This window comes from Doryrhamphus excisus, chromosome 6 (genome assembly GCF_030265055.1).
Source record: "Doryrhamphus excisus isolate RoL2022-K1 chromosome 6, RoL_Dexc_1.0, whole genome shotgun sequence".
NCBI lineage: Eukaryota > Metazoa > Chordata > Actinopteri > Syngnathiformes > Syngnathidae > Doryrhamphus > Doryrhamphus excisus.
This window is the reverse complement of record NC_080471.1, coordinates 22,301,088-22,445,266: the sequence shown is the minus strand read 5'-3', so window position 1 is coordinate 22,445,266 and position 144,179 is coordinate 22,301,088. Positions and strand designations below refer to the sequence as shown.

Here is a 144,179-nt window from a genome sequence, read left to right as displayed (position 1 = left end):
AGTGAGACCTACACGAAATAGTTTAGTGTCGGCAGCGCTGCAGTCCTTTCTCGAGTTGTGCTTCCAGGGAATTCGGAGCATGTTTTGAGCGACGAAGCACAATCCCTCGTACTGGCCCATGTTTACTTGATGGATGAGCCAGTTGGCAAACTGCGGCTTGGGAGGACTACATGAGACGAAACATGACGGCTTAATCAGTACTCGTTCATCTCGGACTGAACAGTCAATAGACTTGAAGAGACTTGCATAGACACAGGAAACATGAACAGGAACTAGCAATAAAAACACCATCAACCACAAGAGCGAGAAAAATTCTCCTTACCGTTGCATTTCTTAAAAGATGGACACTTTCAGGCGGCGTTTATCTGGTTCGTTCTGACAGCGTGGTGTGATTTTTATAGACGAGACACGGCAGTGGGAGGACACCACTTCCTGTGGTATTCCCTGCGTAAGGGGGCGTGTTTGCTGTGTCATGGCTGGATTTAAACCACCAATGAGGCCCCTCCAGGTGTACAAATTGGCGGCATTAGAGGGTGTTTTCCAGTATCGGGAAGAATGAATGGGGAATTTCAGTATCGGAGGATAATTAAAGTTCAGACAAAACCTGTTTTCTTGCATCATATGTTGGAATCGATTGTAAAAGGACTATTTTTATACCATAGTTTCAGGTGTCAAAAGAGAGATATCAGGACGGATAGCTGGATAAACAAGTCAATGCACTGTATGGTACAGTAGTGATGAAATCATAATGCATTTCATGCAAATATAATGAAACCAAAAAGCTGAAATATTGATACTAATAACTCTATTCAGTACACCTCTGCTATTAGTGATGGTTCCTTCCTAGGCCAATTCCGAAAGGCGAAAGTAATGCATGCTGGGTAACTTCCAGCAACTTCCAGCACTGTTTTTTGGGGGCTTTTTTTTGTAGTACAATGCTATTGATGTAAGATCTTAAGTGAGTTTGGTTTTCAAGAAAAGCATTGAAATGGCTAGATACTCACTCTTAAATTATACTTTTATGAGCTATTTTTGCCACGGTTATTATATTTAATAAAAACAAATGTACCTTTAGTTGTACCAGGCATTAAGGCTGGTCTAATATTCTTTTTCCATGACTTGCAGCTGTTCATCCGCTGATCCAAAGGTTAAGACAACAGCCTATTTCGGTACGAGGTACATTATTTTAAAAATAAATAAATAAATAAAAACAAAAAAAACATTTAAACATGCATCAGATTAGTAACTGTTACATTTGTTCACTTCCTGCTTTCCTAATATAGTTTAAGTTTATTTATTTATTCATTTATATTATTTTTGTCATGTACTGAAGTACGAGGTGATATGACCATACATACCTTGCATATAATAATCGTACTTTGGTACAGGACAAAAAAGTACAAAAATAAAAAATAAATTAATTAATTAAAGAATAATAAAAATTAAAAAACAATGGTACCCATTATGTCATTGTATGGTCATATCACCTTGTACTTCGGTACGGGACAAAAAATAACAACATTAAAAAAAAAAACTTAAACTGTATTATGGAAAGCAGGAAGTGAACAAATATAACAGTTACTGATTGTAAAAGTACCAGATGGAGGGGTAGGATTTAATAAGCTTTGCTTCTTCCTACTCCTTTTGGACATGTGGAACTGGGAACTGATTATGTGATGCATTCAATTGTAATCTGATGCATGTTCAAATGAAATCAAACCATTACCATTACCATTACCGTTGCCTTTCAAAGTCAAAATATTGGCAAAAATTGGGTTTCTGTGTCATTTTTCTGTCAAATATTCACACTCATAATCTCTTGATGCACAAAGCAAATAATATAAGCAAGAACTCGGAGCTTGCAGACATCTTTGGACTAAGTATGGATACCATAAAAGTAGCAATATCCAATGCTGCCCATGATATCTGTCTGACCTTTAACGCTCACCAAAATAACATCCAGTGAAACTACTTAAATGCTTGTGATGAATGTGTCAATAAGGGGACTTTTGGCATCAGTGCAGGTGTGTTGTGCTACTCTAGTGTACATATTTAAGTGTGTATTAATAACTGACAGTGTGAGAGACCACAGTGCTTGCACAAAAGCACTACATCACATAATTTAGCTTCTATTGACGTTTATAGCGCTAGTAGCGTGGGCGATCTATATGTCCATTTTCCATCCTCAATCATCCATTCATTCAATTTTTATGCCCGATTGCCCGAATTCTTATCCCGACTAGGGTGGCGGGGGTTATGCTGGAGCCTATCCCAGCTGACACCCTGGACTGGTGTGCCAGTCAATTGTGTATTTTTGTGTTTAAATGTGCATGCCAGTTCATCCAACAAACCATAGCAGAGGTCCTTCTCTTCTGTCTCTCACATGCAATGGAGATGTCAGTAATACAGAAGTGAAGCAGCCTTGATTGGAACACTTCCCTATTCCTGCCTATTAGAACCTTACATAGATGCTCCCTGTTGAGCTTGCAATCATTTGTTTGAAGTATCCCAACACTAACATCACAAATGGTCACTTTTAAATGTTAAGTTTAAATGTTAAGTTTGACTCACAACCAGGTGGCTTCGGGTTTGAATCTCCCCTGAGACGTCTCTGTGTTAAATTTGCATGTTCTCACTGTTCTCGTATGGGTTTTCTATCTCCTCTTGTTCCTCCCAGACACCCCCCCCCCCCCCCAAAAAAAAAAATTGCATGTCAACAAAGAATCATTGAAATGACATATTACTGTTTTAGGCTTAAATCATTCATTCATTCATTTTCTACCACCTGTGATTGACTGGTGGCCAGCCAATCACAGGGCACATATAGACAAACAACCATTCACACTCACATTCATACCTATGGACAATTTGGAGTCGCTAATTAACCTAGCATGTTTTTGGAATGTGGGAGGAAAACCCACGCATGCACGGGAAGACCGTGCAAACTCCACACAGAGATGGCCGAGGGTGGAATTGAACTCGGGTCTCCTAGCTGTGTGGCCTGCGCTAACCACTCGTCCGCCATGCAGCCCTTAAGCTTAAATCATGTGTTTAAAATTACATGCGGAATTTGTCATGATCGTTGTGACAGCTGCCCCCTCCCTTATGCAATGGACTAGTCCGTGTTGCGGCGCATGTTCAGATTAATTCTTGAAAAACAGGAGTAAAACTTGTCAGTCATGGTTTGTCGTATCAAAGCTTGCAAAGACGTTTTTTGTCTGTTAGTAAAGTAAGTAATGTGCTTTTCTGTTTGCTGTGGTATTTTTTTCTTGTAAAACAGTACATTTGGCCTACCTTGTAATGTTCTGATGTCGGCCATGTTTATTTTTATTCACCATGTGCTGGGGGCCAATTATAAGTGAGCTACATGCTGGACCATGCTGCACTTTCACACTCCCGGACTTGCCTTTTTCTCCATTTTACATTTTACACTGATTAGACTGTCATGTTTGTAATCCCATTGACCACCACAAACAAGAGTTTAACAAGGGCAGATGACATTTATTTCAGTGGTTTATCCTTTGGCGCCCCCTGCAGGTGATACATGGTAGCGTTGCAAAAATTGTGATATGACCTTTTGGACTTTGGGTGACAGAATGCACAAAAATTCAGCAGTTTTATACTCCACAATCTGACAAGTGAATGTTAAAAAATGGTGCTGCATCCCAATAAAATATAATTGAAAAATGCCCTGAACTTTTTTGGCAATTTTTCCAAAATTTTTTGAGATACCAAATTGTTTAAAAAATAGAAATACTTTCATAAAATAGACTACTAAAATAAATTATATCCTATATAATACATTAATAGGCGGCATGGCGGTTGAGTGGTTAGCGCGCAGACCTCACAGCTAGGAGACTAGGGTTCAATTCCACCCTCGGGCATCTCTGTGTGGAGTTTGCATGTTCTCCCCGTGCATGCGTGGGTTTTCTTCTCCGGGTACTCCGGTTTCCTCCCACATTCCAAAAACATGCTAGGTTAATTAGCGACTCCAAATTGTCCATAGGTATGAATGTGAGTGTGAATGGTTGTTTGTCTATTATATGTGCCCTGTGATTGGCTGGCCACCAGTCCAGGGTGTACCCCGCCTCACGCCCGAAGACAGCTGGGATAGGCTCCAGCACCCCCGTGACCCTCGTGAGGAAAAGCAGTAGAAAATGAATGAATGAATGTTTTCTTTTTTTTTTCTTTTCTATCCCCTCCTGCTCCGATCCATCTTCTATGCTGCTTATTCCTCCAAATTGTCCATAGGTATGAAAATTCATAGTCTTATGTTATACGTAATATATATTATGTTATGTATAATAATAAATAGAATTCAGCTATAAACCTTTGGGCTACATTCAAGTATTTTTTGTGCAGTCATGACTTCTTTTCACCACCAGAGGGCGCCAAAGTCTTATGTTCTGTATCCTATGTGCAGTACTGTTTATTTTGGGCCCCATCGGATTCCACTTATTGTGTTTCTCCCACTTAAAAAAAACAAGAATTTTGTAAAAGCACATAATAAAAAATTCGCCGAGCCCACTGTCCACTTGAGACGGTGCTGAAATGTTTCCGTGCAACTGCAGGTAGATTCGGGATGTGAACTATGTTTTGCATTCCAAGTGGAATAAAGTGCCCACGAAGCTGCATGACATTAATGCACGTCCTCTCCGCACGCCGGCCAATTACTGCGCACAGAGACACGCTTAGCTTGTATTGGTGTGCAGCCTGGTTACAGCACACAGCGTCTTGGTATTTGTGGTTGCAAAGAACTGCAGGAGAAAGAAGACTTATAATTTGAAGACTTGCCAGGGGTACATTGTCAAAATTCAAAAGGCATTTCAAAGACTCCAACCATGCACTTTTTTTTTCTTTTTCCACGGAGTCTTTTCTATGTCTCCTCCTCTCTTGCTTTCTTCTCGCATGGTTTGAATGGACCAATGGGCCTTCAAGTTGGGAGACATTGGCATGCAAATGAGACCAACGCGTGCTCGGCGCGCACTGAAAGCTCAGATTGTTTATTGAGCTCCCCGGAGCCACGCGCCTGGCCCGCGGAGGAATCACACAGCGGGGGCGGGGCATTGCCACGGAGCGTGCGTGGGAGGGGGGTGCGCGTCGGGGCGCGTGTTGAAAAAGAGGAGTACTGCCAACGTTTGGCTCACATCGCCAGTCAAGAGAGACCACGTTGGACACACGGGCCTTTCCCCCCACCCCGTCTACCCCTTCCCACGCCAAGCATCACTTGCATATCCATCACAGGAGTTGTCACTGGACATGGCGACCATCACCACGACGCACACCGCTTTTACTTTTGCGCTCACCGAGAGACGCGCAGGCTTGAGCGCGCAGGACTGCACGCTCCCGGCCGGACACGCTAACAGCGGGGCAGCATCAGCAGCATCGGCGGTAGCGGCCCATCAGAACCGGAACAAAGTGCTGAAAAGACAGCGATCCAACTCCCCGGAGCTGCTGCGCTGCAAGCGGCGCCTCAGCTTCACCGGCCTGGGCTACTCCATCCCTCAGCAGCAGCCCGTGGCTGTGGCGCGGCGGAACGAACGCGAGAGGAACCGGGTCAAGCAAGTCAACATGGGCTTCCAGACTTTGCGCCAGCATGTTCCCAACGGGGCAGCCAACAAGAAGATGAGCAAAGTGGAGACGCTGCGCTCCGCGGTGGAGTACATAAGAGCTTTGCAGCAGCTTTTAGACGAGCACGACGCCGTGTCGGCTGCGTTCCAGTGCGGCTTGCCGTCACCCACGCTTTCCAACACCTACTCAGCGGACCCGGAGTCGCCTCACTCCGCGTACTCGTCGGATGAAGGCGGTTACGAGCCACTGAGCTCCGAGGAGCAGGAGTTGTTGGACTTCACCACCTGGTTCGATCGCTACTGAGGCGGTAGCGGAACCACACCGCCGTGCGTAAAAAAGCCAGAGACTGAGACTGGACACTCCCTCCGTCAACCTGACTGCCTCTGCGAGGGAGGCAGCCGAGCAATAATGACAGCGGGAGGAGAAGCCGAATGGGATGGACCTCCAACTCCACCTCCACCTCCTTGCTGCATACAAAGTGAAGGAGGTGAACTGTTATGTTGACGCTGAAGTCAAAACTGCTGAATAAGTGCAATTAATGGGTGACACAGCGTCCTGGAAGATGATGCGTCAGCAAACTGTTCTTCACATCATGATGTATACATTTCTTATACTGTCATTTACTGTCATATGAAGACATATTTTTCTACACTCATATCTGTTATGAATGAAGTTTTTTAAATGTGTGTGACCTGACAGCAATATCATGGCAACTACCTGGGACAGATTGTAGTTTATCCTCTAGAACCTCTAGTCTGAGGTTTTTCCCCCCCTGAACGAAGACCACATAGTGAAAAATCCGAGGATGCATGCATTGAAAAAACTCTAACAATATATTTATAGAAAAATCATTTTTTTTTTGTCAAAATTTTTCAATTTTTTTTTAGGAATTGTATGTCTAGAATGAGCTGCAGGCTACACTTTTGGACACCCCCCCACTATAGGAGATCTTTATTGATGCACTTGTTCTCCGCTTCCGGTAGCCTCAAATGTAAATATTCGATTTTAACAGATATATTTTGTGTAAAACCATTTTTTTTTGTAATAAATAAATAATCTATTTATATGAAATGCTTGTGTTGGTTTGGTTCCATCTGTGTGCACAACCTATGGAGCGCGTCTATACCCTAACGCCCCCGCCCCCACCCACCTTCCGCCCCTTTTCTGTGACCTTTAATTGGGCCCTCAATAAGAATAAGAGACATGCACCTTCCACCACTCTTTGTCCGCATTCAGGGTGGGGAGATTAATATTACGTTTCATGCTTTGCATTGTTTCATGAGTGCACGATTTCGCCTGGAGGGAGAGTGTTTTTCAGAGTGGGGGCGGGGGGAGAGGGGGTGCAATTCACTCTTCTCAAAAGCCTATTTGAAATACGGCCCCGGGAAAGTCAGCAAGACAATGAGTCGGGGTCAAAATTCGTATTGGGTTGGCTGAGATCAATCTAAATAAAACCTGGCCTTGTAGACTACTTGTATCTCCAACTGTGTTTTTCATGCAAGGCTCAATCACAAGCACGTCTCCTGCGAAACACGAAGCGCCGCACCCCACCGCGGGCGCCATTGTGCTTCCTGTGCGCCTCATTATTTAAATTGAGGAAGGCCTTTATTGAAAATGATTCAACACAATTACTACCATTAAGGTTTGATGCCGGAAAAAGCTACACGAGTTCAGTCGCTTATCTATCCACACTTCTGATCCAGATTTTTAGTTAAAAATGGCAACAAGTTACATTTTGCAATGGTGGATTTTATTATTATAAACCATTACATTGAAATAGTTCATCATTTCATCAATAATGGATGTGAGTTGAGTGACTCAACTCACAGCATAGTGGTGGTCTTAGCACGAGTGCTCCTGGTACAGGGGAGCTGTGGTTCAAAAAGAGAAACAGTGATTCTCAAGGAGAACATTCAATCACACCCTGAAGTGGACATTTATTGTCTGTCATTGTGCTTTGGCTTGTTTAGCATTAGCTTATATGCTCCCATTGTAATTGAGAAGAAGACCCTTGAGAAGAGGGTCGTGGGGGTGCTGGAGCCTACCCCAGCTGTCTTCGGGCGAGAGGTGGGGTACACCCTGGACTGGTCGCCAGCCAATCACAGGGCACATATAGACAAACAACCATTCACACTCACATTCATACCTATGGGCAATTTGTAGTAATAAGCGGCATAGAAGATGGATTGGAGCAGGAGGGGATAGAAAAGAACAAAAAAAGAAAACATTCATTCATTCATTAATTTTCTACCGCTTATCCTCACGAGGGTCGCGGTAAGGTGCTGGAGCCTATCCCAGCTGTCCTCGGCCGAGATGCAGGGTTCACCCTGGACTGGTTGCCAGCCAATCACAGGGCACATATAGACAAACAACCATTCACACTCACATTCATACCTATGGACATGTGCAAAACAGTGCAGGGATAATACAAAGTGAGACAACAACTACAGCAATAACAACAATTTCAATGACATGGAAGCTTTTTCAAACCTATGTGGGAGTTAGCCTCCGTGACAGCTTGTGTAGTTCCTTCTATGCCTTAGTTCCTGACCATGCCCTTATTTTGTAGCCACTTCCTTTGTTGTTCCTTTCCTTTCTCTCACTCCTTTACTCTTTTCACGCACCTGCTTGTAATTTTCTGTTCCCTACTTAGTTCAGGTGTGTGCTGCTTCCTTTGTGGGTTCATTGTCTACCATTTGTTTGGTTTGGCCATTTACCGTTTTTCTGCTGCTGTATGGCAAATCATGACACAATAATTTGTAATTATTATTTTTACAAGTAACTTTTATGTTGATTGTCAGGGATGAATCAAATAATTTAAGTTGACAGTACCAAAAATATGGTTCCTCACATACCTGTTAACCTCCATTGAAAACTACCGTATTTTGCCCTTATTTTCCGGTATTTACAAAGTCTAGAAAAAAACGTCCTTTCCGTTTCCTGTTGGAGCAACTCTTCCAAACTTGGGACAACATTGTTGCATGTCATCCTGAAAGGCAGTGAAGTCAAGATTCTTGTGGAAAGACCAGAAAAAAAGCTCTTATTTATGAATGCAAATGACAAAAATAAGACAAAAAAAAAAAATACTAAAAAAAAATATATTTAGAATGGGCAAAACCAACACAAGATGGGAGGTTTAGATACAATGATTACTTATGTACAATTGATACTGAGAAGATCTTGAGCTGTCTGACTTGCCTGGGGTTATATAATTTCCAAATCCTTGTGTTGTCTAGACTTATGGTTTGCAACCTCCGGTTCCGAGGAGGCAAAATGGCTCTTTTGATGTTAAAGGTTGCCGACCCCTGGTTTCGAGATTGACCTGCTGCATTTCTATCGCCCACTTGTGGTAGAGTGTAGTTTTACATTCACTCAAAGTTTGTCCATGTAAATACCTGTATTGTTGATAATTATTAATAAATAAATATGAATAATAATAAATAGTCATATGACCTCGTACTTCGGGACGTGATAAAAAACAAAACAAAAAAAATTAAAATTAAAATGTAAAAAATAAAAAAAACCAAACTATATTAAGAAAGCAGGAAGTGAACAAATGTAACAGTTACTGATTGTAAAAGTACCAAATAATAATAAATGGTCATATGACCTTGTAATTCGGTACGTGATAAAAAAAAACAAAGCAAAAACAAATAAAAATTAAAATTAAAATTAAAAAAATTTAAAAAACGTAAACTATATTAGGAAAGCAGGAAGTGAACAAATGCATGTTCAAATGAAATAAAACCATTACCATAAAAAGGGGATGGGGGTTCATTATCTAATCATAATCTCATTAATAATGAAATTATCTTAATGCTGATAATTATTAATAAATAAATATAAATAATAATAAACGGTCATATCACCTCGTACTTCGGTATGTGATAAAAAAACAAAACCAAAAAAAATGTAACTATATTCGGAAAGCAGGAAGTGAACAAATGTAACAGATACTGATTGTAAAAGTACCAGATGGAGGGGTAGGATTTAATAAGCTTTGCTTCTTCCTACTCCTTTTGGACATGTGGAACTGGGAACTGATTATGGGATGCGTTCAATTGCAATCTGATGCATGTTCAAATGAAATAAAACCATTACCATTACCAAATACTGCCAGATATCATTCCTAACTCGATATAAAGCTCACACACGCACACGCTCGCACGTGCACGCGCACACACTGCCTGCAGGTGCTAGCCACGTGGCCGCACTTGGGAGGGAGGTGACAAAAGCTCTGGTGTGTCTATAGACTAGTGGCGCAGTCAGGATCAAACAAGTGATAAATGACTGGAAGAATATAATGTGTCGTATAACCTCCTACGTCACCAAGCCTCCCAAAGACAAATCAAATTGGGGCGTGCGACACCCCGCAGCCCCATTATGACACGCTTGATGGTGCCTCTGATGTCCTTGAGTGTCAACCAGAGGCCAGCTCACGCAATGAATGAGAGCATTTGTCCGCTGACGGATTGATTGATATGCAATTTTCCCCTCAGCTGTAGCAGGACAAGATGGATTTATTCATGCTGTTTTGTCCTCTTGGGTCATTTTCATGTTGCAAATACAAGGGACGTGTTAATATTAATTCATCATTTGATAATCCATCATGTATGCACGCGAGTGTGACAAGCGTCCTGTGCGTCAGTTATTCCTGCGCATGCGTGAGTGTAAAATTGTTGCTGAATAAGGGAAAACGCGTTTATCAGCGTTTTGTGTCGCACAATGTCAATACAACATAGCATTAAAAAAAACAACAAAAAAAAAAAAACTTAAATTGTATTATGGAAAGCAGGAAGTGAACAAATGTAACGGTTTCTGATTGTAAAAATACTAGATGGAGGGGTAGGATTTAATAAGCTTTGCTTCTTCCTACTCCTTTCGGACATGTGGAACTATGAACTGATTATGTGATGCATTCAATTGTAATCTGATGCATGTTCAAATGAAATAAAACCATTACCATTACCATTAAGAATCTAACTTATATCAATCTAACTGTTTTATTTTAATGTAGCTTCTGGCCCCACTGGACTTTGCAGAATTGTTGTCATTCAGTCACATTGGAGGGTTTTCCAGGGTTTCCAGGGTTTTCTCAATAGGATTCAGGTGAGGACTGTGACTTGGCCACTCCGAAGTCTTTATTTTGTTTTTTTGTTTTTTCAGGATTTGGATGGCTCCGCCCACTTTGAGTGTTTCTGATAACGGTGATGTTTTGAAAAGCATCCACTTTGTCCCAAAGCGTTGTTATCATGTCAACATAAGGCCAAACCCGCGCTGTTTTTATCCGTTGTCAGTTGAAAACTAACACTGAAAAAAACACATCATACAGCAGATCGACACAGTGATGGATGAGACGTGAAATGATGTTTATAGGATTTACAGAAAATATGCAATAATTATTTAAACAAAAGTAGGCAGGTGCCTACATTTGGGCGACATTTTTGTTTTATTGATATGAATATCTTTAACACTAATTATTGGAACTACTGTAGTTAAGAAGGTGAGTGTGAAAGGTTGTTTGTCAATATCTGCCCTGTGATTGAGGCCACCAGTCCGGGGTGTACCCCTCGCCCAGTGTCAGCTAGGGTAGGCTCCGGCACACCTCCGTGTTTGGTATGGCAATGGCTTATATTACCTCATTATAACACGAGACGAGACAAGACAAGGCTTTATTAGTTGCACAAGGAGAAATTCCAGGTTTATAGCCACAGCTTTATTGCACAGTTTATTGCACAGTTACTGTGCAGGATTTTTGTGATTGGGATTTTAGTGATTAAGGCCACCAGTCCGGGGTGTACCCCCCGCCCAGTGTCAGCTAGGGTAGGCTCCAGCACACCCTCGTGTTTGGTATGGCAATGGCTTATATTACCTTATTATAACATCAGTCGAGACGAGACAAGACAAGGCTTTATTAGTTGCACAAGGAGAAATTCCAGGTTTATAACCACAGCTTTATTGCACAGTTTATTGCACGGTTTACTGCACAGTTTATTGCACAATTATTTTGCAGGATTGTTGTGATTGTGATTTTAGTGATTGAGGCCACCAGTCCGGGGTCGGGGTCAACCCCCCCGCCCAGTGTCAGCTGGGATAGGCTCCAGCACACCCCCGTATTTGGTATGACAATGGTTTATATTACCTGATTATGAGATAAGACAAGATTTGGCCTAATTTGTCCCAGAAGGGGAAATTCCAGGTTTATAACCACAGCTTTATTGCACAGTTTATTGCACAGTTTACTGCATGGTTTATTGCACGGTAATTGTGCAAGATTTTTGAGATTGTGATTTTAGTGATTGAGGCCACCAGTCCTGGGTGTACCCCCTGCCCAGTGTCAGCTGGGATAGGCTCCAGCACACCTCCGTATTTGGTATGGCAATGGCTTATATTACCTAATTATGAGATAAGATGAGATAAGACAAGATTTGGCTTAATTAGTCCCACAAGGAGAAATTCCAGGGTTATAACCACAGCTTTATTGCACAGTTTATTGCACAGTTTACTGCACGGTTTATTGCACGGTTATTGTGCAAGATTTTTGAGATTGTGATTTTAGTGATTGAGGCCACCAGTCTGGGGTGTACCCCCTGCCCAGTGTCAGCTGGGATAGGCTCCAGCACACCTCCGTATTTGGTATGGCAATGGCTTATATTACCTAATTATGAGATAAGATGAGACAAGATTTGGGCTAATTAGGCCTACAAGGAGACATTCCAGGTTTATAACCACATTTTTATTGCACAGTTTATTGCACGGTTTACTGCACAGTTGATTGCACGGTTATTGTGCAAGTTTTTCCGAAGCAGTTATATAGTATATAAATTTACTTTCAAAAGTAACTATTTAATTTTCTTTTCAGAAAATGATGTCAAACATTTGTGCTCCATAATATACTTGAATAAAACATCATTTCTCATTCTCAAATTACTATAATATTTAATAATATAGTTTACCAATTAAAAAAAAAACAAACAAGCTTTGGGCCCAAAAGGACCCCACGTGATATTTTGGACACACCTGCTGTAGGTCCCGTACTGCAGGAACCACACACAAGCAAAAGCCTTCAATAGATGGACTCCTGTGTTGACAGCCACCAAGTCACTTGTACTTTCTGCTGTAAAAAGTCAGTCTTCTGTATTGGAGACAGAATGAAAGAACCATGGACGTGAATCCCTGACACCTCTGCATGTGTGTGGAACTAAGCTCCTGCTTGAGGGGAGGGATGGAGTTGGAGGTGCGGCTGTGTAGTAGTGTGGGGATGGGGTGGGGGGGCTATGATTTGCATGGACTATTGTGCTGCACAAGTTTGGGTGCTTTTTTTTCTGTCCCGGGCTCTTTTGGCCATTTACTTCCACTCTGGCTGGCTGTGGTGGGCTGTGAATAGTCTCTGCTCGGAGGAGACACAAAGGCGCTTTTGTGCCGCGGGCGCACCATATTCATCATGTAATGCCTGTAAGACAAATCTGATTGGACGTCTGTGTCACTTTGATGTGGGTCCAGAGTGCGAGTGGCCCTGAGATTGCTAACTTCACTCTCTATTGCCTATTCTGCAGCATTGATACGGGGGGTGGAGGCGAGGAGGGTGTACAACGAGGTGGCTTGGGGGAGCGAGCAGGCAGGGGGTATCGTAGCCATTATTTGCACGAGCAAATTCATAATAAATTTACCCATTCTACAAAACCGGGTCGAGATGATTGACACTACTTTGTGCCAGGCTCAACAAAAGCGCTGATTTGAGCAGAATACCAAATGAATGGGGCGAGCGTGGACTCAATTCAAACTATTTTAATCTCACCCCGTCCTCACTCATTTCTTAGTTACCCATTTCCCTCACACTTACCCCTGTTTTTTTTTTTTTTTTTTTTTTTTTTAGCTCCAAGTCTCTTGGCTCCTTTGTCAGGTGCTTTCTCATTTTACAGGGCGATTCTACTCTAACGGATGTGCTAATTGTGCTGGGTTAAACTGGATGCTGGTGGACTCCTGTGATACAGAGCTTATTGAGGCCTAATGACTGGAATGATCGTTTTCTTTAGGGTCCTGTTGCTTGATTGGGAAAGTAGAGCAGAACTAAGATGTCCAACATTCACTGATAATATAAACTTGGACCTGCAATGGAGAGAATGTACGTACATAACCTGTGACTGACTGGAAGGAAGCCAGTCCAGGCTGTAGTGCATCACCAGTTAACTAGGGTTAACCAGGGTTAACTAGGTTTAACTAGGGTAAATATTCCAGCTATTTGACTGACAATTGAGAATTAATTATGAGATATTATGACTTATCCAGGTTGCATGGCAGTCGAGTGGTTAGCACGCAGGCCTCACAGCTAGGAGACCCAAGTTCGATCCCACCCTCGGAGCATAACTAGATAGATGTCCAACATTTGCTGATAATATAAACTTGGACCTACAATGGAGAGAATGTACGTACATAACCTGTGACTGACTGGAAGGAAGCCAGTCCAGATTATAGTGCATCGCCAGTTAACTAGGGTTAACCAGGGTTAACTAGGTTTAACTAGGTTTAACTAGGGTAAATATTCCAGCTATTTGACTGAAAATTGAGAAGTAATTATGAGATATTATGACTTATCCAGGCTGCATTGCAGTCAAGTGGTTAGCACGCAGGCCTCACAGCTAGGAGACCCGAGTTCGATCCCACCCTCGCAGCATAACGAGATAAATGTCCAAAATTCGCTGATAATATAAACTTGGACCTGCAATGGAGAGAATGGACGTACATAACCTGTGACTGACTGGAAGGAAGCCAGTCCAGGGTGTAGTGCATCGCCAGTTAACTAGGGTTAACCAGGGTTAACTAGGTTTAACTAGGTTTAACTAGGGTAAATATTCCAGCTATTTGACTGAAAATTGAGAAGTAATTATGAGATATTATGACTTATCCAGGCTGCATTGCAGTCAAGTGGTTAGCACGCAGGCCTCACAGCTAGGAGACCCGAGTTCGATCCCACCCTCGCAGCATAACGAGATAAATGTCCAAAATTCGCTGATAATATAAACTTGGACCTGCAATGGAGAGAATGGACGTACATAACCTGTGACTGACTGGAAGGAAGCCAGTCCAGGGTGTAGTGCATCGCCAGTTAACTAGGGTTAACCAGGGTTAACTAGGTTTAACTAGGTTTAACTAGGGTAAATATTCCAGCTATTTGACTGAAAATTGAGAAGTAATTATGAGATATTATGACTTATCCAGGCTGCATTGCAGTCAAGTGGTTAGCACGCAGGCCTCACAGCTAGGAGACCCGAGTTCGATCCCACCCTCGCAGCATAACGAGATAAATGTCCAAAATTCGCTGATAATATAAACTTGGACCTGCAATGGAGAGAATGGACGTACATAACCTGTGACTGACTGGAAGGAAGCCAGTCCAGATTATAGTGCATCGCCAGTTAACTAGGGTTAACCAGGGTTAACTAGGTTTAACTAGGTTTAACTAGGGTAAATATTCCAGCTATTTGACTGAAAATTGAGAAGTAATTATGAGATATTATGACTTATCCAGGCTGCATTGCAGTCAAGTGGTTAGCACGCAGGCCTCACAGCTAGGAGACCCGAGTTCGATCCCACCCTCGCAGCATAACGAGATAAATGTCCAAAATTCGCTGATAATATAAACTTGGACCTGCAATGGAGAGAATGGACGTACATAACCTGTGACTGACTGGAAGGAAGCCAGTCCAGGGTGTAGTGCATCGCCAGTTAACTAGGGTTAACCAGGGTTAACTAGGTTTAACTAGGGTTAACTAGGGTTAAGTGGGGTTAACAAGGGTTAATTGGCGACTCCAAATTGTCCATAGGTATGAATGTGAGTGTGAATGGTTGTTTGTCGACATGTGCCGTGTGATTGGCTGGTGACTAGTCCAGGGTGTAGTGCATCACCAGTTAACTAGGGTTAACTAGGTTTAACTAGAGGCTAACTCCCAAATGGGAGGCTGTTCATTGGTTTAAAAAAGCTGTCATGTCATTGAAATTGTTGTTATTACTGTTGTTGTCGTCTCACTTTGTATTATCCCTGCACTGTTTTCTTTTCTATTCTTTTCTATCCCCTCCTGCTCCGATCCATCTTCCATGCCGCTTATTACTCCAAATTGGCCATAGGTATGAATGTGAGTGTGAATGGTTACCCTCGTAAACAGTTGAACAGCTTTGTACTGGAGAAAGTCATTTATTGATACAAAAATGTCAAGAAAAAGACCAGAGAAGATGGACTGTTGTAAAATGTCGACCCTTACTGTATATACATTTGATTCTTGAAAAATGTAAGAAAAAAAAGATTAGCTTTTTTATGCTTTCCTAATCTCTCCTCAGGTCTGTTTGTGTTGTGTGCCGTATGACATTATCAGTTAAGTCATTTGAAAAAAAAAAGAAAAAAAAAGGTAACTCCCGAAACGGTCAAATCATGTGTGGGCTTGCCCTTTCTAGGTTCAGTTTGAAATCGGTTCACTCGTTTTCTTCTGGTGCCATCAGGTGTTTCCTTTCACTCAGCAAAACATTACAACGTCTTAAAGACGGGCTGGTGTGCAAATGTAATGTCTGTCTACACGTTTTTTTGTTTTGTTTTTTTACACACACAAGCCCCTAACAAAACACATAATACACACACACACACACACACAAGTATCGTCACAGGTCTTGCCTCGGCATGCAGGTCCCTGCAGAACCTTGTCAGTGAAAGCCCACAACACGCACGGTCCTCATCATGGTTGTCTATTGTTCACATAAGTCAGGGGTGTCCAAACTTTTGCCACCGAGGGCCACATGCTGAAAAATGAAAGGATGCAAGTGTCACTTTGAACATGTATTTTTGCTCTATTTTTACACTTTTGCTGAGTTTGGTTTATTTTCATTGCACTTTGGAGGGGTTTATGCAGCTTTCAGACCGGCATCAGGCACGGCAATACTTATACCAGCACAAGAGTGCAGAGGTGCGGAAGTGGAGGTGCGTGCTGCGGATGCTTCAATCCAGAAACATTTCCTGACTTTCACCTTTAATGCACTTGCCGACTCGCTTTAAGTTGTATGAGGTATGTTAAATTGCGGTCAGACAAATCTTGGCGAAAGCTGCCCATACTAACCATTCTTGGGTCTCGAAATGGTTGCTGAAAGACAAAAAAAGCCACGAGCCACGAGCTTGCAAGGTTTATAGTGAGCGTTAAGCACGTAATGCACCGCGAAGAATAAACCTTCTCAAGAGAACATTCATGCAAACATAGTAAAATCGCAATTTGTGCCTCTGAGTTGGAGGGAAAGTGTTTTATTTGAAGTAGATTTATACTAACTAATGATTCCTTCATAAATGAGGTGTTTGGGTTTCATTTTATTCAGGTTTTATGGAGAAACAATAACATATTTTAATTGGGGCTGACGAAATTAATGAGTTCATCCAGATTAATTCATTTGCATGATTAATTAGATTCAAGTTTTAACATAAGTAAGTAGTAAGAAAAGAGGTTTTGGTTCAATGAAGTTAGTAGTAGTAGTAGTGGTGTGATTAAATTGAATTAATCCACAGTTTTGATGTGATTAACCTTATTAAAAATGTCTGACAGCTCAAATTTTATGAACAAAAGTTCCTATAATGCCTTGCATACTTCCATATTCATAGTATTAATACCATAGTTTACAATTTGATTTTTTTTGGCAATTTGATTTTTTCCAAAAAACAAATCATGTCATATTTTAATCTTGCTAATCTACTTGGTAATGTTTTTTTGTCCGGGCATTGAGATTTCAGACTTTGTTTGGCGTTCCTTGAATGCACCATAATGATGTGCAGTTGCTGACTGGAACATGAGAACATGACTACAATCCCATCTGTTCATTGTATGTATTTTATACTTTAAAATGCGTTCAGTAAAGGTCCGAGGGACATTGTGGGCTAAAACCTGGATTTAGCTTGTTAGCGTCCGTAACCAGTCAGCAATTGAAGAGAGAAGGGAAGATTTCTGTAGCTGAATCTAATAATTCCAACAGTCATTTTTATTGTAAATGCAACATGGGAAGAGAACATCAGCATCGAGGTGATGAGGGGTTGGAGGGGTGGCCGTGAGCCAAAAATAGACTCAAGGATTGTCGCCATTGGCTGGTAGCCATGGACGTCACAACAAGTTTTCACTTGGATGCATGGATTTTATACAAATACAAATAAATGATTTTTCCACCTAATTCATTTCACTGGTCACTGACACACACACACACACACACACTAAGGTCCACCCCCATTATCAGCAGAGGTGCCCTGGCTTATAAAATCCTGCCCCCTCCCTAAAACAAGGTAAAGGGGGGATTAGCGAGCACCATTTAGGGCCTCCTTTCAGACCCCCCATTTCATTTCATTAGCTTGTGACCTCTCCAGTTAATTATTTTGATCTGGCCACAGGCCTGGCCTGCTTTTAATGATGCTGACTTCCTCACCGCCCCCATCAGAAGGCACAATACTTAACACACCCATTGAGGGCGAGGAATAGCAGGAGTAAAAAAAAAAGGGATGAGGAGAGAACAGAGAAAGATTGAGAGTGGCATTTACCAGTCACCAGCGCAGGCTGTATGGAAAAGGAGGAGAGTGATGGCAGGGTGGCGAAAAGCCTTCAGACTTTTTGTCAGGTTATACTATTGTCTGCCATTGATGGAGTGACTCTCGTTTTTTGAAAGGGTGAAATTGCTGCAAGGCTTTAAGCTGATTTCAATAAAAGAAGAAAATGAAGTGAAATTCTACCAATAAGAGAGCTGGAGGAAAATATTCATTCATTCATTCATTTTCTACCGCTTATCCTCACAATGGCTGCGGGGGATGCTGGAGCCTATCCCAGCCAATCACAGGGCACATATAGATAAAAAACCATTCACACTCACATTCATACTTCTGGACAATTTCTCCATACAGAGATTGCCGAGGGTGGAATTGAACCCGAGTCTCCTAGCTGTGAGGTCTGTGCGCTAACCACTCGACCGCCGTGCAGCCTGGATAAGTCATAATATCTCATAATTAATTCTCAATTTTCAGTCAAATAGCTGGAATGTTTACCCTAGTTAAACCTAGTTAACCCTAGTTAACTCTAGTTAACTGGCGATGCACTACACACTGCACTGGCTTCCTTCCAGTCAGTCACAGGTTATGTACGTACATTCTCTCCATTGTAGGTCCAAGTTTATATTATCAGCAAATGTTGGATATCTGTCTTAGTTCTGCTCCAAGGGTGGGATTGAACTCGAGTCTCCTAGCTGTGAGGCCTGCGCTCTAACCACTGGACCGCCGTGCAGCCTGGATAAGTCATAATATCTCGTAATTAATTCTCAATTTTCAGTCAAATAGTGGGAATATTTACCCTAGTTAAACCGAGTTAAACTGAGTTAAACCGAGTTAACCCTAGTTAACCCTAGTTAACTGGCGATGCACTACACCCTGGACTGGCTTCCTTCCAGTCAGTCACAGGGTATGTACGTACATTCTCTCCATTGCATAATTAATTCTCAATTTTCAGTCAAATAGCTGGAATATTTACCCTAGTTAAACCGAGTTAAACCTAGTTAATCCTAGTTAACCCTAGTTAACTGGTGATGCACTACACCCTGGGCTGGCTTCCTTCCAGTCAGTTACAGGGTATGTACGTACATTCTCTCCATTGTAGGTCCAAGTTTATATTATCAACGAATGTTGGACATCTATCTTAGTTCTGGGATTGAACTCGGGTCTCCTAGCTGTGAGGTCTGCGTGCTAACCACTCTTCCACCGTGCAGCCCTGGAGGAAAATATATAAATGACAAAACTTTTTCGTTCATCTTATTGAATGAGTAACTCCCGTTTACTCATAGCCTTAGAGCGCCATATTGACAGCCATCAATCATATCTAAGAAACACAACAACATCATTATTATTATTATTGTTTTTTCACCCTTTTTAAACCCCAGTATTTATTTTTCACTGCTTCAGGCCAGTTTACTCTGTCTGGCTGTGCATGTAAAAAGTGTCCCCTCTTTGTTATGAACCCCCCGGGCCCATCGCCAAGCCCCCCCCCCTTTAATACGAGACCCTCACACACGCTCCTCTCTCAACCGCTCTCTCCCATCTCCCCCGGTGCTGCCCTCAAATTGCAAATGACAAAAAACGGAGCATAGAAGCGCAGAGACAAGCATCACTTTAAAAAGCAGGTGTCCACAACTTTTCAGCGCTCGTCGATTTCAAATGGAGACCCTTTGACCTCTGCGCTTTTCTAGCTGGTGGCTGAGGTAGCCAGTCAGAGGCCTAATCAGTCTCGGCTAACAATGCTGGGAGGTTGAGAGCTGTCACTCCCTCTTTCAGACTGGGCCTTCAATGAAGCCATGGCAGGGGAACCTCTGATTGATTAGTGCCTTTTTATTGAAGTGTGTGTGTGTGTGTGTGTGTGTGCATATAGGGGCCCAGCCAGGAAGCTTTATTTAAATCCAGCCAGAGAGAGCACTATAATTATGACTTTTTCCTTTCTCCTGGTCGGTTCAAGCTGACAGAGAGGGTTCTTATGGCTCACTTCACCCTCTCAGCCTCCAAAAGAGAGATTATTACTGGCCCTGAGAGTTCAGGCCAATCGGGCTCATCAGCATGGCTTTGTAGAACCGAGAGAAGGACTGACCATATCCAGGGCTAAAAAGGCTGCAGGACAGACATGAAGACGAGACTGCGTAATCCCATTTCGGATGTATTCATCAAGCTATTCCATGTATATCGACTTGCTAAAGGTCTGCTGGAGTGCAATCACGGGTTCCCGAACACAGAAGCTTGAACCAGGTCACATGTATTTATAAGTTACTGCTGATCTTGTGTGGTCTTCTTGATAAAACTCTCACTTTTTTTTTATCTCCATGGACTCTATCAGCGTGTGTCCACATCCACTCTGCTGTAACCCCACCGAGGTTGTCGGTGCTTCTGCCTGAGCTGTTTGCTCTCTGTGTGTTTTCACCTGCTTTCTGGGTGGTCCCCCTTATAATTTGTGTACTTTTCCCAATTTTCTTTGGAGAACCGGATTTATGGCATCAGCCTCAGATAGCGAGCAAACTCATGGTGGTGCGGTCGGTGAAAGAAAATGAGGAAAATGAGGATAAGTAGCCTCAATTGAAGAATAAACCTTCTGAAGAGAAAGTTCATGCAAACATAGTAAAGTCGCAATTTATGCCTCTGAGTTGGAGGGAAAGTGATTTATTTGAAGTAGATTAATCGACTAATGATTGAAGGGGGTTCCCTCCCTTCATTTTATTCAGTTTTGATATAGAAACAATAACGTATTTTAATTGGGGCTGCCAACATTAATGAGTTCATCCAGATTAATTCATTTGCATGATTAATTTGATTCAAGTTTTAACTCCATCGGCACACACAGTGAGTTCAAATCCCACAATTCCACTCACTGGAACCAGCATGATGAGGAGAGGTTGACTTGGAAAAGTTCAGTAAAACCGACCGAAATGGACTAACATAAGTGTGATTAATCTGAATTAATCCACAACCGCGATGTGATTAACCTGATTAAAAATGTGATTAAAAAAGTATCATTTGATGCCTCTTAATTAATTTGTCAATCTGATATGTTCAGCTGGGAAAGGCTCCAGCACCCCCGCGACCCTTGTGAGGATAAGCGGTAGAAAATGAATGAATGAATATTTCCCAATGTTTTTGTACAATTTTGCACGTAACAAATTTGACCATTTGCTCTGTGCTGTGTCATTTTGCACAGTGTCCAAACAAACAAAGGGCGATACACGTTGGTGACTCGGTGTCCCTGAATGAATGTGAGTGTGAATGGTTGTTTGTCTATATGTGCCCTGTGATTGGCTGAGATTGACCAGTCCAGAGTGTACCCCGCCCGAAGACAGCTGGGATAGGCTCCAGCACCCCCATGACCCTCGTGAGGATAAGGGGTAGAAAATGAATGAATGAATATTTCCCAATGTTTTTGTAAAATTTTGCACGTAACAAATTTGACCATTTGCTCTGTGCTGTGTGATTTTGCACAGTGTCCAAACAAACTATAGAGAATATTCGTACAAAACATAAGGATAGTCTTACTTCCACCATGGCAGGATTTTCCACCGCCAAAGGTCTTGCGGGTTGTGTGACATTTAGTTAGCGCACAGTATCACAATGGTTTCAATGCGTTCATCTTTAACAACATGCACATACAGTGTTTGCATTGGCTCCACCTAAACGCAGCGCTTTCATCTGGACTCACCTTATTCCTGCGTGAAAGGCAGCAAAGCAAAAGCTGACGTAGCGATAGAGTCAATATTTAGACTCTCTTCACGTTCTCCCTACTTGTGCTTTTGCCGCCGGCACTCCAAACTTTGTCCCAAAGCATCATTATATGTGAACATGGCACAAAGATCCTGTCATACGACTCCTGGGATTAACAGGAGCAAAGGAGCGTAATCCCAACACTTTGAAGTGTGTCACTATCACACATCACACAAGGCACCAAAGAGAACTATCATTGTTGATGATCTAAAGGAGCCGCTGGGGCGCTTTCAGCTTTTAACGTCGGTTCATTCTCTTTTCTGAGGAATACCTGAGCCCCTTTTACATACAATAAAAGAAGCCAAAGAAAGCCTTGTGAGTCAAGTTCATCCATTTTTTTTTAAGAACCACATCATAACAAAGCATGTCTCTCGTTAAAAAAAAAAGCGGCGGCGTCTGGTTTCAAGTCATTTTAATGGCGTGTGGCTGCACGTCGGATGTGTTCGCTATTAGATAACCGTTTCTTCACGGCTCAACCAGGTTCATGGCCTTCACACGTATACGCCATCCAGTGGTAAACACACATACACACACCTCACCTGCTTAAGCATTAACCATACTGACCACACATAACTAAACAAATACTCACATATCCTCTCTATCTGTCCGCCACACGCTCACACCTGTGTTTAGCATGTCTTTTAGTTACTGGGGTAGAATTCCCACATGAGTCCATTTATCAGAGCTGAGGGTCGAGCGCGTAGATATTGGTGATAAAGATTGAAAGTCAACATCACGGCAGGTGTCATGCATTTTTTGTTTTTTTACGACACACAAGAAAATCCCTTCTTGGTCTTTTATGAGCAATAAAAGGGTGAAATCCTGCTTTTCTGCTTCATTGCTCCCTCTTTAGGCCAGAGTCCAACCCAGACTACAGACCAGACAACCTTGACTTGACCATAGTATGTATGTATGTACACTACCGCTCAAAAGTTCGGGATCACGTGCAAATTTCCAAAATTTCCAAAGAAATATTTTCATGCATTTCAAACATTTTTTTCCATTTCACAAACAATTAATATTAATCAGATGATTTTCAAAGTACAATTAAATTTTTGCATAGAGACCTACCATCAACAACTGTCAGTCATCTGCATCAATCTCCTGGTATGGCTGCTAATCCAAGTTCATCATTTTATAAGGCTAATAGATCTAAACTAAAACTAAAATCTCTTACCATGCTGTTAACTATTCCCTTCAGAGAGCAGCACAAACTGGGTCTAACAAGGACAGAAAAACGCTGCACAACTGTGCAAGAAGAAAAATATCTGAGAGTGTGTAGTTGTAATGGTAATGGTTTTATTTCATTTGAACATGCATCAGATTACAATTGAATGCATCACATAATCAGTTCACAGTTCCACATGTCCAAAAGGAGTAGGAAGAAGCAAAGCTTATTAAATCCTACCCCTCCATCTGGTACTTTAACAATCAGCAACTGTTACATTTGTTCACTTCCTGCTTTCCATTATACAGTTTAAGGTGTTTTTTTTCTTCCAAGTTTAAGACAAAGACGCCTCACAGGTCGTCACCTGGCAGCTGCACTAAATAGTAGCACCCCAGCCTATCCCAGCCAATCACAGGGCACATATAGACAAACAACCATTCACACTCACATTCATACCTATGGACCATTTGGAGTCGCCAATTAACCTAGCATGTTTTTGGAATGTGGAAGGGGAACTGGAGTATCCGGAGAACACAGGGAGAACATGCAAACTGGCCGAGGGTGGAATTGAACTCAAGTCTCCTAGCTGTGACGTCTACGCGCTAACCACTCGACCGCCGTGCAGCCTGGATAAGTCATAATATCTCATAATTAATTCTCAATTTTCAGTCAAATAGCTGGAATGTTTACCCTAGTTAAACCTAGTTCACTCTAGTTAACCCGAGTTAACCCTAGTTAACTGGCGATGCACTACACCCTGGGCTTTTGAAATTTAAAATACACCTACATACATATTACACAAAATAGTCTGCAACATCTGGTGCTGGCAACACATTTTCTTTTATCAACTCAAGCAATGAATTATTTCAATAAAAGAAAAAAACAAATATAAAAAAATATTTCAAATTGAGAAATGTATTTCCACGCCATATTTTTGCAATAATGATGCAAAACTGCTGGCATTCACCAACGTTTATTTCGAGGTTGCAAAACAAATTGGTCATTTGTTGGCCTTGCTATGAATGTGATTGGTGGATAATGAGGAAGTGTGGTTGTTGGACGTAAGCGCTGCTGTTGGCGTGTTCAGGTGGGGAAGTAAAGTTTAAAAAGGCCATCAGATTCTACTGGATACTAAATTATCATCAACCTGCATTATTGTGATCGGTGGAAAGAATTAAAATTTATTTTATTTTATTTTATTATTTTTTCAAATTTATTATTATTATTATTATTATTTATTTTATTTTATTCATTATTATTTATTTTAATTTATTTATTTTAATTTATTTATAAATGTATTTATTTATAGAATTTTTGTTGGTTGGTTACTGGAGATCATCTCTTTGCAGACACAGGAGTGTTGTCATTTGCTTGCTTATCTAATAAGAGTGTCGGGGGGTCGTGTCTAAATTGACTTAGCACAGGAAAAAAAACCTAGACCTACAGCAGCAGTTGCATGTCAGACCCCCCAGTTATTTACCGAGCCACCTACTGGAAGCATCCACTCTGTCAGTCTCTGACAGGGACGAAGCCACAGGTCACAGAAATTAACTGAGTTAGCCTTTCACAAGCTATTCTGAGCACAGAATAGCAGGCGACAAGAATCTGCTCCATTGGTCCACTGATCAATCAAAGTCGATTTTCAGAGAACTGACTCTGATTGTCCTCGTAAAGATCAATTCCTGTGATAGTTTCATCACAATAGGTGACAGAGGAAGGCCAGTTGGTTTTCCTGCAGGGATTCTTTACAGTATTGGACCAATGCAGATGAATGGACAGCGTGGCCTGGGAGCTATTGTTGCATGATGGGGACGTTGTCCTGCATCTGCCGCCCGCTGGGACCGGTTACTGCACTAATTGTCCGAAACCCTGAATGTATTCACTACACAGGAGCAGAGTCATTTCTAATTTAACCAAAAAAAAGAGAGGTGAAATGCTCGAAGACATGAATTCGTTAACCCTTTGACCTAAATTCCTGTAATCGTCGCTGGAGTCACACACACGCGTTTCTTTCTTGGTTTGTTTGCAAAGAGAGACGACTCTTTAATGGCTCCCTCCAAGATATCAGAAGGAAAGAAGTACAAACAGAAATAAACCAGCGACGGACTGGTGGTCTGGTGTGCTGCCAAAGTTTGCTCAACATTAAACCAATAAGATAATGCAGGCACTGCGTAGTCTAGACTTGTACCAGCCAATCATAGGGTTTGGTTTGGGCTTTCTCTCCTTTGCTCTTTCTTAGTCTTACCGCTTGTATCAGGGATTTTCGGTTAGATAGTGGGGTCAAAGTGTCTGTTTACACGTGTGTTAAGCTAGAGATAGTGTTTACTGCCTTGCTAATTGGCAAGTGTGCCGCCTTCTGAACTTTGCTCCGGAGATTTGTACCCTCACAAGAACAGGTGAGATGCAGCTTGAGATGCGGTACCAAGAGGATGGAAAGGATGAGGAATGAAGTAGAATAAAGGTCACAGATGTCATCCATGCTAAACCATCATTGGTTAGCAGTAACATTGATTGAATGATCCAACATTGGACCATATTGCCATCCATCCATTTTCTATGCCACTTATCTTCACAAGGTATGCTGGAGCCTATCCCCAGCTGAATTTGGGGTACACCTTGCTGATTATCGGTACCGATAATTATCGGACATCCCTAATACACATATATACTTTTCATAAAAATAATAGCCGGCTGCACTGCGCCAGAGTGGTTAGAGCACAGACCTCACAGCTAGGAGACCCGAGTTCAATTCCACCCTCGGCCATCTCTGTGTGGAGTTTGCATGTTCTCCCCGTGCATGCGTGGGTTTTCTCCGGGTACTCCGGTTTCCTCCCACATTCCAAAAACATGCTAGGTTAATTAGCGACTCCAAATTGTCCATAGGTATGAATGTGAGTGTGAATGGTTGTTTGTCTATATGTGCCCTGTGATTGGCTTGCCACCAGTCCAGGGTGTACCCTGCCTCTCGCCCGATGACCTCTCGACCTTAGTGAGGATAAGCGGTAGAAAATGAATGAATTAATAAAAATAATAGCCATATCCATAGCCATGTCCATATTTTAAACCCGTTTTCGGGGATATCCATGCAGAAAAGTTTTTAGGTCAAAAGTATTTTATCGTTTCAGCCTCTAACTGCATTTTTTAAAATATCTGTGAACAGGGACAGTTCAAAAATATAAAAATAACAACAATCCCCATTTAAAGGGGAACTGCACTTTTTTGGAATATTGGCCATCATTCACAGACCTTATGTTAAACATGTTAACAACACATATTTCATCCTCTTTTCTGTGCATTCTAGCGCCAGAAAACGAGATAATATCACATAGCTATGGACGTCATGGGAAAAGCCTATTTTGATACTTAAGACCTCACAAAAAAACTAAAAAAAAACATTTACATAACTGACTTGTATACCAAGCTACAGCTATATTGTTATTGTAACAGCTAACATATAAAACTATATTTTTCTGGCGGAGTCAGCGTTATTTTTATTTCTTGACAAAGATGTCTTGTCTCTTGTGCTGGAAGATACAGCCATCCCAATGAGAACGGACATTGAAAGTGTTGTCGCTGTTGTTGACGGAACTAGCATAATATATGTGAAATCAATGCACTTAGGAAATAAGTTTCGGCGTTTTAAATCATCATCAAGATCATCAGTGTGCGTATTTATGCATGATCACTGCATATACACAACCATGTTTTTTTAGAGGGCTTCATAGTCAAAATAGGTCTGTCCCAGTTGTGTGCATTGTTAGCTTGCTTATATTAACTTGTTTTATTATAATGTTATAATGCACAGAAAAGTGAAAGAAATGTGTTCATGTTTTACATCAGGATTGTGAATAAAGGGCAACAATGTATGACGAGACTCACCAGACCTTCTGCGTGCTCCATTTGGCTTTCTTCATGGTATTTACATGCTGTGAGGACGTTTCTGTTCATCTGAGCAACCGACTTCTTGCAAATGTGTGACCTGAGTGAAAATCAAAAGGATCACATTTCAGAGTTTTGGAGCAGAATTTATGTCTGGGGGGGCCAGAAGGAGTTTTTTTTTTTTAAAGCAGTGGGCCTTCACAAACGTGAAACCTCAGGCACAGGACATGTTAGACAAGAATAAGACAAGCAAATCAGTTGCAGCGTACGTATGTTCTTTGCATCAATATTTATTGTGTCTTGATTGTTTTAGTGAATTTGTTTGCATGCATAATAACAGGAGACACTTGATCAATCTTTGCACTATGCTTGTTTGTCACACGGATAAATATACACACAATGAAAACCTGCTGTCTCCCGAAAGCACGAGTGCACCCACAGAAGCCATCTTGGGAGTATGTGTTTCTGTGCTGGCGGATTCACCTTCCCAATTTTTGATTTGGAACATGCATCCCAGATTTGTTTACTCCTTGCGTCATTCAATTAGCCTCTTGAGTGTTTACTTAACATTTCATAGTCATGATCTCCAATTTTTTGTTTGGTTTCCTCCACACATCTGTAAATTAATGCCCCAGCTGAGCATGTTGCATACGCTGTAGAATTCATTAAGACAGCTTGTCCCTTGCAAGTGTTTGCTTGTCACACAGCGATAGCATTCCCAAAATGAGAGAGTGTGTGTGTGTGTGTGTACGTGTGTGTGAGACGCTTACGGAGAAAGGCACCATCTGTTCCATGTGACAGTAATGAAGTGAGGGGCATTGTAGAATAAAGGCTAGCGCCCATTCATCACAGCTGTAGGCGGGCCTAAGCATATTCTTTCTGTCTTATAGGAATACCTACACATACATAAAACACATTAAAAAACAGCAGGTCAGATAAGCAGGGCAAACACTAACACTAGCAGTGTAACATACATCTGTCCTCCATCTAATCCATCTAACCATGCCAGTGTGCAAATTAGCATCAAGTGTTCATGCGGGACATTTTTCAAACTTTCCCATCTTTCCTGTGTATGTACTTTCCCGGGAGCGGCAACCATACACTTGCAGCAGTTAACTGTCACTGCGTGTGTATATGAGGGTTCAAGATAAGCACACTTGGAAACATGCTTCTGTCGGTACAAATCATGTGCTTTGATGGAGTAACAGTAAACCAAAAGATTGACATGTAAGAGTTGTGATGATTACTAGAACCGCAGCCTAGTCCGTCCTTTACATTTTCACGTTTTGCGTTGTTTAGATAGGAGACATTTACCTATACGTCACAATTTCGATTCACCGATATCAGCTGATATCAGCCAATATCGGCATTTCTTAAAGCCAATATCGGCATGTTGGACATGCCTATATTAGCTAATATAGGCATGTTGGACATGCCGATTTCAGCTGATATCGGCATGTTGGACATGCCGATTTCAGCCGATATCGGCATGTTGGACATGCCGATATCAGCTAATATAGGCATGTTGGACATGCCGATATTGGCTGATATCGGCATTTCTTAAAGCCAATATCGGCATGTCCAACAGCTAATATAGGCATGTTGGACATGCCGATATCAGCCAATATTGGCATTTCTTAAAGCCAATATCGGCATGTTGGACATGCCGATATCAGCTAATATAGGCATGTTGGACATGCCGATTTCAGCCGATATCGGCATGTTGGACATGCTGATATCAGCCGATATCGGCATGTCGGACATGCCGATATCAGCCAATATCGGCATTTCTTAAAGCCAATATCGGCATGTCCAACAGCTAATATAGGCATGTTGGACATGCCGATTTCAGCCGATATCGACATGTTGGACATGCCGATATCAGCTAATATAAGCATGTTGGACATGCCGATATCAGCCAATATCGGCATTTCTTAAAGCCAATATCGGCATGTTGGACATGCCGATATCAGCTAATATAGGCATGTTGGACATGCCGATTATCAGCCGATATCGGCATGTCGGACATGCCGATATCAGCCAATATCGGCATGTTGGACATGCCACATCTCCTGTCGTGGATTGAACATCTCTGAATGAAAAACCAAATGAAGACTTTGGGACCGGCCTGGTCCAAGTCCTGACCTGAATCTTCTTAAGATGCTGTGACATGACTTTAAAAAGGCTTAAAAAGTCGAGTCGCGCAGACCTCACAGCTGGGAGACCAGGGTTCAATTCCACCCTCTCCCCGTGCATGCGTGGGTTTTCTCCGGGTACTCCGGTTTCCTCCCACATTCCAAAAACATGCTAGGTTAATTGGCGACTCCAAATTGTCCATAGGTATGAATGTGAGTGTGAATGGTTGTTTGTCTATATGTGCCCTGTGATTGGCTGGCCACCAGTCCATGGTTAACCTGCCTCTTTCCCGAAGAAAGCTGGGATAGGCTCCAGCACCCCCGCGACCCTCATGAGGAAAAGCGGTAGAAAATGAATGAATGAATGACAACAATTCCTTCACAGCGCTGTAAGGGACTCATTGCAAGTTATCATAAACGCTTGATTGCAGTTGCTGCCGCATTTTAAAAATATCGGTTTTCATGATCACCAATGTCGAGTTTGATGCTGATATCCGGCCGATCATTTTCGGTAACGCCTAGGAGTAAGCAATTTCTTGAAAACAAACATTCAACTCAAAAAGGCTGATCATCAGTTGATTATACGTTTAAGACCGCAGCCTTTGAAAGCCAAAATCTTAACAAAATTCAAATTCAATGTCATTACCTGTCCAATTGAGAACCACCGCCTTACAGTATGTGCATGCACAAATAAACATAAAGTAAACAAACTCGGTCGGGTCTGTCATGAACTATCAGGTATTCACACATGTGGAGGAGACGTGTCCAGACTTGGCCCTCTCCCCTGCAGGTTACCTGTCAATCCCGACATGCCGCAGCTCCCAGGCGCTGGATTCAACACCGCACAGAAAACATTGTGCTGTATTGTTTTTAGTATTGAAATTTCAACTAGTCATGATTATCACAATGTGTGAAATATGCCCACTTTTACTGAACAAAAAATGATAATATATATGTATACATATTTGTATGTATTAACAGCTCCAAATGAAGTGAAACTCAAACTCAAGCTACAATATACCATGAAGAGTTGCATTCAAAGACACCACCATAATTTAAATTGGCTTCACCTGTATCTTATTTATGAACAGCATCAAATTAAAAAGCACAAAATGAATACAGACCGACCATCCACCAGTATGAGCCTGGACTTTGCTTTTCAGACAGGTTGTATACCACAAATATGCACATTAGCAATCAATATGGTTTCAAATGTTACGTTTATGCGTTCCTACATAGTATCAGCATTTGGAACCAAATTGGAAGTGAAAGAAAAAGGGGGAACTTAGAAGGTGCATTCATGGACTGTCAAACGAAGTGGGAGAATTTGATGTACTAGTTCTTTTGGTTGGGTATGAAAGAGATTTACATCCCTACTAAGTATAGATAAAAATAACATCTGAGATTAAGTGCAATTAATTATGAGTTAACTATGGACAAAATGTGATTAATCACGATTAAATATTTAACTTTTTCTTTTTACAGCCTCAACCACTGTTAGTTGTTTTCCTTCTCCAAAACTGTCAACAGCCCCTACGTAGCTTATACAAGAAGAATCGATGTGAAATAATGCTGCCCGAGTGCCTAAGCACGGTGCAGCCGCAGCGCCAGCGACAGCCAGCAGTCATTTCTTGTGCTTGACAGAGCTGTCAGAACTCATTGGCCTGGCCGCCGCCTGTCAGCATCGCAGGGCGTGCGTTCTTCCATACAAGAATTGGAGGACACAACCTGGGAGGTGTCTTTGTCCATAAGGACGGACACATCCACACAAAAGGCAGTACCGCAGACTTGTAAAAATACAGAAAGTGACATTGTGAACCAGGAAAGGGGGGGGGGGGACACGGTCTGATGGCCCCTGCGAGCCACCCGTCCTGTTACTCACGCTCATGTGCCTCGCTGTTGCCCACCAGGACAAGACCTGCTCCTCAGAGCTCAGTGTATCCTGTTACAACTTGGGAGAATGTAACCACACTGGTCTTTGGTCCTTAAATGGATTAGACACTGATTCTAAAATGATGTTAATCTTTACTTCTGCTTACATTCTTAAAGATTCAAGTCTATCCTTGCTTCAGGCGCTCTTCTTTTTCTGCAGCGTTAGGGGACGTGAGCAGACCTGTCTTTCACATGAACCTGATGCCGGGTTACGACAGGACCCCCTCACTGTCAACTCCAGACACCCAAAAATATGAACAAAATTTACAGAGAATAATGATAGTATTACATATATCTTTTGATTGTTTGTGATCTTGACTTCATGAACATGTTTTTGAGGTTTTTTTTTAGGTTGGGTTGGTCCTAACTTCCTGTTCCACACACAAACACAAAGGCCAACTTGAGACCTCCACATGTTTTTGAACGTAGACAGAATATGGTAAGTAATAAAATCCACTATGTACGAGACAACATTTTGGCGCAAACTTTCACTTTCAAAGCCGAATCACACAAAAAGTCAGGCGCATGAAAACGGTTTTCTTTCACTGTACATTTATTCAAGTTCACTCGTCTCTTCTTCATCACATCTTAGGGTCAACAACTTCATCACAGTGTTTGATTTTAGTCCAACATTCATTTTCTACCGCTTAGCTTCACGAGGGTCACAGGCATTCTGGAGCCTATCCCAGCTGTCTTTGGGCGAAAGGCGGGGTACACCCTGGACGGGTCACCAGCCAATCACAGGGCACATATAGACAAACAACCATTCACACTCACATTGATTCAGGTACACCAAGTCACCAACGTGTATCGCCCTTTGTTTGGACACTGTGCGAAATGACACAGCACAGAGCAAATGGTCAAATTTGTTATGTGCAAAATTGTACAAAAACCTAGACATTGGGAAATATTCCTTCATTAATTTTCTACCGCTTATCCTCACAAGAGTCGCGTGGGGTTCTGGAGCCTATCCCAACTGTCTCCGGGCGAGAGGCGGGGTACACCCTGGACTAGTCACCAGCCAATCACAGGGCACATATAGACAAACAACCATTCACACTCACATTCATTCAGGGACACCAAGCCACCAACGTGTATCACCCTTTGTTTGTTTGGACACTGTGCGAAATGACACAGCACAGAGCAAATGGTCAAATTTGTTACGTGCAAAATTGTACAAAAAGCTAGACATTGGTAAATATTCATTCATTCATTTTCTACCGCTTATCCTCATGAGGGTCACAGGGGGTGCTGGAGCCTATCCCAGCTGTCTTTGGGCGAAAGGCGGGGTACACCCCCAACTGGTCACCAGCCAATCACAGGGCACATATAGACAAACAACCATTCACACTCACATTCATACCTATGGACAATTTGGAGTCGCCAATTAACCTAGCATGTTTTTGGAATGTGGGAGGAAACCAGAGTACCCGGAGAAAACTCACGCATGCAACATGCAAACTCCACACAGAGATGGCCGAGGGTGGAATTGAACATGGGTCTCCTACCTCTGAGGCCTTTTTGCTAACCACTCAAACACCGTGCAGCCCTTAAGTCCAACAGAATGAAAAATCTGTCCAAAAAGTACACAAACCCATTGGTGAGATGATCCCCTTTAGACTTGTCACTCAGGATAAAAGTGAGTGAAATCCAAAGTCACAGTTGAAATCTGTGACTATCATCACAGCGGTTCCTGTGTAGTAAATACAAACACTAGCAGGGCCTCCAGTGTGTTGTGTTGTGTGTAACATGAAGCGATGGAGCGGCGGTTGCCCTACGCTTTGATGTGTGCTGCCAACGCCTTGTCTGTTTGATTTTTGTACAGTCAGATAAGAAGGAACCAAAACATTGTAAACGCTCACCGTGGAAGGCGCATATACTCGTCCTGACTTGGACGCCATCAAATAGACCTGAACTCAACCTGAACTGAAATAATGGAAGTGACACAGCACGGACGTGTCGAGGAGTTGTGGCTCTTGGATGAGAAAATCAGGTCACAAATATGGAGAGCAGGGTCTTGTCTAGTGGCGTTGCCGATGGTGGACAACTGGAGTTGTGTATTTTCTCAAGTTCTAAGCCAGATTTGACATTTTCGTGTAAAAACTGTATAAGTTGTATGAAAAGCCACGTTTAGCCACGTTTACATGGACCCAAATATTCCAATTCCATTCAGGTTATTTGCTCAAACGGAAAGAATCTAACCTTTGTATACACCTCATTCCGAAAGAAAAGTGGCATAATCGGATTTCCAGGGGTGGAATATTCCTTTCCCCAATCCGATTGAGGTATCTTGTACCCGCTCAATCGGGAAGTTGTCAGACTGCGTTCTTCTTCGTGGTGTTTTTCTTCTTCTGTTGTTTATTGGCGGTTGGCAAGCAGCTTTCGTGTGCATTAGCGCCATCTGTGGAACAGAATCTAAACCAGGGGTGGGCAAACTTTTTGATTCGTGGGCCGTGTTGAGTTAACAAAATTGTCCGGGGGGGCCAGAATATATATTTCACACATACTATTTTACGCTTATAATTCTAACAGTCCACATTTGAATTTCATTTTAAGTGTCATACTATCAGTTATATGTTCTCAATTCCCTTTTTTTCAGGAGCACTTTAAACATCAAACATCAACAATTTGCCAAATTGAATTTTACATGAAAACAAAAAAATTACTGAATAAGACAACCGACATGCAAGTCATGTTGCCAGCTTGTATGTTAAAGGAATAATACTGGCGGGCCGGATTCAAACGCTTGGCGGGCCGCATGTGGCCCCCGGGCCGCAGTTTGCCCACCCCTGATCTAAACCCTTCTATACGCCATTCACAAGTCCAGTTTTATTAAAAAAAAAGAAAATACATATCTATATAAAACATGTGCCGAGCTTAATTATAAAATATTAGCAAGATTGAACTTTATCTTTTCCTGTTCCCGGGTGCGTTCTTTCAGCGAATGCTGAGATATGACGTAAAACGCAGATCGAGACGGTCTTCGATTTGAAAAAAATGGAGGCAAGCAATCGGTACTGGACTGCTGTGGAAAGTTTGTTTTTGATTCAAACTAAATTTCAAGACTGGACGAAGGAAAAACTGGGAATACGGAGTTATTCCAACAAGTGAAAGAAAAACTCGAGGAAGTCGGTATCATTTGATGTTTGTGTTTACGCTTTACTGGGCATGCCCCATTGACTATTCTGGTTGATTATAGTAGCGCATGTAGACACGCGATTGGAATATTCCTTTCCATGTATATCATTGCTTTCGGAAAGGTCATTCGGAAAGGTCATTCGGAAAAGGAAAAACTCCTCATGTAAACGTGGCTTTTTGAGAAAATCATTTTACCTTCCATGAAGGCAGAACGTGATCCCCACTTCAAGGTCATAGATTAACAACCTATTAATTTCCCCCCACATTGAAGTCTACTTAGAACAACAAGGAGGCAAGTGAAGGATCTGAGGGCCTCATCTAAATCATCCCAACATAAACACGCCACCCAAATGTACGCCCGTGCCTTCACACCAACGTAACCTTGAATCTTTTTTTTTGTTTTCATCATCCCTTCTGATTGTACGGTTTCGGTATCTAGCCCTATGTAGTCTCGCAACGAGCGTAACACGACGACGACTGGAGGCGGTTATACAAAAGAACGATCCTCCAACGTATCTTCTCGGCGGTGGAATCACAGAAATATTTATCCTGTTTAGAAGTTTAGGAAAGAGAGAAAGGACCTCGCCACTAAACCCTTTAGTGAGGCAAGGCGAATGAAAACCTCCGGCGTAAAAGGACCTATTAGTCTCAGGACATGGACATTAGCATGATAGTAGACTTATCCTCGGGCTGAAGGAGTGGGACGCGGTCTCTGTGCTTTCAGCTAGTGAGAAGGGGGGGGGTCCTATACATACACACACACACACACAAGCGCTCTGATGGGCAGGGAAATGCAAAGTGGGGCCCTATAAGGAGCATGAGGCACACCAGCGACCCTGTAAATAAGGAGGAGGAGGAGGCGTGAGGGCGGTTGGGGTGAGCGAAGGAGGGTGCAGAAGAGACGCTCTCACCCAGAGGAGGAGAGAACCATTAAAAGATGGAAGGCGCAATTTGTAAAAACCTGCATACAGGACAAAAGACTTGATTCTGTGTTTTTGTTTTTGTTTTGTTCCTACCTACCATTCATAAAAACAGGTGAATTCTAGAAACGCATGCAAAGAGTTCTGAAGGAAAAGATCGATTCAAGTGTCCACACATTCAAAACACGTCATGATTTGTGGTCACTTGGGGACGCGCCAGTCTAAGGTCACGGAGGGCAGTTATTCACAACACGTGCGTGGATTTTAATGTAATGCGAGACACTGAACGCAACACAAACAGGCAGAGGGCAACAAGTAAAAAGAATGAACCTCATTGTATGTCCGTTAGGGAGCAAGACGGAGATGGGAGGGGTGACCAAAACCAAACAACACAAACAGAAAGTGCCAACTAGCATTGAACTATGCATTGGCGAAACAATCACTAAGCATAGAAAGTGCGAGGGATAGACGGGGGTGGGTTGCAGGGGGGGGAATTGAGTCTGTGAAATATGATAAATGGCCTGTTTGGTGTGAGCATTCAGAGTTTTTAGTCATGACAAGACGGTGAGGGATTAGCCGCTATGAGTCAATATTAGTCGTGTCGCATCAGGGAAGCCCTGTCTGGTTAAAGACAGCGGAGAATAACCTGCTTCCAGCTGATGTCAATGTTTGAACAACCGTTTTAATCATTTGCACAGACGTGAGGTCCGCTTTGGTTCTACTAATGGATCAAGCTCTGGTCTGGGCTGATAGAAAGATTATTGGAGGAAGAATAGCCCTTTGAGTGTTGGGTAAGGATACTAAACTCTATGTCAAATATGTGCAAAGATGCAGTGACTCATTATGGTAATTACGATGGAAGATTTGTGGACAAAACACCCAACAAATATTCCCAGTCATCTGTCTAGGTGTTCTCATGGACATTTTACAGTGTAACTCAGGTTAGAACTTGACTTGTTTCCCAGAATGTCAAAATTATGTTGCATGTGTTCTATAAAAACAGCTCCTTTTAAATGGTAATGGTTTAATTTCATTTGAACATGCATCAGATTACAATTGAATGCATCACATAATCAGTTCACAGTTCCACAGTTTGTTCACTTCCTGCTTTCCTAATATAGTTTACGTTTGTTTTTTTAATTTTTATTTCGAGTGGTTAGCGCGCAGACCTCACAGCTAGGAGGACCAGGGTTCGATTCCACCATCTATGTGTGGAGTTTGCATGTTCTCCCCGTGCATGCGTGGGTTTTCTCCGGGTACTCCGGTTTCCTCCCACATTCCAAAAAACATGCTAGGTTAATTGGTGACTCCAAATTGTCCATAGGTATGAATGTGAGTGTGAATGGTTGTTTGTCTATATGTGCCCTGTGATTGGCTGGCGACCAGTCCAGGGTGTACGCCGCCTCTCTCCCGAAGACAGCTGGGATAGGCTCCAGCACCCCCGCGACCCTCGTGAGGAAAAAGCGGTAGAAAATGAATGTATTAATGAATGTTATTATGTGTTCACTTCCTGCCATTCTGATATAATTTATTTTATTTTTTGTATTATTATTATGGATTTTTTTTTATTTTTGTATTCATTTCTTATTTTCTATTTTTTTATTTTTTATTAAAAAATTTTGACACATACTGGAGTACGAGGTGACATGACCATATAATGACATAATGGGTACCATAGTAACCATCAATATCGTGATATATAATATATATGATATATAACACGACTGGTTCAAGACTCTTCATCCTTGTATTTAGCAAACATCAACTGAGGGAGAACAAATCAAGTTAGGCGAGACCATCAGTGACCAATTCTACATTAGACTATAAATTTATTATTACATATTATTATTATCCATGCACAAATCCTGAAGTATCAGGATGTTTGCGTATGTAAACTCACCACTTTCATTCTTCAACTGTAAAGGTGACCACTGCAGTGATTACTGGAGTTCTGAGTTATGTTTGTCATGTTTTCTTTTATTCCCGTGGGTTGCAGAGGGGGGGTGGTTGCAAAAAAAAAAGATTGGGAACCACTGGGCAAACCTCTGGCCACACAGTTGTTTGCTTTTCACATTCTGTCGACCATTCAGACTGAGCCTGGTTTTCCCCTAAGTACTGACTTTGATAGTTGGCCAACTTCAGTTGGCACTTAACGGTTAACAACACAACCTTTTCTGAGAAACAAACACTGTGGTTGCAAGCAGTAGGCAAATGAGATGACTGGAAGCACAAGACAGACACACCTTTACTGTTGAGCATATGCTGTTTGATTTGTGGATGGAATAAACCACTTTGATCCGTATGGAGAATATGTAAGAAATAAGACAGCAGAGAAGAAGCCACACCTTCGAGGTATGACCTTCGTCCAGAAGATCTCTCATACGATTTAAACCACACGCCCATGAACTGGTCAATTTTGGTGATGTGAAAGTAGACAGATGGGGCTGGCAGCAAAACAACAGGCTGTCATCCACCACGTCTGTCGCTGGGATCTTTCCCATCGCCCTCATGCGGGGGGCGCTCAAACTTTTTTTTTTCCAGCCTGCAAGCCACTTAAAAATCACCCAATGATATATCTCTTATTATAAATCATATATATATAAAATCTAAACAGTAGACTTTGAAAGTTCTATATGAAAATCTAATGATTGGAGCTTAATGTCATGACGTGGGTGACATATCTGTAATGGGAACACTTAATGGGATCCACCTTAAATCTTAATTTATTGTTTGCTTGTCACTTTTTTGTTCAAAACCTTAAACCTAAGCACACACTAAAAAAAATAAAAATAAAATACACAAAAAATTAAAATTAAAATTAAAATTAAAATTAAAATTAAAATTAAAACTAATTTTTTGTAGGATAAAAAAAAAAACTTAAACTATATTAGGAAAGCAGGAAGTGAACAAATATAACAGGTACTGATTGTAAAAGTACCAGATGGAGGGGTAGGATTTAATAAGCTTTGCTTCTTCCTACTCCTTTTGGACATGTGGAACTGTGAACTGATTATGGGATGCACTCAATTGTAATCTGATGCATGTTCAAATGAAATAAAACCATTACCATTACCATTAATGGTGAATGAAAGGCAGCTCCATACAGGTCATTCTGCAATTGGACAGGACATGTGCCACTAGATGAGCAACACACCTATTGTCCATAGCCATACTGCTGGTATGACACCATAAAGGCACCAAAAGGGTTCTCCATATGCACAAAGCATGGGAATATTTTGATCCCACATCTGTGCACGCTCTCATGCTGCAGAAAAGACCACACCAGATGGTGAGTGTTGGTGGGGGGGGGGGGCAGTAAATGTTGGGAGCCTCCATTCAGACAAGCTGTGCAATGTGAACACCTCCAGCGAAGAGAAACCTGTGGCAGCCACCAGGGTGGATTCCGAGTTTTAGAAAAGAAAATCTCTGCATTGGAATGCACTTGGCTCTATTTTTAGTACTCATGCATAAAATATAAACAAACAAAAAAACAACAAAAATTAGTTGAAGTAAAGATTGAAGTTTATATCCAAAACAGCAATGCATGGAGGACTCCAGACTTTGATTAAAAGGTTGCATTTTGTGAGATATTACAAAGTCTGTGTCAAGTTCCTTCTAGCCTTGCGCATCCCCTGAACTTGAAAAAGGGGGTCCGAGTAGCCACACTGAGGAAAGACTGGATCCACTCAATGCTTTTGCTGTTTTGGGTTTTATTTAGTGAGGCACAAGTCTTGTTGTGACAATGTACAGCACAGTACAGCACAGCGTAGTGTAGCTCAGCAGTGTTGTAGCACATAGCACATAGCACGCATAGTGCATGGCACGCATAGGTGAAAACCTTCAAATAAAAAAAAAAAAAGAAGGGGAAAGTATAAGTATACACAATATACACATTTCTAAACATATATAATATGCACAATAATATACATATGCAAGTATTTATATAAGATATAAATCATGTTGTTCAGCAGTATATTAACCATTAAACATTTTAACAACGGTTGGAAATAATCTTGTCCCCTTAACCTGCATTTATTAACTTATTCTTTACTTCATTTCTTTCTTAATTATTTCGTTATTTGATCTATTTATTAAACTATTTGCATTGCGCCTCTCTTGTCAACTAACTAAAATTATTACTATAAAGGCTTCAAATAATATAAGCACACTGTAAAGAAATGAGCATAGCGCGTTCTTTCGAAGCCCAAAGCTCGCTGATCAGCTCAATTGGTGCCAATTAAATGAACCACCGCGAGCCGCCGTGTGCACCTACGCGACACAGGCGATCGACGGTGTTCCAGATCCCACTTTCTAACTAATTGTACCGTGTTAACTTTTAATCCAGTAACGATAACTAAAATGAGGCGCGCGTCACCGGCGGCTGTCTCATCCAAAAAAAAAGCCGTGCCTTACGTGGCACGGGCGCGTCAAACCACAGCGCTAATATTGAAAGGAATTTCTTACCGGCTGCCTCTTCAGTGTTGTATAGCTCCAGTTTGCGCAAGGTTTGGGGTGCAGTTCTGACTACCTTCTCGATACCACTTGTCTGCAGCCTTACCTGCTGAGAAAGGAAGTGCCCTAATGCAGACGCCCAGGTGCGCTTAAAACTGATTCCCACTTCCGGTTTAGATTTTCCCCACCTGATCTCCCGTGTTTAATTTAGTAAAATAACGTGCTAGGTACAACGAAAATTTATTATTCCCTTAATGAGGGCTATGAAAAGTATTTTTTATTTTTATTTATCTTTTTATTTATTTTTTTCCTGTCTGCCTTATCTAAATTATTTTGGACAAGGGTTTGACTTGACACCTCCCACTCGATCTACCCAAGGGACATCGGGGAGATCGCCAGTTTTTTGAAGTCAAACATTTAGCTGCGGGTCAGTTGGAATAGTCTGTTCCTCCACAGGTAGTATCACCACCAGTCGCCTGACATCCCGATGAAGAATGGTGCTGTGCATCTTCTCTCTCGGTCCGTCGCAGGTCGGGTGGGTTCTCTTGGCCTTTACGAGGGGAACACAGTAGCTTGGGAAGACCTTCACATCCACGTCTCTGACAATGCCTTTGTCATCTGGATTTGTGCTTACAACTCTGCCCAGCTTGAATTGTCCTCTCAACGCATTTTGGTCAGCAATCCATACGATGTCTCCAATTTTGACGTTTCTTTGAGTGGTGTGCCACTTACTCCTTATGAATAGGTTGGGGCCTGCTAATTGGCTCCAGCTTCTCCAGAATTTGTTGACCTCCGATTGCATTACTTGGAGTCTTTTGTACGGGTAATTGGAAAAGTCGAATGATTTCAGGTCCCCGCTCTGCGATGCTCGGCCAAGGAGAAGACTGGTGAAACATACCGGACACAATCCTCTCGACTCTGAACTCTTGCATCGATGGGGCGGTCATTCACCAGGTTGGCCGCCAACTGAAGTACTGTCTGGAACTCACTATAGGTGAATATAGAATCTCCACAGACATTCTGGAGTGCTCTCTTGAGGGTACGCACGGCAGCTTCTGCAGCACCGTTCCGATGAGGGGAGTCTGCAGGGTGGATTTTCCACATCCACTCTGTCCCATTCTTGGCTGCCGTCTCTTCCAGACCTTCTCTGTTCTGGCTTCCCAAGAATTTATATAAATCTTCCAGGACAGGTTTTGCTCCTATAAAATTCGTGCCTGGGTCAGACCAGATCTTTGATGGATGCCCTCTGATTGCAGTGAACCGTTGGTAGGCCAAAAGGAAGCTTTCACTGGATAAGCTGTTGACCAACTCTGCATGAACGGCTCTGCTTGCCATGCAGCAAAATATAGCACCCCAGACTTTTAGGCTTACCCTCCTCTTGACGTCGTCCCTAACATGGTAGGGTCCAAAGAGGTCTACGGTCGTAAATTGGAATGGTGCAGCAGGCTCTGTCCGCTCAGGTGGCAAGTCTCCCATCACTTGTTGGCATCTTACCGCCTTTGCTTTTCTACAAAGAACGCAGCCGTCAACAACCTTCTGGGCTATTCTCCTTCCCTTGACAATCCATGCCTTCCGTCTCATTTTTAGCAGGGTACCAGCTACGCCTTCATGACCTTCACCGTGGGCTTCCCGAGCAAGTAATGTGGACACCCATGCTCCATACGGCAGGAGGGGTACAGCACTTTTGTCTTCTTTGAAGATCTGCACACGTCCGCCACAGAGCAGCAACCCAGTGTCTGCGTCTTTGTAGACCACTAACCTGTTGGTAGTAGTATCCGGGAAGGTAGCGCCCTCTTGTGCCGCAAGGAATACGTCTCTTAGGGCATCCTCTCGCTCTTTCGCAGAGATGACGCCTGTTGAGGGGATTGCCTCCCACTTTGGACTGCCTGCTGCTGGATTCTGTCCTCTGAACCTCTTAGCGGCCCTCCACATCCATGCAACTGTTTTTACTAGTCGGGTCAAACTGCTGAATCGCTTGATTTCCACTAACTGGATTGACGCTGGCGCAGGTGGTCTTGAGTGACTGGTGGTTTCCTTCCTTTGGGTTGGTTCTTGCGCCTGCTTCTCTTTACTGGATCTTGTTATCGCAGCGAATGCCTTCCTTTGCATCTTTTGGATGTTTTCTCTGGCAGTTGAGGCCAGATCTTTTGCAGTTTTTGTTGGCCATTCGTTGACCGGTAGGCTGAGAAACCTTGGCCCGTTCTGCCATCTTGAGTCTTTGTCCAGGTCTTCTGGGCCGGCACCTCTGGTGATTATGTCGGCAATGTTTTGTGAGCCCGGAATCCACCACCAATCTTGGATCTGCGTCGTGTTTTGAATTTCTCCAATCCTGTTGGCAAAGAATGTTTGGTAGCCGTAGCTTTCCCTCTGTATCGCTCCAAGGACAGTTTGGCTGTCAACCAAATGGTACCACCTTCCGACCTCAATCTTGCTGTGCCGTTCAAAGTATTTTTTCAGGCGTGAGGCGAATACAGCTCCACATACCTCTGCCTTTACAGCGTCCCCTTTGTGGTCCAGGGGAGTTAATTTGGCTTTGGACTCCACTAGTCTAATGATTGGACAATGCCTGGCCTCCCACCTTAGGTAGAGTACTGCTCCGTAAGTGTGCTCACTGCCATCAGAGAATGTAATTGCCAGTGGTTTCCCAGACACGCCGGGGGGAGTTAGTGCTCTGGGGAATTTGATCCTGTTGAGTCTTGAGTATTCTTCAAAGAGATGGACTGCGTCTTGTCTGAGACAATCTGAGAGTGCCAGGTCCCATGTCAGCTTGACGGGGCAACTGTCATTTTTTGCCTCTTGGAATGCCCTCCGTACAAGAATGGCACCTTTCTGTTTAGCCGGCGTGACTAGGCCCAGTGGGTCATATAAGCTCGACACCTGGCTGAGCAGCTCTCTTCTGGTCAGAGGGTTTGGTGTCTCAGCTTTAATTTGCTCGGGGAGAAGGTCTTGGCCGAGTCTCATTTTTCTCCTCCTCTTTGAAAAGTTGATGCCCATCATCACGTGCAGTTCGTCTTCCTCCACCAGGTAGCCCAACCCAAGTGCCTTGTTGTCGTCGTCTCGCATCTGATTTGGCAACACCAAGGTCTCCACAGTGCTCGCCTCTGTGCCAGCATGGATGTCCTTCCTCCCACTTTGACCCGAGAAGGCCCAAGGCTTCAGCTCAAATCCTCCTGCTTTTAAGATCTTCTGCACATTGGCCGTGATGGCTCCCAGCTGTTCGGGGTCGTTATGAGAGGTGAGAATGTCGTCAACATAGCTGTCTTTGTGGATTACCTGCTGCTCCTCTTTGAGGTGCGCGAAAGGGGGAAGGTTGGCAGTTTCACGCATTGCTAGTTGCGCGATACACCCAGCTGGTTTGTCGCCTATGTTCACTCGGGTGATTGCGTATTCCTTGAGTTCCTCCTTTTCAGAGTCACGCCAAAGGAATCGATGTAGGTGTACTTCCTGTTCCTCCAACCAGACGGAGTTATACATCTTTTTAACGTCTCCGAGAGCAGCATAGGCTCCACACCTGAATCTGAGGAGGACAGCACGGATTTGGTTTAGAACGTCTGGGCCTTTCATCAGCAGGTCATTTAGGCTCCTGCCCCTAAATTTCTGACTGCTGTTCCAGACGAGTCTTACCGGGGTTGTTACCGAGTGGGGGTTTGGTGCAACGAGATGGCTTACATACCAGATGGGCCCAGTCCAAGCGTGGATCTCTTCCCTGGTCAACTCCATCGCAGCTTTGCGGGCGACCATCTCATGCACTTGTTCAGCATACGCAGCCTTCCATTCTGGTTCTTTTGCCAATTGTTTCTCTGTTCGGAGAAAGGTGGCCTCAACAGCGCTCTTGTTGTTCGGTAAGGAGGCTGGGTCTTCCAACCAAGGATATTTGGCATGCCAGTGGGGTTCCTTGCTGTGGTCATCCCCTGTGATGTAGGTGAGGCCTGCTTTCACAAATTCCAGTTCCCTTTCCTCCGCAAGAGTCATTTCTTTGCCACCTGGTTGGCAGTTTCCACAGCGGCAGCCTCCACACTTCGGTTCACAAGCTGCACCAATGCTGTCCCACTTCCACCAGTTTAGGAAATCTCGTTTACTTGTTAAACTTCTTGACATCTTCTGGCTTAGCAGAGATTCTCTATGGGGCCCTCCAACGAGCTCCTCGTACTTCATGGTGGCTGCCCTCATCGACCGCGCGAAATGTGTCTTGGACATGTGGGTAGCGACGTGAATGTCTTCAAAGAGTTCTGGATGAGTTCCCCCAACTGTCTTTCCGAGAGGTCCATCCCACAATACAAGGTCTCCCACAGCTCTGACTTGTTGCGGTGCTAGTGAACCCTCTCGGTGACTTATAAGGAGGTTTACTTCTTTGGGTCTCCTCAATTCTTCGAGTGAGGTGTCTGGGAAGAACTTTTGCAGTTGTTTGGGGGTTGCTGTTTTATGAACATCAGCAATCGTGTCCAAACCGTAGCAAACCATCTGGTGTGCTTTGACCGTGCCTCTTGAGGTGTTGACCCTGATTTTTAGGAGGTATCTTTTTGTTTCGACATGAATTTTCATTCCTCCAACGCCATGCACAACAAGGGTGATGTCCTCGCTTCGGAGGTTTAGTTGACTGGCAGCTCTGTGAGTTATGTAGTTGGTGTCTGAGGCAAGATCGATAAGCGTTCCAATTGACTGTCCCGCATTTGCGGTGACTTCAAGGAGCATCATTAACACTGGGAGCTCTCGCAAACCACAATCCGTCAGAAGAGTAGGTGTATATTTAAGAGTACTAAGGGCCTTGGATGTGCTGTTGGAAAAGACATCCCTGCACTGCTTTGCCAGGTCAGGGGAAAGTTTCTTGAGGAATGCCTCTTGTTCTTCCGTGCTTCTCTTTCTGCCTTTTCCGTCTACAGGACCGACATTACTTTTCTGATCTACAGAGGCTCTCTTCACTTCTGCATTCGGGCAAAGGTAGTAATGGTGTTCTGCTGCGTGTTGATTCCTGCAGTCTTGGTTTCTGCATAGGAATCCAGACTTGCAATCTGAGGGGTCGTTATGAACTTCAAGGCACTTCCTGCATGCACCAAGCCTTTGCACTGCCCCTTTCTTCTCCGGTAGTTTGAGGGATCTGAATTGCTTACAGAAGTACAGCTTTCTTCTGTGCTTGCTATCCCCACAGACTATACAGCCGACCTGGTCATCACCTGCTTTGGTCAGTCTTGTTCTGGCATATCTTTGCTCTGATCTGGGGTCTCTTTTGTGAGGCTCCTCCTCCCTTAGCAACTCCAGTTGCTCATATATAGACTCCTGTGCCTTTAGGAATGCCAACAGACAGTCAAATCTTCTTGCCGGAGTTACACCATTCCCTCCATCAGCTGCGTGCACCAGCCACTCTTTCTTAAGCAGTTCCGGAAGTTTACTTTCAATTGACTTTGTTACAAGGGGATTCTTGATTGCGCCTGTGTCTCCAAGGTCGATCAAGTCCTGCAGTGCTTTCTCCACTGCCTGAATCAACTCGACAATTTTCCGTGGTTGGTTTCCTCTAACGGCTGGCATTTTTTGCAACTCCTCAACAATTTCGATGGCAATAGCTGCTCTGTTGCCGAAGCGGTTCTCTAGCACACGGAAAATGTCTTCTGCCGTATTGTATGCAGTGAGGTGAAAGTCTCTGGTAATTTTGTCATCAAGGCTGTCCAGTAATTGCACCTTTTTGACTTCTTTTGAGCCCAGTGGTTCCCCTTGGCTTTGAAGGGCTTCCCAATCTTTTCTCCACCTGGTGAAATCACGTTTATTACCTGAGAATTTGGGAAGGGCTATCGGCTTCAATCTGATTGCCTGCATGGGGTAACTGGGGCTGTAGGGTTCTTGTGGCCTCTCTGCATCTTCTTCGCATTTAGCTTGGATGAAGTCTGCCTTCCTGGAGATGAGCTTTGGAACCTGGAGCTCCAGCGCCTTTAGCTGGTTTTGGAGATCCCTCACGTTTTCCGGTGGGATCCAACGCTTCCATTGACCATAGGCTTCTTTTGACAACCTCACCAACTGTTGAAGATGACTGAGCATGTAGTCATATGTTTCAAGTTTAGCGCTTGGTTTCACGGCAGCAACACGCTCATACTCTGCTTCCGCCACTTGAAAGGCTGTGGACAATTCATCACATCCAAAGGTTGACCAAAGAGTCGTTCGGATCAGGCGTCTGACTTCCTTGAGTTTTGCCTCACATTCACTTGCAGTCTTTTCTAGGTCGGCTTTTTGCTGTTCGGGTAATGATACTTCCTCATCTGTCCCTAGCTCCGCCTCCAGTTCTGCAATCAGTCCGGCCTCCATGTTGTCATTTGCCTCCAGGACCCTCTCAGCCTCTTGTGTGATCTTGTCAAAATAGCACTTTAGCTCTTCTTCTGACATGTCTCCAAAGCTTCGTGTAATGTTGTTAAAGAGTCGTGTAAATGCTCTCTTTGCCGTTGTCCTGTCCACTTTAAGTTGCTCCATAGTCTTGGTAGTGACCTGATCAGCCATTTTGATCTTCCGTCCAATTTATTTATTTGTTCTTGACGCAGTGATGATTCCCTTGTTGCCTGATCTTTCCACACACAGGTCAAGCACTCCTGGTTTTTCCAGCTCACTGACCGGTTTTCACTGTCAAGTTCCTTCTAGCCTTGCGCATCCCCTGAACTTGAAAAAGGGGGTCCGAGTAGCCACACTGAGGAAAGACTGGATCCACTCAATGCTTTTGCTGTTTTGGGTTTTATTTAGTGAGGCACAAGTCTTGTTGTGACAATGTACAGCACAGTACAGCACAGCGTAGTGTAGCTCAGCAGTGTTGTAGCACATAGCACATAGCACGCATAGTGCATGGCACGCATAGGTGAAAACCTTCAAATAAAAAAAAAAAAGAAGGGGAAAGTATAAGTATACACAATATACACATTTCTAAACATATATAATATGCACAATAATATACATATGCAAGTATTTATATAAGATATAAATCATGTTGTTCAGCAGTATATTAACCATTAAACATTTTAACAACGGTTGGAAATAATCTTGTCCCCTTAACCTGCATTTATTAACTTATTCTTTACTTCATTTCTTTCTTAATTATTTCGTTATTTGATCTATTTATTAAACTATTTGCATTGCGCCTCTCTTGTCAACTAACTAAAATTATTACTATAAAGGCTTCAAATAATATAAGCACACTGTAAAGAAATGAGCATAGCGCGTTCTTTCGAAGCCCAAAGCTCGCTGATCAGCTCAATTGGTGCCAATTAAATGAACCACGGCGAGCCGCCGTGTGCACCTACGCGACACAGGCGATCGACGGTGTTCCAGATCCCACTTTCTAACTAATTGTACCGTGTTAACTTTTAATCCAGTAACGATAACTAAAATGAGGCGCGCGTCACCGGCGGCTGTCTCATCCAAAAAAAAAGCCGTGCCTTACGTGGCACGGGCGCGTCAAACCACAGCGCTAATATTGAAAGGAATTTCTTACCGGCTGCCTCTTCAGTGTTGTATAGCTCCAGTTTGCGCAAGGTTTGGGGTGCAGTTCTGACTACCTTCTCGATACCACTTGTCTGCAGCCTTACCTGCTGAGAAAGGAAGTGCCCTAATGCAGACGCCCAGGTGCGCTTAAAACTGATTCCCACTTCCGGTTTAGATTTTCCCCACCTGATCTCCCGTGTTTAATTTAGTAAAATAACGTGCTAGGTACAACGAAAATTTATTATTCCCTTAATGAGGGCTATGAAAAGTATTTTTTATTTTTATTTATCTTTTTATTTATTTTTTTCCTGTCTGCCTTATCTAAATTATTTTGGACAAGGGTTTGACTTGACAGTCTGTGTTGACAAGGGATGCACACTCCATTTTTAGCCTTCAAAATGGAAAGTCGTCTGTCAAATGTGTAGACAATTAACAACAGCTTGTACAGTCCATCAATGGCAGCGTGTGTGATCGCTACCATTTGTTCGACTTTTCCAAAATCTTTGTTTACACATTTTGCCTGGCTCCATTGCCACGAACCCCAAACCACAATGTCATTTTGACTTTAAAACAAACAAACAATGCAGTTTGCTCGTAGTTTGCTGTCCGGTTTAACTCATTCAATACCAAAGATGTATTAATACTTTTTTATAAACCCGAACGCCCGATTCCATGGATGTATTTTTACGTTTTTTGGCAGGAGATGCACTAAAAGAGGTCACTTTTAGATCGGTTTTAAGCCACAAAAACGACCAGAAGTTCCTTCGATACGAGCTTGGCATGGATGATTTGCATCTAAAAACACACTCAACAGCAAGGAGGAAGTGGTAGAGCATGGAGGAGTGTAGCGTACAGAAGATTATACATTGTACGGAAGTTTTAACGCAGGCACACGCAGGGTTTAGTTCCTAATGTGAAAATTGTAAATAGTTCATGGTGTTGTATTTGTAAGTAAATTGTCATTTTGACGTAAAACTACCCTTTTTTATAGTTTTAGATATTGAGCTGTCACAAAAGAAAAAACATTTTGAGTCAAATTGAAAGTCTGGTTTTCTACCTTTTTTGGTTGGGAACCGATATTTTCCCCAAACTTACCTATGTTCTACTGCTGATTACTAAAGAACTGAACAAGGTAGAAACTAACTTTTGTTTCTGATGAAAGATGAGCGTCTCGTCTTTCTTTTGGTAGGTTCCTTGTGTATATATCCCTACAACACAATATTCTGTGTGGCTTCAAAAATCTGTCAAAAATCGCAGAAAATGGACGGTTTTGAAGGAGTTGTCTGGGATTGAATGAGTTGATTTCAATTGTTATTTTATTCCGTTATTTCTTTCCAATTTTGTTATTATTGAACATTTTATGTTGCTGCCGAAGTTGAGCTCCTGGTCTGAAGTATGTGTATTGGAAGTCCACTTCTCGTATTGAACGGAGGTAGCCATTATAAGAAATATTTATACAGCGAAAAAACACTTTCACACCAGTGAAAGTCTGGTTTTCTACCTTTTTTGGTTGGGAACCGATATTTTCCCGAAACTTACCTATGTTCTACTGCTGATTACTAAAGAACTGAACAAGGTAGAAACTAATTTTTTTTTTCGGATGAAAGATGAGCGTCTCGTCTTTCTTTTGGTAGGTTCCTTGTGTATATATCTCTACAACACAATATTCTGTGTGGATTGAAAAATCAGCCAAAAATCGCAGAAAATGGCCGGTAGTGAAGGAGTTGATTTCAATTGTTATTTTATTCCGTTACTTCTTTCCAATTTTGTTATTATTGAACATTTTATGTTGCTACCAAAGTTGAGCTCCTGGTCTGAAGTATGTGTATCGGAAGTCCACTTCTCGTATTGAACGAAGGTAGCCATTATAAGAAATATTTACACAGCGAAAAAACACTTTCACAGCAGTGAAAGTCTGGTTTTCTACCTTTTTTGGTTGGGAACCGATATTTTCCCGAAACTTACCTATGTTCTACTGCTGATTACTAAAGAACTGAACAAGGTAGAAACTAATTTTTTTTTTCGGATGAAAGATGAGTGTCTCGTCTTTCTTTTGGTAGGTTCCTTGTGTATATATCTCTACAACACAATATTCTGTGTGGATTGAAAAATCAGCCAAAAATCGCAGAAAATGGCCGGTAGTGAAGGAGTTGATTTCAATTGTTATTTTATTCCGTTACTTCTTTCCAATTTTGTTATTATTGAACATTTTATGTTGCTACCAAAGTTGAGCTCCTGGTCTGAAGTATGTGTATCGGAAGTCCACTTCTCGTATTGAACGAAGGTAGCCATTATAAGAAATATTTACACAGCGAAAAAACACTTTCACAGCAGTGAAAGTCTGGTTTTCTACCTTTTTTGGTTGGGAACCGATATTTTCCCGAAACTTACCTATGTTCTACTGCTGATTACTAAAGAACTGAACAAGGTAGAAACTAATTTTTTTTTCTGATGAAAGATGAGCGTCTTGTCTTTCTTTTGGTAGGTTCCTTGTGTATATATCTCTACAACACAATATTCTGTGTGCCTTGAAAAATCTGTCAAAATCGCAGAAAATGGACGGTTTTGAAGGAGTTGTCTGGGATTGAATGAGTTGATTTCAATTGTTATTTTATTCCGTTACTTCTTTCCAATTTTGTAATGATTTAATATTTTATGTTGCTGCCATAGTTGAGCTCCTGGTCTGAAGTATGTGTATCGGAACTCCACTTCTCGTATTGAACGAAGGTAGCCATTATAAGAAATATTTACACAGCGAAAAAACACTTTCACAGCAGTTTTAGCTTTCCACAAAGCATTATTAATGCATCTCGGTACCAGCAGAGGCTGAAAATAGGGGAATGCTGGCCTATTTCATTATACTCGTCCTGACCCCTTGTGAAGGAGACAACAAATGTTTGAGTCCTGCAAGTTTTGATGCAATGAGATCAATACAAGAGCTGAGACTGAATGAGGGCTGCTTGACCTTGGAGTTCTGTGTATCTGTTCCTTTAGTCTAGTCTACTTTTCCCGGCCGGACTTTAAAGGAATGGGATCTCGGCATCCCAGATTTGTTTGCCGAGCTAACCGCTTCAACGCTGTCCTCCAGTTGGAACAGAAGTGACAAGGAGATCGTGGAGGGATATTGATGGTTAAGTTCAGCCGGCTCGTTGACCCGCATCCACCCTGACTATCTGTATCTCTGTTCTTGGCGGTGCCCCCTCTGCGGCCCGTGGTCACCACCTTTAGCCCCCAGGACCCCTGATGTCCACCCCCAGTGTCCACTCAAAGAATCCAGAGGTCAAAGGAGCAGCAGTGAAGGTGAAAATGCCGTTCTGCTCTCTCCTGTTTGCTCAAGGCCGCCTTTATGCAGACCGAGCCGCCAAGTTCAGATCCGAGGCTCCTCCCCAGAGGGATGCACCGCCTGAGCATCGCTGGCACAGGACCTGCTCCTTTATTATTCTTTTTACAATGCCCTCTTTTTTGTTCATGTCTTGCCCGCTGGTTCTCATAACCCCTTTTTTTATATCTTTGTCATAAACGTTCTTTTACTTCATCTTTCTTATTTATCTCATCCCTCTTTCATCCTTAATCTTCTGTCCTTCATCTCCTCTCTGATCCTTCATCCTTCTTCCATCTTTCTCTCTCAGTGTGGCCTAGACACCCCGTAGTCTGGAAACGGGCCCGTCCCGGCCCTGCCCTTGAGGCCCTCTGCACGGCCCTGTGCGTAATGAGCATTGTGTATTCCCACTGATCCCTGACGGAGCCATATTGTGCCTCGGCGGGATGTCAGGAGCACAAAGCCAACCAGCCTGCCACATTGTCTCACACTCCAAATGAAGAAGTTCCTCCTCTGGCTCCCAACACAGCCTTGAAATGTCAAAAGGGGAAGGAGGAGGTGAAGGGTGTTGGTGTGTGTTGAATGCATGTGTGTTTTGTTTAGGGTTGGGTGGGGGATTCGTCGGAGATGAGGGATGTGTGTTACTCATTAATGCGCCAACACTCCACTCATTTGGATCCAAATCCCAGAGGCAAGTCCTGGGGACACACACAAACACATTCACACACACTCTTGCCGGTGGGCGCTTACTTGCACAGAGATGAGCTCACAGACAAACATACATGTCGGGCTTAAAGTCTGGCTGGGAAACCAACTGTGGATTTATGAATGGGATCGCTATTAGCAGTCGGTCTGACTGCTAATCAATGACATAGATAATCATGGAAACTCAAATTGCAATCTTCACTTGCTAAATGTCCTGCAAAAAAGGTCAGTAAGGATAATTCATAATAACAGCTAAAATAATGCATAAGGCTAAAAATAACCAATTAGCTCCAAATGTTATCCAATACTTACATACAATACAGAAATATGATCTCAGGGAAGAAGTACATTTGAAACACTTCTATGCTAGGACTACGTTATGCTAGCCATAGCATTTCAGTATGTGGAATCAAACTATGGAATGGATTGAGTAAGGAAATCAAACAATGCACAACGATGAGCCAATTCAAGAAACAATACAAGCAGTTGATGTTTGCTAAATACAAGGATGAAGAGTCTTGAACCAGTCATGATGTGCTATATATATCACTATATTGACACTTACTATGGTACACATTATGGCATTGGATGCTCATATCACCTCCTACTTCGGTACGTGACAAAATTTTTTATTTTTTTTAATTTTTTTTAATTAAAAAAATATTTATTTTGTTTTAATTTAAAAAATTAAAAAATAAAATGAATAAAAAAAATAAAAAAAATAAAAAAAAATTAAATTTAAAAATTTCAAAGATTTTAAAATGTTTTAAAAAATTTAAAAATTTAAATTTTTTTAAAAATTTTAAAAATTTTAAAAATGTTAAAAATTTTAAAAATTTTAAAAATTTTAAAAGTTTTAAGTATATATTAAAAAAATAATACATTAAGTTAAAGAACCTTAAATTATATTAGAAAGCAGGAAGTGAACAAATGTAACAGTTACTGATTGTAAGTAATTGTAAGTACTAATTGTAAGTACCAGATGGAGGGGTAGGATTTAATAAGCTTTGCTTCTTCCTACTCCTTTTGGACATGTGGAACTGTGAACTGATTATGTGATGCACTCAATTGTAATCTGATGCATGTTCAAATGAAATAAAACCATTACCATTACCATTACCATTACCAAATGTGGAAGTCCTTAGAGTACTCATGACAAGGGATGGGTACCATAAGCAGTACCAAATTTCATCAGTTCTACCGTGCACTGATTGTTGAAAATGAAAAGGTCTATGGGTGTACTAATGTGTACCAATGCTAAGCACTTACATATACTGGTGAACAGATCAAACAATAAAATGTCTGTAACGGATTATTTCATTGACATGATTTTCCAAAGGAATAATTAACTAATTTTTAGTATGTTTCAGCTTTTGGGACAGATCAATAACAAAAAACAAGATACCACTCTACCTTTTTTCTACCTTAATTTAAGATATTTAATCATGCTCAGGTAGTTGGCTAGCGAGCCGCACCGTCGCAGGTCAAATGATGATGAAGCTGTGCAGCAAGATAAACAGAGATAAGCGTAACCTTCCCAGGACACTACATAGCTTTAGTGCTATCAGTGGACAGGAGTAATCGGGAAGAGACGTGCTGTCCGTGTACTCGCTGTGCACCGGTTTGTCTAATATCGATTGATATTAACTAAATTACAACTTTAACGCTGGTCCAACATCTGACCTTTCTGTGGCTGCAGTGTAAATATGGCTCAGTTGAAAAAGCTAAAATACTACGATTGTTTCAACATGGTGATAGATTTTATCCTGAAAGAAACAACATTTTAAGACCATGAAAAAGATACAGATGTGGGACTTCAGTCATGAGGGATGCCACCTGTAATCTTCAAGTGCGCTGCCTTTTGACACCCCTGCACAACCTGAAGCTCCATTCTTCCACTTAAAGAAGAAGCAGCCCAGATTTTGGTAATGGTAAAGGTTTTATTTCATTTGAACATGCATCAGATTACAATTGAGTGCATCACATAATCAGTTCACAGTTCCACATGTCCAAAAGGAGTAGGAAGAAGCAAAGCTTATTAAATCCTACCATCTGGTACTTTTACAATCAGTTACATTTGTTCACTTCCTGCTTTCCTAATACAATTTAAGTTTTTTATTTTGTAAAAATTACAATTACAATTACATGAAAAAAAAAATTAAAAAAAAAATATATATATAAATTAATTATTAAAATTTTAATTAATTTATATAAATATATAAATCATATATAAATATATAAAGTATATATATACATAAATTAATTTTAATTTTAATTTTAATTTTAATTTTAATTTTAATTTTAATTTTAATTTTAATTTTAATTTTAATTTTAATTTTAATTTTAATTTTAATTTTAATTTTAATTTTAATTTTAATTAAAAAATTTTTTTGTTTTTGTTTTAATTTTAATTTTAATTTTAATTTTAATTTTAATTTTAATTTTAATTTTAATTTTAATTTAATTTAATTTTAATTTTAATTTTAATTTTAATTTTAATTTTAATTTTAATTTTAATTTTAATTTTAATTTTAATTTTAATTTTAATTTTAATTTTAATTTTAATTTTAAACACATAATGGGTACCATAGTAAGTGTCAATATAGTGATATATATAGCACATCATGACTGGTTCAAGCAACTGGTTCAACAACAATATTGGACCTTTTTGTTCATTCAAGTTTGCTCTACTGCAGCAAGTTATCTGAGATTTTATTTCAATGCTCGGAGACATCAGCTACTTCACATTTCTGGATGCATGTAGCGTCTCTCTTTAATCCCCGTTGCCATTTACGTTCCATCCATAACTGAAGAAGGCAATTAACCTGTGAATAGAGCTATATTTATTTGACTCGACGAAGAGCCGAAACAGCAAGGCAGCCACTTAATCAAACGACCCTTCCCTTGTTGATGGTGCACTTTGTCCGAACAAGAATGTTGATCTCACTCAAACATACTTTCACACACTTACAGCCATCACATTTTAATACTTGAATGAGTCAGTTAAGAAGCATTGTGTTTGTGTAACACTTGCACCTCGCAGACTGAAAACACGTCTGTGGAAATGTAGTAACGCCTACATATTTGTTTTTTTATTTAAGTCTAGTGTTTCACAAAGTATAATGAAGCTCAAATGTGCGTATTTACCGGCGTTGTCAACAGGATATGCGAGTGTACAGGCAGAAGGCTGAGCAAACTAAACTACCCCCCCCTGTAAATCCATCGTGTGGGAGCCGTTGACACTGAGCACAGTCGGATTGGCTGTGGCTATAATGTGAACATGGCCGGGCCTCAGAGGGCTCGAACTCTGAGCTGCCCAGTCACTCAGACGTCCTGGAGAGAGTTTGTCTGCATGTCTGGGCTGAAGAGCGCTAATCCTCGATGCAACAACCACGAGGACCGCTCGATGAAATCTCAGTCAAGAATGCTCTCAAAGTGAAGTCGAAAAGTTTGCAATCAAAACTGAAAGGGATTTTTTTTTGCCATGAAAGCATATCTTTACTTCAGTGGCCCCAGAAACTGAACACAACTATGTTCCTCATCACGGAAATCTAACCAGAACTGTACTCGCGGGACCAAGTGGGTGTGTAAGTCACTGTTGATGTACTACACCATCGATGGTGACGTCATACATGTCAAACATTTATGTCAAAAAAGTCAAATGCTCTACCATTGTTCTATGAGAACACGTATCCTCCTTTCCCATCATAAGCAGCCATAGTCTGGAGATTTAACGACAAATCCCCTGTATCCCAATTACTAATTTAGACATGCACACCCGTTAATACAGAAGCAGGAATTCCTTAGAACTAACATGATGTGCCTCTGAGACAATTTCTTTCATTTTGTGGGATCGACGATCGGCCAATCCTTATATACACTACCGCTCAAAAGTTTGGGATCACTTGCAAATTTCTTTGTTTTTCAAAAAAAAAACATTTTCATGCATTTCACAAACATGTTTTTCCATTTATATTAATTAATATTATATTAAATTATTAATAATAAATTATTAATATTACATTATTAATTTAATATTTACTATTAATCATTTGATTAATATTTGTATATATATAATATATATTTAATTTAATTTAATTTAATTTAATTTAATTTAATTTAATTTAATTTAATTTAATTTAATTTTATTTTATTTTATTTTATTTTATTTTATTTTATTTTATTTTATTTTATTTTATTTTATTTTATTTTATTTTATTTTATTTTATTTTATTTTATTTTATTTTATTTTATTTTATTTTATTTTATTTTAAATTATTAATAATAAATTATTAATATTACATTATTAATTTAATATTTAATATTAATCATTTGATTAATATTTGTATATATATAATATATATTTAATTTAATTTAATTTAATTTAATTTAATTTAATTTAATTTAATTTAATTTAATTTAATTTAATTTAATTTTATTTTATTTTATTTTATTTTATTTTATTTTATTTTATTTTATTTTATTTTATTTTATTTTATTTTATTTTATTTTATTTTATTTTATTTTATTTTATTTTTTTATCAATATCATTAATAATTTTATATTAATATTAATGTTAATATTAACATTAAATCATTCATTCATTCATTCATTCATTCATTTTCAATTAATTAAATTATTACTATGGTTAATACCAATATTAATAATGCTACTAATATTAATATCGATAATTTAATGTTAATAATTTAATATTAATTAATATTCATCAAATGATTTTCAAAGAACGATTGACATTGACAACTGTCAGTCCTCTACATCAATCTCCTGGTATTGCTGCTAATCCAAGTTAATCATTTAATAAGGCTAATAGATTATTAAGAAAACCATCTAAAAAGCCAAACTAAAAGTAAAATCTCTTACCATGCTGTTAACTACTCCCTTCAGAGAGCAGCACAAACTGGGTCTAACAAGGACAGAAAAACGCTGCACAACTATGCAAGAAGACAAATATCTGAGAGTGTGTAGTTTAAGACAAAGACGCCTCACAGGTTGTCACCTGGCAGCTGCACTAAATAGTCAGGGTCAGTATCAACAGTGAAGCGGCAAATTCGGGATGCTGGACTTCATGGCAGGATTGCCAAGAAAAGGCCGTATCTCAGACCGGCCCAAAAAAATGCGTGATGCCAAACTTTTGAGCGGTATTGTATATGGAACCCACTAATCATAATCATCTAAAATCATAAAACATACCAAACGTTGAGTGTGTGTTGATGCAGAGCCTGACACAATGTAGAGGAGAATAGTTAAGACAGGTGGCGATGGCCTCCCCTCAGCCAATCAGGAGTGAGACCAATCACGGTGCAGAAAGCCAGAACACACAGCCAGGATATTTCCCCCTCACTGTGAGTGAGCGTGTGTTATCATCTCTGGACTAACAGAGGCCCTCATTCATACTCAGGTCTTTATAACTGGCCAAAGAAAGACTAATTTGGGTGGAGGTTTTCTTTCTTTCTTCGTCTTTTTTTTTTTTTTGGCGGACGGGGCAGAAAAGGGGGAGCTGTATTGTTTGCTTAATCCGTAGTGACTGGGAAGTTGTATGCTGTGCAAATAATGCATATTTGAGCAGCCCTGTCCAAAGTAAAGCCCCTTCTGGCCCAAGCGTTGAGATAAGTGCTCAGTTTGGTTTTATGTGGGCTCCCTCCCATGCCATCCTCTTATTCAGTAGAAATGTATGGTGCAAAATTGTGAAAATGTTCATTTTTCAAGGATGGTTGCATTAAATATCTTTATAATAAAGCATCTATCTATCCATAGACATGGATAGACCGGTGCACAGGGAGAACATGCAAACACCACACAGAGATGCCCGAGGGTGGAATCAAACTCAGGTCTCCTAGCTGTGAGGCCTGTGTGCTAACCGTGCACCAACGGCCCAAAAAATGGAACAGTAGTGAACCAAGAGCGCAGTGACGATTCATCCAAGAGGTCACAAAAGGCCCCACAACAACATTAAAACAACTGTAGGCCTCAGTGCCTCAGTGCCTCAGTTACAGTTCATGCCCCCCCCACGAGAAAGACACTGGGCACACAGCCAGGTAGGTTTGAATGTTTTAATAATAATAATAATAATAATAATAATAATAATAATAATAATAATAATAATAATAATAATAATAATAATAATAATAATAATAATAATAATAATAATTATTATTATTATTATTATATATAATTATATAATAATATAATATAACATAATATAATGTAATATTATCATCTTTTATCATCATATCATCGTCATATCATCTATAATTATATAATAATCATTATATTCATTCAATCATTATATTATTATATAATATTAATATAATATTATTAATATACTACTACTACTACTACTACTACTACTACTAATAATAATAATAATAATTATTATTATTATTGTAAATAATAATAAAAAATACTAATTATTATTATTATATATAATTATATAATAATTATATATAATATAATATAATATTATATAAATATAATAATAATAATAATAATAATAATAATAATAATAATAATAATAATTATTATTATTATTATTATTATTATTATTATTATTATTATTATTATTATTATTTTTATATATATATATATATATATATGTAATTATATAATAATCATTATATTCATTCAATCATTATATTATTATATAATATTAATATAATATTATTAATATTATACTACTACTACTACTACTACTACTACTACTACTACTACTACTACTACTACTAATAATAATAATAATAATAATAATAATAATAATAATAATAATAATAATAATAATTATTATTATTATTATTATTATTATTATTATTATTATTATTATTATTATTATTATTATAAATAATAATAAAAATAATAAAAAGTTTAATTTAAAATTTACAATCTCTGGGGGCAAACACTGAAGTAATCATTTTGAATGTAAATTAAAATTGATGCTATATTTTATGCACTCGCTAGGTCCAATATGAGGTACATATTTATAGGTACATTATTATTATGCCATTTGACAGTTCAGATAATAATCATAATAATAATTCAGATAATGATGCCAAAGTCAGACTGGTATTCGTTAATTTGTTGTGGTTGTAGTTTGAAGTTTGTAAACCCGTGTTTGACTTTCACATGTACATACAATCAATAATAATTAATAATTACCATAACAAACTGATATTAGATAACATCACTTTTTTTAGTCTGCGTCCGAAAGCTCAATAGAAGCGAACAGCTGCTGCGTTACATGTTGAATTTATTGTGTCGTATCTGCGCATCACCATTTAGTTTCAGGGCCTTTGCTTAATCTCCCCCGCCATCTGCATAGACCGGCATCAAACCTCCGCTCACAATGGCGGCGCAGATCAACACCAACAAGGCTAACTTGTCCGACAAAGTGCTGCTTTATTTCAGCCGGCCTTTTAAACACACAAGACGTAATCTACTAGGGGGCAGGGGATTGGTTGTTTGGATTGGAGGTTTGAATTCTGTTTTTTTTTTTTCTTTTTGGTGTATTGAGGAATTCCCTTATCTTTCCCTACCAGTGGCACAGCACAGAAAAGAGCAGGCCGTTTCATTGTGGAGCCCTTAGAGTTCCAGTCTTGTTTGATAGTATTTTCTGCGGGTCACTTGACACCCCCCCTCACACACCAGCATTGTTTGCCTCGCCTATTATTCCCCCTGTGCAGATTTGGGGTGTTTAAGGGTGGGTGCTACTGAGAGGTGGATGCAAAGGAGGATAAGGAAGTTTGTCATCAGTTTGAAACAAGAAAGGCCTCAGTCGGTCAGGCTGATTCAAAAAGCCACACAACCATATGGAGCCTGCAGACAATCAAATTACTCCTTTCTCCTCTCCCTCCTTTCACTCATTCTTTCTCTTTTTCTTTCATTTTCTCTAAATAAATTATTGCAGGCCTTTTTGCTTTTGCCGCACCGTGGCATAAGTGGAAGATGACCTCTACTAATAAGTTAATGAAATAATGAGATCAGCTTTTGTCCATCCCAACCTAAAGAATGCTGCCGTCAGAAGGGCTGGGCTACAAAGGACGAGGACCTTCACGGTGGTCAAATTATCACAGCACGATAGAAAACATACACTTTTTTTTTTTTTTAGCTGAAATCAAACAAAAAGGCTATACATGTTGCACACTAAATAGATCCTGTTTACGTTGGATCGCATTAATCTGCAGATGATAACCGCAATAAATTGTTTCCATAAAAAATGAATTAAAACTACTTAATCTGTTCCAGACACACAAATATTAATATTAAAAACATTTTATAATATATATTATTATTATATTCATTATATATATTTATTATATATTATATATATTTATTTTAATTTTATTATTATTATTATATATATATATATTAAATATTTTATAATGTTAATAATTTCACGTTTACTGAAGATTTGTTGAGCCATGCAGACGCTCTTTGACTCTAACACTAATGTTAAAGAATTTTATGTATTTTTTAGTTTTATTATTTATATGGTTAACGAATGCTAAGAGTCCTAAGGTGCCAAGTGGCACGCAGTGGCTCAAACTGCCTCCCAACTGGCTCGTGGTGGCCCGTAACGGCAGCAAAAATTTAGTTTGGCAGCAAGAATATTTCAAAATGTTTGAAATCTTCGTCGCGTGTGTGTCCACCAAGTGGAACCAAATGTCACAAACAATCTACCTATTGGAATTCACTGGAATCTAATGGCACGAGCCAAGTTGCGCCAAGGAATCTTTACATTACCATCCTGTTGTAACATTTTTGGGGCTATTTTGTAAAAAAAGGTTTCACAAAAAGTAAAGCATGCACTGACTGCTTATTAATATATGAGTTATTGAATGGTTAGTTAAGTACATGTTGGTTGTGGGCTTGATACGGGCCAGTTAAAAATGGATCACAGGCCATAGTTTGGACACCCCTGCTCTGACATGCACAAATACGCCTGAAATACACCTGAACGCCTCTCCGCTTGAAAGGGGGAAGGATTCCCTGGTTGGAATCTGTCTATAGTGTCCCAACACTATATTCTTCACAGACTCCAAGTCATGTAGCCATGTCTGCACTTGATTTGTTAGGCATTTTGTTTAACTGTATGATAACCAAGACAGCGCATGCAAACCAAGACAGAGATTTTTTGCAGTGAGTTTAATTAAAATTGATGCTATATTTTATGTACTCATTAGGTCCAATATGAGGTACATCAGCAGTGTGATCAGTTAGTAAGTACATGTTGTCCGCTGGCTTGATACGTTCCAGTTAAAAGTCCATAGTCCATAGTTTGGACACCCCTGCTCTGACATGCACAAATACGCATGAAATACACCTGAACGTCTCTCCGCTTGAAAGGGTTGGAATCTGTCTATAGTGTCCCAACACTATCCATTTTTCACAGACTCCAAGTCATGGAGGCATGTCTGCACTTGATTTGCATTTAGTTTGACTGTATGATAACCAAGACAGCGCATGAAAACCAAGACCAAGATTTGTGGCAGTGAGTTTAAACCAAATCCTTACAAAAAAACGAGGTTCCACTGTATCTCATAAGAGGGACAAGCTATTAGAAACAACTCTCAGTATGATGCAGTGCCGTTTTATACCATAAAAATGAACACACCACTTAAAGCAATATGCTGAGACTGTCCATTAAAAGCGAACATTTTTTGTTGACTTTGGAATAATTGAATATTATCAATAGAAAGAAGAATGTCTCTCACCACCATCTTTACTTGATGTTTTCATTCACCATGGTAACGAGCGTATCTGAGACATTTAAATGGCAAGGTGAGTGGAGAATAGCCGGAGGCGGGGCGCATGCACGTGTTTTGGCATAGAACCGACGCCAGAGTCAATGCCTGGGTGGCCAATTAGCAAAAAGCACAGAAAAGACCTTGTGCCATCCACCAATGATGGCAGGGAGCACGGTGAAGGGGAAGTGTTTTTTTTGTTTTTTTTTGTCTGATTTGCACCCCCTTCTTTCCTCCCCTCCCTCTGTTCCTCTCTTACTCTGTCTGTCAACTTGGTGTCCACAGCAAAACTCTGTCGGAATACCTAATGAGGATTACTCGCCGAGAAGCAGTGGGATTTCTAGAATGGTGTGTGCATTTTATATATGTGTGTGTGTGACTGTGTGTGTGTGTGTGTCCCTTGTTTGTGGAACAAAACTGTCCTCGTGTGTCCCCGGATAGGCATTGGGCTGTCTCGCAGGCCACAGAGGATTACAAACCCTCTTTTTGCCTCTTCACACTAGCCCACAGTTCAGTTCAGCAGCTCTGCTGCCCCTGGCTAATGAAGCAGCAAGAAAGTCACATTCATTCCTAGAAATGGACTCATCCCAAGTAATCCCTCAACATAGAATGTTTGTAAACTACACGGAAATGCAGGACTAAAAACACACCTGTGGATTTATGTGTCCCATCACTTCCAATAGCACAGAAAGGAAGCCTAGCAATGTTGTTTATTCTGTACATTAAAGATACTGACCTCCAGTGGACGTTCAGTAGAGTGGACCTGGATCCCTGCAGATAATTCTCTTCTTATTCCAGCTGCACTCCATGCACACATAAAACACAGAGGCGGGGTACACCCTGGACTGGTCGCTAGCCAATCACAGGGCACATATAGGCAAACAACCATTCACACTCACATTTATACCTGTGGACAATTTGGAGTCGCCGATTAACCTAGCATGTTTTTGGCAACCCACGCATGCACGGGGAGAACATGCAAACTCCGCGAAGAGATGCCCGAGCGTGGAATCGAACTTGGGTCTCCTAGCTGTGAGGCCTGGACGCTAACCACTCGTAGTGTGCTACCTTTCCCTTTGTGTTACGCCCCGTTTTTGTTCTAGACACCTTTGGGACGTAACATTTGGGGGCTCGTCGCATTCCTCGTGTCAAGCCACACTGAATCCATGTTGCTTGAAGTCCGGTGTTTGATTTCCACAGTCAGTGATGATACGGGCTGTTATGTCATCTGCTGCTGTTGGTTAGGGTTGCCGACTCCCTGAAAAATAAATGAACATCTTGTCGGCAGGGCCATTTTCAGGCACTATTTTCAAACATTTTAAGTTTAAAAACAGTCCCGTTAACAATCTCTACGTATCGACTCATGATTACCTGGTGATCTGTCCAGGGTGCTGCCTACCTTTCACTTTCCAAGTCAGCTAGGAAAAGTTGCATCCATGAGCTATGAGAAACCTCACAACGAGCTTATCAACCCACTGGAAATCGCAAGAGGTCGTTACTTAGCTTGATTCACTCAAAAGAATGCTAAGCTCATCACACAGCGACTTAACACCAAAAAGGCAGCTAGAAAATATACAAGTTTAAAATGAAAAACAGCAACTATTTTAACTATGTGATGATTGTAGCCAGATTGTAGCCAAGTGGTTAGCGCGCAGACCTCACAGCTAGGAGACCAGGGTTCAATTCCACCCTCGGCCATCTCTGTGTGGAGTTTGCATGTTCTCCCCGTGCATGCGTGGGTTTTGTCCGGCTACTCCCACATTCCAAAAACATGCTAGGTTAATTGGCGACTCCAAAATGTCCATAGGTATGAATGTGAGTGTGAATGGTTGTTTGTCTATATGTGCCCTCTGATTGGCTGGCCACCAGTCCAGGGTGTACCCCGCCTCTCGCCCAAAGACAGCTGGGATAGGCTCCAGCACCCCCGCAACTCTTGTTAGGATAAGCTTTAGAAAATGAATGAATGAATGATTGTAGCCCTCGATCTAACGTGACACGCTGAGTCAGATTGCAATTTCCGATGGGTTGAAGAGCTCCCCGCCTCTTGCATAGGCTCCAGCATACCCCCAACCTGAGTGAGGATAAGCGGCATAGAAAATGGATGTATTCTTTCCTGCTAATTTGAAGATGAAGTTCTACAATAGCTATTCGCCACTAATGAATCACAATGTAATCGGAGTAATGGTGTGTAAAATTAAAAACTGTGGTGCATTCAAGGACTGGCGGAAAAGTGCGGAAAAAAATTATCTGTAAATGAGGGTTTAGTGTTCTACATTTTTTTTGTTTGTTTTTTTATAAATGTAGGGTGAATGAGAAAAAAATATATATACTGTATTTGTATAATTCATGTATATGTTTTGAATAAAAAAAACAAAAGTTTTGCTTTTGCAAATACTGAATACTCTTTTTCATTGCTTGTGCATAAGAATGTCTGCGCTTGCACCAAGACTGCTGAAATTGAGAATAACTAATGAGCGGGTGCGTGCATTTCAGCGGGTGTGCTTTTTTTTTTTTTTTTTTTCTCTATGTGTCTGCATGTATGGGGTGTGCAGGGCTGGAGTGGGGTGCTGCTGCTGCTTTTGGGTCTTTGTGGCTCTCTGTGAAGCGGGGTCGACCTTGTGGGGCTCTCCTCTGGGGCCCACACAAAGCCAGTGCAGGATTATCCACCCTGGGACAAAGTGTGTGATTACCATGAGAAAGCAGGCAGCTCCAAGCCTCATAGCTGAGGACTGCCAGGCCTGCTGGAGAGGTGGGCCGCCACTCATTAGCTGCAGGGAGATGCTGAATGCGGGACGCGCACTCGCGACTGCACACATAAATGAGAACACAATGACGCACACGCACGGCGATATGCATGCTCATACCGGTGCACCATGTGTGCGGAGATACAAAAAACCTTGCCACGAGTGTTCTTCAAAGTTCTTTCCTGTTTTTTTGAATGATGGATATGACTACTTAGGAGACAATTTGAACTGAACTCTATTGGTTTTAGAATTATTTTAATATAATTATTGCAACTCAAATTGCAATCAAAGTAGGCAGTGTGGTATTATACTTAAATAAGACTATGGTGATACGAGTGTGTGCTCCACAATGCAAAGGCAGAGATCGGTGGGCCATCCTGCTGCGATGACCTGAAAGAGAGCCCACAGGTCTTTTGTAGCATTTGCATGTTAAGCCCCCCGATCAGTGGATTTGCCACCTCTTCACTGAAGAGTTTCTCTTCCTACGCTGCATTAAAGGGATGAGCCGATGCTCTTGTGTCTCCTCATCTGTCCTGCTGTCTCCTCAGGAGAAGGATGAGAGGAAGATATCCTTTGTTGGAAGGAGGCAACCCCTCTCGAATGGAGCACAGGAGCGTCTGTGGATGGGAGACGTGATTAGTGAGATGAAAGATGCCAGCAGGGAGGTTTTGGAGACACGCATACATGGCGGAAGATGATGAGTGTATTGTTTTAAATGGGTGGCAGGCTTCGGTCACCGAGGAGGTCAAGAGTTCGATCTCCTGCCACTTTGACCCTTCACTGTTACTACCTTTTTTTTTTGTGTGGATTCACTCTTTCATTCTTTGTTTTTTACAACTGTGCTATTTTACAGCCCTTTTTGTTGTCTCTCTGTTGGGAGGGGCAGAAGCAGCGGTAGGCAGGGCAGACTTCAACTTATACACACTTCTGCTCTATTCCATGTGGGGGTGTCTGGAATTAAAGTACTTTTACTTTACTGCAACATTTACCTGAACAGAGTACTACTTTGATATCTCTTTTTTTTGCATGGTTTCTACTTTCTACTGTCCTTTTTTTTCCATCCCCAGGCTGGCAGACAGCTCACAGTTGTAAGGAGGACAACAAGTCACGGGTTGCTTTGTCTTGGCCTTCACCAAAACATACCAGCACAGGAAACTGGGGCAACCGGCTTCCCTTTTAAGTGAAGCATACTGTAGTTTGCACCATAGTTTCTTCTCAATCAGAAATCACTCCACACTCTTTATTGCTCTCTGGTTCTACCATATCTTACTTTTTGTGTGGAAATATGGGCTAATAACTATAAAAGCAATCTTCACTCGCTAAATGTACTGCAAAAAAAAGGTCAGTAAGGATAATTCATAATGCCGCCTACAGAGAACATACTAACTCCTTATTTCTAAAATTACAAATACTTAAATTTGCTGATATAGTTCATCTTCAAACAGCTAAAATAATGCATAAGGATAAAAATAACCAATTACCTAAAAATGTCATCCAATACTTCTCTACAAGAGAGGAGAAATATGATCTCAGGGAAGAACTACATTTGAAACACTTCTATGCTAGGACTACGTTAAAAAGCCATAGCATTTCAGTATGTGGAATCAAACTATGGAATGGATTGAGTAAGTACAATGGTACCCATTATGTCATTGGATGGTCATATCACCTCATACTTTGGTATGTGACAAAAATAAAATAAAATAAAAAATTTAATAATAAAAAATAAACTATATTCGGAAAGCAGGAAGTGAACAAATGTAACAGTTACTGATTGTAAAAGTACCAGATGGAGGGGTAGGATTTAATAAGCTTTGCTTCTTCCTACTCCTTTTGGACATGTGGAACTGTGAACTGATTATGGGATGCACTCAATTGTAATCTGATGCATGTTCAAATGAAATAAAACCATTACCATTACCATTACCATTACCATTACCATTGCTAAAACTCCAGTTTTCAAATATTCCTGTTGCACCCAACTCAAGAAAACATAAGCTTATCCTAGTCAAGGCCACGGGTAAGCTGGAGCCTATTCCAGTTGACTTGGGCAAACCTGGAACCAATAGGTTTGACCCTATAAGTTGGATTGACTTGAAATTTCTCACACAACTCAATTTGCCTGACAAAACAACCACAGTAACTTCAGCTGATAAGAACATGTCTGGAAAAGTTGAGCAATGCTGGTTGAAAAACATGGCCGCCATCAATAACAATTTGTGTACCTGTATTATATATATATATATATGCTAGCATGCCTTGCTAATTATTTTGAGCAGAACCGAATTCTGTTCATGGGCATGCTGGAGCCTATCCCAGCTGACTTTGGGTGAGAGGCAGGGTACACTCCGGACTGGTCGCCAGTCAGTCAGTCGCAAGGCACATATAGACAAACAATCGTTCACGCTCAGATTCATAACCATAGACAGTCACCGCTTAGCTTAGCATGCATGTTTTTTGGAATGTGGGATTAAACTGGAGTACCCGGACAAAACCCATACACAGAGGTCAGCTGACTTCGGACAAAAGGCGGGATACACCCTGGACCGGACAATTTGAAGTTGCCACTTAACCAAAAATTTCCGCACTGTTTCTGAGTGGTTAGCATGTTGGCTAACACACAGTCAGATGATCAGGAAGACCCGGGATCGAACCTCTGCTTGGTCATTTCTCTCACTGAATGGTTGTTTGTCAATGCTATAAGCAGCCTAGGGTGTACATATAGTCAGCTGGGGTAGGTTCCAGCTCATCTGTGTAGAGTACAGATACAGCATAGCAAATAGATGTATGGATATTTTAGTAGTATAAGTAGAACTTTGCACAATAAACCACTGATATGTGCCATGTACTGAAATAGAGTTTAAAAACGACCAAATATGAGTTTTGATGTGGACGGACATTTTTGTAAGTATGTGTATTTGTGTACTTAAACAAAATACATTGACTTTTGGAGGCACTTTCATGCATCCGGTCTCAGACACTCAGCTACTAATCTACCGGTGATGCCAGAACATGATTCACAGACGCAGTAGAACGTAGTAAGACAAATAAATCCAGCACCGTATGGGTCTAAAAATATTTGACTATTGCTGCTCTCCTCACCAGAGGGAACCGTCTGATTTATTGCAACAAAGAAGACATAAATCATATGTTTGGGAGCCCTAAAATAAGTCGAGGTCTATCCTCTACATACCACAGAACATCTTATTCAGCACTAAAACGTAGCTTGTTATCAATGACACATTACACCACCAAACTCCACACATGCATTGGAGCCTCCTTGTTGACCTGAACCTTATACAGGATGCTAGCTAGCAACTCGGAGGACTTTTTTGCACACGAATAGAACTTTGCAGCCACAACACATGTACTGTATGAGGTCCATTATCATTATATGTATACATACTGTATATGTGGGCTGCATGGTGGTCGAGTGGTTAGCACGCTTGTAATGGCCACAAAGTCCATCAGCTGAGGTAGTGGGGTCCATAAGTGCGTTGCTACAAGATACTCAGCTGTAAGGAAAACTACTGTCATGATCTGTGTACGGGGGAACAGGTACAGGACCATATATACAGGCATCATCACCATTATCATGCATCCTCCTCATCTGCGAGAGCAACTGCAGTGAGCAGACTCGCCTGTAGGTGGCGAATATTTAAGGAGGCTCTTCCAGCGCGCCAAGGGGGTTGGAGGAAGAGAAAAAATTGTGACGTCACACACGCAAGGGGATGCTGAGAGCCGGCGTTTTACCCACGAGGACCAACTTTGTCAAGCGACACCTGACGGGATTTCTTTTTCCCTCCTGGCTTGAGCGATTGGACCGTGGGCGAGGTTCCGGACCCAGGGATCGGACGGACAAGCGGATGCGTGGTCGTGAGTGGAACCGCGGCTTTCGCCACTGTTTTGTGAATAAGCGCTGACTCTTCGGGGAACTTTTGGACACTTGCGGGGTGGGGGGGGTAAGCTTTCGGGATTAATTTGGGTGTTTCATGATTGTCTTTGTTGGCGGGTGGGATGTTTAGTTAGGTAGTTGGTTAGTTAGTTAGGTTGGTTGGGAGGGGATGACATGCGGGGTTGGTTTTGTGTAAATAAACTGCCGTGGTGTGGCTACCCAACATTTTCGACAGTCCTTCCTTTTCCTTACAGCTGATATCCGCCCCCCCCCGTGACCTTCCTTTTTTGCGTTGTAGCCTCGTACCTCTATAGGAGGGCGCGATCGTTACAGAGTGGTGGCTAGTACGGGGGGCCGGGGTTGTTGTATTGATATCAGCGTTTCATAAGTTTTCCAGTGCTTCTTGTATATACATTTGGGGAGGGTAAACTTTACGCGCGCGCTGCGTTCCGACTAGTTGTGGGCTGGAACAAGATCCGCTCGCGCACATTTACGCACACACACGGGCATTAGCGCCCTCATTCACTGGAACGCGCATTTTGTGCAAGAGGAATTTATACAGTAAATAATTTTGGCCTAGGTATTTCCAGTTTTTTTCCATCCAAGCATATTGTCACTCAACTACTTTTACATACAGCCTAACATACAGCACAACACATTTGCGTACATAAACCGGAGTTATGTCAGCTTCCAGCCAGCAGGGGTCAGACGAGGACGACAGAGTGGGCGGGGCTGAAGCAGCCCAGGACCTGGCACCGCTCCTTGAGCCCTGCCGACATGTCACCTACAGGCATAGCCACATAGCGGTCACCGAACTATCCAGCCTGTTAGGGTCCATGTATTTGGACCAGCCAGATCAGGACGCTGCACAGGCTGATGAGGGCGATGACGAAACAGGGCTGTACATGGAACACTTTCAAGCCCTCCAACAAAAGGTGGACGTGTTGGAGAATAGGCTCAAGGAGGCCGTGGACAGCACACTCAGTCGAGAGGAGGGGCTTAGAGCAGCAATGGAGACGATGACGGCAGAATTAAAGGCATATGTGGACACCAAACTACAACATTTTGATCAAGTTGTCGTAGCCTGCTTGAAACGCCGAGATGCAAGGTGGGACGAAACACTTAAGAAGACCCTGACCAAGAGTCGCCTGCCTTGGAGACCTGCTAGCTTCTCCACCCCTGCACCTCCAGCGTCAGGCAGCAACCTGCCACCCGCCATCGATGCCACCTTTCCCATTCCGCCGGCGGTCACAGCGCGACCCCCTATAAGGATGGAGTTTCCCCAGTTTGGAGAGTCCAGGAGTTCTGCTGATGTAACAGAATTCATTGAGCAATGTGAGAACTTCCTGGCTCTCAGGCCTCTGAGTGATGCCGAACTGGTGGGAACCCTCAATGCAGTCCTAAAAGGACCTGCACGGAGCTGGTGGTTGGCTGCCCGCAGCAAAATAACATGCTGGGCTACCTTCAAGCAGTCCTTTCTTGAGGCTTTTTTACCCACCGACTACCAATCTGAGATCGAAGAGCAGCTCCGTTCCAACGTGCAAACCCCCAATCAGTGTTTGCGTGACTTTGCATACGATTACCGCGCCCTGTGCCTGAAATGGAGACCCGACATGGAGGAAGAGGAAATCGTGCGGCGCATACTCGGTGCCTGTAACCCGAGGCTGGCCAGCGGATTGCGGGGTATCGTATCCACAGTGGACCAGATGGTTAAGGTTGGCTCCCTAATTGAGAGGGACTGGAGCAACACCAAAGAATATTGGAGCCGTGTACAACAAGCCAACCCAGTGAGAAGACCGAGCAAGAAGGCGGAGCCGGGGTCAAGCCGAGGCACAGCAGCTGACCTCGCCTTTGCAGTTGGCGAACAAGCACTTTTGGTCGTGCCTGTAAGCCTGCGAGGTTCGCATGGGGATGCAGTCCTTGACTCGGGGTGCTCCTACTCCCTGATGAGTCACTCCCTGTGGAAGGCGATAAGGAAGGAGGGGGAAATCCTAGAGCCAAGCGGAATTCCAAGGTTCATCATGGCCAATGGGCAAGAGAACAGGGCCCTTGGGAAAGCCACCCTGCTCCTCACCCTGCAGGACTTCCACGGCACCCTGATAGTACACGTGATGCCTGACAATCAGTTGTGTATGCCGCTGCTCCTAGGTCTTGACTTCATGGCCCTGACTGAGATAATATTGAAACCGCATCTCCGCAAATATGCTATGTCAAGCGGGAAGGAGTTCAGATTTCTCAACAAGACCCGAGATAAACTACACTGGAGTCATACTCAGTCGTCTGTGAATTTTTACATGGCTGTTGTCGAGGAGCCCAAAGGCCACCCGTCCAACATTCCGTTCCTTGAGGCTCAGCCCGAAGTTGTGAGGCCGCTGCTGCAGAAGTGGCCAAACGTGTGGACTGAGACCACTGGTGCCACCCGGACCATTACCCACAAAATCAGGACGACCGATGAGGTGCCGGTGAGGCGGAGGGCTTACAGGGTGTCCTGCCAAAAACAGCAAATAATTGAAGAGCAAATCAAGAAAATGTTGGCCGATGGAGTAATTGAGCCGTCAACATCACCGTGGGCATCTCCTGTAGTGCTGACTCCCCGGAAGGATGGGACACCCCGGTTCTGCGTGGATTACAGGGGCCTCAATGCCAAAACACGGCATGATGCGTACCCCATGCCCCTGGTCCACGAGATATTGGAGTCCCTGCTCGGCGCCACCTATTTCAGCTCCCTGGACTTGCAGAGCGGATACTGGCAAGTGGCAATGGATGTGGAGTGCAAGCAGAAGACTGCCATGACCACCCACCTAGGCTTGTTCCAGTTCAAGGTTATGCCTTTCGGACTGCGGAACGCCGGGGCTACCTTCCAGCGGTTGATGGAGACCGTCTTGGGTGAGCTGAGAGGGAGGACCTGTTTCGTGTACATTGACGACATCATTGTATTCTCGAAGACAGAGGAACAACATCTCCGCGACCTTGACGCTGTGTTTGCAAAATTACATCAAGCAAACCTAACGCTCAACGTAAAAAAGTGTCACTTGCTCCAACGCCAGCTCACCTTTTTGGGACATCTGGTTTCCGGGAAAGGGGTGGAGGTGGATCCAGCTAAAATCTCTGCTATTACTGCCTACCCGCCTCCAACTGACCTGAAAAGTCTCCAGAGGTTTCTGGGGTTGGTGGGCTGGTACCACAAATTCATCCCCAGGCTGGCTGACTTGGCAGCACCCTTGAACCATCTAAAAAAGAAGGATGTGCCTTGGGAATGGAGCCCAAGTTGCCAAGAGGCCTTCAACAACCTTAAAGCCTTGCTGCAGTCACCGCCAGTCCTTGCACAACCCCATCCACACGTCAGTTTCCAGGTCCACTGTGACGCCAGCGATGTAGGCCTGGGAGCTGTCCTGATGCAGGGTGTGGAAGGCGAGGAACGGCCCATTGCTTTTGCCTCCAGAGCCCTGCATGGTGCGGAGGTCCGTTACTCTACTGCGGAAAAGGAATGCCTGGCTGTCGTTTGGGCCGTTGAAAAGTGGAGACACTTTCTTGAGGGGACCACCTTCGACGTATTCACAGATCACAGCGCCCTCTCATGGGCATTCAACTGCCCCAAGACGTCGTCACGGCTTACCCGGTGGACTCTGAGGCTGCAAAGTTTCTCCTTTAGGGTCCATTACAAGAAAGGATGCTGCAATGTGGTGCCCGATGCCCTGTCCCGTGCACCCCAGTTATCAGAAGGGGAAGTATGTCTAGCCGTCCCGAAAAATTACTGGTCGGACCTCCCAGGTACACTCCAAGACATTGCGGAAGCCCAGAAGATGGATCCAACTTGCCTGGAGTGTGGACCCTCGGTTGACCAGCCTAAGCCGGGACGCATCCACTATCAACTTCAACAAGGGGTGTGGTACCGAGGAATACCATCAAAGCACGGTGGCTTCAAGTACCAACTCGTAGTGCCTGGTGCCCTGGTACCGCTGTTCCTGGCCTACTTCCATAACAGCCCCTTCGGTGGTCATCTGGGGAGGACAAAGACCCTCCTAAAAGTTCTGGAAGTGGCTTGGTGGCCAACGGTCCGAGGAGATGTTTGGAGCCACGTCAGGGCATGCAGTACATGCCAACAGTACAAAAGCCCTAACAGCAAGCCTGCCGGACATCTTCAGTCCCCTGAGGTCAAGGCCCCTGGGGAGATGATCGGAGTGGACTTCATGGGGCCATTCCCGCTCAGCAGGGCCAGGAACTCGGTACTGATGGTGGTGGTGGACTACTTCTCGAAGTGGGTGGAGCTTTTTGCACTGAGGGATGCTAAAACCCCCAAGGTATGCCAAATATTGAAGAACGACATCTTCACCCGATGGGGAGTTCCTAAATACGTGGTGTCCGACCGTGGGCCCCAGTTCACTAGTCAGTTGATGTCCCGGTTGTGTGAAGCTTGGGGAGTGTCCCATAAGCTGACCACAGCCTACCACCCCCAAACAAACATGACCGAACGGGTCAATCGGACTTTAAAAACAATGATTGCCTCCTTCGTGGGGAACCATCATCAAGACTGGGATGGATGGTTGCCTGAGTTTCGGCTTGCTCTCAACACAGCAGTCCACGAGACAACAGGCACCACTCCCGCCATGTTGGCCCTTGGTAGAAACTTGATGGGACCGCTGGAACGACTAGTACACAAAGCTCCATCACCACACACATCCGCATACCACACAATACATACACACACACAGTTGCACAATGAAGTGGAGAGACATGTTGGTGCGGCCAAAGCTCGACAAGCCAGATATTATAATGCACGTCGCAGAGATGTACACTTTGCTGTCGGGGATCTGGTCTGGGTTAGGGCACACCCACTATCCAAAGCTTCAGCAAAATTCTCTGCCAAACTTGCTCCCAGATGGGTAGGTCCTGCTCGGGTAGAGAAAAAATTGGGTCCTGTAAACTATTGTGTTCGGTGGATGACAGATAAGTTAAAGGTGGACACTATAAATGTGGTAGACATGAAGCCCTATTACGGCCCCGGTAAGCCGCTGGCTGGGGGGGGGGGGGGATGTAATGGCCACAAAGTCCATCAGCTGAGGTAGTGGGGTCCATAAGTGCGTTGCTACAAGATACTCAGCTGTAAGGAAAACTACTGTCATGATCTGTGTACGGGGGAACAGGTACAGGACCATATATACAGGCATCATCACCATTATCATGCATCCTCCTCATCTGCGAGAGCAACTGCAGTGAGCAGACTCGCCTGTAGGTGGCGAATATTTAAGGAGGCTCTTCCAGCGCGCCAAGGGGGTTGGAGGAAGAGAAAAAATTGTGACGTCACACACGCAAGGGGATGCTGAGAGCCGGCGTTTTACCCACGAGGACCAACTTTGTCAAGCGACACCTGACGGGATTTCTTTTTCCCTCCTGGCTTGAGCGATTGGACCGTGGGCGAGGTTCCGGACCCAGGGATCGGACGGACAAGCGGATGCGTGGTCGTGAGTGGAACCGCGGCTTTCGCCACTGTTTTGTGAATAAGCGCTGACTCTTCGGGGAACTTTTGGACACTTGCGGGGTGGGGGGGTAAGCTTTCGGGATTAATTTGGGTGTTTCATGATTGTCTTTGTTGGCGGGTGGGATGTTTAGTTAGGTAGTTGGTTAGTTAGTTAGGTTGGTTGGGAGGGGATGACATGCGGGGTTGGTTTTGTGTAAATAAACTGCCGTGGTGTGGCTACCCAACATTTTCGACAGTCCTTCCTTTTCCTTACAGCTGATATCCGCCCCCCCCCGTGACCTTCCTTTTTTGCGTTGTAGCCTCGTACCTCTATAGGAGGGCGCGATCGTTACACGCTGGCCTCACAGCTAGGAGACCCGAGTTCAATTCCACCCTCGGCTATGTTCTTGTGGGTTTTCTCCGGGTACTCCGGTTTCCTCCCACATTCCAAAAACATGCTAGGTTAATTAGCGACTCCAAATTGTCCATAGGTATGAATGTGAGTGTGAATGGTTGTTTGTCTATATGTGCCCTGTGATTGGCTGGCGACCAGTCCAGGGTGTACACCGCCTCTCTCCCGAAGACAGCCGGGATAGGCTCCAGCACCCCTCGTGAGGATAAGTGGTAGAAAATGAATGAATGAATATTTCCCAATGTGTAGGTTTTTGTACAATTTTGCACGTAACAAATTTGACCATTTGCTCCGTGCTGTGTCATTTCGCACAGTGTCCAAACAAACAAAGGGCGATACACGTTGGTGATTTAGTGTCCCTGAATGAATGTGAGTATGACCTGTGATTGGCTGGCCACCAGTCCAGGATGTACCCCGCCTCTCGCCCGAAGACAGCTGGGATAGGCTCCAGCACCCCCGCGACCCTAGTGAGGATAAGCGGTAGAAAATGAATGAATAAATAAAAATAATAGCCATATCCATAGCCATGTCTATATATGTGCCCTGTGATTGGCTGGCGACCAGTCCAGGGTGTACCCCGCCTCTCTCCCGAAGACAACTGGGATAGACTCCAGCACTCTTGTGAGGATAAGCGGTAAAAAATGTATTAATTATTATTGTTCGACATGGTAGAGTGAAAACAGTTGTCCTCTCATTCCGTGTGGAAGTGGTTTTTGGCTTTTTTGTACATCTGCAGTAATCCTGTAGCATACATGTTGTTTCCTAGTATTCCTAGTAGTATTTTCTTTATTTGAAGATGCTGGACATGTGATGTCAGAAGTATGTCAGATGTGTTGCATGTTTACGATCATAATTACAAATGCGGAATTTATGAATAAGAAATGCTGAGCAACACATAAAATGAGCAGTCAATTCCGGAATAGAATATGCATTCTAATTGTCTTTTGTGGGTGTGTGTGACTATCACAGATGGCTTGGGGTCCCTGTGCTGACATGACTCACATTTATAACAATCAAGCCATCAGGAGACGACGCTGCAAGCTTGTTTTGCTCTCTCTCGGTCTCACACACACACACACACACACACACACACACATGTTAATATACCATGGGTTGGTGCACTCTACCTAGCAACATGCAGGACTGAATGGCATCACAGTGGTTTGCAGTGCGACTTTATAGTCAGCGGAATCAATAGCCGGCTGATGCTGGAGGGTCTGGCTGCTGTCCACAAGGGGGAATGTTTGTGTTTGCTCATCTGTCATCACAACCTTCCAGCATTATGTCATCATGGATTCATGGATTACACTCAATAGCCCGACATATGTGTGGGCGACCCAACAGAAATAAATAGTAAAAAAAAAAAAAAATTAACTGTTTTTCACTTCAAAGTCATTCGTCATTCCATTCAACAGTTCAAGGAACGTTTGAATTCCTCAGGCAAGGGAACCTAGCAAGCTGTTGCACACACACACACACACACACACCGGCCTCTCTACCCACACATTGCTCACAGAAGAATAAAAAAAGGATCAGCTCCTTCTGCTGAGTTCCCTGAGCCCTTTTGAGCATAGGTCCCCACCCCGGGGCCTTCGGGCATGGCTCTGTGCCCTGACACTGGAGTCTGGGGGTATGCACACTGTGTTGAATGCTTTCTAATGGCTCCGAATGCTCTTTAATGAGCTTGAAAGATGCAACGCTCTGCATGGTGTTGTTCACCTGGGAAAATCACAATCTGTGCTGCCGAGGACAGGACACAGCTTTCCATGTTTAAACACACACCAGGGACTCGCATTGACTGGCTTTTTTGCAGCCTCTACATGCTATTGTTATCAGGGTGAATAGAGCTGGAACGTAGCCAGTCACGGTTCTACATTTGGTCCAGCTATTATCTTATTTCTGACATCACGTGTCCAGCATCTTCAAATAAAGAAGATACTACTAGGAATACTAGGAAACAACATGTATGCTATGGGATCACTGCAGATGGACAAAAAAGCCAAAAACCACTTCCACACAAAATGAGAGGACAACTTTTTTCACTCTACCATGTTGAACAATATTAATCAATAAATTTTTCTATCCCAGCTGTCTTCAGGCGAGAGGTGGGGTACACCCTGGACTGGTGGCCAGCCAATCACAGGGCACATATAGACAAACAACCATTCACACTCACATTCATACCTATGGACAATTTGGAGTCGCCAATTAACCTAGCATGTTTTTGGAATGTGGGAGGAAATCGGAGTACCCGGAAAAAAACCCACGCATGCACGGGGAGAACATGCAAACTCCACACAGAGATAGCCGAGGGGTGGAATTGAACTCGGGTCTCCTAGCTGTGAGACCTGCATGCTAACCACTCGTGTCCCATTCTTTCCAGGAGCATTTTAAACATCAACCAGTTTGTACGTTAAAGGTTTAAATACTTTGGAAGCAACTGGTGGGCCGGATTCAAACGCTTAGCGGGTCGCATGTGGCCCCCGGGCTGTAGTTTGCCCATCCCTGATTTAAAGTAAAGAAAATAACTTAAGGGTTCGCTGAAATAAATCAAATATGCTCATCCTTGAGCATGTTAAAGGATCTGTTCCTCAGAAAGCGACAGTAATAACTAAGTTATTAGTTATTACTAGAATTATTATTCATTAATATAATTAATAATTACTATTATTAGTTATTAATTAGATATTGATTGATATTTTCTGGTCTTTCCACAAGAAAGTTAGGAATGATATCTGGCAGTATTTGGTAATGGTAATGGTTTTATTTCATTTGAACATGCATCAGATTACAATTGAATGCATCACATAATCAGTTCACAGTTCCACATGTCCAAAAGGAGTAGGAAGAAGCAAAGCTTATTAAATCCTACCCCTCCATCTGGTACTTTTACAATCAGTAACTGTTACATTTGTTCACTTCCTGCTTTCTGTAATACAGTTTAAGGTGTTTTTTTTATTTTTAAATTTTTAGTTCCTCTGAAAGCAACAGTAATAACTAAGTTATTAGTTATTACTATAATTATTATTCATTACTATAATTACTATAATTAATAATTACTATTATTAGTTATTAATTAGTTATTGATAAATATTCTCCCTAAACCAATCAGCAGTAATACTAAAGAATCAGTGCAACTGTGATATAAGATAGAGGAAGAACGCCACAGTCAAAGTCATTAAAGTCGGTCCAACGCCACAAAGGATCATAACGATGTAGTTGGCCTTGGAGTTAAAAGTTGGATGTTCTTTTACCCGATCTTCTGCATCATCAAGCACTTTTCATACTTTTATTTATTGTTTCTGTCCTTTTCCTGTCACTCCCAATTGCTCTCCCACAGCTGCAGGACGCACACTAACATCCGTGACCAACACTGGGAGGCTGTTCCTCGGCAGTGGGTGTCAACTTGACCGAGTGGGGACTTTCCTCTCTTCCTTGTGCAACAAAGAGAGGTTTCCCAACGACGGCTTTTGTTTGCACTTAACAGATCCCATTGCTTTTTCAATCTCGACTTTCTTAATGTCAATCAGCTTTTTGCTTTAAGACGCACTTTCTCTCGCTAGCCTTTGAGCGCTCGGTCAAAGAATCCACTTCCACTTGAATGCACATCGAAGAGAAAAGTCACAGGTGTCTGTGATGTCAAACGATGCAAATCTGCTGCAGATGTGCCCCCCCCCCTGCTTCGCCTCACCTGAGTTTTACAGTTCCACTTCAGTGCTATAGGAGCACAGGGTGTTTCTGCTTAAGGGCCCCTGAGTCAGGGTTTGGTGCCCCCTCCCAGAATGAGTGCCCGTGGACGCCGTGGAGGGGAGGGCGAGGGCGGCTCTGTTTGACAGCTCAACACATAGGGTCTGCTGGTGACCAGGGGGCCAACGAGGGGGACACACTATTCTGCTTTAGATCGCATCACACCCTGGTTCCATCCCCCAGGCCTCTGTGCTGTTGTTCCCCCCAAGAAGAGGGTGTGTTTGCAGGCAAAGACCAAGCGAGGAGAGGCAGGGCTCAGGACAAAAGATGGTCCTCGGGCCAGCACGGTTCTGCATGGTAGCGGCTGTATTCTTCTCCCCTTTTTTTTTTACCCCTCTTTTCTTTTCTTTGACTTAGCTGCTTTTGTGGGGATGCGATGGAGGCCAGGGGGCAAATATGATGGATGGAAGTGGGGGCTTTGGACAAGCGTTAAAGGGGGGGTTGGCTATGGAGAAAATGGGGAGTGGGGGTCCGGTGTCGTGCCGCCTGTCTGAGAGGAGCGTGCGAGGCATGGGGTGGCCTTGGGTAGTGGGCGGACTGGGACCAAGCGACGGGGGCGGGGCGGGGGGGGTCTGGCTTCATGGTGTGTGTGTTTTGTTTAGACGTGAGAGGAAATAATGGGTACTGTCTATTGATTGATGATAAGACGTATACAACTTTTGATAACCTGCAAAAAGGTCGACCACAAGCAGATCTGCGCTCATGTTTGTGTGTTGCTGAAAATGGGACTCAGTTCTCTGGGGGGGGGGGAAGACGGATGCATGTACACAGCAAAGACGAGGCCACCATTTTTCATCCCAGACAGTATAAAACCAGGGCTGGATGCATTGTTTAAAATAATCATCACCCACACATGCTGCTCATGTTATTGTAACATATCCCAGTTCACAATGAGGAATATATACTGGAATAGAGTATTCAAGTGATTACCCCTCATCCGCTGGTTTTCCTGATTGCACCTTGCACTGTGGAATTTCCTCCCTGCTACTCGGTGACAGCCGACTAATCGACTTGCTTCCGTCTCCTGGAGTCCACCTTGCGGCCTGGAATGTCCTAATCCATAGAAATACAAGCACAAGTAGCCGTCTCTGCAGGAACACTCCTCAGCCCCATTCAGCTTCCTGACACTCCTTCAATACAGATTTATATTGTCATCAGAAATTACCCCAAAAAATGGTAATGGTAATGGTTTTATTTCATTTGAACATGCATAAGATTACAATTAAGTGCATCACATAATTTGTTCACTTCAACATTTGTTCACGTCCTGCTTTCCTAATATAGTTTAAGTTTTTTTTGTCTTATTTTTGTCTTTATTTTTGTCATTTGCATTTGTAAATAAGAGCTTTTTTTTCTGGTCTTTCCACAAGAAAGTTAGGAATGATATCTGGTAGTATTTGGTAATGGTAATGGTAATGGTAATGGTTTTATTTCATTTGACCATGCATCAGATTACAATTGAGGGCATCCCATAATCAGTTCACAGTTCCACATGTCCAAAAGGAGTAGGAAGAAGCAAAGCTTATTAAATCCTACCCCTCCATCTGGTACTTTTACAATCAGTAACTGTTACATTTGTTCACTTCCTGCTTTCCTAATATAGTTTAAGTTTTTTTTTCCGTCTTATTTTTGTCTTTATTTTTGTCATTTGCATTTGTAAATAAGAGCTTTTTTCTGTTTTTTCCTCAAAAAAGTTAGGAATGATATCTGGGAGTATTTGGTAATGGTAATGGTAATGGTTTTATTTCATTTGAACATGCATCAGATTACAATTAAGTGCATCACATAATCAGTTCACAGTTCCACATGTCCAAAAGGAGTAAGAAGAAGCAAAGCTTATTAAATCCTACCCCTCCATTTGGCACTTGTACAATAAGTAACTGTTACATTTGTTCACTTCCTGCTTTCCTAATATAGTTTTAAAAAAATGTGTCTTATTTTTGTCTTTATTTTTGTCATTTGCATTTTTAAATAAGAGCTTTTTTCTGTTTTTTCCTCAAAAAAGTTAGGAATGATATCTGGCAGTATTTGGTAATGGTTTTATTTCATTTGAACATGCATCAGATTACAATTGAATGCATCACATAATCAGTTCACAGTTCCACATGTCCAAAAGGAGTAGGAAGAAGCAAAGCTTATTAAATCCTACCCCTCCATCTGGTACTTTTACAATCAGTAACTGTTACATTTGTTCACTTCCTGCTTTCTGTAATACATTTTAAGGTGTTTTTTTTTAATTTTTAAATGTTGTAATTTTTTGTCCCGTACCGAAGTACGAGGTGATATGACCATACAATAACATAATGGGTACCATAGTAACTGTCAATATAGTGATATAAATAGCATGACAAATGAATCCAATACAGGAGTTGCTCATTGTGAATCCTGTAGATTGTTTAGTATGTCTCCCACTGTACTCTGTCAAATTAACTGCGACTCTTTTGGACACATGCAGACCACCCGCTGCATGACAAAGCACCCCCCTTTACGCCACACTTTCCCTTTCCTGTCACCGAGGAAGATATCAAACCTCCTGGTGCAGCACAAACAAGGAAAACAAAAAAAAGGAAATACGCATAAACGTCAATCTTCCGCCCATCAGATCTCAATCAGGGCCTGGCGACCCGCTGGCATCCCTGAGGTGTGAGATCACTATCTGGCAACATGCTGGCTGTCCAGTAGCAGGCAGGCTGGTGGCTGTCACCTCGTGCCCAGAGAGAGACATCCTCTGAGGGCTGTGACAAAGGTGGCTGCTCCTCAGGGATTACCCATTAGCATGCTAGTTTGTGTGTTTAACACTGGCCTCAATGCAAAGGACAAGAGCCGGCACCCCCCCCCCCCCCTTTTCTTCGGTGGGGAAGTGTTACTGTTTCAGCTGCTAATTCCCGACTGACTTACCCACATATATGCATATATTTAACATATCTATCGGTATGTTGACTCATTTCATTTTTTTGGAATCTTCGGAAATGTTGAATCCAAATCTTGGACGTTAGACAATACTTATTTTTTGTCAGTTTTGCCATTAAATTGACTGGAAGGTTAAATCCCGATGAACTTAAATGCACCATGGTTTGTGTAGTTTTGATTTTTAACAGGAATGCTCTATGTCGTTTTTCTTGCACCAGACCAGTTTAGCATTGCAATGTTTATGTACGATAAAAGGTACGCATGGCCAAAGGTTCAAGCAAGAAACTCTTTGTTGGTAAATTGTCAATATGGATCTCTGATGGTGATCGGCGGTGCTTGTAAAGCAGGGGTGGGCAAACTACGACCCGGGGGCCACAGACGGCGCACCAATCGTTTGAATCCGGGCCGCCAGTTGCTTTCCAAATATTGTATAACACTTTTACAGATAATTCAAGGAAAATTATAAACATGAAATAGTGTGTGTGTTAAATATATGTTCTGGCCACTCGGACCATTTTGTTAACTGCGACCCACCAGTCAAAATATTTGCCCACCCTTGGTGTAAAGTGTGCTAAGACAAATAAAGAGCGTGAATAGAACCGCTTTGTGATTAAGGGTGACGACACCAAACATGTCAACATGTATGTGTTTTGATCTGACAAATCTTAAGTAACTTTGATCAAAGTTAGAATTACCCTGAATTATGTTGAATTAGCCTTTTTTTTGTATGTCGTTTTTCCTGCACCAGACCAGTGTAGCATTGCAATGTTTATGTACGATAAAAGGTACGCGTGGCCAAAAGTTCAAGCAAGAAACTCTTTGTTGGTAAATTGTCAATATGGATCTCTGATGGTGATGGGTGGTGCTTGTAAAGCAGGGGTGGGCAAACTACGGCCCGGGGGCCACATACGGCGCACCAATCGTTTGAATCCGGTCCGCCAGTTGCTTTCCAAATATTTTACAGATAAAATTAGACTTATAATTCGAGGAAAATTATAAGCATAAAATTGTGTGTTTGTGTGTTAAATATATGTTCTGGCCACTCGGATCATTTTGTTAACTGCGACCCACAAGTCAAAATATTTGCCCACCAAGTGTGCTAAGACGAATAAAGAGCATGAATAGAACCGCTTTATGATTAAGGGTGACAACACCAAACATGTCAACATGTATGTGTTTTGATCTGACAAATCTTAAGTAACTTTGATCAAAGGTAGAATTACCCTGAATTATGTAGAATTAAAATTGTTTTATTTGGCTCCTGGAACATTTGATGCCACACTTGACTCACTGATGCTGGGGACTCCAAAGTAGGTTGGATTGCAAGGTTTATGGTGCGTGTTAAGCAATTAATGTGTGGTTCCGATAATTTCTTGCATACTTCCTTTTCCATATTACTAGATTATCATTCATAGTAGCGATACCGTAGTTGCCAAAAAATGAAAGTTTATAGAGTCTTATTACGTCTTATTGAAAATAAAAAAAATGGAGACCCAAATTTTAATAGTAGCGTTGATTTCTGAACGACGATCAAGCTAACCATTGAAACTTTATCTCAATGTGCGTCCATCGATGTGTGAAAACGCTTTTCTGGAAATGCATCAATGTTAATCATAGTGATCGCTTCCACCCATTGTGTTATTTAGGGGGCTGTGTGTGTGTGTGTGTGTGTGATTTTTTTTTTTTTGTGAAATGCTGTCCTTTATGTGTGATTATGTGCTCAAACCTGCTGGCCGATGTCTGATTATAACACAAGAGGCCGTGTGTGTTTGTGGATCTTTTAGGCGTGGAGATTCCCACCGTGCTCAGCATGTCTGGGCTCTGTATGTTTTTTGGAGCTGCACGCGTGACTCTGCCAGCTGTTCTATTCTCTTTCTTGGCCCCCTCAACCCTACCCAACCCTCGCCCCTTACCGACCCCTCCTTCCTTCAGAGGCCTGCTCTTCATCTGATAAGGGCCACGCTGGCCAAAAAACCTCGGCAGAGCTGCTCGCAGGCCCCCTCAGAGCCGATGCCTACAGACAATGCGCCCTCCTTCCCTTCCACGCTCACGACATTTACATGTGAAAACACACGGTCTTATCTCCTAGAGCACCGCAGTTATGGCTCAACAGCCAATTGATCGGACGTGTGCACGCTCCTGTGGGAGAGACGCTGGCCTTGAGATAACTGGCGACTAAAAGTAGGGCCACTTGTCTGGTTAAATGCGCATCAGTGGACACTTAATTAGGGACACCTGCATAATCCAATGAAATCAAAATGTTTAATGTTGTTGTGCAATACTTCACAGTATACCTGAACAAACTAATCTATCTGAGCCGTGACAGGAAATGCGACATTTATTGTACCTTTTTACACAGAACCCAACCAAGCAGGACATTGTCGTAACTTTCAGATAACTGGATGCATACGTCAGTCTGGATTGACCTGTACAATACAATACAATACAATACAATACAATACAATACAATACAATACAATACTGGCTATTCCCTTAACTTGTAACATCCGTTACAACTTCAAGACCAGCCCTAAAATAAAGGTGTACTACATTTTTTGTGCATTGTAAATATCTGATTCCTGGTGGCAGTGCTTCACTGATTATGTCGTAATGAGGATTCACCTGTTTCGTCACCTATTTTGATCATTTTAAGCATTACCAGTACCTCTTCCGTTGCCACAAACTCAAACTTTTATATTATAAGTGAAATGCACCATGGTTTGTGTAGTTTTGATTTTTAACAGGAATACTGTATGTCGTTTTTCCTGCACCAGACCACTGTGGCATGGCAATGTTTACGTATGATACAAACTCAAACTTTTATATTAAAAGTTTAAATTTGAAACACTTATATGCTAGGACTACGTTAAAAAGCCATAGCATTTCAGTATGTGGAATCAAACTATGGGATGGATTGAGTAAGGACCTCAAACAATGCACAACGATGAGCCAATTCAAGAAACAATACAAGCAGTTGATGTTTGCTAAATACAAGGATGAAGAGTCTTGAACCAGTCATGATGTGCTATATATATCACTAAAATAAAATAAAATAAGATAAGATAAAATAAAATAAAATAAGATAAGATAAGATAAAATAAAATAAAATAAAATAAAATAAAATAAAATAAAATAAAATAAAATAAAATAAAATAAAATAAAATAAAATAAAATAAAATAAAATAAAATAGGAAAGCAGGAAGTGAACAAATGTAACAGTTTCTGATTGTAAAAGTACCAGATGGAGGGGTAGGATTTAATAAGCTTTGCTTCTTCCTACTCCTTTTGGACATGTGGAACTGGGAACTGATTATGTGATGCATTCAATTGTAATCTGATGCATGTTCAAATGAAATAAAACCATTACCATTACCAATATGTAAACACATCACTTGTGGCATCACCTTAACCTCAGACTCGTCAGTTTTCTCTCGCTATCTTAGTGATAAGCAAGAAAGGACACCCAAATGAGTGAAATGTTGCCATGTTGTGTCATTACGCAGAACCAAACAAAGTACTACACACTCATTTTATTGGAATACTTGCTGCTCTGTGTGCGATCGGGTCTTGTGAGACATAACTGAAAGGACCCGAATTATTTGCTCCATAGTGACATTCCCAGAAAACTAATAGGTGCCGTGCAAAGTGACTTGGAGAGACAGACGTGGGCCAAGTGGCCTCCGGGCTTTTAATTAAAACCTGTGTAGTTATGGGCTGTGGCTAAGCAAATATGGGCTTCCTGCATCAGAATTTTAGATGAGTTAAAAAAAAAGCCAGGATAGTTGTTCCCTTGTTACATCACGCTATCAATCTATTGCATCTTTTTCAAAAATGTATACATTAATAAATGACTGCTATTTCGTGATTGAATGATTGAAAAAAAAATACTACACTACTGCATATTTAGCAAATTGTACTTATTATTGGCCTCAATGGAGCATTTTTATGCATAGAAAAGGCTAAATGAAACATCTAAATGAACTCAAATACAAATAAGCATTCTAATCATGAATGTATTACTCCATATTGACCACTGGGTGTCAGTAATTGTTTAGTGAGACAGGCACCAGGCATGATCAGCTGATCAGGCATTTATTGCAGGTGTAAACAGGCACAGTCATAATAACTCAATAATAACTCTCAACAAGCTTAAAAATCAACTCTGGTCCTACAATGTTCCTCTCTGTCCGCCCACCATGGAGGTCCCCAGGGGAGCACATTTACTGTGACACACAAGGGCAGGAGTTTTATTTGGGTAATACAAATGTAAAGGTGAGTTCATGGGTGTTATTGCATGTCTAGGGAGCTATAATAATGTTAAATATGTATGTAGAAAATCGTAAACAGGTTTTTTTTATGCCATAACTATGAAAATATTCCATTATTAATACTGAAATTCACTTATCACAGTCGGTTCTGGAAAAAAAAACATTATATATTATCTATTATCTTTATATATAATTTATTATTATGTGAGACAGAGGTAGGGTTTTGGGGGCATTACGACCATACTTGGGAGGGGAGATGTCGGGGATCCATGATTGCATTGAGTTTAGATTCATAGTTGCCATGATGAAGTCAATATAATGCTGATATATTAATTTAAGTTAACAGTAATAGTGTTTACATTGCTAGTCATATTGTAAACATACACCTCATACATGGCAAAGTGGATGAAATTGCTTCAGAAACTACACTAAAAGCTTTGTCCATTACCTTTACAATACCGACCTCTGTTGGTGGAACAGTAGAACTGCAAGGCCCAATCTAAGTATAGTACTGTAATTTAATAACTTCAAATCGAGTTTTATAACTCGGTTTCTTTAAGTGGCAGCGTGTTGTACATGCTTATAGTATAAATTATGTTCCTTGTTGCTATAAATACATTTAAAAATATGGATTAAAAACAGAACTGAAGTGCTGAAATATGGAATTTTATTGCCGTCCTGTAAAAACATGACATAATATAAGCATGAAATACTGTCCTGAGAAATGCTTCCAGTTTTAGGTAAATAGAGTCTTTTGAATTTGTGTTTTTTAACAAAAGTACCCATAGTTACGTATGTCACATACTTTTTTGTTGGGGAAAAATATTTATATTCATTACCTTTTTGTTTTTTAATACCAATAAACTAAATGGGATGTTTTAAATCACAGGGCTGAAGCAAACAAAAGACAACAAAGAAAAAAAAAACATCCATACATAAAAACAAAGATCCTTCAATTATTGTTTTCACTGGAACATTGTCAACTGACAATCTTGCAAAAATACATATTTAATACATAATACACACATTTACAGCTACAGAAAAATACTTTGTTTTGCTACATCAGTCTAAATGATCACTTAGACAAGATGACAAAACTAAAACCATCCATCCATCCATCCATCAGTTCTAGAGTAAAGTAGCCGAAGCAGGATTCCTTGAAATACATCACCAAATGCTTTCTCCAAGTCCAAAAAACACATGTACACTGATTTGGCAAACTCCCATGCACCCTTAGGGACCTTGTCCAGACTCTAAAGATGGTCCCCACTTGCACGACCACAAAAGCCACAAACGTAAAACAACTTAGATATTAAATATTGGACAAAAAATTTGCTGCATCAGACCCTGTGAATCATCTGTGTGTATTTTCCATGATTGCATATAAATGTTTTCATAATAATCCATCCTGTATGTTAAATATTAAACATACAACTAACTTCCAGTTAGCAGGAAATGATAAGAATGTAAGATTGTGGCTAAACTAGGCTAGTTAATAAGAATAAACATTACTCAACCTAGCTAACTAACTGTACATTGAGATGGTCCACTTCATATTTTGTATATGAAATACATTATGCACACACACACACACACACACACACACACACACACACACACACACACACACAACAATAACAACTGAAAGTATAAATTTAAAGTACCACTAAAATTGCCGCCACGTACCATCTAATACATTCTTACCACAGTAAGCTTGGGATTTCTGTTAAAATGTATAAACTTCAGCAAATAAGGCAACAATTCAGAAATGCTAAAATGCTATTTGAGTATCTTATAGCTTATACATAGTAAAAAATAAAATCCCATTATGGAATATATTACAAATGTGACTTACACAAAGTGTGTTACTGACACACATTGTGCACATTCTGCTGCCAGGTAGCTACAGTACATGTCCCTTCCGGAGCTGCATTTGAAGGCACCACGGAAATATTTAAAACCAAAATCGGCTTAGTAAATGGTCTTTTACTGGTATGGTACTTTGCATGTTTATTTACGTACTGATGACGCAGTATCATCAGCAACAGTTCCTAAAGTTGTGGGCTGTAAAGATAAATTAAGTTCGATTCCTAGGGAAAGTTCCTGTTTAAATGACAATCAAAAGGGTGTGGTCACTGCTTGAGTAGATAATAGGTAGCATTTGTTCAGGAGGGGACCAGATGACTCATTCACAAATAAAGCAAATGCAACTCTTCAAAACGTCCAGCAGAGGGAGCCAAAATACCAGTTGTTCAGTCTTGTGTCCTCACAGCAGGTCTGCAACTGTGGAATGTGCTGCTTTGTGCAATCCTGCAGTCATTAAACTGGCTACCACAAAGAGGCTAGAGCGGATCCGACACCTGTCTCGCATCGGAACTGGACTGAGCGTTCAAGGACATAGTTCTGAGTGCGGGGGATGGAGGGGGGCTTTCGTAATGAGGCAAATCGCCCTCTGAAGCTGCTTCCCGATCTGGGCGGTATGGAGGAGGAGGAAGATCAAACCAGGGAGGCCGACTGGAAAACAACAAAAAAGATAACGAGATGACGAATGTGACCATTTCATCGAGAATCACAGTTGAAATCCACTAAATTTGACATCATGCTCAAAAAAGGGACATAGGGACTCATTCATTCATTCAGGCGGGGTACACCCTGGACTGGTGGTTGCGGGGGTCCTGGAGCCTATCCCAGCTGTCTGAAAATACTACTAGGAATACTAGGAAATAACATGTATGCTACGGGATCACTGCAGACAGACAAAGAAGTCAAAAACCACTTCCACACGGAATGAGAGGACAACTTTTTTCACTCTACCATGTCGAACAATATTCAATAATAAATTTTTTACCGCTTATCCTCACAAGGGTCGCGGGGGTGCTGGAGCCTATCCCAGCTGTCTGAAAATACTACTAGGAATACTAGGAAATAACATGTATGCTACGGGATCACTGCAGACGGACAAAGAAGTCAAAAACCACTTCCACACGGAATGAGAGGACAACTTTTTTCACTCTACCATGTCGAACAATATTCATTATTAATACACTTTTTACCGCTTATCCTCCCAAAGGTCGCGGGGGTGCTGGAGCCTATCCCAGCTGTCTGAAAATACTACTAGGAATACTAGGAAATAACATGCATGCTATGGGATCACTGCAGACGGACAAATAAGTCAAAAACCACTTCCACACGGAATGAGAGGACAACTTTTTTCACTCTACCATGTCGAACAATATTCATTAATTACATGTTAATTACATGTTTTCCCACTTATCCTCACAAGGGTCGCAGAGGTGCTGGAGCCTATCCTAGCTGTCTTCGGGCGACAGGCGGGGTACACCCTGGACTGGTGGCCAGCCAATCACAGGGCACATATAGACAAACAACCATTCACACTCACATTCATACCTATGGACAATTTGGAGTGGCTAATTAACCTAGCATGTTTTTGGAATGTGGGAGGAAACCGGAGTACCCGGAGAAACTCCACACAGAGTTACCAGAGAGTGGAATTGAACTCGGGTCTCCAAGCTGTGTGGCCTGTGCGCTAACCACTCGACCGTAAACGTATGTAGTCGCTTTATGACTACAAAGCATCAATATTGAGCCGCATTGACTACATACATCGGCGTGGAAAAGGAACTTAGAATTTACCTGACATCCAGAACAGCCTGTGAATACGATGGAGGACTTTCCACAGACATCCCAGCAGGACACACGGTTTCGGAAAGGAGTTGCATTGTTTGAGGAGCTGAGCTGTACTCCTCAGCTGCGGAAAGGGAACCAGGAGAAAGACCTCGATCCATGTGGCCTCGATCCAAGATGACCAAACGGGATAAGAGTAACGGTTGATGGTGGTGGTGGTGCATGGATCCTCTTACACCAGCGGGCAGCAGAACGCTCCTCTTCCTCTGGTGATGAAGCACCAAGGCCAACAATGCTACAACCAACACGAAGATGACGGCACTGCCAATGACGGCGTAGGTGATGCTGGGGTAGTACCGCAGACGGTAGTCCAGTGTCACAAAGTCCTGACCAGGAGCTTCTGGGGGAGGGGGGAGACAAAGATTCAAGTGAGGATGGATGACAGAAGAAATATGGATGTAGGAGTTGATGAAGGACTCTCAAAGGAGAGTGGTGAGCTATTCTGAGGTTGGTATGGGAAAGTGGACTGTAGAGCTGAGGCACTAAACTTGTATTACTTATGAATATATTTGCTCAGTTTTGCTAGCTAAAGATAAAAGCTAAAACAAACACATAGTCAAGCGGTTCAAGCAAGGGCAGTGACGAAAGCTGATTGGTCCAGGACTCCAGCCTCTTACACAATCTTGAGTGTCTAAAGGGCCTGGTAGGGAAAGGAAGGGTGCTTTTTTTGTAGCTGCGCTGTAATAAGACCCGCTTACTTGTAGGTATACAGGGACTGCAGATAACTCGGCTCTAAACTTGTAGAAACACCATGAAAGCGGTTCAAGCAAGGGCAGTGATGAAAGCTGATTGGTCCAGGACACCAGCCTCTTACACAATGAGTGTCTAAAAGGCCGGGCAGGGAAAGGAAGGGTGCTTTTTTTTGCAGCTGTGCTGTAATAAGACCCGCTTACTTGTAGGTATACAGGGACTGTAGATAAGCTCGGACGTCTGTATTAGGTATTGTTGTCAGAAATAAACAATCTAGTTCCCATTCTATGTTTTAGTTCTTTAAGATTCCCTTATCCTCTATTCGAAACCTACTTAGAGTCCTCAGGGGGAGGATTTCTACATTTACCATAACAACATTTAAGTATTTAACAAAAAGAAGAGTTTTGGTAGTAAATATAAAAGCAGTTCCCTCATAAAAAGCTCAAATCCACTGTTTTGTGCAATGTTCAAAGCTTACGCTTCACTTCTTGAAGACACTTTCTGTTCCAAGTATGAAGTCGTGTAGCCTCTGGTGCTGGGCAACCATGCAAACAGTTGGCAACCTTGGCCAGGAAGAAGTAGAAGAAAAGGCCAGACAATAGTAACTAAAGGTTGCTATGCTATAGTGTGAACACGTTTCCATCTGGAAAGCTAAATACCTACAGACGTATGTAGAAGTATTTGGATTATACTTCAGGGGTATCGCGTTTAGCAACCCGGGTCTCTGTGTAAGGTTCTCGCTTAGGTAACTAACTTTGTTGCACAATGTAAGACACTATGAACACAAAGGGGAACATTTGCATTTTCTTTGTGCTATAGTGTTTGAGTGGATGGAGCTCTTTGTTGAAGACAACAGCTGGTTATCATTGCTTGACATAAAAACTGAAACAGTTGACGATTCCTTGGGGAAAATCAATAGAACAGGCAAAAAAAAGAAAAAAAAAGAAGGGCTTTCAGCTTGTCTTTCTGAGTCTTAAGGGCTTTTTGCTGCATGCTTCCTCTGTCTACCTGACCTTGAATACCCAGGGAGGCTTTTGTTATGTATGTGCATGTATGTGTGCAAGCATACTGTTGAATTCCCAACAACCAGCAGCCTGGCATGCAGCCTATTCATGTGTGTAGTCAGGGGCCCCATGCCTTAATTAAATCTCATCCAATTCAGATGCTCCACCCGCCCGCTAACCCAAAACCAGGCACCAGCCAATAAAATAAGGCCACTCGACCCCTCCCTTGTCATTTAAAACTGGTCAGTGCCTCATGTTACCAATTAATTGGAGACTGGACTTGAAGAAATGCCAAAAAAGAAGAGCTATTTACATAATTACATGGTTTGAAAATAAAAAAAAAGATATCCCACTGCCATAACCCGAGGCTGCCTATCAGATGCCATTGCCCTTTGGGAGTGCAAACTGACAAAAGGAACTCATAATGCGGCAACAATAACAATGGAGGCTTGCTTGGTACATGAGCTGTCGAGGCTTGAAAGAAGTCTGCTCCCACGCAAACATCTTAGAAAAACAGATTGATCCATATCATTTTTTTTTTAGTATTCATTTTATCTTTTAGAAAACACAACAGTCTTCTGAACAGGAATTTATTATTTCCATGCTTTTTGAGACCTGGAGTCTCCTCTATAAATCTTACGTATGCACAAAAATGTGATCTATAAAAACACAACTTGACGTGACAATGTGCGCACAACAAAGTCTGACAACTTTGTAGCTGACCTAAGAACTTTTTGGAGTCATGGCAAAAAGCATGTGTTATAATTACACCAGGACTTAATATTATTTGGAATTAATTTGTTTAAACATAGGTATGAATGTGAGTGTGAATGGTTGTTTGTCTATATGTGCCCTGTGATTGGCTGGCCACCAGTCCAGGGTGTACCCCGCCTCTCGCTTGAAGACAGCTGGGATAGGCTCCAGCACCCTCCCGCGACTCTTGAGAGGATAAGCGGTAGAAAATGAATGAATGAATGAATGAATGGAATTAATTTGTTTAACTATAAGTATGAATGTGAGTGTGAATGGTTGTTTGTCTATATGTGCCCTGTGATTGACTGGCGACCAGTCCAGGGTGTACCCCGCCTCTCACCCAAAGACAGCTGGGATAGGCTCCAGCACTCTCCCGCGACCCTTGTGAAGATAAGCGGTAGAAAATGAATGAATGAATGGAATTAATTTGTTTAACTATAAGTATGAATGTGAGTGTGAATGGTTGTTTGTCTATGTGTGCCCTGTGATTGGCTGGCGACCAGTCCAGGGTGTACCCCGCCTCTCGCCCGAAGACAGCTGGGATAGGCTCCAGTACCCTCACGCGACCCTCGTGAAGATAAGCGGTAGAAAATGAATGAATGAATGACTGGAATTAATTTGTTTAACTATAGGTATAAATGTGAGTGTGAATGGTTGTTTGTCAATATGTGACTGCCCTGTGATTGGCGGGCCACCAGTCCAGGGTGTTCTTACGCCACAATTTATCAGTTTTGTGTGTATGCAATATTTGGGTTCTTGGCATACAAAGACATGAAGTCAGAATTCCAGGTGAATTTTTGTATATGAGATCCATAAGCATTCCATACTTGCGTTAGAACCCTGACGATATTTGAGCATAAACATGCATGATCACCAGATTTTTCACACACATGAAAGTGGTGTTCAGCTAGGCCTGCAGCAGACGCTCTTTAAAACAACATCAAAGAGGAAGTCTTTACATGCTCTTCTTTTACTTTTGTTAACAGTTAATATCTGCGCACACGCTGCCATCTTTAACATAAAAGCCGCTGATCATCAAACAGACACATTGTTTACTGGCTTTCATCACACCAAACCTCTTGTGACGGGTGAACCCACTCAACATGAATTGAAATACTCCAGATCTAGGCAATGTCTCTGACGTACTGTGGACCAAAATCATTTTATGCAGAGCTGTTATGATCAAAGTTTGACCTCACGGTTTCCCACAGGCTTTTGCACCCTGCTGGTATCGGACATGAAAAGCCCAGGTGAATTTGTGCTGTTGGAATATTTTGGACCTGAGACCATTTGAAGCAAGAGTTCCGACTTAATCATATCATCTCTCAAAGGGCAACATGGATAGGAATGTAGAGCATTTCAATTTTGGTTATATGGGAAGCAGTGTTAGCTTAGTCCGTAGGGACCCGGTTCTAGGTTTGAAAGATAAGGAAATAAGGACTAGTCTTCTTTCGGAGTACTGATGAGGTGCCTCTGAGCACGGAACTGTAAAAGCTATTTCTTTTCTTTAGCTTTTTTTCAAGTTCTTGGGAAAAAATATATTGAAAAGTAGTCAATTATAACACAATTTAAAATGTTCTCAAATTGGATTCAGAACTAAGATCAATATATTTGGATACAGAGCTGTCATCAATGAGGAAGCTTGAAGGAAGGTCCCAGAAGCAAAGTATCTACATAGATTAAACAAACCATTTGCCGCATCCCTTTATAAAGTGAAACTTAAGCTTGTGTGCCTGCAAAGTGAACGTTAAGTTTGTGTGAATATGAGAATATGAAACACAATGTTGGTTGTTGTTGATTTTCCGTAAGAATGGTTGATATTGACATTTCTGTGCAAACCAGATGCTGAACCAAAACTGTGTTCCAAAACTGAAGAACCTTGACACGTTGACGATTTTTAGGTAGACCGGTGCACCCGCATCCGATAAATTTAGCAGCATATGGAGGCGCTAATACACCATATCAACTACCATCTTGGAGAAGAAGAAAGAAGGGAAGCTGGTCGAATGGACGTGTGTGGCTTTGTACGTCTATTTGAGCAAGCGGCCATTGCTAATGCTACAAGCTGTACCATTATATGTGGTAGCCTATGTTTAAATATAGTCTTTTTAGCACATGATAAAACTATAACGCAGTCAGCAAGACTTTCACAATTTTTTTTTCTTCTATTTTGAATTAAGCATCTAATATCCTGACTGCCAGGTTGCCTGATGCCATGGACACTTTTGAGGTGTGATGTTATGTTGTTAAGTGCACTTAACAAATATTCTGTAAAAAAAAGTCTTGTACAGGTGAGCTATAGCTGCTATGCATTGTTTTCTGTCTATATATAAATACTGTTTTTCTGCTATAGGCTCGCAAACATGTTTCTCTTTACATAAATTCCTACACCAAAGCAGATCAGAAATGTCTGAAACTGATGGACTCCTTAAGTATTGGCACAGAGCGTGACACGACCAGCCATACAAAAATCAAAAAAGTTGCCCAGGACTGTGTGTAGTATACCTGGAAGATGCCCTCACCCAACAGCCATCCCAATTTTATAGTCAAAATAGGGACCTCCCAATGACTTGCATTGTTAGCTAGCTCATAATAACTATTTTCTCATTAGGATGCACAGAAAAGGGAAATAAATATGTGTTCATGTTTCACATAAGGATTGTGGATGATGGGCAAAATTGCAGTTTTCCTTGGAAGGCTTTTTGGAGTCTCGAGGGGCCGAGAGAGCCTGCATTTGAGAACATTTGTAGGATTTGTGGGAGGTATTGCAGCATTTTCCACTTTAATGAACTCACTCACAAGCTCAGCTACTGACATGGCACCTCTTGTAATGCTTCCAGTGTATTCATAAAACTTTCATAAGTGAGGGTGGGCGAGGGATGCAAGGTGCAGCCTTTCAACTCCGCTCTCGCTGAGTTTTTTTTTTTCTTTCCTCCTCATCTTTCCATAAAATACACTCCCTTTGCCTCGTTTTCCCTCTTGTGTGTTCCTGTACCGACTCGCTCTCCCACAGTGTAATGCTTTACAGATTTTTTTTTTCCCCCCACCCTCTTTTCCACTGTGTTCCCTACTGTGTTGGTAAATTTACTGTAATTGAGATAGCATGCACAATGCTTTGATGACTGCACTCAGGCTACATGATGCACCCACCATCCGCCGACTAGAACTCTTTATTTTCATTATATCATTACTTGTCGTGTGATACATTCTTTGCATTTCACTCCTACCTGCATCTCGGGTGCTGAAGTCTAACAAAACAACTAAGCAGTGGATGGAGAAAGAAGCATCACCAAGGAGATGGAAAGAAACTGATCATCTGACTCATCTGAGAGAAACATTGTTTTGTCCTTGTCTCTATTGTATTATACGATTCAGAATTTTTTGGCCAATGTTTTATGATTTTTGTCATTTATACATTACCACAAAGCTGGATTTTTACACGCACTCCTGTGTTTTTGTCTAAATAAAACCTATTTGCTTCTTCTCTGGCCGCTTTGGCACGTCAGACCACCATGAAGGATTGTCCCTCAAGGGCACCATTACAGGGTGTGGTCCCCACAAGCACTGAGTCGTACTTAAAAGTGTTTGTCAAGATAAGTTACCCAATTACGTGCCGCTAACTACATGGACCAAATTACAGGCCAGCGGAACGACAGAGTCTGTCACGAATGTAAGTTGCAGCGACAGTATTTGTATCAAACATCATAAACGTAGGGCTGCACGGCGGTCGAGTGGTTAGCACGCAGACCTCACAGCTAGGAGACCAGGGTTCAATTCCAATGTGGAGTTTGCATGGTTCTCTCCGGGTTTCCTCCCACATTCCAAAAACATGCTAGGTTAATTGATGACTCGAAATTGTCCATAGGTATGACTGTGAGTGTGAATGGTTGTTTGTCTATATGTGCCCTGTGATTGGCTGGCTGGCGACCAGTCCAGGGTGTACCCCGCCTCTCGCCTGAAGACAGCTGGGATAGGCTCCAGCAACACCCCGTGACCCTTGTGAGGATAAGCGGTAGAAATTTAATGAATGAATATTTCCCAATGTCTAGGTTTTTGTACAATTTTACAATTTTTTTAAGTCGCACAGCAGACAAGTGGTTAGCACGCAGGCCTCACAGCTAGGAGACCCAAGTTCAATTCCACGCGTGGGTTTTCTCTGGGTACTCCGGTTTCCTCCCATATTCCAAAAACATGCTAGGTTAATTGGCGACTCCAAATTGTCCATAGGTATGAATGTGAGTGTGAATGGTTGTTTGTCTATATGTGCCCTGTGATTGGCTGGCGACGCCTGAAGACAGCTGGGATAGACTCCAGCAACCCCCGCGGCCCTCGTGAGGATAAGCGGTAAAAAATGTATTAATGAATATTGTTCGACATGGTAGAGTGAAATAAGTTGTCCTCTCATTCCGTGTGGAAGTGGTTTTTGACTTATTTGTCCGTCTGCAGTGATCCCGTAGCATACATGTTATTTCCTAGTATTCCTAGTAGTATTTTAGAAAATGAATGAATTAATCATAAACGTAATGTTCAGAGTTTTTTTATGTTGTGTTCATGTGTTGTGCTGATTTATGACCAACATCATTATTGTGATTACATTGCTCAGGTAGCAAAGTTAGAAACGTCTCTGCATGCTTAGTATTTTTTCAGACTCACAGCACCTGTTTACATTTATTGATCCTGTAGCGCTCTTTCCTTCTTAACCAAGAGAAAAGCAATGACTCTCCCATGAGAATAGTACACGTTTGCATTCAGCCAACATGTAGTTCAACTCCCTCAAATATGAACAAAGGACATTCCTTTAAAAGCCTGGTCATAATTAGGTGGAAACAGATGCACATATGAGGGTGTTACCCAATGCTACTCGTGCTCTCTCCGAGTCTTACTTAGAATAAGTGTTTATTTTTTTATCATAATTTTACATCCAAATACGTGCTTAACTGAAATATTTATGCAGGCTATATTGGTGTTGCACAAGAGTGGGTAATACCAACATCTGACAGGCAAAGACCTCCAAAGTCCTTAACAACAAGACAATCTGTTAAGTGAATTGGCTTAGTCCTGGATGGTTTTGGTCACTGTCATGCTCGAAGACCCATTCTCGACCACGATGCATTTAGGTTCTCATCTATGTCCATTGCCCACTCAGTTCCAAAAGCCCCTTCCTTCCTTCCTAGCAGAGGAACATCCCCAAAGCATATTTCCACCTCCAGTTTTGACAATGGGGATGGTGGTTTTTGGGTCAAACACATCAAATTGAGTTGATCACAAAGAGCTCCATTTGGGTCTCATCTGGGACCACATTACATCCCACGCATTTATTTCTGAGTCATTCGGGTCTTCAACGAAAAATTTATTTTGTGGCTCTTGAAGGCACATTCGTGAATGTAAAGCATGTTAGCCATTAAATAATTAACTGCTCCCGTGTAATTCTGGGCTGTTGCCTCACTTTTTTTTATAATCCTCTGTAGGAGTTCAGTGAATCGTATACCAACAATTTACCGCGAAAGATTAGAAATATATCAGAAATAAATGTCGGGACATTGCAGAAGCTTGTGGAAACACAAGCATATAACAAATGTGTGACATAATCAAAGGTTAAGACAATAAATATTAGTGCGTTTGACCTTTTTTGGCCAGGTATTGTATATCACTGGCATGTGAGATGACCTTTAACAAAATGTCATTACTATATATGGCATATTAACGAATAACTGTACAAACCACCGTTCCTGTGCATAGTCATGGAAACCTCCAACAATACAACCAACAATACACCCACTAGACTATACAGCAGGGGTATCAAACTCGATTTACCTGGGGGCCACTGGAGCTATGGTCTGGGCAAGGCTGGGCCGCATCAGGTTTTCAAAAAAAAAAAAAACGCATTTATTAAAAACAGAAAAATATACAAACTTTTTAATTGCTATGGTTCACATTTTCTACAATAAAAGCTCTGATAAAACATTCCACTGTTCTGAAATATCTTAATTTTTTATTTTTCTGCAAAAAATAAGATGAAAAATAAATAAACAATAATATATAATAATAATAATAATAATAATAAAACGGCAAATAATAAAAACTTAAAAAACCACATATAGTTAGTGGGTAGACAAATTATTTTTTTCAGATTAAAATGAACAAAGCATTATTAGAGCCCTGTAGACATGACAAAACACGACTATAGTCACATTTATACTTTTTTTTATTTACAACATATTGCGCAACTGCAGCGTCTTGAGACACATGCTAACTCGCAAACTAGAGAGCTAGCGACCTAAACGGTAGCCTTCAAGTTATTTCCTTTAAACTTAAATAGCCAAAAACTTACCACTTCCACACGGATAGGGAGGATAACTATTAACAGTTATTTAACCTTTAACATGAACATTAATCAAACGTAATAATTTTTTCTGGGTACATGATACCATACAGCATCCATATCAAACTTGCGCGGGGCGCACTAACATTAAACTTTCCCTCCCTTCGGTGGAGGGATGGCTGGGTTGTGGTGGATGTGGGGCGGGCGGGTGGGGGGCTGGCTGTGGGTGCGTGGGTAGCGGGGCGGATAGCGGTGGGGGTGGTGCTCTGCGCGGCGTGGGCCGGGATTAGCGGGGGGCTTGCTTGGGGGGCGGGGTGGTGGGCTCTGGGTCGTGGGGGGGCCTCGACCAAGGGTTGGGGGGTGGGGCTGGCCGGTGGCTCACGGGCGGCCCCTGCTATTTGCCGGTGTCTGGTTGGCCCCTTCTGTCTCCGGTCTGGTGGCGGTCTTCCCGCCTCCGGGGTGTCCTACTTGGCGGGTCCGTGGGTGGATGGGAGATGTGGTGGAGACGGGTCGGCGCTGTGGTGGAGGGTGGGACTGGGGGGGGCATTCACTTTTTGCGGCTGTTGGGGTATCGTCTGCCTGGTGGGCTCTGCTGCCTGGTGTGTGTTTCTCTGTCCCGCCCTGGCACTCTTGGCTCACGAGCCCGGGGGGTGGGGTTGGGCTCTTCCCCATGCGGGTCCCGGTTCTCCTGCGGTCTCTGTGGTGTCACTCCCTGGGCTGCCATGGTGACGGATGTGTTGCCGGGGCGCGGTTCCTGCTGTTCTGGTGGTTGTAGGAGCAGCCTCGGGGCGTGTGGTTTGTCCGCGGCTCCTGGTGGTCCGGGGGTGGCATAGCTGGCTCAATCTCTGGTGGGGCCCTCCGGGGGGGGAGCTGGCAGGCCGGACTGGCCGCCACGATGGGCTGGGTGGGGCTCGTGGTTGGTCCTGTGGCCCAGGGCTTGCTCCGGGCGGCTGGCTTGCCCGGCTCGGTTGGCCGGTAGTGCGGGGTGGGCGTGTGTGGGGCCCCGATCCTCCCTGCTGCACTGCACCACCTCACATACATGTAGGACTTTGGGGGGTGGCCTGCAACTGGTTTTGCCGGGGGCGAAGGGTTTCCTTGCGGATGCCCTTTTGTCCTCGGCATTCCTCTGGCTGGTCACCCTTCAATTTTAACCGCACCTTAGACACTCAGTTCTGGGGGGGGTCTGGGCAGGCAGGGGACCCACCATTGCTCAGCTTCCTTCCACACACACACACACACATACACATACACCACACACATAGGTCAGCCCTATGGGACAGGCCTATTTTTAATTGCACTATCTACACAATACCATCTTCACACACACAGGTGTAGCGGGCTGGACCGGAGAGCCTACTGCCTACCCCCGCGATTGGCCCGCTGGCTGCTGGGGCTTGGCGGCTCGCTCGGGGTGCCCTGGGCTGCAGGATATTTTGGTCTGGTCTGCCTGGCCTTCCTGGGGGTCCCGCTGGAACCAGCTGACGCCGGGGCTTGCCCTGGTGTCATGGTTGGCGCTACCTCCCTGGATCTGTCCTGGGTCGCGGGCGCCAACGTGCCCTTGGGGGGGCGTTCACCGGCCTCCAGGCGGTGGGGTCCGCGCTGCTGGTGGCCTGAAGTCTACGGTGGTGGCTTGGGGTTGTTGCGCTGTGGTGGCTGCTGCGGGGACCGGGCTGTGTGTTGGGGGGGGGACCTGATCCTGCTCGTGGGTACGGGGGCCGGGGTGGCGTGTGGGGATGGGGAGCATGCTCCTCGGGGTGGGGCCTGCTGGGGGGGCGGTGCTCTTTCGGGCGTTTGGGTGTCTGCTGCCACTGGTCCTATGCTCTGCCGCATCGCTGTCCCTGTCTTTGCCCATCCCCAGTCTTGCCTTAGGGCTCGTCGGGGATGGTTCTCCGGTACGTGGGCGGAGCGCTGCTGGTTCTGGGGGCGGGGGGGGGCTGGCCCTCCCGGTGGATGGTGGGGTCCTTCGGGGGCCTTGCGCTGGTCTTAACTCCTCGGCTCTGGTGCGTGGCCTCCCCGTGACTTGGAGCTATGGCTCTCCCTCACGGGGGTGAGCTGCCCGGTGGATGTCGGCCGGCGCAGTGGAGCGCCTCACCACTCGCCTGCTCGCCCCCTCCGCTTGCTCATGTGCGGGCCTCCTCCCCTCGCCCGCTCCTTTGTCTGCCGCATTGCAGTAGACCTGATGCCGTGGTCGAGGGGAGTCTGGGGGTGCTATGCCTTGGCGGTCCGTACCTCCCTGGGCTCGGGGCCTGGTTGTGGGTCTGGGACCCCTGGGTCCCCCACCCTGTGATGCCCCGGACGCCCCACCCGGGGACGTCCACAGCATGTGTGTGTATTGAGTGGATGGGGTGTGCATGTGTCTGAGTTTATTTTATGTATTTATTGTTTTAAATACTTAGATAATTAATGATTAGTTTTATTATAATTATATATATATGTATATATATATGTATATGTGTGGATGTGTATGTGGGTATATGGTCATGTAGATATACGGGGGGGGGGCTCTGCGGGGGTCTGGCGTAGGGTGTTCCATCTCAACCGCCCGGTCCTCCATGGGGCAGTGTGCCCGGGCCTCTTCTGTCCTGGCCGGGGCGGTCCTATGTCGGTGGTCGGGCCTGGGGTTACCTGGGGCGGGCCGGGTTCTGCTTCCTGGGGGTGTGTGGGGGGCGGGAGGCGGTGCCTCCGGCCGTGGACGGGCTCCCTTCCGGCCGGCGGGGGCGCCCCTGTGCCCACGGGTGTGTGGCCTTCGATGCCCTTCTGCCCTAGTAGGGTATGGTCTCCCGCTGGTCTCGGGGGTGCGGCTCTCCTCCGGCCTGCTGGCGCCCTGTTGCCGGTTGGGATTGCTCCTCCATGGCCTCTTGCTGGTCTCTTCGGGGGGTTGCTTCGGGGGCGGGTCTTGGGGAGTCGGCCCTGGCTTTGCCCACACCCACGGGGCCGGAGGATCTCTGGCGGTGGGGGCTTGACCTGGCTGCGCGGGGCGGGGTTTGCTGGGTGGTAGAAGGCAGTCTCTCTCCTTTTGTCATTCTCAGTGACAATTACACATTCACACACTCGCATTCACGTACACAACACACCTCCATATGGGCACTCACAGCACATGGGTGCTTCTCTATACAATCTACTCTCTTATCCCTGATGTTTATATAGTATTGGTATGCTATTATTACAGTAATAATGATGTCAAGCAATGAGATTTTAATTACTGTAACTGTATGGTTGCAATTGTGTTTACTATCATGGGTCATGTCCTCATTGTTACTATTGCTATTGGTAAGTTGGACTGTTTCATTCCACTGATATCATCTCCAGTGTGACCCTTAGCCATCATTGACATTTAACTGTTCTGTTTGTCACTGTTGTTGTTTTGGGAATTCTTGTTGCTGCTGTTTTTGTCTCTCCCTCTACCCCCCCCCCCCCCCCCCCCCGACCCCACCTTTCTCTTCTCTCTTCTTCTTTTCTGTTCTTCTTCTTGCTCCGGTCCGGTCGTCCCAAATGGCATAACAAAGACATCAAATAACGGCAAATAAAATTTCATGGTACAGGGAAGTTGTAGCCAACACCTTTCCTGACACAGAGCAAATCTGTCTAGCATGTAAGGGCATTTAGATCAACAATACTATCTGCCCCAATGGCTGGACGGGACAAAAAAAAAAAAAAAAAAAAAAAAAAAAAAAAAAAAAAAAAAACTTTCATATCAAGGCGGGGGCCTCAAACTAGTGTCCTGCGGGCCACATTTGGCCCGCGGGCCGCATGTTTGAGACCCCTGCTATACAGCATTAGAATAGCATCCACACTACACAGTAAATGACTAGTAGCGTCACCAAGCCGCTGAAGAATGCATTCTTTTATTCACAAAGTCCCTTTAGCGACTTGGCCCTCTTATGCAAGCGACCAACTGCCAACCACTGATGCACTCAGCCGAGGACGAATAATGGGACATTTTCCATTTTTTTTAAGGGATTTTTGATGACAAAAAAACCCCCTTCCATATAAGCTTAACTGCCGCGCTTAAAACACTCAGAATAAAAGATGGCGCGATCCACCTCTTTTAGCACATTCCTGAGTGAGATGATGGCATTGCACAGTCGTGCTGTGCGTCTCCTTGCACACTGAAGACTTATTTCTCATTCAAAGGACTATCTTTAAAAGGACTCAAATGTGAGGGGGGGAAATTAGTTATCATCCCTTGACTCCAGCTTTCTCGGCTCTGCTAATCCGAGTCTGTCAGCGGCTGATAGAAAATGGTCACAGCAAGACGTCCCCTTCATTGCACAGTGCCTTTGTTTGATGCTAATTACAGGTGGGGGGCACTTTTTGCAGTTATGTTGTTAGAATAGAGAGAACAGAGGAGTGGGGAACAGAACCACTAGGGGGCAGACATTTCACACGCTTACAATGGCAGACTACATACACACTTAATGACAAACAGTGGGTACTGTTTAGCAGAAAAGGTAGCCACAATGTGGCATAAGACAGCCTTAAAAGCTGCTGGAGCCTATCCCAGCTGACTTTGGATGGAAGGCAGGGTACACCCCGGACTGGTTGCCAGCCAATCACAGGGCACATATAGATAATCAACCATTCGCACCCACATTCATACCTATGGGGAATTTAGAGTCTCAATTTAACCTAACATGTTTTTGGAATGCGCGGCACGGTGGTATAGTGGATAGCGCGCAGACCTCACAGCTAGGAGACCAGGGTTCAATTCCACTCTCAGCCATCTCTGTGTGGAGTTTGCATGTTCTCCCCTTGCATGCGTGCATTTTACACTCATATTTGTGTATGTTTGTATATTTACTAGGTTTACATGTACCATTTGAGTGTTAAGTTGCTGTGTGATGAATTTTTCTCCGGGTACTCTGGTTTCCTCCCACATTCCAAAAACATGCTAGGTTAATTGGCGACTCCAAATTGTCCATAGGTATGAATGTGAGTGTGAATGGTTGTTTGTCTATATGTGCCCTGTGATTGGCTGGCTACCAGTCCAAGGTGTACCCTGCCTCTCGCCCGAAGACAGCTGGGATAGGCTCCAGCACCCCCACGACCCTTGTGAGGATAAGCAGCAAAAAATGTATTAATGAATATTGTTCGACATGGTAGAGTGAAAAAAGTTGTCCTCTCATTCCGTGTGGAAGTGGTTTTTGACTTCTTTGTCCGTCTGCAGTGATTCCATAGCATACATGTTATTTCCTAGTATTCCTAGCAGTATTTTGCCCTGTGATTGGCTGGTCACCAGTCCAGGGTGTACTGCGCCTCTCGCCCGAAGACAGCTGGGATAGGCTCCAGCACCCCCGCGACCCTCGTGAGGAAAAAGCGGTAGAAAATGAATGAATGAAATGTGGGAGGAAACCCAGAATGGGGGAGAACATGCAACGTCCACACAGAGATGCCCAAACAAAGATTCAATTCCAGATCTTGACTGACTAAATCTAACCACTAAGCCAAGGTTGACTCTAATATCAGTGTAGTTGTGCAATAATCAAGCACAGTACAATAATGCCTATGTAACCTCAGGCAAACATTCTGCATAACATTACCGTGGGCTGGACTGTCTTATTCATTTTAGGGTCCTTAATGATTTATTTAAAAGGTTATTTTTCCAGGATCTCATTGAGATTACTTGTAATGTACATTTTAAAAAACAAAAAATTTTGTGAGCTGATGTGTACTGCTGCCGGAAAGCCAAAATAATATCTGAACATTTCGACTGGGGTGACTCCCAGTCGACATTTTCATATTTATTTTGTCTTATGCGCCAAAGTGACTAGTTTATTTTACACTGATTTTACCAGAATAGTGTGTGATTTTTTTTTTTTTTGGTTAGTGAATCCCCGCGAGTAGTTTCACCAACTTTCGCCGGTCCAAGGTCCAACATGTTTAGCTCAGGAGAAGGTTAGTGTTTGTGATGACGTTCTGCCACAATCGAGAATATTCCGCATTTACCAGTAAATTCATTGTTTATTGGCCAATTCTTCAATTCCATCCGTGATTCCGTTAATGCGGAAATCATAGGACCATAAATTGTTTTGAGCCAATTATCTGTTACCCAGTGTGGTTGTGACTATTTACAGTCAACAATGTGTGGATGCATTTTTATTTCAACACAGCCAACTCCCCCCCGTCAAAAAAAAAAAAAAAAAAGGAGTGTTGACAAAAATCAGGACACTTTGTGGTGAGATTCTTCTAGTTATGATGCAAAGCATGCACCCTGGCTGTGTTTACCGTGCTATTATTTTTCTGAGAAATACCCTACACCACGGTTCTTAAACAGCGAGGCCACAAATTGGCAGCTACATTTCTGTCCCTCTACCCCTGGGCAGTTGTGGTTGCAGAAAAAAGATTACCACCACCAGCACTTTATAAGTCCAATCCATTATTATTACTATTATTATGAACTAAGAAATTATGTATTTGTATACTATATACTGCATGTCCTATACCTCATCTTTCATTCTATGTCAGATGGCTTTGACTCCTGCCACTCTTTGACCCTGAACAGGCTAAGTGTATAGAAAAATGACTTGACGGATGGATGCTGTTTCGGTGTTATGAGTTGTTATTGCATCGTAGACCATCACAGCTCACAAACCTCTACAGTGTCACGAACGACTCTAGCGGGCTCTAAGTGCTCTGGCGTACAACACTACGACGCCCTGTCATGTATTATTTGACTGTTCTAATTATCATGCCCTAAGAAAGAGTCAATGGTGATGCTTGGTGTGTGTCTGTGTGTGTTTGTGTAATACTGTACCATGCTACAATACAGTATATTTTAACCTCCAGCATATACTTAAATGTGTAGGAAAGTGGGTTGTCATGCTTCATAGGACCTATATTTGCCTGTGCTGTAATAACTTGTTCGCTCCATTGCTTGCTACCATCGGAAAACCCCATAACACTCAGTCAAAGCGTACTGTAGTCAGCCAGATGAGTGGGGGATATGAGTCGGTGGGGGCTGGGGGCGATGGGCTAGAATTAATGGGAAACTGCCATCGGAAGGAGAGTAGAAGGACAAATAGAGAGAGGTTAAAGAATAAAAATGGAGTGCAGAGGTGTGTCTGTGCGCGAGAAGCCGGAAATAGGAGAGCACACGGGTAATATTTCGCTTGAAAGGTGATCATTGTGTCATATTTTGGTATCGACTGTGACGCCAGTTCAATTATTATCAAACAATAATAGTCGTGGTATCATTTACATAACGTGCTGTTGTCGGAATGGTGATGTGCTGTGTATAAGACTGAAAGAATATTATTTTACAACAATATCGGTAATAGACATCACGGTCATTATCATATGTTTTGCATGTTATTATGTTAGGGAGTTATTATTTAGTTTTCCATAGGTCACGCCTAAATTCCTTTCATGAAGAAGCAGCGTTGTCGAGGATGAAGGGGAGAGATTTCTAACGATCACTGAGGCTTGACTACAGGCTCGTCTTACCATGTGTGATGGGTACAGTCACCATAGCAACAATTCTTTTGGGCTTAAAGGTTAGTGGTGGAAGATACCCTAACAGTGAATGTCAAGCTCAGATGTGACCGATACAAGAAAGAACAGTACAGGAAAAAAGTGACATTGGATGGCGATAGCTCGTAAAACAAAACATTAGGGTTCTATTGAGGGTCTTTGTGCATATGCAGGGACAAGATTCCCAGACTTATGAGCTGGTATGCAAATGCCAAAAAAAGTGGCTTGGAACTTCTTCCACCGCAGAGAGAGGCTGGTCATCTAGTGAATTGAATTATTGCTATTATTACATTTGGGTGAGTATTGGACTGATGGTCCCATTTTGAGTCTCGAAAACTGACCATATTCACGTCATATATTTTTATTTTGTGATTTGCATTGAAAGGCATTTATCAGCATGTTCCGATCATGTGCTTGTTCACGGAAACCGGATGATATTGATCGATGCCCGATCGATTGGAGCATTCCTCACCATGATAATTGTTTTAAAGTTGTCAATACACCCAACAGATAACCAAAAAGTAGCATTCATGCACAGTTTGGGGAACATTAGGGTAATGTTCAAGGAACCAAACATGTAACCATTTATCAGCATGTTCCGATCATGTGCTTGTTCACGGAAACCGGATGATATTGATCGATGCCCGATCGATTGGAGCATTCCTCACCATGATAATTGTTTTAAAGTTGCCAATACAACCAAAAGATAACCAAAAAGTAGCATTCATGCACAGTTTGGGGAACATTAGAGTAATGTCCAAGGAACCAAACATGTAACCATTTATCAGCATGTTCCGATCATGTGCTTGTTCACGGAAACCGGATGATATTGATCGATGCCGGATCTATTGGAGCATTCCACACCATGATAATTGTTTTAAAGTTGTCAATACAACCAAAAGATAACCAAAAAGTAGCATTCATGCACGGTTTGGGGAACATTAGGGTAATGTTCAAGGAACCAAACTTGTAACCAACATGTAACAATTAGAGAACTTCCCATTGGAACCGAGGGGCAACCGACAGATAACAAAAACCAACAAACATTCATTATTTGGGGAAAGTTGAGGGAACATTAGGGGACAAAAGAGGGAACAGTTAACATTCAGAGAACTTGCCACTTCAACCAATGGGCAACTAACAGAAAACCAAAAAAAAAACAAACAAACAATGGTCCTACAAAAAGAACCACAAACAAGCTGTATTGTAATACTTTTAGGGGTATCCCAATAAAAAAAAAAAACTATTTCCACCGACACAATCCTCATATTGCAGCCTTGAATATCAGCCAATACTGATATGGAGCCGATATCAGCAATCACCATACATACTTTTATTGTTGAGTAGTATGGAATGTTAGAAAAAGCTTGATCAAGTGATATTGCTCAAACACAGAACAATAATCAGCATCAGTACGAATGAGAAAAACTGACCTCATTTACTTCCTGATGTATCTGCTCTATGTTTTATTGACAATCGGCATAATGCAGCGAGGCTCAAGGTGCTCAATCAAGCTTTTAATCCCCGCATTACTCATCTCCGATAGGGACCGGCTCTTTTCTGTTATAGCCAAAATACAGTTTGGTTCCTACCCCTCATAAACGTGTGATAATATAGTTCCCTGCACACAATGACAACAATTCCTGCGCTTATGATCTGCTTTATTCCCTTCCTAGTAAAGACAGAGGGAAATCCCAGTGCCCATTCCATAATCTAATCATTGTCTATCAACAATCGCTCTGGTCTTGCTGTGGAAAGAGAATGGAACCCCTGAGTCCTTTATCAAAGTTAAACAACAGAACAACAAAGAAGATGCTTTCTGCTGCTCATATCCTCCCCGACCTTTAAAGTAAAAGAAATGTCTCTGGATCGGTCTCAAGGTACAGAACATATGACCTAAAAATCAACTGATTTCGCCCTTAAAAATCAGTAAATTTGGCTCATCTGGTTTGAAAAATCTGTTTTTATTTATATTTCTCAAGTGGCTGCGCCTCCCCTGAAGTCTTCCGATGTTTCCCAGGGGAGGCCCGTCTCACACTTCTAAAACTGCTGGTTTAGACTTTATAGACTCCCTGTGGCTTGTAGACAGACTGCTGACGCATTTTGGTTTGGTTCTCCATACCAACCTCGATAAACTGTGTTCCTTGTTCTCACACTTTGAAGCCTACGGATAGTTTATGGCGAAAACTACAGTTCCCATGACACTTCGATGCAGCCTCAGGAAGTAGTGAAGTCAACACTAATATTAAGTTTTTCTCTTTAAATGCGGCTAGTATCCATTGTGTTATTGAAACGGTTGTGCGCTTAGTTTATCTGCTGCATTATAGCAATGTTAGATTTTAGATTCACTAGTCCTAATGTACTGTGAGTGAGAATAATTTGTTTTAGTTGCCCTTAATATAATTTATTGCTGACAGAACTCATTAGAGAATCTGTGCTTGAAGGATTTTTAGCTTTAACCTTTGCATGAACTATTATTCACCAAATGCCTGCAGTTATTATCCATCATTCTTTCTTGTTTCGTCACTGCAAGCCTAAATTAGCTTAGAAGATTCCCTTGTTTTCTGCTTCTTTCCCAGCAAGGGCGTCTACTCATGGGTCACACAGTAGCGTCAATAGCCACGTTTACATGAGTTTTTCTCCTTCCGAATGGAATCTTTCCGAATGACCTTTCCAAAAGCAATGGTATACATGGAAAGGAATATTCCAATCACGTGTCTACATGCGCCGCTATAATCAACCAGAATAGTCAATGGGGCATGCCCAGTAAAACGTAAACACCAACATCACGTGATACCGACTTCCTCGAGTTTTTCTTTCACTTGTTGGAATAACTCCGTATTCCCAGTTTTTCCTTTGTCCAGTCTTGAAATTTAGTTTGAATCAAAAACAAACTTTCCTTAGCAGTCCAGTGCCGATTGCTCTGCGCACATTTTTTTAAATCGAAGAACGTCTCAAGCTGCGTGTTACGTCATATCTCAGCATTCGCTGAAAGAACGCACCCGGGAACAGGAAAAGATAAAGTTCAATCTTGCTAATATTTTATAATTAAGCTCGGCACATGTTTTATATAGATATGTATTTTCTTTTTTTTAATAAAACTGGACTTGTGAATGGCGTATAGAAGGGTTTAGATTCTGTTCCACAGATGGCGCTAATGCACACGAAAGCTGCTTGCCAACCGCCAATAAACAACAGAAGAAGAAAAACACCACGAAGAAGAACGCAGTCTGACAACTTTCCGATTGAGCGGGTACAAGATACCTCAATCGGATTGGGGAAAGGAATATTCCACCCCTGGGAATCCCATTATATATTCATTTGGATTGGCACTTTTCTTTTGGAATGAGGTGTATACAAAGGTTAGATTCTTTGGAATTGGAATATTTGGGTACATGTAATAATGTTAAAGTTATTAGCTACTATATATAGTAGTTTTGTCAGTGATTTTCCAAAAACACACATGCGCTAATTAACCTATATAGCAGCACATTGTTCAGGCCTACACATATCCATATGACGCAACACAATCTCTAGCAGACGCAAGTCCCTGGCGAACCAAAATACAACTCAAACTATGGCGCAGTATGCAAATAAGTTAACTTTGGGTCGAGTGGCTTAATGATGCAGCTTTCGACAATGCAGCATACAGTATGCGACCTCAGGGAGCTGCGGTGGTAGGTTATCCATGTCACGGGGGAAAGAATATGATGCATGACTGCAAACTGAGCAATGTCCAAATTCATGACAGAATGTAAATAACAAATGTAGTAGCAATAGTATAATCAATCATTTTTAGCGTGTCTACTGGTAATACATAATATAAATACAGAATGCAGATATACAGCATATAACAAAGGAACAAAGGAAGTAAATGATGAAGTTTACTACAAAAACAAATAAATAAGCCCACAAAATAAGTGCCTCTCTATATGACGATTAAAACAGCTTAGAACATCTGCACTTGGTAATCAGTGACCCAATAAAAACTGACCTTGGAAAAGAAATTCAACATCATATTCATTTGCAGTAATCAGTAAATCTATTAAATGGGTTACTTGACTACTGAACACTGAATAATAAGTGTGACCCACAGGCAACGTCAAAGGGCAAACGGAACATGAATTGAATCTGTAAATGACAAATGAATAGAATTGTCTTTGCTGAATGCAAAATATCAGTTTTTCTAAAGTTGAAAAGTTGATACAGCCCCTATTTACAAAACGGGGAGGGGGAACACATTTCCCTGCATTTTGATGCTACTTCTATGAATTTCAATGTGAAAAGCTTCCCAGTAGACTAGCAGGGGGAGGCTGTCTCTTTGTGACGCGAGTAGCTATAAAGCATCAGTCAAAAGCTGTCCCACAGGACTGAACCCACTTGGTCTCGACATGCAGTCACTCTGAGTGCTTTCCACTTGCCACGGAAATTGCCTTATATCACAGCAGGCAAAAACAAAGCAAGAAAACACAGCTTTTATTATTACTATATAAACTCGTAAGAGTTATATTGAATTTAATACTGCTAAAGCTCAATATAATTTGAAATTTTGTATTAGAATGAATCTTGATATGCTTTCATTTGTTGAGTTCACATATCATTGCGGGTTGGTGCATGGTGGGAAAAAAATAAGTAAATATATTTTTAAAGCTGACAAAAGGGTGGAGTTCAATATAAGGCATGAGTCACAGAAACAGACAAGATTTAACCAAAGGAAGAAAAAAAAAGAGCAGTTGGGAATGCCTGAGGAAAATCGGGTAATTATAAGGAATGAGAGCACTCATGCATGCAGAGAATAATGGAGCTTGTCTACTCAAAGCTTCAAAAGTGACCCTTTTCACAATAAAAACCCATCGTTTTACATTCCCTTTTCTTTGCTTTTTCCACCCTTTCGCTGTTTTGTTTCCCACCCATCTCACTCAACTTAAATCCACTCATTTATATCGCCCACTGCTGTCTCATTTTGCATTTATACTACATGCTCATTCTGCAAATACCATAATATTCTGCTGACTTTCACTTTTGTCTTTCATTTATGTTTTTCTCTACAAGCGCGACTCCATCCCTGGTCTACTGTCTCATCCTGATTCCCTGTCTTTCCACTCGTTGAATACAGAGGGTTTTATCTTTTTCCTCAATAGCTTTGTCACTTTCCTTAATCCCTCATCTCCATCAGCTTTCTTTTTTGGCTCCACCCTATTTCACACATTTTACTTTTTTTTTCCACCATGTCTCACATTTCCAAGCCTCCTTTCACTCTCCAGGGCACCGTCTTTATGATCCTGGTGGATACACACACACAGCATATACATGAATGTGGAAAAACCTTCTTATGCAGGTATGAATTATATCAGACATTTACAATTGCTGCGGTCTGTCAACAACGGCTTCAACTAAATCGTTTTGTGGATGAATGCACACTTACGGAATTGGCATGGAGCAGAAAATAACCCGGGCCCATTACAGTGGAGGATGACTGACACCTAATGTATCACTTAAGGGGGTCTGTTTATTGCTAAAGGCTGCGCATTGTTTCGGTCCATTGCGCCTAAAGAAGATCCATGTGGGGCTTATGCTGCCTTTGTGTGAGAATTTACACTGGATTAGTTCATTTTAAAATGATACATTATGGAGCATCTATATATTTCACAACACAACACCGTCGTTCATTGCGGTTAATTGGTTCCGAAATCCTAACGATTTGTGAATTTGTGGATTCAATGTTAATAAACTGAGTATTCAAACCTGTTTATGACCTTTTAAACATGTTTTCACCGTTATTAGAGCCCTGTAGACATGAAATAACACCCCTATAGTCACCTTTATACTCCTGAATTCACACCTGGAGTGTGAATGTAGCCTGAGACCACATGTCGGGGCCATGTTTTAAAAAAAATTCTGTGACACAAATTCTGTTTTTGTGTGAATATGCATTATATTGTGTTAACATTACACACAAACACAAGTTGCATTTTTTCGGTAATGTGAAGAACTACATAAAAAGTTGAATTGGACATCATAGCCTTCAATGTGAATGTGTCCACCTCATGAATAGTACTAGCACAACAAACGGACAAGCGTTTAATTCTGACTAAAATAATGACAAGTGAATGCATCCTATGACAACAACTCAGCAGCAGGTAATAGTAGTAGTAAAAGTATTGTGCTTTTGCAGTAAGAAAGCCAGTCCATCAACTTTAGTTTGTGAGTGTCAGCACTAGGAAAAAGTTTCCATCCCTGCGTAGTGGTTTTGACATGTGTGACCTCCTGTGGGTGTTGCCGTCTGGTGCAACTTGGCTCGGTGAAAATTCTACTATCACATTTTACTCCCACACTTCAGTGTAGAGCCATTATGTTCCCTTACACCATTTCACACTCCCTCCCACACCTTTTTCCCCACTACATTCAGAGTGCAGCAGATGAAGGGCATTACCAGAACATTACAGCAACACACAGCTCTGCGCTCCAAAATCTACACATTAATTAACATTTTAATCCGATGCATCTATATTATTTGGATTTGTACTTTGGCAGCAATCAGAGGCGGAGTGAATCTAAGAAGCTATTAGCAAGCCACAGCGACCCGAGATTGAATAAAGGCTGAGGGGCAATGAATTACTTTGACATCCGTTGTTCTTTCCATACATCAGCGTGACACCATATCAGTATGTGTCTAGTTTACGGGCAACAGTAATGGAGAGGCAGGAGCTACTGCTTGATGTCAGCAGACTGTCAGTGTATGGACAGCATGGTTTCAATTATGATTGTTGAAGTCACAGTGTTTATGCAAAAGAAGTGATAGATATAATAGTGGTGCATTTACTTTGTAGTTCTTACACTGTCAGTGGTAATGCAACAAATAGAAGGCTGTGCATTGCTTTCTGTGGTAGGCAAACATTCATTTCGGGTGAAATGAGGACTCTGACCTCCTAGCATGAGTGCTGAGACACATCATGAGGTGATGACTGGTAATGATGTTGCTGACATAGTCGTGGTGACAAGAGCTTATGGCATTTCAGACACAATAATGTAAGACAATATATCAAATAAATTTGCAACTTGGAAATAAAAATGTGAAAAAGCAACTTGAACTACAACAGATTGTTTTCCCTCCTGCAAATTCATTTGTAGATATTAATGTTAGAGATTACAGTAGGACACTAAACTACACATGTTCCGATAGTACATGCCACATTTTTTCATAGGTTGGCTGTTCCTGCGACTTATACTCCAGAGCGACTTATATATGAAAAAACTGTTTATGTTACATAAACACTGGACACATTTTCTGTTCATGTTTATTTTTTGTGTAGCTGAATGACGTTTATGTTAGCATATCTTACATCTATTCAGCCTATTCTCTATTTTTTTATTGTTAGAACTTGCCTAACAAGAGGATGTAATGTCTGTTTTGGTCAAGTAGTTTGGAAAATAAATTACCCACAAAAAAATGCGACTCCAAAATACTCCAGCGCGACTTATGTATGTTTTTTTCTACCCAATTATGCATTTTTGACCTTGTGTGACTTATACTCCGGAGCAACTTATAGTCCTGAAAATACGATATATTCAGATCATATAGCAGGGGTGCAGCCAAAAATTCTGAGTCCCATGAAAAAAAAAATCTAAATTTTTAATAATTACATATTTCAGGTGCCTTTGGAATTATCCTAAAGTTCAGTTTAGAAATTTGTGTAATTTTTGTATAATTTTTTTGCGATGAATTCAATGCTCTCAAAACTGATTAAGAAAGAAAAAAAATCATGGTTTATGCAAGATTATGTGGCTTAAAGACTCGCAATTAAGGATCGACCGATATATCGGGCCGATATTTGCATTCTTTACTTGAATCGGTATCGGCCGATACGGGCGTGGGATGGCCGATATTGTGTGTGGAGGCGGGCGTGGGGGGGGGGGGGGGGTGCAGTCATCACATCGATACTAGATAAAACTTAAACTACGACAGAAATGTTTTGCACATAGTTGAATATTTACTCCTTTTAAAATTGATAATGATGTTTAAATGTGTGTTTAAGAAAGCTGAATCATACTATGTTCAGTGTTTACATTTCAATAAATATTTGTTTAAACTTGAGACCTGTAATATTTATTATCACTGTAATTTTTTCATATAAACTGAGGAAGCAAAAGCACAAATATCGGCCCAATCAAAATCGGCCATCGGCTAAGGGTGATGGAAAAAAATCGGTATCGGCCGGGAAAAAAAAACACATCGGTCAATCTCTACTCGCAATAACTAATAATTTCAGTTTTTTGTAAACAAAGGCATCTCTTAAATCTGACTAAGCAACACTTGATGGCATAATTCAATGTTCAACGCATAATAATCAAAATAACATTCATTGTTTTTCCATAAAAAAGAAAACCAATGTCGAAATCTTACAACCATTGTGAAAAAGTGAAAACATGTCCGACATTTTCTTCATGAAAAAGAATGTAGAGTCGTATTTAAGGAGTTAGTTAACATTTATATCCGCTTGTGTCAACAAAAGAATACGACAAAGAGAGTGTTCAGTCTGGATTACATTTCTGCGTGGTCACTATGCTGTCCTCACAAGCACAGGTTGATATGCAATTCTTGTTGAGGAGGAGTGAGACATCATAATGGAGCTTAAAACCTCTAGAGACCGTGTCAATGTCAAACCTTTGGACCTCTTATCCTGTGCTGATATCACTCAGACATCACTCATTCTGCTTCTGCTGCTTCTCTCTCACTTCTCAGTGTCGAGTCATCACAACATCTGACACATTTTCTATACATATTATTTGTGTAATTAGACACACTGATGTGAGCGTTTTATATCCTTTTCTTTTCAAATGACCTCACATTATGTGAGAATTGATCTTGCCTGAGTGGGTCCTGTATGCTGAGAAGGCAGGGATTCGGCCTTGATGCCACAGCCTTTGAGCAGATGGAAAGTGCAAAAAGAATTTTTGAAAAACTAGTTTTGATGTTATTTCAGCTCCTCTGCCTTTAGGGTTTGATTAGAGACGCATGCTGCTTTTGGTGTCTGAAGTTTTATCGCTAAATTCCTGCTTTTTTCCTGCTTTTGTCTCGTCGCTTACCTCCACTTTCCTGCATTGCTGTTTATCGCAACATGTGATGCCCTTCATTCATTTATTTTCTACTGCTTTTCGTCACGAGGGTCGCGGGGGAGTGCTGGAGCCTATCCCAGCTGTCTTCGGGAGACAGGCGGGGTACACCCTGGACAAGTAATACATGTTCCAACAAGCTGAGCAAGGTTTTTTCTTTGAGTGGACTCCTCAGTTCCAAAATTTGGATATATCTATGTAAATATAAAAATATAAATATATTAAAAAATATATAAAAATAAATATAAATATAAAAATTAATAAATATAAAATAAATATAGTTAATAAATAAATATAAAAATAAATATAGTTAATAAATAAATATGTTCCTGTAAATTATTTAGCACTGTCTCTGTTCTGTAAAGTCTGATGTGTCAACACCAACAATTTTGAAGTAGTATCTGGCAGTGTAGTAGTTGTTTATATATTTTCACTAGACTATATGTGTCATGTGATTGACTGGAGACCAGTTCAGGAAGTTGTCTGCCTCTTGTCCGAAGACAAGACGGGCCATGCTCCAACTCCCCACAACCCTGAACAGTCGCTTTATATGCAACTGCCAGGCAGTATATGTGGTCTGCTGTTCATCCACAATAAACTGGGATAGGCTCCGGCTTCTCTGCAACCTTCTGAACAGGTAGACACTGGATGGAATATTACAGGCATATAAAAAAAAGGCATGTTTCAGTGTGCCGTATTTAATTGTCACCTCTGGGGCGGGATAATCCTGCAGCAATCAAATGAGGGGCAAAGGGCTGAACTCTAAGCATAATTTTCAAATATTTACACCAAATATGGAGACACTAAAGCATGTTTTTATATGAAAGGTGGGGGAGGAGCTCTGGAGCCAGGCCGAGGCAGTGGAGTGAAAGTGGCGTGCTCAGGTGGCTTAAAGCGGATATTGTATGCCTTATCAGTCACCTGCAGGTCTGTGCTCATTATAGAGACACGAAGAGTGTGTGTGTATGTGCACGCATGTACGTGTGTGTGTGTGTGTGTGTGTATGTACATACAACAACTAAAACTGCAGTCATTCACATATGGGGTTAATTATAACATTAAAATATTTATTTGCAAGGTGCAGACTTTATACACTGAAATAATAACCATATTTAAAAAATATCTTAAAATACGACCATGATTTCTTTATTTTTTTCGTCCCCCCCTCCTCTTTATATAAAAGATGTTGAGGATTTACGGATTTTTATAAAAAAAAATTCTATTTGTACTATTGTACTATTTGTACATGTGTTCAGGAGTTGTGTTCGTGTGAATTAAATTATGTATAGAAAATGTTTTTCATATCATGTGAAACTTTGTACACCTGTTAACTGAATGTTATTGCCCTTTATGGGATTTAATATGTCTGATGAAGGTCAAACGGACCGAAACGTTACCTGAATAAATGAATGAATGAGCGCGACACAGTGTGCGGGAACCTCTTTTTGAGCAAAAAAAATCTGACAATTGTCTAAAATTCTTATAACTAGACTTTTTTTCGCCACATATATAAAAAAAAAAATCAAATTTTATCTCCGCCTGAAAATGCAACTACAGCTGACTGGTGCATTATATTCATATGAAAAGTTGGTATGTTCCAATGCCAGCACTGCACGTTTAGGGGGCCGGGATAAAGGTAGGCTTCTTCCCTTTTGTTATTCTTTAAAGGCTTTTTCTCCCAACATCAGAGCTCAGTGGGGAACAGACACAGTGTCACTATGGGATGGAGCAGGGTTAGACAGCTTGCAGGAAGCATCAAACTTGCCCTGGAAAGGTACCTAATGTGTTGACAGATCTTGAGCCAGATTGACAAGAGGCTGCCAGTTGTACCTGACAGAGAATACCACTGGATACTACAGGGTTTCCCATTCAAACATGATGGTTAAAAAAGAAAGTTAGGTCTCAAATTATGAGAAACATTTTTTTTAACAAGACATACTGTAGAATTCTCTTCAAAAGGAGCAACACAATCACAGATGCTTACGTCAAGTTTTCCATGAAGTCAACCTGACACACAATGCAGAATACTGAAGTCCTGTCTCTGAAACAACAGAAGATGTCTTGTTGGCTGCCTTGTCTTGCTTTAAACAGAATAACAAACTAATGCTATTCTAAGCCTCCACTTTTTATTCAATTGTCTGCAATGTCAAGTAATACACGTTCCAACAAGCTCAGCAAGGTTTTTTCTTTGCGTGGACTCCTCAGTTCCAAAATTTGGATATGTAAAAATAAAAATAAAAATAAAAATAAAAATAAAAATAAAAATAAAAATAAAAATAAAAATAAAAATAAAAATAAAAATAAAAATAAAAATAAAAATAAAAATAAAAATAAAAATAAAATAGTTAATAAATAAATAAAGCTAATAAATAAATACAGCATAAATATAGTTCAAATATATAAATAAAATACATTTATGGCTTACATAAAGAGTTGTTCTTACCTGCAGTACTTAGGCACAGCTCCTCGTCGCTGTTATCCTGGCAGTTGTCCTGACCGTTACACAAGAAGCTTCGGTCTACACAGCGGCCATTTCGACACTTGAAGCGCATCTCAGAGCACACTAAGGGGTTGCCTGCTGCAAATAGGAGCACAGATCGAGGGACATTTAATACAATCTTATCTGAGAGCAGATCTGAAGTGAGGAATTAATTTTGAGTGAACTGCATTTGCATAAGCCGCATCAAAGCAATACTGACCAGTCGTCATCAATATTTCAGGTTGATCTCATTTTTCTATAATACATTAAATACATCGCACATGATGTAAAAAATGGAAAATATAGCATATTTGCCTGTCACATCATCAAAATGAAAAAAATCCCGTCATTACCACAATGAATTATCTCATCCTTTTTACCATGTGGTAAGGCTGCTGCAACAAGTCTCTGAAGACTCCCCTCCTGGTCGCTCATTAGAACTTGGAGAAGAGGTCATATTCCGTATGAGTTTGATTCCCAGTAAAATTTAGAATGTGATGAAAATTTCATTTTGTCACCATCACCGCTGTCTCAGAGTGCCATTAAGAGATTAAGGAACATTTATTGTCCATTATATTTCATGAAATAGAAAACCTGCCTTTGGCGTCTGGCTGCACAATGTCATCACATAAAAATATGTAAAGTGAAAATTACATACTAAAAACATAAAAGGGCAACATTTATAGGGCATCATTAAAAAGTTCTTTTTTTGTTGCAGGGACCATTAGTCTTCTGCCAGAGGGCAGTATTTTATTTTAAACGATGATTGCAGGGGCTGGGTCAGATCACTGTAAACCTCAATTGTCTCTTTTTCATAGTCATGCTGAATACGTCTTGGGGTTTCTGTTCTTATTTATTAAAATATACTTTTCATAAAAGTATATTTTTAAAGGTTTGTGAAAGATCAACTGGTAATATAGCATAATATGAAAATGATCGGGCGGCACGGCGGTCGAGTGGTTAGCGCGCAGACCTCACAGCTAGGAGACATGGGTTCAATTCCACCCTCGGGCCATCTCTGTGTGGATTTTGAATGTTCTCCCCGTGCATGTGTGCATTTTACACTCACATTGGTGTATGTTTGTATATTTACTAGGTTTACATGTACCATTTGAGTGTTAAGTTGCTGTGTGATGAATTTTTCTCCGGGTAGGGTGAAGGTTCTCTATTTCTTTCTATATTGCTGTATTGTACTTACGGAATGGTTCCTTTCAAAAAGCAGAAATTGAGGCAGCCATTAGGCTCCTTTCCGATTGAACAATTTTCCAGATCCGGTTACCTACGATACCTAAAACTTGGTGCTACAATTGATAGCCCAACACTGATGGTTGTACTATACTATCTCCTATCCATTCCTAGTGTCAGTCCGTCCTCTGTACTACGACTTAATCCCTTGAGGCACATGCCCAGAACATATTGAGTCTTCGATTTGTTGAAGACGTCACCCAGCCAGGCGTATTTCCTTTATTTACCTCAAACTTGTGTTGCGTTTTTGCTTTTTCTCTTTAAAGTGTGACAAGTGTGGTCCTGGAACACCTCAAATGTGCCTTGAGGTAAGTTTTGTTGCGAATTAGTGTATACTAATTGAATTGACTAATTTGTAAATAGAAAAATAGGTAGTACATTTTCAGAGGTATTTCACAGAGGACATTAAACTTTAATGAAATTAATAGCAGTGTGTAAGTAAATAACTGAATGATCTGGGGACTTTGATAAGAGAGCTAAAACTCAGCAGAAAACCAAATAAAACATCATTAAGTCAGGCTAACAAGCTAACAACTCCCCAATAGCTGTTCTATATCTGTGTGTATCGCTCACTTATGGGAACTGGTAGAGTAATTGTACAATAATGCGGTTATCTGTTTGAGTGGTTGGAAAGAAATGAAAAGCACATTTGAGAGCAAGAAGAGTGATTAGGTTTTTACTGGTAAGACAGGAATTGCGTTATATGAGCTACTTTGTTGTTTAGCCATTAGCATACACTAGATGGGAGGGATGGTTGTGTGAAGTAAAAGAAGCGACCACAGTGAGAATTTGTATGGCTTTTTTCTCCTCATTTACTGTATAATGGAATCTCCAAAGTGAAAGAATCCATTCCGTTTTTTTTCCACGCCAATTGACTTCTTTGACAATAAGCCCCACTGGCCTTTGGTTCTCCCTTTAGCTCGATGTCGATTTTACCGTGGCGCTCCAAGTGCCCTAAATCCTTCCCTGCTTGCCCTTTCTCCTTCTTGGGTGGCCCCATGGCTGTTAGCGGCTCTGCTGGTGGTGGCATTCCAGGTCTGGCCTTTATCTGGGGTATCTGGACCCAAGGTCTCCGCACCTCAATCAAATCATTTTTTTCTCTCTACACTGTTGCTAAGCAACTGCATTGCGCCTTAACCGGTTAGCTTGCCTTGCTTGCAATGTCACGGCTTATAATTTGTTTATTTGGATGGATCCATACCTCACAGCAGACCGAGTTGAAGTCGGAGATGTCAGCACATTATTCTAGTTTTGTGATCACAAAGCGTGGTCAGGAAGACTAAAACTGCAGGTAGAAAAAAACGGAATTCTTGCCATGAACGTTCTTTCCACTTAACAGGAAGTGACTAAACAATCTCACTTTGTCACAAATTAGGGGAATAATTTTATCTTCTGGGCTGCACGGCGGACGAGTGGTTAGCGTGCAGACCTCACAGCTTGGAGACCCGAGTTCAATTCCACACTCGTCCATTTCTGTGTGGAGTTTGCATGTTCTCCCTGTGCATGCGTGGGTTTTCTCCGGATACTCCGGTTTCCTCCCACATTCCAAAAACATGCTAGGTTAATTGGCGACTCCAAATTGTCCATAGGTATGAATGTGAGTGTGAATGGTTGTTTGTCTATATGTGCCCTGTGATTGGCTGGCGACCAGTCCAGGGTGTACACCGCCTCTTGCCTGAAGACAGCTGGGATAGGCTCCATCACCTCTCACGACCCTCGTGAGGAGAAGCGGTAGAAGATGAATGAATGAATGAATGAACTAATTAATTTGGTCTTCTGGGACACGCACATGAGAATGTGATAAAACTAATATAATAATTAATAATAATTAATCACAATTAATCATAATTAATCACAATTAATCATAATTGATAATAATTAATAATAATTAATAATAATTAATACACGCTAGTTTTCAAACTGTGATGTAATCATGTGTCTGTGATAATGTGAAAGGTTTGTACTTTAACGTAAGAACTCAGTAGAACTTGAATTTGCGAAACATTATGTCAGAATGCATCCGTGCATCAGTATCCCTTTCTTAACAGTGTGTTACGTGAGACTTACTGCAGTTATCTTCATCACTCCCATCAGGACAGTCACTGAAGCCGTTACAACGGAAGCGTCCAATGATGCAGTGGACCCCATTTTCACAGGCAAAGAATGTCGGGGCACACTTTGATTTGACTTTAGCTGAGGAGAGAAAGGGTGGGAGGAAATAAAGCAATCCATTAGTATGTACATAGACATATGTGAAAGATTTAATGACTCAATATAAACACAATTGGATGGCATTGCAAGGTTTTACAATACTACTAGCTCGAAGCATTGTTTTAATTGAACTCCAGCTCGTTTTTCACATTGGTAGAGTTCATTTGGTCAGGCGGGGGACGCAATGACCAAACTTGGGTGCGGACCAAATGAAATCATCCATTTCCATCTTGAAAATGTGGTCTTGGCACAGTTTTGCACGGGTGTCAGTGGTCAATAATTAAGCCCTGCAAAGCTTCAAACAACTGCAGAGCTATGGAGATTAGTTAAATCTTTAGCTGATTTTTTAGCTGTTTTGTTATGCTGCACTTCGTTGACAAGGGAAGCGGATAATAGCACAGCACTGCAACAATGATGAGAGGAAAAAAACAAACAAATAATAATTGCCTATGCTTACCGTACATAGCACCCTTCTATACACCCAAAGTGCTTTACACTGATTACACTGCATCATTCATTCTCTCCCCAGCCACACGCTGGTGGTGATAAACTATGCTCGTAGCCACAGCTGCCCGGGGTTAGACTGTGGTTGCCAATCTTCCAAAAGCCTCTCTGACCCCCACCAACAAACATTTGTCTACATTTATACACCAGTTTGGGCTGCACTGGAGAAAAAGTGGGTGAAGTGTCCGCCCAAGGTCACAACAGCAATTGTGACCTTGAATCAAAAGTGCTGCCTTATTTTGGGTTTGAACCCAGCTTCTTCCATCCCCGTGGATGGAAGAAGCTGGGTTCAAACCCAAAATAAGGCAGCACTTTTGATTCAATTTAAGGCTGCCAGGACATTTTTTTTTTACCCTCAAAGATATTTTTTGTAATTGATAAAATATGCTATTGGCGGCACGGTGGTCGAGTGGTTAGCGCGCAGACCTCACAGCTAGAAGACCAGGGTTCAATTCCACCCTCGGCATCTCTGTGTGGAGTTTGCATGTTCTCCCCGTGCATGCGTGGGTTTCCTCCCACATTCCAAAAACATGCTAGGTTAATTGACCACTCCAAATTGTCCATAGGTATGAATGTGAGTGTGAATGGTTGTTTGTCTATATGTGCCCTGTGATTGGCTGGCCACCAGCCGAAAACAGCTGGGATAGGCTCCAGCACACCCGCGACCCTCGTGAGGAAAAGCGCTAGAAAATGAATGAATTAATGATAAAATATGCGGGCGGCATGGTGGTAAAGTGGTTAGCGCGCAGACCTCACAGAGAGGATTCAGGGTTCAATTCCACCCTCGGGCATCTCTGTGTGGAGTTTGCATGTTTTCTCCGTGCATGCGTGGGTTTTCTCCGGGTACTCTGGTTTCCTCCCACATTCCAAAAACATGCTAGGTTAATTAGCGACTCCAAATTGTCCATAGGTATGAATGTGAGTGTGAATGGTTGTTTGACTATATGTGCCCTGTGATTGGCTGGCGACCAGTCCAGGGTGTACCCCGCCTCTCGCCCAAAGACGGCTGGGATAGGCTCCAGCACCCCTGCGACCCTCGTGAGGAAAAAGCGGTAGAAAATGAATGAATGAATGAAAATATGCTATTTGTTTCTGAAGCAGGAAGTGACTTGTTTGATTGATATGTTTCTTATTTGCAAAACACAATGCATTTGTTTGTTTTTTTGTGAATCATTGGGTGAAAGTAAAACATGTTTTGTGTGCTTGTGAGGTTTTGGCATGATTTTTAACTCCACGGAGAAGCTGCTTCATACTGTATGTTGAAATAGTAGCATCTCAAATGCCAGGGGGCAAAATATTTTCAGTAAACAACAATGTAGTGTGCCGAGTTTTAGTTCTTTCAAGTAGCAGCAATTATATTTGGCAACACAGGAGGGATAATCACAGCAACCAAAGGGGTTCGGAGCGCCTGTCTTCAGGATGAAAAGTAATCCGTAGAAAAAGGAAGGGAGCCGGGCTTGTGTCCAATATGTGTGTATGTACTCTGGGAAGCCTTTGTTTACCTGGACAGCACAACCTTAACCACCCAAAGCTCATTAGGTATGGTATAGCATGCCTATCCGAGTCGAAGAAGGAAACACACTCTTGGAGCTGTTTCAAAAATAATAGTGAGAAAAAAAGAATTTTCATTCATATAAAGTTTTACATGTTTTATCTGACTTTCATTCTATAAAATACATCGACCGCCGACTGATTTTTCTGAGAGATCCCTCATCCACTTTCTGTCTCATCTGCATCCTCATTACCACTTCTGCTGCTGGCAAGATTTATCTGACCCTGTGTTTGTGTTGCCAATTAACTCAAAAGTCGCATGAAGGGCAAACTCATGAAGGGGAAATTTGTGGGCGAGAGAGACCAGCCAGACAACAGGACGGAGCTTGCATTTGGAGACGATTTAGAACAAATATAATTACGGCAAGCAGGTTAATTGTTGAGGACATGGCAAAACACAATTATATTAACTTTCATTTGTTAATCCTGTGAAGGTGTCCCGTTTTACTTCACACCCACATTTAGCATTCAAATACGGGCATGCTTGCAGAACAGCATACATCGAATACATGCCTAGTTTACTTTCTTCTGTTATTACTGTGCTTCATTATAAATGTGTCGTGTACATGCCATTTTAGATGATTTTGAGGCACGCAGAATATTGTATAAAAACATGGAACATGCCAAAAGAAAGCTTTGACACGCATCTTTGATCAGTCGAACATATGTACGTTTCAGAAAAATGTCAGTTCCCACCGAAAAAGGGAGAAAAACAGCAAATAGTGAAAATATACTGTATAATACTATATACTGTATATGGTAATGGTAATGGTTTTAATTCATTTGAACATGCATCAGATTACAATTGAGTGCATCCCATAATCAGTTCACAGTTCCACATGTCCAAAAGGAGTAGGAAGAAGCAAAGCTTATTAAATCCTACCCCTCCATCTGGTACTCTGTTACATTTGTTCACTTCCTGCTTTCCATAATTCAGTTTAAGGTTTTTTTTTTGTTTTTTTGTTTTTTTTTTTAAATAATGTACCTCGTACCGAAGTACGAGGTGATATGAGCATACAATGACATAATGGGTACCATAGTGCGTGTCAATATAGTGATATATATAGCACATCATGACTGGTTCAAGACTCTTCATCCTTGTATTTAGCAAACATCAACTGCTTGTATTGTTTCTTGAATTGGCTCATCGTTGTGCATTGTTTGATTTCCTTACTCAATCCATTCCATAGTTTGATTCCACATACTGAAATGCTATGGCTTTTTAACATAGTCCTAGCATAGAAGTGTTTCAAATGTAGTTCTTCCATGAGATCATATTTCTCCTTTCTGGTAGAGAAGTATTGGATGACATTTTTAGGTAATTGGTTGTTTTTAGCCATATGCATTATTTTAGCTGTTTGAAGATGTATTTGTGATTTTAGAAATAATGAGTTAGTATGTTCTCCGTAGGCGCCATTATGAATTATCCTTACTGACCTTTTTTTGCAGTACATTTAGCGAATGAAGATTGCTTTTGGAGTTATTTCCAGTTATTTTTTGTAGTATATTTTGTATATATTTCCAGCATAACTTTCACATCCCCATTCAATCAAATAAATTATTTCTGCCTCAAAAATAACAACAGTTAAGAAAATCCACCAAACAAAATGTTATGTGTTTAATCAGGTTTCCTTATATGGGCAAAAGAAGAGACAGTTCAAATCTAGGCCAGTGAGAGCAGTGACTCATTCTGACATGAAGCGAAACCAGAACATTACTTTTTTGTCTCCTCTTCTGTGTTTTTTCATCCTATATGCTTCAGAATTCACGTCAGGTGGAATCTGCCGGCATATTTGTAGATAGTGTGTTTTGCTCTTCCCCAATATGCACCTCGATACGCTTCTTCTCCTCTTTCTCTCCTCGCCTCCCCAGAGAGAAGAATAACTTGTTTGGCGGAGGAAGGCCTGGTTGTGGTGGGCATGCATGATTGATAAAGGGAGGGAAGAGGCATGCTAAGAAAGGACTGAGGAGACTTACACAAAAAGAAAAGAGCGGCGAGTGAACAAGGAGAGCACAGAGTTTGAATAAAACAAGATTTCAAAGGCTTCGCCAACTTCGCTGAACACTTTGAGTCAGAATGTTAGCGAGAAAGTATTTTCTGACCAAAGTCTTACCCATGACTTACAATACAATACAATACAATATCTTGTCCATGTGTTCTTAAAGAGGCATGGTAACAGTGGCACTTGGACCTTTATTAATAACCACACACTGAGCACTCTCTATGAGCAGTATTAGAAAACCAACTGATTTCTTAAATATCTGAAACTATTATTTCAGGATGAGGAGTCAAGTCGGGAATCAAAGCCTGAATACATCAATCGTCCAATCATCTTTCCTTTTAGACAATCTGAATTTCCCCAAATATTAATACAGTAAACCTCGGATATATCGGATTCAATTGTTCCCACTGGTTTTGTCCGATATAAGCGAAATCCGTTATATGCGTATACCGGAAAATGTCCGTTTTACGCATATATCGGATTTATATCCGGTATATGCGTAAATCGGATTTTATCCGTTATAAAAAGGCACTTCCTTGACTATGTTTCCAATGTACCTGGACGCGCAGGCAACGCTGCAAACGCTGCAAATGACGTCGTATAGCGGCCTGTCACGATTCGGCGAATCGGAGCGCCACGATGCGGCCATCCGATATATGCGAGGGAAATTTAATGGAAATGCATTGGAACGGGACTGGAGATTTTGTCCGAAATAGGCGAAATCCGTTATAAAAAATCCAATATATGTAATGAATTTTTATTGGAAATGCATTACAGAAAAATTGGTTCTTTTTTATCTGTCCGTTGTGAGCGAATTTCCGATATATCCGAGTCCGATATATCCGAGGTTTACTGTATAAATAATGTTGGGGTTGGATGTGAGAGGAAGGACACTACAGTATATAGGTTGTGGGGGGGCAGACAACAATATTTGGTTTCCTAGTAGTAGGTATAAATAATAATAATAATAATACATTTTATTTGTATAGCGCTTTTCAAAATACTCAAAGACACTTTACAGAAGAATAGAGTTGAATAAAAGCAAGTAAACTGAGTAAAAGACACATTAAAATACAACATTAATTAGTTAATACACAGTTAAAACGTGACAAAAAGCGGGGCGGGGCACAAAACTTGTTTTTTGGAACTGGGAAGGTCAGGGCAAGCACGGAGTGAATGGGGCAAAGAGTTCCAGAGGGTGGGGGCAGCGATGGAGAGGGTATTACCAATCATTGATCAGCACCCGGCCGCACGGTGGAGGAGTGTTTAGCGCGCATGCTTATCTTATTTTGACTGCCATCCTTGTTTACATTGTGTATAACTTCTTTTTTTCCCTTTTTTGAGCAGTCCCTTGTCAAACACAACCCTTGGGTGCAATGTGCTGTGTTAACAACAATCTGCAGCCTGGCAGTATGAAACACCTACACATAACAAACCAGAAAAAGAATATATTAAAAAATTTAATCTTTTTCTGTACATGGCTTTTGCTAAGATTATGGTTTCTGTTGTTGTTTGGTCAGTGTGTATCATATCAGATTCAGTACATTCCTAACATTAATGACCCTGTGGGCAAGTATGTGCCATAAAATCTAAATCACAACCTTTGCTTTTATCAAAATTAGTCTCAGGAGTCTTAGTTACTGTATTCCAACCACTTCTGCAGAGCAATGTTTTGCTATTTATAAGAATTCAACAGATTTCCATCTCATGGGGCATTTTGGTGGAGTCGGAATGAACAAACACAAACATAAAATGCGCCCCTTGTCAAGGCTATATTCTGTATAGCAGTAATGTAATGCTGTGTAACCAATGTACTGTAATCAATAAACAATGCATCAAATAATAAAAAATTAATCACCAATATTACCATTCAGGGCGGCACGGCGGTCGAGTGTTTAGCGTGCAGAACTCACAGCGAGGAGACCAGGGTTCAATTCCACCCTCGGCTATCTCTGTGTGGAGTTTACATGTTCTCCTCGTGCATGCGTGCATTTTACACTCGTATTGGTGTCATTCATTCATTCATTCATTTTCTACCGCTTTTTCCTCACGAGGGTCGCGGGGGTGCTGGAGCCTATCCCAGCTGTCTTCGGGCGAGAGGCGACCCTGGACTGGTCGCCAGCCAATCACAGGGCACATATAGACAAACAACCATTCACACTCGCATTCATACCTATGGACAATTTGGAGTGGCCAATTAACCTAGCATGTTTTTGGAATGTGGGGGGAAACCGGAGTACCCGGAGAAAACCCACGCATGAACGGGGAGAATGCAAACTCCACACAGAGATGGCCGAGGGCGGGGACCGAACCCTGGTCTCCTAGCTGTGAGGTCTGCGCACTAACCACCAGACCGCCGTGCCGCCCTCGTATTGGTGTATGTTTGTATATTTACTAGGTTTACATGTACCATTTGAGTGCTAAGTTGCTGTGTGATGAATTTTTCGCCGGGTACTCCGATTTCCTCCCACATTCCCAAAAAATGCTAGGTTAATTGGCGACTCCAAATTGTCCATAGGTATGAATGTGAGTGTGAATGGTTGTTTGTCTATATGTGCCATGGCTTAGTTTACTTTGACTTTAATTATTTGTAATGATACAGGTTAAGGTTTGTAGCTTTTCATACAAGACTTTATATTAATTTAATTATATAGTCATATTGTGATACATGCTAAGGTTCATATCTGGCGTTCCTCGTGAGGAAAAGCGGTAGAAAATGAATGAATGAATATTACCATTCATTTTTAGGAAGTATTAATTTACTTGAAATGTGCCCTTTGCCCATCTACATGTAGGCGTTTGCAAGTAATCATACCTAACCAATAAGATGTGTGTTTTGGTGCAACTGTAGGTGGGCTTGAGGCTGTGGTGCATGTGTGGGTGTAAGTTGGTAGGAAAACTAATAGGATAGCTGTCAAAATCTATTTATCAATCTCTCTGCATAACCACTGCAAAGTGCTGCAATACAATATACACTATACACATTGATTTCCCGCAAATCTGTGCTCAGTACTACAGACAAAATTTTCCGTAACCATCCATCAACAGCATTTTTGTCACATTTTTGATTCTTCTCCCATTGCATTATGCATCATGCCCAGTCACCCTTCTAGCCTATGCTTTACATTTCTCCGCTCTTACCTTCTTATGCCCTGCCCAGACAGGGGCAACAAGGCTAATCCTGGCTTGGAGGCCCAGTAGGCTCAGTCAGCTTTATTTCTTCACTCCTCTGTCAGAATCTATTTTGTCTCTCCTTAGCTGTCATTTGGGACACAGAGAAGTGAGCGGTCCTTTTGATCTTTGTGAAAAGATGCTGTAAATTGTACCAATTGATGCTTAGCTTACATTCTATGAGAATGAACTTGATAACATGATGTATGGGTGATCCTGGTACACAGCAGTATGCCAGTAAAATGCTGGTTGGAAAAATCACCGAGCTTTCGGAGAGTTATTAAAAAAAACGTACACCATTTGATGGAGAGGTAGCATTTCCGAATGGAAATCTAATCTATATGTTCCTATATGAAAGGTGAGCAGGACACATTTGAGTGAAGAATTGAAAATGGATTTAAACATAGTTGGCCCCACCTTGGTAGCTATACCAGCACTTTCTCAGCCTTTTTACCAGACTTCTCACTCCATGAGTTGAGAAGGTCTGAGGTCAATAATGTTAAAATCTGAGAGATGGCTTATCAACGCTGTTCTCGTTCATCCCAGAGGTTTTGGAATTGAGGTCAAGGTAATCTCACGTCTCATCTACGCGCCTTGATGGATCTTGGTTTGTGCACTGGTGGAAAGTCATGTTGGAACAGGTTAGTACCGTTCCCAAACTAGTCTCACCAAGATGGAAGCATTAATTCTCTAGAAGAATAATTAGGATAAAGGGCTCCAGTCCAACACCTGATTGACTAATTAAAATTTGAATTAAGAATTATCTCTGATACTTGTTGATGATATAAGGTACACAGTGTGTTTGGTTCATAAACAGGCTAAAAATGTTATAAGTTTACTATATTTAAAAGGCAAATCTTTGTGTTGTTATTTGTTATTAGTATCAACATTTCAGATTTTTGTCATCACTTACAACAGAGGAAATAAATATATATATATATATATATTTTTAAATATAGCCAAGAATAAGAATAGCCAGAAATTACTGACTGCTTTTGCATGCTGGTGTATTAATGATCTATTAATTATATTCAAACCAGTACAGTGCAGCAGTACAGTTTTTAATTAAAGCCAATCTAATAAACCCAGTCGGGAGAATCTCACAAACATTGAATGCACTGCACAGTTCCAGTAGACCCAACACATATTGTCATTTAGTCAAATTAAAACGAATATACAATCAACTGTATGTTCTTCCAAGCGAAAACCAGTCCAGGCGGCGGCAAAATGGCAACATGAAAGGAACTGTAGGAATTCACTGTAAGTATTTGTGTACTAATATTTAGTATTAGGAATGGACATTTCATAGCTGAACTATGCAGAAGAACAGAATATACAGCAAAATATTGCATTTTAAAATATGTGTCTTAGCCAAAAAGGTCCGACCCCTGTTGTACAAGGTCATACGGGTAAATGGTGAGGTGGTGGAAGGTTGGCTGTGTTCAAATATTGAAGTCAGTCAAAACATTGTAGGACACAGACTTTTTTAGGGCAAGTATTGAAAAAATAGGATAAATTAAACTGGACTTACGGCAGCCTTTTTCGTCACTCTTGTCAAAGCAATCAGGCAATCCGTCACACTGCCACCCTCCTGGGACACACTTTCCATCTCCGCACATGAAGTTTCCAGGGATGTTGCACTCTGTGGTGAAGTTATTCCCTGGGAGCAGCTGGCTCTCTGACAGCGAAAAGCAGACAACAAGAAACTAAGAGTAAGAGACAGGACGGAACATTACAATCTAAATCCACAAAGAAATTGAACTGGTATGTTCAGTTATGTGATATACAATTTTGTTGTCGGGATAAAATATTGTTATTTATCACCGTTCTGTACAAGTATTCTAAAATAACTTCCTTCAGATTTAAATATGAGCTGGAAACCTCATATTACAAATATACAACATAAGGTACAAGCAGTTGATGTTTGCTAAATACAAGGATGAAGAGTCTTGAACCAGTCATGATGTGCTATATATAAAATAAAATAAAATAAAATAAAATAAAATAAAATAAAATAAAATAAAATAAAATAAAATAAAATAAAATAAAATAAAATAAAATAAAATAAAATAAAATAAAATAAACTTTGGTACGAGGTGCATTATTAAAAAAAACAAAAAAAAACTAAACTGTATTATGGAAAGCAGGAAGTGAACAAATGTAACAGTTACTGATTGTAAAAGTACCAGATGGAGGGGTAAGATTTAATAAGCTTTGCTTCTTCCTACTCCTTTTGGACATGTGGAACTGTGAACTGATTATGGGATGCACTCAATTGTAATCTGATGCATGTTCAAATGAAATAAAACCATTACCAAAAAGTACCAAATCATAAGATGTTATTGTTTTTGAGTTTGGCTGTAGAAAGAAAGAAAGCATACAGACACTAAATAAATGAGACATGTCAATAAGGCATTTAATAATGCAGTAAGCATAGTTGCATAAATAAAGGTTGCCAGTAAACACAGGACATGACCTAAAGCTGTCTGGCCCCATTTCTACTTACACTGTGCTTAATGGGCATAAATGTGAAGCATAGCCTCATAGCCGAGGTCTGACACCATCAGGTGAGCAATAACGAGTGTGGCACTGACCAGGAGATACGTAGTATTATGCTGCACTACTGAAAATTGGTTGTTCTGCTGCCCGGCTTCATTGCACTTGAAAGACTCAGGAGCTGTGCCGGCTGCCAAGAGGTTTGCACCTTAAAGCTATTAGTGACCTACTGACATAACTAACTCCAACTGCGGAAAGGTGCAACAGTAAGCTTTTCTTCTACAACAAGAGTAACACTTCTAATGGACTAATTTGAAAGTCGGTGTGTCAACCTTGACCGCAATACTCCACAATGATTATTATGAATTGACGGGTATTATATTTATGTGTCGTAGCGCCATCACATTGAGACATATGATACACTGAATTTAAAGGCATGTCTTTGCATGTGGTTCTGGTGTGTGTAAATGGCGCAGACACAAATCAGAAAGACCTGGTCATTTTTCAGCTTCGGGTGGTACTATCACGGCTGTCAAAGGCTGTCACGGTTAAGAATAGAAAATACAATAGCGGGAAGCTGCCAATGATGTAACACCAGGACTCACTTGTCTCACCCGGTTGTGTTGAAAGCAATTGTCTGGGCAAGAACTGTATTTTATACGTCATGTGGACATTATCATGCATCTATAGAATTAGTTATGGGTTTTTGGTGTCTTTGTGTGAAAGTCCAAACAGTTATGGCTGAGTTCTATGTGAAAAAACACATATAATATATTCCGACTACTATTGACTGTCGCTGTGTAAAAGAGGCTACAGGAAATACAAAAAAATAATATTACTTTTGTTTGTCATTCATTTGAATATGAGTTTTTCTATAGTAGTTTATATAAGACTATAGTAGGGTTGTGAAAACTAAACCAAACCAATCCAAACCTTCAAAAGGTACAGATCAATGAATTGTCATAATTGTCTGTGCTGTGATGGTCCGTTAACACTCCTTATAATTAATCGATTATTCAATTAACTCACACTATTTTGGTATTTTGATTCAAAAATATAAATATCCTCTGATTTCAGTCATTAAAATGCAGGTCTACAGACTGTGACTAAGTGGCCGCATTCCTTGACCAAATATTGAAACTGTTGGTCAAGGACTGGGTTTCTTTATTTAGGGGTTTTTACAGCTTTGTATATGCTTTGCGTGGAGTTATGGATGTGGAGCTCACTTGCATTTATTGCTCTGCAAATGACCTTTGTTGATCGCTTGTATTTAATTGCCAAATAAATGCATGACGCACACTTAAATGCACACCCTTACTTGCTAAATATAGCAACCATGTCACTCAGTTGTCAACACGGATCTCTTCTATGTATGAGGTGTGTTATACAATGGATGCCATCTAAAGCTGTACCCTTGGACATGCTTTTTGGGTAAAGCACACGCCATTATGCACATTCGCTGTCAACAACAGATGCCTGACAGATATGAGGCGATATGCCAGGTATTGCTGGGTGCAACTTTGGAGGGATCGGGGGCAGGGGGGAACAGGGCAGGGTAAATATCAACAAACACATTTGTGCTCACACTCTTCGTCTGCGAAAATAGAAATGATAATAGCACATTTGAAGCCCGCAAGGCCTTTGTGGGTCTTGGCTATCTTGTCGCAGCCACGGGACAGCCTTACTGAGCCAAAATGTATTTGTAATAACATGGGCTCTATGCAAACTCTGAAGGGTTTTTATTTTTTTTTTTACCGCAGGGGACGCAATAAAAGATCAGCCTGAGAGCCATTATAGCATGACAGCAAACACAAATCTTTTGTCACTAAGCTCTGCCCACCACCCATGACATAAACTCAAAAGCTTTGCAATTTAATATCACACAAATCCGACCCTCTGTGAATCCTACGAATCACAGAGAAAGCGTCCGACCTTTGTAACTAAGAGGGCCTTCATCAGACAGAAATACTTTTGTCAAGACCTAACCCCGGTAGATGACTTAGGAGACTCTGTTTCATGGTGAGACATCAGACTTCAACTCATGCAGTGGTTTAAATGGTTTAAATTAAACATTAGAATCCAGCACTGGTAAATAATTTAATTACATTTTTCAGGATTGGAAAAAGGGCTGCACGGCGGTCGTGTGGTTAGCGTGCAAACCTCACAGCTAGGAGACCTGGGTTCAATTGCACCCTCGGAAATCTCTGTGTGGAGTTTGCATGTTCTCCCCGTGCATGCGTGGGTTTCCTCCCACATTCCAAAAACATGCTAGGTTAATTGGCGACTCCAAATTGTCCATAGTTATGAATGTGAGTGTGAATGATTGTTTGCCTATATGTGTCTTCGGGCAAGAGGCGGGGTACACCCTTGGACTGGTCACCAGCCAATCACAGGGCACATATAGACAAACAACCATTCACACTCACATTCATACCTATGGACAATTTGGAGTCGCTAATTAACCTAGCATGTTTTTGGAATGTGGGAGGAAACCGGAGTACCCGGAGAAAACCCACGCATGCACGGGGAGAACATGCAAACTCCACACAGACATGGCCGAGGGTGGAATTGAACCTAGGTCTTCTAGCTGTGAGGTCTGCGCGCTAACTACTCGACCATAACCATAACAAAGGTTATCTAACTACCGCAGTAGTTACTGAACCCCTATAAAAACAAGCAGGAACACGTCAAGAGCAAACGGATGACGCCGAGATCACTGAATGCAGTTTGGGTTGCAAGGTTTGTAGTGTGCACAAACCATTTAATTTGCAGTTCCAACCCTGTCTTGCGTGCATCCACTTCCATATTACATGCATTATCAGTCATGATGCCATTACTCAGTCTATTTGACTTCTGGCTGCACTATACTCAGAAGACGGTTTTTTTTTCTCATGAAGTTTTGATCTTGTCACACCCCCAATTATAAACTACTATCACTATTACTACGTGAAAGAGTTTCCAATGACTTGAGTGGAATTACATTTGAAGGTAAAACTTGAAAGTGGAACCCATCTTTAAGACCTATCTTTGAACAATGAGAAATAGTCTTCACAGGAGCGTACATTTGAATTATGCAGTCCTCGTAATGGTCTGGCTACATAATCAAGCTACGTGGAGCAGCAGGAGGTGATATGGCTGTCTCGATGCCTGTGTGTTACTGTGTGAATGTGTGTGTGTGCACGAATAGAGAAGCGCTTCCCAGAAACAGGGAAACGATTCTCCGTCCTTTTTCTTATGCTCACTGAAGCATATATTAAAGTAAGCAGAAGTGTAAAGTGGTCTCTGCCAATTAAAGACACGTGACATACGCACACAAGCCGCAGCATACACATATAGTATACACATATAGTAGCAACAGAACAAGTGTGTTGTTAATGGGCCTTAGATTTTGAAGACACTCTTGAATGCAAACCGAAAGCAAACCAACTAATATAATTTACTCAAGCCTTTCTCAGCCATTTCCTTGTACCTAATAAAGAAATAGAGGGTATGTAATTATCTGTTTGCAGCAGGACTAGCTTAATATACTATTCTGCAACTTGTGTGTTTTCTCCATGCTTCTGATAACACTAATTAAAACACTTCGTAAGTACAAGCTAGATACATTGTAAGGGCAAAATATTGAATGTATGGCCTTGGATTTTTTTTTTGCCTTCTTTAGGTCCTACTGGGACCCCTGATGAATGTTTGGTGGGTTTTGTCCAGCTCCCGGACCAGAAAAGTATTGTTTAAACACCTCGAAAAAAATGAGAATTTGCAATAGCCGTGGACCTAAAAAACGGGCGAAAATCGAACCATCACAAAAGTGGGATTTTTTGCTTTCTTTAGGTTCTGTGGGACCCCTGATAAATGTGTGGTGGGTTTTGTCCAGCTCCCCGACCAGAAAAGTAATGTTTAAACACCTCGAAAAAAAAGAGAATTTGCTATAGCTGTGGACCTAAAAAACGGGCAAAAATCGAACCATCACAAAAGTGGGATTTTTTGCTTGCTTTAGGTCCTCTGGGACTCCTGATGAATGTGTGGTGGGTTTTGTCCAGCTCCTGGACCAGAAAAGTATTGTTTAAACATCTAAAAAAAATGAGAATTTGCGATAGCCGTGGACCTTAAAAACGGGCGAAAATCGAACCATCACAAAAGTGGGATTTTTTGCCTTCTTTAGGTCCTGCTGGGACCCCTGATGAATGTGTGGTGGGTTTTGTTCAGCTCCCAGTCCAGAAAAGTATTGTTTAAACACCTCGAAAAAAATGAGAATTTGCGATAGCTGTGGACCTAAAAAATGAGCGAAAATCGAACCATCACAAAAGTGGGATTTTTTGCTTTCTTTAGGTCCTCTGGGACCCCTGATGAATGTGTGGTGGGTTTTGTCCAGCTCCTGGTCCATAAAAGTATTGTTTAAACATCTCAAAAAAATGAGAATTTGCGATAGCCGTGGACCTTAAAAACGGGCGAAAATCGAACCATCAGAAAAGTGGGATTTTTGGCGTTCTTGAGGTCCCACTGGACCCCTAATGAATGTGTAGTGGGTTTTGTCCAGCTCCCGGACCAGAAAAGTATTGTTTAAATACCTCGAAAAAATTAGAATTTGCGATAGCCGTGGACCTAAAAAACGGGCGAAAATCGAACCATCACAAAAGTGGGATTTTTTGCTTTCTTTAAGTCCTGTGGGACCCCCAATGAATGTGTGGTGGGTTTTATCCAGCTCCCAGACCAGAAAAGTATTGTTTAAACACCTCGAAAAAAATGAGAATTTGCGATAGCTGTGGACCTAAAAAATTAGCGAAATCGAACCATCACAAAAGTGGGATTTTTTGCTTTCTTTAGGTCCTCTGGGACCCCTGATGAATGTGTGGTGGGTTTTGTCCAGCTCCCGGTCCATAAAAGTATTGTTTAAACATCTCAAAAAAATGAGAATTTGCGATAGCCGTGGACCTTAAAAACGGGCGAAAATCGAACCATCACAAAAGTGGGATTTTTTGCTTTCTTTAGGTCCTGTGACACCCCTGATGAATGTGTGGTGGGTTTTGTTCAGCTCCCGGACCAGAAAAGTATTGTTTAAATACCTCCAAAAAAAAATGAGAATTTGCGATAGCCGTGGACCTAAAAAACGGGCGAAAATCAAACCATCACAAAAGTGGGATTTTTTGCTTTCTTTAGGTCCTGTGGGACCCCTGATGAATATGTGGTGGGTTTTGTTCAGCTCCCGGACCAGAAAAGTATTGTTTAAATACCTCGGAAAAAATGAGAATTTGCGATAGCCGTGGACCTAAGAAACAGGCGAAAATCGAACCATCACAAAAGTGGGATTTTTTGCTTTCTTTAGGTCTTGTGGGACCCCTGTTGAATGTGTGGTGGGTTTTGTCCATCTTTTGGACCAGACCAGTGTCGTTTAAATACCTCAAAAAAGGAGAATTCCCGACAGCCTAAAGAACAGAAAAACGGTAACAAACTTTTTTTCTGATGAAAGTTGCATCAGTCTAATATTAGTTTCTTTTGGTATATCTATATAGCCCTCCAACACACTATTCCATGTGCCTTTAAAAGTCGGTAAATCATCAATCATCATCAAAAATGTCTGGGATTGACTGAATGTCTGAGACTTAAATAAGATACATTATTGACAGAGCTTCTTCGGACGGAAATAGCTTGAGCAGAAAGATAAAACGAATTTAAAAAATCACATTAAAATTTACTTAAATGATGCAATATTGATCACAATGGTGAATCACATATGAGAGGCCTGCTTGTAGTGGTGTTATAGAATTATGTCAACCATTCCATTCCATAAAAAAATGCTATTTTTCAACATCCTTACAAGAGGCTTAGAACATACGTAGCCATGATTGGTCAAATTTTACTTTGATGTTTTTTTTTTTCTCCCAAGTTGTTCCCAATTTATTTATCAGATGCTCAGCTGCCAAAATTTGGTACTTGTGGTAAAATTTATTCTTGGAAGCCACTAACCATCCGAAATGTTGTCACATGTTTTACCGCTAAACATTTATTGTTGCTTCTGCCATATCAGATCACAGGCTCTGGAATATGGGATTTATATTTTCACTGTATTTTGTGGAGGAATTTAAAAAATATATATCATGGTGAACGGGAGTCATTGATCAGAGGACAGGATAGAAGAAAATCAATTTCCACACAAAGTGAGAGATTACTACTGCATCGCCTTTGTCTGTCTTCTCGGCTATGAGAGAGCAATTAATTAACTCCTAATTGTGTAGCCACCAGCCAGGCCACAGAAATGAGGGTGAAAAAAAAACAACAGCAAGCGCTAGACTATTCAAAATCATAATGATGTTAGCGCATATACAGGGTGGCTTTTTAACAATCCAATAAGACCAACGGTGATGGAAGAGAAATATTTTATTCATAATTGAAACCTTAAAACATGCCAGAAACAATGATGGAATTTTCATTGCAAATGCATTCTTGAAATCCGATGTTGAGATTCCTTGTGGTTCGCTGCAACAGCTCAGCTGGGATACTGTGGAAATTCATCATGAATTTGCCGCTTTAACTCATCTGGAGTTCTGGGTCGAGTCCTTAGTTGTAAAAACGTCGGAACTCCCTCTGTGCAGCTGTCAAACTATGACCATTTTTATGGCTAACGCGCGCCGTTGCCCGTTCCACTGATCCATGGTTACTAAAATGTGTGTTTACTTGCTCAAGGTCACTGTCTTGCAGTGCTGCCACTGTTTTATAGTTTTACAGTTATAGTTTGGCCTAACTAACAAGGAAGGAAGCTATCTCTTGTATTAATAATACTACAATACGTGCCTTACTGTTCACTAAATAAAAAAAATGCATGCAAACCAAAGCAAAATTGTGGCCTAAATTTTCATGCTAACCAAGGCGGATGCTAACCAAGGTTCCCCTGTAGTTAAACAGTATATAACCAAAGTGATGATTTTGTAGACAAAGGTAAAGGCAGATGATGGAACAAAGGACATTCCACTAAAGATCAACTCAGAAACCAAAGTGATGTGACAGTAAAAGACACGAATAGGCTGAGAAATGTCATGTGGGTAATAGGTGGTAAATGTGTTCTTCTGGTAATGACAGTCAGGGTAATGAGGTCAACGTGCGTTGGGTATTCCATCTTGAATCTGTTGAGCTTGTCAAACAGGGATCTGAGGGAACAGTTAATGTGTCCTTAAACGCAACACCCCAATGACAGTCTTCTTCTTGGCACTTAATTCTACTTTAAATGAAGCTGGCATAGAGGTTAATAAGAATTATTATATTCTCTGACGTGTCTTATAAGAGAAGCATGCAGTTATGCAGTGACTAAACATAGTCATTAGTGTTGTCTTGTAACATAAATTCAGAGTAGTCCTGTTCTCTGACTTCATTGAGTTTGGGTCTAATTTTAATACAGTAAACCTCGGATATATCGGATTCAATTGTTCCCACTGGTTTTGTCCGATATAAGTGAAATCCGTTATATGCGTATACCGGAAAATGTCCGTCTTACGCATATATCGGATTTATATCCGGTATATGCGTAAATCGGATTTTATCCATTATAAAAAGGCACTTCCTTGACTATGTTTCCAATGTACCTGGACGCGCAGGCAACGCTGCAAACGCTGCAAATGACGTCGTATAGCGGCCTGTCACGATTCGGCGAATCGGAGCGCCACGATGCGGCCATCCGATATATGCGATGGAAATTTAATGGAAATGCATTGGAACGGGACTGGAGATTTTGTCCGAAATAGGCGAAATCCGTTATAAAAAATCCGATATATGCAATGAATTTTTATTGGAAATGCATTACAGAAAAATTGGTTCTTTTTTATCTGTCCGTTGTGAGGGAATTTCCGATATATCCGAGGTTTACTGTACTTCCATGTATTGTCCTGTTCATTCTAAGCCACAAAAGTTACTTCACAGTCTATCATTGCTGTTTCATGCATTAAAAATGCACTATTGAGTCAAACTAACAGGATGAATGGACAATAGAAACGATATGTAATGGGAACAATCCAAATTTGGCCCACAGTAGAGGTTGATGAGTGTCTTGAACTCAAGCTGACTTGTCATGCTTTAGTATCTCTGAGCAACACCATTAAATATACCAAAAGGGTAAATTTCATTGAATATTCTCATATCCAGAGTATATAGTCAGCATTATGTATGCATATGATGTTCTGTAAAGGTTTAGTTCCACTGCAAGTATCAAAAGTGTATAATTGTGAAAGCTGGTGTATAAAATAACGCGTACACTTGCCCATTAAAAAAAAGTATATGTGCACACACGGTGATAAATTAGTGATTCCAACAGAGGTCAGTCAAGGAGAAATCTAACATAACATATGATGTTCCTTTAGAGCAGATAAAGTCCATGGGGGTCCATGGACCAAAAGAACATGGTGCAGATGAAAACGACATGAAGATACAATGCGATGTTTGCCTGCTTGACTGATGATGACTATCACAAGCTTTATAGATGTGCCGATACTGACTGCACGTTTTTTCTGTTAGCACATGTGTGCATTTTATTACTTATTAAAAAAGTGTATTGGTGTAACAAATAATGAGTATACTGTGGCATCCCAAGACAATTTCTTGTTGTATATTATGACAAAGTGGCGATATAATGATCATTCTGTCAGTTTTACATTCATTCATTCATTCATTCATTTTCTTTTCCTCACGAGGGTCGCAGGGGGTGCTGGAGCCTATCCCAGCTGTCTTTGGGCGAGAGGCGGGGTACACCCTGGACTGGTCGCCAGCCAATCACAGGGCACATATAGACAAACAACCATTCATACTCACATTCATACCTATGGACAATTTGGAGTGGCCAATTAACCTAGCATGTTTTTGGAATGCGGGAGGAAACCGGAGTACCCGGAGAAAACCCACGCATGCACGGGGAGAACATGCAAACTCCACACAGAGATGGCCAAGGGTGGGAATTGAACCCTGGTCTCCTAGCTGTGAGGTCTGCGCACTAACCACCAGACCGCCGTGCCGCCCCAGTTTTACATTGTTTATTTATTTTTCTGAATATTCATTCATTAATTTATTTTGTACCGCTTATCCTCACGAGGGTTACACGTGTGCTGGAGCCTATCCCAGCATGGTACACCATGGACAATTTGGAGTCGCCAATTAACCGACATGTTTTAGGAATGGCGAGACACCGGCGAGGCTGCCTTTAAGGCTTTTTATTGATTATGAAGCTGGCAAGCATTGTCAAAGGGATTGTTGATTTATGTGTAACTAATAATAATGCACTGCATTTTATTCATCCTTAATTAATTACAGTATGTCGATGCCTTGGCAATACATGTTTCATTTTGTACAGTTGGGAAATCCTGCTATATGGCGCTTTTTCATTCATTCATTCATTTTCTACCGCTTTTTCCTCACGAGGGTCGCGGGGGTGCTGGAGCCTATCCCAGCTGTCTTCGGGCGAGAGGCGGGGTACACCCTGGACTGGTCGCCAGCCAATCACAGGGCACATATAGACAAACAACCATTCACACTCGCATTCATACCTATGGACAATTTGGAATGGCCAATTAACCTAGCATGTTTTTGGAATGTGGGAGGAAACCGGAGTACCCGGAGAAAACCCACGCATGCACGGGGAGAACATGCAAACTCCACACAGAGATGGCCGAGGGCGGGGACCGAACCCTGGTCTCCTAGCTGTGAGGTCTGCGCACTAACCACCAGACCGCCGATGGCGCTTTTTATGTTGTATAAATATAAATTGTCAATGGCAAAGTGTCTGCTATAGTGTCTGCGAGACAACCACAAAGCCAATGACTGCCGATGATGCAGGGCAGCAGGTTGACCAGATGTCACTCTGCACAGAAAAACAACACCGCGGTCAAATACAGTGTCCTTCTGAAGTACAAAAACCCGAGTGTTTTCCCTTGTTTTAAAGATATAAGATATTGGTGGGGGATTTGAGTGTTGTGAGTAGCTGAAAAACACTGATACAAACACGCGTAGCTGACTGAAGTGTTTCCCATATATGAATGTATTTGCGGCGGTTTGCCACAAATAATTTTGGACCACAGCGGATCCAAGCACTTAGCGTGAAAAATCTTTTTTCAAAGACATGCAAGAATCCAGAGTCGCCATTTAATGGGCCAACTGGCCTCAGATTGCGTAGCCACACTTCTGACACACAAACCGCACCAACTATGACACAAAAACTTTTTTTCTCAATGAGAGAAATGACCCAGATATTCTGTGTGTGTGGTTAGGTAGCACGGAAACAGATTAATGCACCTTGAATGGATTGAATGGACATCGAACAGAGTGCAATAGACTTTTTTTTTTGTGCTGTCACCTTAATTTTTATTGTTCCAACGATAAATCAAGAAATTGCAAAGCAGATTGGTATTTTGTCAGTCTATTTATCTTGTCTCATCCAATCATGTTCGACACTAGGCAAAGCAGCAAACGCCATGCTAAGGCAGTCTGTGTCAAAAATGAGCCCTTCACCTAGCAAATATTTAGCATAGGCATACACTGCTAATTAACCTTCTTTTAAGCCTGACTGAGAGTCAGTTTAATTATTGTTGAATAGGGTTTGATCTCAAGTTTGTTCAGGTATCTGTTTGCGGTGTAGTGAGTCTATGGAAGAAAACAAAGAACAAAACTCCTGATTGGTGCTCAAATAATGTTCAAATTAATTCCTGACTTGTCAGAAATTTGGATGGGCAAGACAGTATTGTTGCATAGTTAAGCAAGGTTAAGGCTGTATTTTTCAATTTCCAGGTTGTTTTCCTGTTATTGTGTGTGCGCAATGAGTATGAACTGTATGTTTTTAAGGTTTTCGTGTGTGTGTGTGCACCAGTAGCCACGTTTACATGAGTTTTTCTCTTTCCGAATGACCTTTCCGAAAGCAATGGTATACATGGAAAGGAATATTCCAATCGCGTGTCTACATGCGGCGCTATAATCAACCAGAATAGTCAATGGGGCATGCGCAGTAAAGCGTAAACACCAACATCACGTGATACCGACTTCCTCGAGTTTTTCTTTCACTTGTTGGAATAACTCCGTATTGCCAGTTTTTCGTTCGTCCGGTCTTGGAATTTAGTTTGAATCAAAAACAAACTTTCCTCAGCAGTCCAGTGCCGATTGCTCGCCTCCATTTTTTTTAAATCGAAGAACGTCTCGAGCTGCGTGTTACGTCATAGCTCAGCATTCGCTGAAAGAACGCACCCAGGACAGGAAAATATAAAGTTCAATCTTGCTAATATTTTATAATTAAGCTCGACACATGTTTTATATAGATATGTATTTTCTTTTTTAATAAAACTGGACTTGTGAATGGCGTATAGAAGGGTTTAGATTCTGTTCCACAGATGGCGCTAATGCACACGAAAGCTGCTTGCCAACCGCCAAAGAAGAACGCAGTCTGACAACTTTCCGATTGAGCGGGTACAAGATACCTCAATCGGATTGGGGAAAGGAATATTCCACCACTGGGAATTTGATTATATATCAATTCGGATTGGCACTTTTCTTTCGGAATGAGGTATATACAAAGGTTAGATTCTTTCCGTTTGAGCAAATAACCCAAATGGAATTGGAATATTTGGGTCCATGTATACGTGGCTATTGTGTCCTTTGACTTTCCAGAAAAAATTAAGACACAGCTACTGAGAGAAGTTCTGTTGTTTTGAGCATTAGCATTCTGAGGCCACATTCAGTGGGAGAAACTTTGTCGTGTTCTTGGTTCTTCTTGACCGTCGGCAGCAGTTTGCAACAAAGCTACCGATAGCCACAGCATTTACGTGGAACTACAATGATACAAATGTCAAATGTGAGCAGTTGAGTCGTGACTCTCAGTCAGTCCGTCTCAGTGTGAGCACTTCAGTTATAAGCTTTGATTTTCTGTCACAGGCAATTTACTCATGTCAGATACAATTTAGAACTAACACCGCTAAGACTATACAGTGTATGGTCGGCTTTGGTAAGAAAACACGGTGTTATGAACTCCTCAGTAACTGGAAAGAGGCTGTAATCAAGCTAAAGATTGTTTCTTCTCCCTTGAGTTCATGTAGTGCTCCGAAGTGTCGGCTCTCATGGTGGTTTTGCAGTTTTGATAGCAGAGCTGTGTTGCATGACTAAACCCCTGAACTATTCCACCAGGTGAGCACCACAGTAGCATGTAAGTGATTGAGGTTGCATCCAACATTCCTCACTCCTGTAGGACTGGCCTTTCAGTGCTTTGTGAACACAGCTTTGTCGATGCTAAATACGTAAGTACAGATATGAATGTAGACATTTTTACCACCTAAAAACTACAGTACTACTACTTAAATATAAGCACCTTGGATTTTTATCAATAGCCACGTTTACATGGACCCAAATATTCCAATTCCATTCAGGTTATTTGCTCAAACAGAAAGAATTTAACCTTTGTATACACCTCATTCCAAAAGAAAAGTGCCAATCCGAATGAATATATAATCGGATTCACAGGGGTGGAATATTCTGTTCCCCAATCCGATTGGCAAGCAGCTTTCGTGTGCATTAGCGCCATCTGTGGAACAGAATCTAAACCCTTCTATACGCCATTCACAAGTCCAGTTTTATTAAAAAAGAAAATACATATCTATATAAAACATGTGCCGAGCTTAATTATAAAATATTAGCAAGATTGAACTTTATCTTTTCCTGTTCCCGGGTGCGTTCTTTCAGCGAATGCTGAGATATGACGTAACACGCAGCTTGAGACGGTCTTCGATTTAAAAAAATGGAGGCGAGCAATCGGCACTGGACTGCTGCGGAAAGTTTGTTTTTGATTCAAACTAAATTTCAAGGCCGGACGAACGAAAAACTGGCAATACGGAGTTATTCCAACAAGTGAAAGAAAAACTTGAGGAAGTCTGTATCACGTGATGTCGATGTTTATGCTTTAATGGGCATGCCCCATTGACTATTCTGGTTGATTATTGCGCCGCATGTAGACACGCGATTGGAATATTCCTTTCCATGTATACCATTGTTTTCGGAAAGGTTATTCGGAAAGATTCCATTCGGAAAGAGAAAAACTCCTCATGTAAACATGGCTATTAACAGTGTCACTGAGTGTTGATCAAAGTCAAGTACATTTACTGATTCCTCACTTTTCTCCAGCTTCACACGAAAATATAATAGGTTTGTCCTTCCACAATGTTACAGGCAAATGAGGGCACACTCACTCTCAGCCAAACGTACCGTGCTAGACTTGGCCACGATTCCCTTTCCCTCTCCTGGCCTCGCTGGCCTTTGCTCACAATGAGCATTTGTGCTCTGGCCCGTTTGCTAGTTCCATCACTTCTGTTCTGCTTTATAACTACCATTTCTCAGTCATACTTTGAGTCATTCCGACTGTTTTGTTCATGGTGGAGGCTGTCATTATTGCACACACAAATATAGTCACGGGTGAACAAGCATGCTGTGGTTTGATTTTTGTTTTATTTTGGTATTATTGAATATGGTGTTTATCATTAAGGACTTGCAAAGAGTAACTGCATTTCAGTCAGTATAACTCTTCGGATGCTTATGCATGACCATGAAATCATGCCAAGTCTTGGCCCACTTCTTCCAATCAGGCCAAAGGAGGCGAAGTGTATGGTGCTTTAAGGATAGATCTGAGCAGTCACACTGACCAAAAGTAGCGAAATTTAAATGTGAAAAGTGTCCAATAATGGTAAGATTGCACGAGTACAGTAGCGCCCTGAGTTAAATGAATAGTTAGGATACTTTAACATTTTTTACACTGTCATCTTTTTTACCTATAATACAAATTAATCACGTCACCTGCAAAGTTTGAGCGTTAACATGCACCTCTTTTAGTGCCCACAGTTCAATTTGCATCATAAAGGATATTGATGTAACAATTTAAACAATATGCATAATTTAATGTTTATGGTTTACTGTCCTGAAAAGAGTTTCACACGATACAATTGGAATGATGAAAACACTACGGTACAATAATCAAATAAAACCTGATGACTATATTAGTATTTTATATACTAGTGCTGTTATTAAGGGCTTGTTTGTTTGCATATACATCAAGACCAAAATGTCCCAGCTCAACCCTGGTTTGAACGCACCATAAATAACACAGGTGTATCATCGTTATTAATATAACAGACTGATGCTCCCGAATGGAAACCGATACAAAAACAACGGTGCCCACTGCCTTGTTATAAACCTATGTTCCGGTTGGACCAGGCTGGCGGCTTCCATGGCTCGACTGGGGAACAGTTTTGTCAGTGAATCGCCGGTCAACAAGCACCCTTCGTCGGCGAAAACAGCACATATGATGGATGGACGGCACGGAGGGTGGGTGTCGAAAATGATTCTCGCTAGTCGCTAATAAGTAAAGTGAACACATCCCCACTATCCATACTGACCACTTTCTGCAAACAATAACTACATATTTTAATAAAAAAGCGCATAATCTCGCGGAAACCAAAAGTTATTCGCCAACAACTAGCTAGTCGGGGGAGAGCTACATCACGTATCCCCCTTAGCTTCCCCCCCAGCCCATGTGATGAGTTTACGTTCAAACGGAGACAACGTGTCAAAACTTACCAACAGTTCTTGAGCCGAGTAGAATGTACCAAATCCACATCATATAACTGTCCTTTCCTCCAGGCCTGTGCGTCCCCGGCTTCCAAAAATTGGGGGTGGAAAAAACTTCCTCGGCAAAGCTAACTCCCGCCTGTTGGACTTCAGTGGAACTACTTTTCCACCCGTAAAGTGGAGGTGGACATATTGGCGTTTCTTGATGAAGTTCGTGTTGAGTTCAGGTAATGGAGTTCGGGTTTTTTTTTCGGAGATTGGGAATCTCGGCTGGACGTGGATGGGAATGCGGGGGACCAGAGAGGCCGGCAAGCTGAGATCGCTCCTGTGTTGTTGTTGTTGTTGAAAGGCGGAGGCGGAGACATAAAGTCGGCTGCAGAGGTCGTCCAGCCCGGATAGCGGATCCCAAAGTGTGGATGTCAGCTTTGCACAGTATATAGTTTATATGTTTATATCTATACATGTGCATATGTGTAAAACATTTCATGAACTGAAAGCACATGTGTTTTGCAAATCTTTTTAGTTTTACGCATAATGTTGACTATACTATTCCAACAATATTGGGTGCTGTTAACAGTAGCTTCATCTTCTCCAAACAAAGGCATTCAATAACCACAATCACCGCCTAGCATTTTTGTATCTTCCTTGTATAGTCCCTGTGCACGTTTTTTTTAAATGCAAAAAAATATTTTTTTATTTATTTCTAAATTATACTTAAATTATATTAAAATGTATACATTTTATTTAT

General features: G+C 41.7%; 4 protein-coding genes across 5 annotated transcripts in view; 2 read left to right on the top strand and 2 right to left on the bottom strand.

Moving 5' to 3' along the window:
- The window catches only part of irf7 (interferon regulatory factor 7), a 3,650-nt gene extending 3,186 nt beyond the window's left edge, over positions 1-464 (bottom strand). The window contains exons 1-2 of the mRNA XM_058075853.1: positions 323-464; positions 13-166 (exon numbers count right to left, since the gene is read on the bottom strand). Of these exons, the coding sequence (XP_057931836.1) occupies positions 13-166; positions 323-330 (162 nt within the window). The 5' untranslated portion in view covers positions 331-464. The remainder of the gene's footprint in view (positions 1-12; positions 167-322) is intronic.
- The window catches only part of phrf1 (PHD and ring finger domains 1), a 17,584-nt gene extending 14,821 nt beyond the window's left edge, over positions 1-2,763 (top strand). Inside the window, exon 19 of one of the 2 annotated variants that reach the window (XM_058075832.1) lies at positions 1-2,763. This exon is cut by the window's left edge and continues 4,724 nt beyond it. The gene's annotated coding sequence lies outside the window, so the exon portion shown is untranslated. The other variant, XM_058075830.1, reaches the window with a different exon arrangement.
- Positions 2,764-4,100: 1,337 nt separating this feature from the next.
- On the top strand, positions 4,101-12,746 carry ascl1b (achaete-scute family bHLH transcription factor 1b). Its single transcript, XM_058076591.1, has one exon. The coding sequence runs from the start codon at positions 5,260-5,262 to the stop codon at positions 5,872-5,874; it is 615 nt and encodes a 204-aa protein (XP_057932574.1). The 5' UTR covers positions 4,101-5,259; the 3' UTR covers positions 5,875-12,746.
- Positions 12,747-83,082: 70,336 nt separating this feature from the next.
- ldlrad3 (low density lipoprotein receptor class A domain containing 3) lies at positions 83,083-143,825 on the bottom strand. Its single transcript, XM_058076016.1, has 6 exons — positions 143,441-143,825; positions 127,902-128,048; positions 118,998-119,123; positions 115,650-115,784; positions 87,803-88,193; positions 83,083-86,662 (listed from the first exon to the last, which is right to left on the bottom strand). The coding sequence occupies exons 1-6, from the start codon at positions 143,481-143,483 to the stop codon at positions 86,491-86,493; spliced, it is 1,014 nt and encodes a 337-aa protein (XP_057931999.1). The 5' UTR covers positions 143,484-143,825; the 3' UTR covers positions 83,083-86,490.
- Positions 143,826-144,179: the final 354 nt, after the last annotated feature.

Bases quoted from the DNA above. Each gene is read 5' to 3' on its own strand.
- ascl1b (XM_058076591.1), top strand. From the start codon at position 5,260: ATGGCGACCATCACCACGACGCACACCGCTTTTACTTTTGCGCTCACC.
- ldlrad3 (XM_058076016.1), bottom strand. From the start codon at position 143,483: ATGATGTGGATTTGGTACATTCTACTCGGCTCAAGAACTGTTG. The intron at 119,124-127,901 runs GTAAGTCCAGTT...TTCTCTCCTCAG, and splicing joins GAGTGACGAAAAAGGCTGCC to CTAAAGTCAAATCAAAGTGT. The intron at 88,194-115,649 runs GTAAGAACAACT...CCCCTCCCCCAG, and splicing joins GCTGTGCCTAAGTACTGCAG to AAGCTCCTGGTCAGGACTTT.